A 144,179-nucleotide genomic window follows, 5' to 3' on the forward strand; every position below is an offset into this window, starting at 1 on the left:
CGAACGCGTGCGGGATTGTTTATGTCTCCCTTATCAAGCTCCTGACGCGATCGGCGAAAGATGGGTAACAAAACAGCTGATAGTTGGTTTTGCTCCAACTTTAGACCACAACTGCCAATCCTTTTTGAACCTTGAACTTATTGTTTATAACTTCTTAATTACTGTAATTTTAAATCCCAACAAGTTTTACAATAAATGAAAGAACAACCGAAGTCCTTAATGTTACAAGCTTCTATATCAGTGACAATAGCAAAATTGCTCTGAGGGCTGGATGAAATGAAGCCAAGGGCCAAATTTAGTCCAAAAGCCAGAAGTTCCCCACCTCTTATGAAACTAACAATAGTCTAGGGAAAACAAATAAGAGAGAGAGACAGGAGACAGAGGCAGAGACAGAGGGAGAGAGAAGGTGTTTCTTATTTTCACTTTTAAGATCTTTACTTAGGAAGCCAACACTTCTCACAAGGAAACAATGTGGAAAATAAAAAGATTTTAAAAATAGAGACAATATGTTGCTCTAGCAAAATACCAGTGAACGCAAGCTCAGAATCCAGAGAAAAGCAAGTTTGAAAATGTACCATATGTCAAAAAATCAGCTTTTTTGTGTTTACCTAATTTTATGCAAAATGAAAATGACAGGAATATTGTTTATGAAGACCTTTGGACATGGAGAAGTTAATAGTGAAAAAGCTGTTAGAAAGAAGATTAGCAGCAGGTTAAAAAATAATTGAGAAATTATCCTTCTGTAGGTAGAGATAAAGAGAAAAAGCAAATGCCTTTGCCCTAAGCCATTTCTCTATTTTAGGGAGAGACAATTACAAAGGCCTGGAGAGAAAACTCTAAGTAAATTCATTCATTCATTCATTCATTCATTCATTCATGACTGAGCACCAGTAACTTCATGCCGGGTGCTCTTCTAGACACTGGGCAACTGAAGATGAACAAGAAAGATAAGATTAAACTCTTAGAAGATTTAGATCTTAGTCAGAGTAGGAGAGATAATAAACAACAAATAAATTAAGATCATTTTAGACACTGATAAGAGCTTGCTTGAAAATAATGTAAGATGACACGATGTAGAATATCTAGGAGGGCAACAAATTACCACAAAACTTAGCTGCCTGAAACAACACACGTGTATTATCTCACAATTTCTGTGAGTCAGGAGTCTGAACCAAACCAGCTGGGTCCCGCAGCTCAGGCTCGCTCACAAGGCTTCTGTCAAGGGTTCACCAAAGCCGCAGCTATCTCAACATTCAGCTGGCATGGGCTATGCTTCCAGGCTTGCTTGGTGGTCGTTGGCAGGATTTAGTTCTCTGTGGACTGGTAGGCAGGATCTCAGTTCTTCATCACACTGTTTTCTCCAAAGGGCAGCTCACAACATGGCAGCTGGCTTCACCAAAGTCAGCCTAAGAGGGAGGAGTGGACAAGAGAGAGGGAGAGAGAGAAGTCAGTCTTTTACAGCCTTATCTCGGAAGTGCCACCTGTAATTTTTGTTATATTCTATTCATTAGAAGCAAGTCACTAGGGGCAGCTCACACTCGAGCGGAGGGAATTAGATAAGAGTGTGAATACCAGAAGTTAGGAATCAATCATTGGGCTCCACTTTAGAACTAGCTTACCCGCTAGAGAATCAGAAGGGTAGAAAAGGACATGAAGTTGTGATACCAGAAAGAGAAATGCAGACCTGAATAACACTGGGCTGAATCCAGATTTAGCTATTGTCCTTCTCCTAAGAAAGAAATTTTTACATGGTATACAAAGATGATCCAAAGAGAGAATATACCGCTCAACTTTCACAAATTTTACACAGGTCTGCTATGGCATTAATACTTCTATTTTTGCTCAATATTTATTAAATATTAATTGCCTCTATGTTGAAAAGATGTTTACTGTTTCAGAGGTAACAAAAGTCTCTTCTTCATCCATTGCAAGACCAATTTCCATTATCTTATTCAACAGCCACACATTCCTCCAAAGAAATAAAAACAAAACTTTTTTAATTAAATTTAGCTCTAGTTCAGTCAAAGTAGGTTAACTCCGATGCTAGAGTTGGCCTACCCATAAAAGTCAGAAGGCAAGTGAGCTAAAATCATTTAGAATTCTACCACATCAAAAGACTGGAGTCTGCTAAATTCTACATGATCAGCTTTGGGCAGATGGTTTAAACTCATTGAGCCTGAGTTTCCTGGTATACGAAAGAGGAAGACAAAAATAGTAACAATATTAATTCATACTTCAAAGGTTAGATGGAGATTAATGATGTATACATTAGCATTTTGTCAACTATAAATACTGTGCATTTTTAGAAAGCTTTATGTAAAAAGTACTTAACACAAAGAAATTGGAAAGTGATAAGCTTCGGAAATTATACAAAATTTTTAATATCACCACTCATTTCTCTCCTACACAGAAAAATGAGAACATGCTGACCCAGTTTTCTTCAATTCACAATATTCTTAAATGTTAAGTAAAAATGCTTTATATCTTTAACTGATTGTTAATAGCATAGAGTGCCCACAAACACAGAGCAATCTGGAAATTCTGAAAATTCTTAGAAGATGCATTTGTTTATTAAATCTTGCTAAAATAAAGAGTCACAAAGGAGTTAACATAGGAATGAAAGCAAAGGAGAATATGATATGTATTGGAAGAAAGAACTATATTAAAATGAGCTCATTTTTATCAGAAGAAAATAGTTCTTATTTTAAAACAGATGTGTGTCCTTTTACAATTACAGAAGCTGAAATATAACAGTAATCTACAGCCATAAGGTAAGATTTCCATCTTTATGTGACATGAAAAATGTGCCGAGCCAAGACTTTCCCATAAACAAAATTGCTTTCTTCAACTCACACTTTAATGCAAGATATCAATCATCTGATGGATTTTATTACTCAGAATTTAGCTTTGTTTTTTGACAGATTGCTTTCAGTCAGCTTGAAGTACAATTGTATATCATCCCTACAATATACACATCTGAATTTGTGGACCCTTTTTTATTTTCAAAAAGAGTATTATCAATGGGAAGAAATACCTGGTGAGGCAGAATTAGTTTGACATGGACCATTTTAACTCGATGGTGTGGTTTTGATAACATGTCATTATTTATCCACAGTAGGTCTGAGGCTGCAGGCTTTATAGAAGACGTTAGGGGATAGCAATGTCTCGCAGCTGTGTGAACAACCCTTCTGTTTTGACATCTTTTTTTCCTCTTTCACATGCCTCTGTGTCAAACTATTCTCGTTCTGAATAAAAGGGCAGTATTGATATCAATACAATGCACTGACTACACAATACATTATAGGATGCATATTCATATATGGCAGTAAGGTCACCAAAAGCATAATTTTTCTTTGTAAGAATCAATCTACTATGGCCTCTACAGAGAACTGAAAGTAGCAAAAACTACACGGATGCGATTTTTGTCAGGAGCTCTCCAGCTCTCGAAGTAGCCAGTTTAAAGGGAGCTGCGATGACCCTCGTCGTTCACAGCCTACCTTGAATTTAGTATTCCCTGGGTGCACAAATAAAGAACAGCAATGCATATTAAAATAAAGATGTAGAGCCTTGAAATGAAGAGTTCACAGCCAAAGTTGCCATAAAATGTGCAGTCGATTTCCAGGTAGGACAAGTGTAAAGAATTTCTGGGGCTGTCCTTTACAGGGCCAAATTGGGAGTGATATTTGCCGAGGTCCTGGCAGATATGCAATCCTACCGGATCCCAGGTGCCTATGAATAAGCAGGATACTTGAAAAACCTTTTAACCTGTCTGTGATGAAAAATGCACGCTGGTTTAAACTCCCTCAGAACTTTAAATTAGCCGCTGCAGCACATTCGGCCGCACGGCCCACCAGTCCCAGAACCACCAAGCGCTAAGAAGAAAATAAGGTCTGTGGTTCCTTAAAAAAACCTTACCAAGTCCACTTATGAGGCTTTCCTTCTCCTCAGCAAAACGCTGAATTCCCAGGGCAGCCTCAGCTGTCATACTAAGGGGTGTGATTTTTGTTTTTGAAAATAAAGGATAACAGGGCAATCAAATTTAACTTGGGATCAGTGATGAAGACCCACATTCAGACGCTTGGAAGTGGAGATACTGTTAAATAACTCATCTCTGTGTAATCCCTGCTTATACAAGCGAGTCTCATCTCCATGGTTTTACTTCAATATTCTTTTAACAACTCTAAAATGAAATAAGAGAGCTGCCCAACGCACTTCATTATTGTTTTGAGAAGCTTGGTTGAAACACGTGCGTTGTGAGGCGTCCCGCATTCGCGTCTGCATGATCAGGTGTTCTGCTTTTCTTCAGGTCAAACCCTATCAGGCCTAACTTTCAGTTGGGTGGAAACTGGGCTCTAAAGGGCAGTCCAGATTCCCTAAAGCTGCCTTTTCCCCTCGCTAAGGAAAAGTCAAGAAATTGTTCTCGTATCTAAGTTGGTAAGAAATACATTTCTTCTGGTAATTTCACACTCCTTCAAAATCCTGTTCTTTGTGAGCTACTAGTATACAGTGTGTTAGTCTATATCCCCGGATCCGTATAGTGGCCACAGGATGAGGTTCCCATGACAACAAGCTTATACCCTCAGGTTCCTCCTTGGAAAAATCATTCGTATCCTTACCTCTTCTTAGTAACACACATCATTATATTCAATTTAACCAGAGCATTGTGATCATTCACCAATGTCTGGAATTGTCACATGGTCTCATCAGGGTTACCTGGGGAAAGATACGATCTAGAGATTACTGAAGTTAGAATCAGTGTCAGCCACATACAAAGTGCTCAGTAAATAGAAGACATCGACTGTGTCTTTGCTGACTATAGAGAGGAGTTTAACATATATCTCAGTATCAAATAAATCCACCTTCTCTGTTTAGTTTTGGTGAAGATTATAAATAATGCTCTTAGTGGCATATGTATGTGTCAATGTGTCAAACACCTTACTGAGACTTTTGCACATATTATTTCAGCAGAAGTAGAAAGGATCTGAACAGTGCCCAGCATTCAGAAGGAACTCAATGGTCCTTTCTTACCATCGTCTGCCTACATTACACATTTCACAATGTAAACTGACCTGCTTGGAATTACTTAGCTCCACTGTGAAGCACTTACGTTCTGCGTTGCATAACGGCACATTGGGTGAAGTCCTACAGTATGTGAGCCAAGTATACTTACCAATGGTACATGTAATTGGATTTAACCTAGAATGCTCTGGATTTGGCGTAAGTCTCTAAATAGGACATATTTGTATAAAACTATTCTTTTTTTTTTTAAAGATTGGCACCTGAGATAACATCTGATGTGAATCTTCTTTTGTTTTTTTCTTCTTCTTCTTCTCCTCAAAGCCCCCCAGGACATAGTTGCATATTCTAGTTGTTGGCCCCTCTGGTTGTGCTATGTGGGACGCCACCTCAGCATGGCTTGATGAGCAGTGCCAGGACCACACCCAGGATGCGAACCAGCAAACCCCGGGCCTCCCAAACAGAGCGTGTGCGAACTTAACCACTGGGCCACGGGACCAGCCCTAAAATTATTCTTGTAGAGGTGTGTTAGAATTATAATGATAGTAGGTATCAGCATGATTACTCCCATTTCCTAGATGATGAAACTGAGGCCAGGAGGGGTTAAGTTGCTTGCCCAAGGTCAAGCAAGTAATAAGTGGTAGAACAGAGCTTCAAACTAGCACTGCCTGAGCCCCCACTCTGGAACTTAACCACCGTACTCTACTCCTTCCCATTTTTTGAAGAAGTGGCATAATTTTAAGGCCAAAGGCAAGTTTCCAGCCCCTGGAATAAGTTCCAAAGATTTCATTATTTTTAAAAATTAACTTCAAGGAGCATCAACATCTTAATAATCTTTGAGGATTTCCTATCTGAAGGCAAATCCTAATGAAAAATATCATCAGAACAGTATCAAGGTAGTCAAATCCACCTCTCCCTTTCCCCTACCAGGCCCCTGATAATATCAGTAATAAATTCCAACACACTTCCACTGACGCTAACCGCTGCTTCAGCATCCACGTCAACGCCGTGTTCCCAGGAGCCCCTCGAGCAGTGAGAGCTAGCACAGAGATGAGACCTTTTCCCATCCTGGCCTTAGGCCCTCCCATTTCTGTTAATAGACTTGGAGGCATTATCAACATTTATCCAACTAACTTTTGCTGTAGGTCTGTAACTTCCCACGCATTGCGACTACAACAATAGCAAGCACAACAACTGCCCTCAAGGAACTCACAGGCTATCAGGAAAATAGACTTGAAAAAGTAAAAATCAACCATTGCCATCCTGCTGAAATCACATAGAAAACCATCGATGCAGTGATGAGAAGATTAATCAGATATTGGTGTGTCGGTGGCTGTAGGGAAAAATTCCAAGAGAAGGTGACATTTGAGCTAATCTTCCAAAAACAGATAAGAGTTGGTCAAGGAGAGACCATGAGTGGCAGGTCACCCTGGCACAGAAAACAGCACACAGCAGATTGCTTAAGAACCTGTGACCATATGTAAGGCTGGAAAGGTGAGCAAAGCTGGGTTATGAAGGGTTTTGTTTGACTTGCTAGAGTCTCTTTTGTCCTGAAAGAGGTGGGAAGATATTTAAGCATTTTAACCAGGTACATGACAGACTCACTATTATGTTTTATAAAGCTCTCTGGCTGTGCTGTGGCAGATCCATCGGAAGGGAGCAACATTTGAGGAGAGGACTTTTCTGAGGCTAGATCTGCAATAGTTCAAATGAAAAATTATGAAAAGCTGAACTAAGATAATCACAATGAAACTGGAGAGGAGAGGTCCCATTAGAGAAACACTGAAGTAGAATTTCTAGGACTTTGAGATTCAGTGGAGGTGGTCGAGCATGGGAACAGGAGGAATCCACGAGGAAGCCTGCATCTCTAGCTTGGGCAAATTCATATATGATGATCTCATCTGAAGAAAGAGGGGACAAAGAAAAGGCAGGGTTTTGAGGGGAAGATGATGAATTTATTTGGGGATAGTTTGCATTTGACATAGTCATAGTGCTTCCACATGGAGTTGCACACTTTGCAGTGTAAAATAAAGATATGAAGCACAGAAGATAGTAGACCTGGTATCTAAATGATGTTAAAAACAGGGGCACAGATGAACTCATCCAAGGAAAGTATGCTGAGAGGCAGTGAAAGTTCCTATGTTAGATTGTAGATGGCACTGTAATATAGTGGTTATGAGAGTGAGCACTGAAGCCAGACTGCCCAGGTTCAAACAATGGTTCCAACACTTATTACGTCTGTAATCTTGAGGAAACTGCTTGACCTCTCTGTGCCTCAGTGCCTTCATATGTAAAATGGGACTAATAATGGCACCTATTTCATGAGGATATTTTGAAATGTTAATACATGTAATGCAAAGCCTTAGAACATTGTCTGTCACACAACAAGCATGTAATACATTAGCTATTTACAGTGATAAAGATGATTGTCGATGATGATAGAAAAAATACACAATTTTTCCCCACTCTTAAGACCTTTCAATATAGAAGAGAAACACAAACACACTTATAAAATAAATAATAATAATTAATGGTGGGATAGCTAGTATCAAAAGAATGATATAGTCTCAACTGCTCAGTGAGTGCTGGGATGGATGGAGATGTTGGTAACTTAGTGGCAATACGTCTGTAACTTAGGTGGGACATGGCAATCATTGGGACCAAGAAGATGTACCAGTGTGAACACCCTAGAAAGATGTTAGTAAAGATAAATACTACCTGATAAACAATTTTGTTTAAGGCCAGCCCTGCCCATAAGTTTCATTTCTCATGTGGTACAAAAGACTCAGCCCAAGATGAAAAAAGTCTCAAACACCATGATGCCTTAAATATGGACAGGCTAGCCAGTGGAAGGCGGAGTAGACATTTTTATTATGGTTCACATAAATCACAGCAAGGATACTAGGTAGGAGCCACGAGAAGACAGACACTCAAGAGAAAGCGTCTAAAATCAAACCTATCCCTAGGTGAGAGTGGGTGGTCCTAGAAGGTCATAAATAAACGCCCTTGCACAGTAGGTATTCTAGCAAAGATGGGCTATGCTTGTCAGGAATTTATAGAAAGGATTCAAACACCAACTTCTTGATGATCCTCTAAGGCCTTATCCAATCTTAAGATTCTATAATAAGGACAATAGTTGAAACACTTTATATCTGTAACACGCATGGCAGAGATCGTGGTTAATAAGGGATACTATTACCCACTAGGCTCATCACAACTAGTATCAACACTAATATCATCACTAACTAGTATCTATGTTAATTTTTCTTCTTTTATTGCACTTCCAACTTTAAAGAGAAGTTAAAAAACTTTCCTAGCTTCTCATACAAAACCCTGGGGTGGGGTCTACCCTTTCTCTCTCAAAACAGATGAAATCCCCACTGGTATCTTCTGCAAATCCTGCAGGTGAGAGTTACTTGCTCTAATCTGATTTTACTATATCCTGGAGAAGCTCTCTACTTAGACCAGTTGGCCAGTTTTATGCTTATTCTGGCTCATTTTATGCCTGTTACAGGAAAAAAAAAGCTTTGTTCTTGTTTGTTTTTGAAGCAAATTTCTGGCTTTGTTTCTCTCTGTGTCACACAAAACTGATAGCACTCTAAGTAATTTTTAAAAAGTCTCAGGCACAGATAATATTTTTGCATGATTACCACTATTCAAAGAAAATGCTCCTCTCCCCCTAAAAAGCATGAAATTAATCAGCTACAGAAGTTATCTCTATATAGTATCATGCTAAAGATTTAATTAAAAAGAAGATTTTATGGAAGTCTTTTGTGGTAAGATGATAGTGTCTCTTCTACTTGTTTTAAGTGCACTATTCTCAGCAATGCAAAGCAATTAGGTAACTAGGAAGCTGTGTGTCTACCTCCGCCATAAAGCAGCTTTCTCTAGGCAATGGCCATTGCTACTGCCTGTCCAACGAGACAGTTTTACTGTTGTTCCCTTCTGAAATTCAATGGTTCCACACATAGCTCAATCTTCATCACCTTTTGATTATCTCAGGGGTTGGCAGTGGTCTAGGTCATTCAGAGTCCCATAAGTTCAGAAAGATTCTCAGGCATCAAAATGCTATGTGTAACGTACCTAATAGATCCTACTTTGATGAGTAGGAAAAAATGTTAGATCATACATCACAGTGATAATATGGCAGTACGGTATCGGCAGCGCATCCAACAGTTTTACTAATTGATCCACAGTTGACAGTATTATTTGCAGCAAGACTAGATATGGCTTATAAATATAAAATATGTAATGTTGGGATCTCCAGAATAGCCTTTTTGTTTCATGAACCAAATTCATAAAGCCTACAACGGCGTACACATTTTCTATTACCTCTTAAATGTGTCCTATGTCAATGAGAGCATATGTCTGTCTTTATTAGCGCTCTATGGCCTTTCATTCCTCGTTCTAACTAGCTTATGATATGTCCTTTCTCTCTCTCTCTCTTTCACCCAGTTTGGCAAATACCCTACTATTCGAAGATCTTGCCGACTTGCCCATCACCAAACAAACTACTGGTGCAAAGGGCCTATGGTATTGCTCAAATTAGAGGCCCTCTGTATGGGCTAATGGAGTTTTAACCTCATTCATGGATATTTTAATTGGCAAACAATCTGACACTCTATTAACAACATATCCTCAAATCAGTCTCTTTGAGTTAAAACCTATTTGTAACAGAACATCTCTCATCACCCATCTGAGCAAAATTTTAGACTGTTGGAAGCTTAGATTTGGCCACCTTTAATTGGAGATTTAATTGTGTAAGTTGGGTGCTAGTTCCCATCCCTTTGGCTTCCAGTTGGCTTTGCCCAAAGGGAGACATTAGCAGAAAATCCAGAGAGTAGGTCAGGAATGATACTGGATATTTATCCACTGGGATCTCGCTGCTCATTGCCATGGGTTTGTTGTGTTCCTCCACCAGAGGCTGCAGCTCCTGTCATGCAACCCTCTTATCCCTTTTGTGTTCTGGTAACTTCTCTCTTCTCTTACCCCTTCATTTTTCTTTCTTCTTTTCCTGGCCTCACAGAATTGGTCTATCCCTAGTTGGTTTCCTAAATCCTGTCCTGATCTTTGTAAAGAGTCCTTGTATCAAACTCTCGTCAAATCCCCTTTTGAATGTATCATAGGATGCCTGCTGAATCCCGGATGATACAATAGTCTTTAGCCAATTTTCCACTGTGTGTTTTCTCTTATTGATTTTTAGAAATTATTTTCCTACTCTGATTGTCAGCCTTCTGTCAGTTGTATGCATTACAAATGTTTAATCTGCAGCTTGCTCTGAACTTTATGCTGTTTTCTGTGGTATAAATATATATATAAATATAAAATTTAAGGTTGTAAAATACATTAAATATTTTCCCTTTGTCCTTTGTTTAATAAACTATTCCTTATCCCAAGTTTATAAAAAGATTTTCCTTTTTTTTTAGAGTTATAAATTTGCTTTTCTAAATAGATCCTCAATTTATTTTTTTGTAAAAATAAATATAAATTAAATTAAATATTTTAGTTTTTTTCCTCCCTGCTTAGCCAATTGTTTTAGTACCAGTTATTGAATAAATCACCCATTTCCAGTGTTCCATGAGGACCAGCTACACCCCTGCCCTTCCTACGGTTATTATTTCACTTTTTCTGCTTTAATCAGACTTAGCTGTTTTTCTATTGATTGTAGTCAAAACACTGTTGGCTCATATTGACCATAAGATATGCTTTAAAATGAGAAGGAAGTGAAGACAAGAAAGGCCCAACAAATTAGTAAAAATAATTATAACAAATAAACAAACAAACAAATAAATAAGATGATCAAGGCTTTGAGAGTTTCCATGATGAAAGATTCAGTTAATTGCGGAGATAGTTGTGCAAGTGGTAGGCAAAGAAAACACAATATTTCTAACAATTTTAGAAAAATAGCATTTCTAAAAGATAACAAAATCCAGTGTGTGTTCAAGGGGCTGGGTTGTTGAAATGGCACAAAGGTGAAGGTTAATGGAGTTGGAGAGGCAGGAAAGTTAACGCAAAGGTATTTATAAATATCCTTGCCCTGATGTTGACACCACTCAGGAAAATATCAGCAATAGCCAGCTATGTATCCTATCGTGTAAGAACATATGTGAACTCTAATCCCTGTCAGTTCTTTAATTAGTAAATAGAGTAAAAAGAGACACATTTTCAATAATCAAAAGGTTTATTAAAATCCACTAATATTTTCAATTTTTTTTCAGATTTTAAAATGAGAGAACAAGGGGCAAGCCCCGTGGCTCAGTGGTTAAGTCCGCACGTTCCGCTTCAGCAGCCGGGGGTTCACTGGTTCGGATCCCAGGTGCGGACATGGCACCGCTTGGCAAGCCATGCTGTGGCAGGCGTCCCACATATAAAGTAGAGGAAGATGGGCACGGATGTTAGCTTAGGGCTGGTCTTCTTCAGAAAAAAAGAGGAGGATTGGCAGCAGATGTTAGCTCAGGGCTACTCTTCTTAAAAAATAAGATGAGAGAGACATTCTAAAATGTCTAGTAAAGATGAATAAATAAAAAATAAAATTGTAAATATAATAATAAATAGCACTTATTGAGTGCCCATCTGCTTTGTTTAGTAGATGACGTGCTTTCCATTGATTAGCTCATTCAGTGTTTTAGGTTGTAGGGGGAGGAATCGAATCTAAAACTAATCTACCACTAATACATATCTTTCCGGTGCTTTCCCTACATACCTACTGCAATAGAAATTTTACAAAACACAAAATAAGCTTAATATGTTCTGATAAAGAGAAACTTCAGCTACTAAAACATATTCCATACTGCCTTACAAACTTACTTTACTCTGTAGCGCATCAGAACAAGTTGTAACAGTGAAGCTTTTTTCATATTAAACCTCTATTGAACTTTTCTCTAATTAATTAAAAATCTCATCAGGAGATAACCTTTACTTTGACACAGCATCTTTCAAAATATATTCTTGAAACTCCATTTGTTATATATTTTAATACCAAGTAAGAAGAGCTTAGACTAGGAATAAAAGAGTTGAATTAATTAGTCAACAATGATTAATTAGACATTTATCCAAAGTGAGATTTCAATTCTCTTCATCCCCTTGGCTTGATGCCACATTTTGTTTGTTTAATGAGAACTCTATCTTCTGTGAAGTTTATGATGAATTCAAAATTCTGGCATTTGGACACAAACATTTATTCTCATAATAGTTGGCAATAACAGTAACCATCCAGATTCTGTACAAATCTGAGTAGAAATCTTTTTTAAAAAAAAATGCTACTTAATTCTTTTCTAAAATACATTTTAAGAGGATTAAGTATCTGACCAAAATTATGTCAGTTAGTTGCTCTTTTAAATAGATGTTTGGCAAGTTTAACTGGATAAATATAGAGCATTTATCTAGGAGTCAGCCTAACTTAGGGCATAAAAAAATTTCCCAAAAATATGGTGGCATTCTTTTGACTTGATTTTAAATAACTATTGCATAGATAACAAAATTGCTAAGTAATTATACAAACAATAATTGATTGAAAAGTAGAAAGACTTCATGCATAAAGATTCTTGTTCTGCTGTTTGCTATTTAATCTCACAGCAATTAACATCATTTGGTTAACACCTTTCAAGTTTTGCTTAAGCATTCAAAAGTTTCCCAAGTGACTTTCTCCCTAAATATTTATGTTACAGGAAGTATTTTCCCTAGATATTTTAAATGGTTGGATTCCAAATTAATTTTCATTTTCAATCAGTTTCTGCTTGTAAATTTTGACTTCACTATACCCATTTATATAATTCCTCTATCTTCAATGGTGTTGGAACATAACAAGAAATCAAGAGCTGTTGCAAATTCAATTAATTTTATTTAAGCTTGTTAATATAGACATGAAATAAAAGTAGGGATGAGACATAATTTAGAGTTAATCCTCTACTTAATTCCTGTCGAATCAATATGCTGTAACTAGTGTCTGTTTTAGTTTTACAATCTTCTGACATTTTAGTCTTTGCATAAGTGTATTAGTTTACCAGAGCTGTTGTAACTAATCACCACACTTGATGGCTTAAAAAAAAGAACGAAAGAAATTTATCCTCTCACAGTTCTGGAGACCAGAAATCCAAAATCAGTGTTGGCAGGATCGGTTGCTGCTTGAGGTTCTGAGAGAGAATCCATTCGTGACTCTCTCCTAGTTTCTGGTTGCTGCAGGAATCCCTGGCATTTCCTAGCTTGTGGACACAACGCTCCAATCTCTGCCTCCATCTTCCCACGGCTTTATCCCCTCTGTCTCTCATAAAGACACGTTTCATTGGACTTAGCACCCACCTTGGTGATTCGGGATGCTCTCATCTTGGGACATTTTATCTACTTATTTATTAAATGTCCAAACCATATTTTCTTTATTATTATATCAGAATTATACAGAATTGGCCTCCTGCTTGACCCATCTTTCCTTATATTAGCTTCTCTTCACAATATTCGAGGTACTGGCCTTGTCCATTTCATAGTTCCTCCTACTTTTTTACTCTCTCTTCAGAACTCTTAATTTAATTTGATCTGTGAAGACCCTTTTTCCAAATAAATTCACAATCACAGGTACTGGGGGTTAGGATTAGGGCATATCTTTGGGGGGACCACAATTCAACCCACTACAATATGTTACATTACAAATTATTTTAAACTAATTTTTCAAATGAAATGAGATAGCTGAGATCAAATACATTACCATGCAGTAGAAAACTCTTTTTACCAGGGTCGTTTCCTCCATGAACTCTCTCTATGAATCACCAAGCAAATCAACTTTTCCTAACTCATATTTCCACCGTCGCACTCACATTATTGTGTCAGATATTTTTAAGTAACATTTTGCTAGTTGATCACCATGTAATCATGAGTCTTTTTCTGCTTACTTTGATTAAGGTGTTAATGTAATCAAAGTAACCATTCCAAAAGTAATATCCTCTTTGAAAGCAAAGAACATGACCACATTTTCGTTCCTTTTCACAAATCAATAAAACATTAATCTAGCACTTAGATTACTCTCAGTGATCATTTGTCTCTATGTAGAGTTGAATTATCATCCAACTCTCTGTTCAACCAACAGGGTACATTTTGATTCATTTTATTAGTCATCCACAAGAATAACCAACATATCACTGTTATAGACCAACTAAAGAGCTGAAGAAGTAATTAATGAAAAAATTAGTAAGTGGCATCTAAGTAACAAATTAAAATAGCTTCAAAGTTAAACCACTGAAAAAAAAAGTTGAGTTATGCTTTGTATGCTCTACAAACAGACACCAAATTTCTTGACCTTGAAATATGATGCTTAGTAACCCACAGGTAGGGTGATATTAAAGGCAAAGTAGAGGACGTTAGAGAAGCAAGTGCCAACTCACAGATGTAAGAAGCCATGTAACTAAAGAAGAGCACGAGGAAAACAAACTCATCGCTCAGGATGCAAACACATTTATTTGACAGTTTTACAGGCAAATGAGCATAGGTGTGAATTTCATTTTTGTGTGTGAATTTCCTGCTTCATTTTTTTTTTCTATTACCATTTACACTTTATTCACTGCTTTCAGTCATTAGGCAAAAAAAAATTCATAATTAAAAAGTAAAGAATTCACGCAGCCAATTAATTTATTCACACAAAACTAGGGAAATTTGACTGTTCTCTGTTTTCAGTGATATTAACAAAAAGATTGACTGTTTTACCCTCAACTAGTTGGACCTATCAAAATTTCTGATTTATTTTTCACGGTAAAATCACAGATTGACTTCGATGATCAATAAAGCATGTTAAAATCTGAAAAAATAAGGAATAAAATAAGCTTTTCATAAAGGACTATTTTTTTCAGTAAAGAAGTGCCCTTTACTCTGAGTTTGGCTTGTTTTGATGGTAAACCATCTGTTTTCTTAATGAAAAGGTAATGGCCGTAGATAGTAATTGTACTGATGGTGGTATGTAGCTTCTTATGACCTTGCTTGGCAAAAAATAACCTGTGACTGTTTCCCATTCTTTTTAATTTTAAATTATATTCAAATCTAAAATATAAGAGCCATTGATTTAGATAACAAAAATTATAAATCTAAAGGAAGTGTTAAGAAATTATACTTTACCTAGAATTGGTGTAAGGCTTATATGAGTTCACACCTGTAATGTGCTGAGAACAATCATTGGCACGTAATAAACACTATATGTGTTTGCATTTATTGTTATTTTTATCAAGTGTAGAAAAGTTTGAGAAGCACTCATGAACCCTTGATTTCCTGATTGAATCGTACATTGCCAGGTGTTGTCTCCTTTGTTTCTTACTTTAAAGGCCTCAGAAAAGTTCCTATGGCATGTCCATTGTATTTTGTGGTTGAACATAACCAAATGATAGCTCAGAAGAAAAGTCTAGGGAGATTTTTATAAAGTTAGGGGTTTCTATTATTTAACAGAACAAAACTTAATGTATTATTTAGCAAAAGAATTAGTTAAAAAACAATAAATACAAATGCAGTAGTGTGAGTTTATGGCTCCTAAGGCAGATCCAATTTATTGAAATGAAAAATACACCTAAAAACAGAATTGGTTCAGCTGTACATTAAAATGAAACAGCATAACCCCTCTGGCTCTCTGAGCTCTAATTATCTGGGCTTCTATGAAAAGATAATTGAATTTCTTATCTAAATATTGGATATTCCTCACCAACTAACTGAAAGTCAAAATTCTTTTCTGGATAAAACTTCAAATTATCAGGTATGATCCTGGGTTAATGACTCAAAGGACCACTATAAATTATATATTAAAATAAGTTTCAGATGATCTCGCTCGCTTTTGTAAGTGTAGATGTGGAAATCGATATTTCGAAATTAAGAAATGGTTGGAAAGCTAGAATCTAAATTAAAATTGACTGCTTCTCAATGTGTGGCAGAGAGTCAATGAATTTTTACTGTCATGAAATTGTTTAATATTGAGTAACTTACACTCTGAAATTGTCATTTAAAAATCTTAGACGATATTGTTGGGATTTTATAACTTTCAGTATCCCGCATATTTATGTTTTCAGATGTGGAAGTGAATGAAGAGCACTCAGATGAGATCAGGCGGTGCCTCTTCAGAGCTTGTTACATAGCAGGGCGCCCTATGGGGTTGGGCTGGGGAAGCATATTTGGTTTTCTCCGATTGGTCCTAAGTTATCAGTGGGACAAAAGTTACAGAAGCTGGCAGATACTCATCAGGTTCTGCTGTTTGGGGCCGATTGCTACAGAGGTCGTGGTTTGGCTGCCGTGCCTGGTTGCTAAAGAGGTTGTGGTCCAGAGTTCTATTTTTATTTATGGCCCGCCACTGCCCATTTATATATGCAGTCTCTCACAGATACATATATTTTTTCCTCTATAAAATTATTTGTACTGTAAGTTCCAATATGAATCTGTAGTAAAAGTTGTTCTTTGATTTATTAAAACCCTGTGATATTTATTTATATCTCACCAATAAATTAAAATGTAAAATAAGGTATGAATGTTCTCTTAGAACAAATCTTCAAATCCAACTCAGAGATCTTCTTTCAACATCTCATAAAATAAAAAGCCAGGGTTGCCAATCAGTCAACAAATATTTAAGGCATGCTTAAGAAAGTTATCATCCAAAACACAATGACATCAGCTTCATTGCCCCAAATTAGTCACTCTTTGCCTGGCAGTCACCTCTGGTTACAAACTCATCTGCTTAGAACAGGACTCCTCATGTTCGACTCCGACTCCTGGTCAGTGCGGTGCCCCTGCTCAGACCGCTGGCCCACTGGACTCCGGTCTGGCCAGCGGCTGCTGCTCTTACCAGCATTCTGGCCTCAGCAGAAAAGACGTGTGTACCTTCTAAAGCTCTGAACTTTCCACCAGCTTAATCTTCCAGTATTTATTTCTTGGATATATTCTAGGATATTCACATGTTCATCTTCTCACCAAAGAATAAGATAATTTTTGAATCATGTATGAGCAGTATTAAACTTATTTTTGTTAAAATAAATAACTAAAATTTCAAAGCATTATAAATCAATAAATACAGCAAAGGCGAAGAATGGTGAAAAGTATACGTTAAAATCAGTCACATTTCTAAAGCACATTCTGAAAGCAGGAGAAAGACTTGAGAAAAGTACCTTCTAAGCTAAATGTTGACACCAAAGAAGATAAAATGTATTTCTTAACATTAAAGTTAAACTGAAGAATAAAGTAAAAGAAAAATTGAGAGTTCATGTTTCTATTTTTTTTCTATTCATAAAACTTTTATTCCACTTACATCAACTCAATACACATGTTCTTAATAATTATGCTTGGATTGCTCATGAAAATTTCATAATATATTAAACAAAACTAGCCACCTTCTTAACTTATTTTCCTGATAAACGTTTTTACAGCACATGCATGTTAGATAAGTTTCCCAAAAAAGTCACAAAATCCAAAAACCTAAAAGAAGGTAAGCACTTGGGTTTTGTTTTACTTCTCTGCTTGATATCCATGAAATAATGGATATTGACCAATTCATTTTAACTGCATCTTTACTTGTATCTTTGTGCTTAGGTTGCTTAAAATATTTGAATGCAAATAAAATGAGTGTTGCAAAAATAATGAAAGCAAACATATAATAGGTAACTTTACAAATAATGCAATGTGAATAATTTCTGCCCTTCTCTAGACTAAACTGGGTCACAGCTTTGTCTAAAGGAACAATTCTGCAGCTATAATCAACAGTGTGCACATTGAGTTTGTGTATTCCACAGGTACACATGGAGTATGTATTTCTACCACAGTCTTTGAGGTGCTGCAAACCTTAACGTACTCACAATAACTATAGGAACAAATTATCTATCCTATCCTATATCATGACAAACCAATATGTAGGCAGTTTTCTTTGCTTAGACATAGAAGCAATTTTAACACAAGCCCTTATGAAGTCACAACGTAGAAAAGTACTAAAGTACTACTCATAAAAATTCCATATACCCATATTGGCCACCTCAAGAGGAGAACAGCTCTTAACAAAGTGAGTGTAGAAGGAACATACCTCAACATAATAAAGGCCATATATTATAAGCCCCACAGCTAACATCATACTCAATGGTGGAAACCTAAAAGCTTTTCATCTAAGATCAGGAATAAGACAAGATGCCTGCTCTCATCACTCTTATTCAACATAAGTTTGGAAGTCCTAGGCAGAGCAATTAGGCAACAAAAAGCAATAAAAGTTATCCAAATCAGAAAGGAAGAAGTATGACTGTCACTATTTGCAGATGGCATAATATTATATATAAAACCCTAAAGCTTCCACCAGAAAACTGTCAGAACTAATCAATTCAGTAAACTTGCAGGATACGAAATCAACATAGAAAAGTCAGTTGCGTTTCTACACACATAACAAACTATCACAAAGAGAAATTAATGAAACAATCCCATTTACAATTGCCTCAAAAAGAATAAAACACTCAGGAATAAATTTAACCAAGAAAGTAAAAGATCTGTACACTGAAAAATGGAAGACATTTATGAAAGAAACTGATATAAATAAATGGAAAGATAGTCCATGCCCACAGATTGGAAGAATTCATATTGTTAAAATGTCCATACCACCCAAAACAACCTACAGATTCAGTGCAATCTCTAAGAAAATTCCAGTGGTATTTTTCACAGAAATAGAGCAAACAACCTGAAGATTTGTATGGAACCACAAAAGACCCTAAATTGCCAAAGCAATCTTGAGGAAGAAGAGCAAAGCTGGAGGCATCACATTCTCTGGTTTCAAACTATATTACAAAGATATAGTAATCAAAACAGTATGGTATTGGCATAGGAAGAGACACACAGTTGAATGGAACAGAATACAGAAATTAACCCACATGTAGTATGGTCAATTAATTTATGACAGTGGAGCCAAAAATATACAATGGGAAAAGGACAGTCTTTTCTAAATGGTGCTGGGAAAACTAGACAGCCACATGAAAAAGAATGAAACTGGACCACTGTCTTAGATCATATGCAAAAATCAACTAAAAATGGATTAAAGACTTGAACATAAGAAACGACACGTTAAAAGTCCTAGAAGGAAACATGAGCAGTAAGTTCCATGACGTAGGTCTTGGTAATGATTTTTTTGTATTTGACATCAAAAGCAAAGGCAACAAAAACAAAAATCAGGAAGTGGGACTATGTCAAACTAAAAAGCTTTTGCATAGCCAAGGAAACCATCAACAAAATGAAAAGGCAACCTACTGAAAGGAAGAGAATATTTGCAAATCATATATCTGGGAAAGGGTTAATATCCAAAAGATATAAAGCATTCATGCAATTCAACAGCAAAAGAAAAACCAAGCAATCCAACTAAAAAATGGACAAAGGATCTGAGCAGACATTTTTCCAAAGAAGATATACAGATGGCCAACAGGTACGTGAAAAGATTCTCAACGTCACTAATCATCAGGGAAATGCAAATCAAAACCACAACGAGACATCACCTCATATGTGTTAAAATGGCTATTATCAAAAAGACAGGAAATAACAAATATCAACAAGAATGTGGAGGGGCCAGCCCCATGGCTGAATGGTTAAGTACATGCACTCCACTTTGGCTGCCCAGGGTTTCGCCAGCTCGGATCCAGGGCATGGACGTGGCACTGCTCATCAAGCCATGCTGAGGTGGCGTCCCACATGCCACAAACAGAAGGACCCACAACTAAAAATACACACCTATGTATCAGGGGGCTTTGGGGAGATAAAAGGAAAAATAAAAACAAACAAACAAACAAAAAAAACAAGAATGTGGAAAAAAGGAAATCCTTGTGCACGGTTGGTGGGAATGTAAATTTGTGTAGCCACTATGGAAAACAGTATGGAGGTTCCTCAAAATATTAAAAATAGAACTACCATAGGATCCAGAAATTCCACTTCTGGGTATTTATTCAAATGAAACAAAAACACTAACTTAAAAAGATATCTGCAGCCCATGTCCACTACAGCAGGATTAACAATAGCCAAGACAGGGAAACAGCCTAAGAGTCCATCAGTGGATGCATGGATAGAGAAATTGTGCTGTACATACACAATGGAATACTATGCAGCCATAAAAAGAATGAAATCTTGCCATTTGTGACAACATGGATGGACCTTGAAGACATGGTGCTAAATGAAACAAGCCATACAGAGAAAGACAAATACTATATGACCTGACTTATATGTGGAATCTAAAAAACAAACGAACAGGAGAAAGCAAATTCATAGATACAAAGAACAGACTGGTGGTTGCGAGAAGCAGGGAGTGGGGGATGGGTGAAATGGATGAAGGGGGTCAAAAGGTACAAACTTCAAGTTATAAAATAAGTAAGTCATGGAATGGAATGTACAGCTTGGTGACTATAGTTAACAATACTGTATTGTATATTTGAAAGTTACTAAGAGAGTAGATCTTAAAAAGTTCTCCTCACAAGAAAAACACATGTAATTATATGTGCTGATGGATGTCAACTAGATTTATTGTGGTGATCATTTCACAATATATACAAATATTGAATCATTATGTTATATGCCTGAAATTAATATAATGTTATATGTCAATTATATTTCAATAAAAAAAGAGTCTAATTGACAATAGCCAAATAAAATGATACACTTCTGGGAAAAAGAAATAAAGGTTCAAAACCTATAGGAAGAAATAACAAAACCTTATTAAAGCAAGATAAAATATCTTGTTAAAACAAGAGCTGAATAAATGGAGAAACAAATCAAGTCTGAATATTAAAAAAAAAATGAAAACAGATCAATCTTTAAATGTTAACTGGCTCTATTCCCCTAATGTTAAACATAAAAACTGTGTTAAACATAGAAATTCGAATAGAAGTAACATATATTTGTCATAAATTGTAATGGACAGCTATTTGTGGGGCAATATGGACAACAAACGGTCCACTGTATAAATTTCAGAATGAGAAATAGAAAAGTCGGGAGGCTGTTTAATTTCCCCTCCTTCTCCTGCTTCAGCTTTGCCTCCTTGGGTATTTGACCTCTACCCTGTCAAGCTGCCTCTCAGTGATTGCATTATTAGCATGCTGTCTGTGTGACTCTCTGTATCAAGTTCAGTAATGGCTTCATCCAAAGCTGCCTTGACGATCAAAGTGTCTATCGACAGATGAATGGATAAAGAAAATGTGGTGTGTGTGTGTGTGTGTGTATATATATATATATATATATATATATATACAATGGAATAGTATTCAGCCATAAAAAAGAAAGAAATCCTCCCATTTGCAACAACATGGATGGACCTTGAGGGCATTGTGCTAAGAGAAATGGGACAGATGGAGAAAGACAAGCACCATGATCTCACTAATACGTGGAATCTAAAATAACCAAATTCATCAAAACAGAGTCAGCTTTGCGGTTGCCAGAGTCAGGGGCAGTGGGGAAGGTGGCAAAATGGATGAAGGTGGACGAAAGGTAAAAACTTCCAATTATAAAATAAATAAGTTCCGGGGACGCAATGTACAACATGATGACTATAGTTAACAATGTTGTATTGTATGTTTGAAAGTTGCTAAGAGAGTATATCCTAAACGTTCTCGTCTCAAGGAAAGAAAACTTGTTCACTATGAGGTGATGAGTGTTAACTAAACTTACTGTGGTAATCACTTAGCAACATATACATATTTCAAATCATTATGTTGTATATCTAAACTTATATAATGCTATATATCAATTATATTTCAATAAAACTTGGAGAATAAAAGCTATCCTTGCAAGAGGGCAGTCTTTCTCTGGGAAGTTCAGACTCATACAATAGACACAGAGAACTTACAGCCCAAATCCGGTACAAGAGGATGTGTTGTTTGCATTTCCTATGTCTGATTTGAAAAGCTTCTTGGTATGCTTGCTGTGACTGATGCATAATCCCTTTCTTGTCATCACCAGCAGCAACCTGAGCCACGTAACAGTAGTACTCTCCTTTCAGTTTCAAGTAGAAGTCTTGGCTCTGTGCTTTGAAGCATTGGGATCAAGAACTTCAAGAGACAGTAAATCCTTTGCAGATATCTCTGAGGTCACTTTCCATTTCCTCTCTGTATTCTCAAGCCATCTGCTCTTTTTCCTAGCATCTTGTCTCATTTGCTCAATACTTGGGATGATCTTCCAAGATGACCTATGGGCTCCTGCAAGGTTTTTATAAGCAACCGAGAGACTTCTCTCCTCTTTGGATAATTCAGCCCCTTGCTCAGTTGCAGACCAAGCAGCTCGCCATGTCAACATATCTCTCAGCTTGCTTGGCCAGTTTGGCCTTCTGCACCAACATCTTTTCACCCACGCCTGGAAGTTTGTGTTGGAAGTGGGTGACAGTGGGATTTTCTGCAGTCCGTGAGCGATGGTAGTGGCAGGGCTGAAACCGTCCCTCGATCTCTCTGCTCACATCCTCCGTGTTTCTATTTTCAATTTGTGGCAAAATGTATAAGAAAGCACTATGAAAGAAATATTATTTCCTCATCCCTAAATTTATTACACTAGCTTCTTTTTCCTTGTGGAAGAGAGTTCCAAACTGGTCCTATGAACGCCTGCAGAAATTTCAGCTCAGGAAAAGATGAATGTTTATCCCATCACCAACCTCTTCAGTAAATTTTTCTCCAGGCTTTTACAGTGTTTGGCAACAAGTCACGTATTCAGGTGTCTGGCCGGGTTTGACTGCCTTGGGTCTCCCTGCTTCCTTCTGAATTCCGGTTACCACAGTACTGTATTTGAATAGAAATCAGCTTCTTTGCCACCTACATTTTCCTTTTAAAACAGTCTTGAAATCTTCATAGTTACAACAAAGGTTGTATATAATCAGCATTGTCTATAATTAACTCTACCTCTTAATTCTTAAATTGACCTAATTAACACAAACATTTCAAACACGTTTCCCCTTGAAAGTAATATATAGTATGGTTTACTACGCTATGTTAGAAAAACTGACAAACCCTGAAGTTACTATTGTCAGAATATATTATTTCAACATGATAACTTAGCAAAATGGGGCACAAAAATTTTAGGTTTATTAACATATAATTTGCAATTTTATACATTTAAAAATCCACAAAATGAAATATTTTATAACTTTTTGAATCTATTGAGAGTAAAGTCATCTGTGTTGAACAATTAAAGTCAGATACACGAAAAGAATAAAAAATTAGAGTCTGTTTAGATATCGAAAGAAGAGAATCATCATCACAAAAACAAATCATCATAAATCACAATAATGAGCCTCAAGTAGGACAATTACATTGCATTATGCCGTGGCATTCCAGGTCCTTAGAATAAGTAAAATCATACGTATTTTCACATAAAAAGATACCATAAATCCACTCTCTGAGGTATTGTTTTCCAGCATGATGATGGATTTACCTTAATCCTTCTGTCCTCTTTTGTGTGGTAAAATCTGCATTTGTGAAAAGGAACAAGGTTGGCTGTGTTAAACTTCTGCGTAATATTCCCAGTAATTTGTTGACCAAGATGGCCCGAGGCCTTAAAGTTCCCCTCAGTTTGACTACATTTTAAACAGGTTTCTTTCAAACTATAAACCCCTGACCTGCCTTTTCTGAGAGTAAGTAGTTTAGAAAGTTTTCAATGGTAAATTATTTCTCTGTCCCTTTGAGATATAAACCCTCTCCCAGCCTCTTGCACAGTTTACTGCTCAGGAATGTCTTTCTCAAGGACCTGGGAGCCGTCTTCTGAAATGCAATCATCTCCCAGTCTTTGTGAGAGTGCAGGAGCCTAACTACCGTGAGCGCCACTTAGCAAACACAGACGGCCTAAACACAGTGACCACTCTGCCCCCAAAGCCCTCCAGGACTCGCCCAGTAGCTCGCCCTAGCGCTTAAAAACCCTCCCGCCTTTTGTTTAGCGGAGTTGAATTCAATCTCTCTCTCCTATTGCAACAGCCTTGAACAGTCTTTCTTGCCAGTTTAACTCTGTCCAGTGCAATCTTTCCTTGACACTGTGTATAGAACTTTTCACCTTATCCCGGAAATGCACTCATTAACTGCCAACTTTATTTGCAAGGCATGTCAAGAAGAATGCTCCCTCTTAGAGATTACGTTTGAATGTAATTATAGCGTAAGCTAATCAAAATTGTGACTTAGGCCAAGTTTCTCTCCAGTGTTTTCAGGGTTTTTTAAATTGTCTTCTCTAGCTAAGAGGAGTGTGTTTCCTGTACTTCCAGGTGCTTCGGAATAACTACATGCGGAGTTGCAGCATGAGAAAGAAAGTCTGAATCTTCTAGCCAAACTGACATGTTTTCCTTTAGAAGTTTTAGGGTTTTAGATTTTCTATTTAGGTCTCTAATCCATTCTGTGTTAATATTTTATATGCTGCAAGTTGTAGATTAGAATTCGTTTTTTGTTATCTTCTGTTTTGTTTTGTGTTTTTGGCATGTGGTATCCAATTATTGCAGGCTGTTTCTTAAAAACAGTGATCCTTTCTCCAGGTAACTGCTTTTGCACTTTTGTCAAATATCAATTTTTCATGTGTATGTGTCTATTTCTGGACTCTCTCATTATTCCATTGATTTATTTGTCTAGCTTGATGCCAATACTGCTCTGGCTTGATTATTGTAGCTTTATAATAGACCTTGAAATCAGGTAGTATTAGCCATCCAACTTTTTTTCTTTGTTAAGGATTTAAATTTTGGGGCTACATTTAGTTACTTAGCATTTCCATATGAAGTTTAAAATCAACTTGGCAATTTCTACCAAAGACAAATCTCCTGCTAGGATTTTTATTGTGATTTTATTGAATCTATAGATTTGGCGAAAACTGTCATCTTAGCAATATTGATCATTCTGGCCACGAATATGGTATCCCTCTCCATTTATTTAGGTGTTTTTCAAGTTCTCTCAGTAACATTTTATAGTTTTAATGTATGTATCTTGCACCTTGTCAGATTTATCTCTAAATATTCAATAACTTTGTTGCTATAGGTGGCATCGATTTTATTTTAATTTGTGAATATTTGTTGCTAGTATATGGAAGTAAAATTAATTTTATATATTCAGCTTGTTCCTGAAAACTTGATAAACTTATTTACTAGCTCTAACACAAAGTTGAGTGGAAGTAGTAACAGACATCCTTGATTTGTTCCTGATCACAGGGGGAAAGCCTCAGTCTTTCATCATGCTGTCTTATGCTACCACGAGGCTTTTTGTAGATGCCCTTTACCAAACTGAAGTAGATTCCCTTCTATTCCTGGTTTGCTGATAGTTTTATCAGCAATGGAGATGTGATTTTGTCAACTGCATTCTTGTGTGTCTCCTGGGATGATCATATTTTTTTTTCAGTTTTAGTTTTCCAATTTGGTGAATTACATTGATTAGTTATCAAATATGCAAACCACCTTTCATTCTTGGATAAATTCAACCTGGTCATCATATTTCCCACTTCTATATTGTTGGATTTGATTTCCTAAAACTTTAGGAAGGATTTTTTGCATCTATGTTCTCAAGGGATATTGCACAGTTATTTTTTATTCTTACGTTTTTTTCTGATTTGGGTGTCATAGTAATGCTGACCTCATTGAAAAAGTTGGGGAATATTCAGTCCTCTTCGATTTCCAGGGGAGTTTATGTAGAACTGATATTATTTCTCCTCTAAAGTTGGTAGAATTTCCTGCTATTTTCTATGTGTTGAGACTTTTAAATGGAAATTCAATTCTTTAATAGATATACGGTTTTTGAGATTACCTAATTTTTCTTAAGCAAGCTTTTAATAGTGTATGTCATTCAAGAAATGCGTTTATTTCCTCTAAATAGTCACATATATTGGTATAAAGTTGTTTATGGTATTCCCTAACTATATTTTTAATATCTACAGCATCTGTAGTGATATCATCTCTCTTATTCCTAACGTGTGTTTTCTCTCTTTTTCTCCTGGTCAGTCTGGTCAGATGTTTATTAATATGTTAGTCTTCTCAAAGAACCAGCTTTTGGTTACATCTTTTTGTCCTGCCTTGTATTTGTTTTGGACATCCTACTCAGTCCCTGTTAATCCATCTTGACCAGAGGTAGAGGTCCTAGTACATGTGTTTTTCTAACTGATTTAAATCCTCTACTGACAAAGTCAGGAAACAAATTCACACACATACACACACACGCACACGCGCGTGTCTGAACAAAACCCAAATACGTATTCTCATCACGCCTTTTTTCTCTACCCAGTCTAAGCCTCCAATGCTAACTCCTATTACTCTGGGTCTCTATATCTTACTTGCCCTGTCCATTTCAATAGAATACCATATTCTGTAAATTCACTTTTCATTTGCCCTCAGAACACATATTGATAGGTGTCTTCACCTTAATACTTTTTTTTTTTTTTTTTTTGGTGAGGAAGATATGCTCTGAGCTAACACCCATGCCAATCTACCTCATTTTTTTTTTTTTTTTTGACTTGTGGAAGATTTGCCTTGAGCTAACATCTGTGCCAATCTTCCAATCTTCCTCTATTTTGCATGTGGAATGTGACGACAGCATGGCCGCTGATGAGTGGTGCAGGTGTGCGCCCAGGATCTGAACCTGCAAACCTGGGCTGGTGAAGTGGAATGTGCCAAACTTTAACCACTTGGCCCAAGGGCTGGCCTCCAGGTGTCTTCATTTTAGGTTACTGTCTAAACCATCAATATTTGTCATACCCCTTATGTCTAGGCCATTTCCCAGAGCCAATGTCTTCTCAATCTGTCCTGCCCCATTAGCCCCATAGGCTGGCCCAAATAAGTCTATCTTGACTACAAGGATTTTGATAATATTAATAAAATATAATGATATTAGGAAATTCTTTATTTCTGAGAGAGAACACATATAATATTCAGGGGGGACAGGAATAGGGGGTATGAGAAGACACCCTCAGGGATAAAAATGCAGAAATAGTATTTTTCAACTAATGACAATATAATTTAATATAATCTTTTATCCTCTGTAAGTTCCATTACTAACATAATTTTTAAATGTCAAACTTCTTGTGGAAACGTTCTGTGATGCTATTAAAATCAAAAGAAGAACATTATCATGCTCATGATTCATATTCTCTAAAGGAATATTGACTTTGAAAAATTACGAAATTTTACAAAATTGCTGCCATGTTGCTTAATTCTTAATGAGGCTATATCCATGTTTTATCTGAAAGATTTTTTAAAAGTCAAATGTGTTTTAAAATAAATAATAACCCAAATAGATTATATAAAATCTATATTCACCCGACCATGTGCATACATGTACGCCTAATCCCAACAGAGGAGCACAGGTCCAAAGCAGGAAAGAAAAATCTATTACCAAAATTGCCTTTGGAGTTAATGACATTTTATTCAGATATTTCGTGAGGACACTTACCACCCAGTCCTAGATAATGTCAGCGACACCTTCTCAAATTCTTTTTAGAAAATGTATAGCAACCTTCAACACTCATGGCCCCCTCCCTCGGTGAGTCTATCATCTGATTTCACCATTTCCCAAGAAGAGGTGGCAGCAGCCTCATCTCTGCCCCTCGGCGCTTGGAAGCATGTCTTTCTCCTTCGGAATTGGGTGTTTAATTCTGTGGTTTTTGTTTTTGTTTTTAAGCAGTGAGAAATAACTCTTCCCAACTAGATTACAACCTTTTTACACATAGGGAACCTGTTTATGTTTATTTTTATCCTTAAGCTCTAGCAAGGTGTCTGGCCTATTTTTAGGGACTCAATAGCTATTTACTGAATTCATGGGTGAATTAGAGGATAAATAAATGAAATAATAAATAGATTTAATACAAAAAGACAGATCCTATGGCTTCACAGAAATCAAATATTCACATCTCTTATATGAGCGCATTGCTTTTTAGGATTTATTTCCTTTTTAGATGTATATCTATATATAATATAGATATATATAATACAGATGTATAGAGATACAGTATTTATCTGTATTATATATGTTAATAATCAAATATATCGGAGATTGTGTCTACAGTTAATTAGAACTCATTTCTTCCTTGCTAACCAAGTCCATGACTTGGCTCGTTCTGAATTATCCATGGTGAAAAGATGTTAGATCTCAAACAAAAGGGTCTGAGATTCAATGACCAAATTTTAGCTTTGGCACTATTCTTAGAAAATGGTGCTTGGGAATCCAAAAATCAAACCATTCCCTTTATTTAATTTTTCAAATTAAATGTGCTTATGTTAATAGAAATTAGTAGATGCCATGAACATTTTTTTAAAATATGTGGCAAAGATAATGCTATACATTCATCCAGTTATTTCATATTCGTCCATATACAGCTAAAGTTCATCTCCAAGCCCCCTGCATCTAGAGGCTGTCATGTGAACAAGTCTCGCCAATAGAATGGGAGCAGGTAGGAGCATCATTTGCTGCCTGAGGCAGCAAAGATCAGGTCTGCCCTCTCTGTGTTCTTGGTTTTCCTTCCTTGCTGTTGGAATAGGCTCCAAGGTAACACGTTGCAAGATGGAGGAGTTCGGGCCCCGTCACCACTCCCAGGAGGAGAGCTGTGCAGGAAAGCAGCCTGAACCACAGAGCCCTGGAGCCCTAGCGGGAAGTCAGCCTCTGCAGGTTAGACCACAGAGATAGCAGAGTTCAATTTTTTTTCCTCTCAGCATAGCTAATGCTATCTCATCCAATATAAAATTTAAAACTCACTAAAATTAAATAAAATAATCTCTGTTGAAATAACTATAATGTGAGGCATAAATTCCTTTATTTTTCAGTCATACCTGAAATTTAATAACTATTTGACTCAATGTCATAGCTTAAAATTTGTTGGAATTGTTTCTTTTTTAAACACTATATGATTACATTTAATCTTTTTCATTGGAAATAAAAGCAAACAGCAAAATTGCAATGGAATAATAATTACTAAAAAGTCTCCACAGGGAAAACATCCTCTAAGGGGAAAGACAACACTTTGGTGATGCTAGTCTCACCACCCTCCCTCCACTGTCGCCTCCCTAGCATCATAAATACTAGTGACTGACTCAGCTTCTTCACATTTTTCTCTTCCCATGTGCAGGGCTGCCCTCTCCACAGTATTTTACTGCTGGTGAATGCCCAGGGAAGTGTATTTTCCAGCACTGATAACAGGTGAACTGAGCCTGGATCTCAAGAACGTCTTCTCATTTTGGATGCAAAGGCAGGCCTCTAATCCTTCCAGATGAGGAGCACACATCCACCTTCTAAGGGGCTATTTTTGGTATACCTTTCAGCCAACTTTGACAAAACTCCACAATCTACATGAGCCTATTGTAACACTGCAAAACATAAAGTCAAATAAAACATCAAAAGCTAAGTAAGAAGCGCCTGAAGAGCAGTGAGGCACAGTTTCACTGCTAATGTTTTTCTTTTGTGGATTGATCTAGTCTAATTTAAGGCGAGTGAAATGGTAATTATACGGTCTTAATCTAAAAGTGTATTTCTTCAGAGGAGCTTAAATGAATTTCTAGATGCAATTTTATTAATACAGTAGTTAGGTAATCTTATCTTTATTTAACTGAAGGACAGTTTTATTCTTCCAAAAGTGTATGACAAGATATACAAATTACACAAGATTTCCAAAGACTGAAGCTATGAGCGATATTGATATATTTGCACTTATAACCTCATTAAAACAGGAAAATTGACTCAACAGGAAAATAAGCACATAAGCTAGGTCTACTTCAAATTCTGATCCCAAAGTAAGTCAGATGACTTTCTAACAGTCTTTTTTTTTTTAATTTTATTTTTTCCTTTTTCTCCCCAAAGTCCCCTGGTACATAGTTGTATATTCTTCGTTGTGGGTCCTTCTAGTTGTGGCATGTGGGACGCTGCCTCAGCGTGGTTTGACGAGCAGTGCCATGTCCGCGCCCAGGATTCGAACCAACGAAACACTGGGCCGCCTGCAGCGGAGCGCGTGAACTTAACCACTCGGCCACGGGGCCAGCCCCGAGAAAGGGTTTTATTACAGCTTGCTAGCAAGGGGGAAGGTGACTGACTACTGTCCTAAAGAGCCCTCTTACAGAACAAAGACTACGGGCCAGTTACATCGGGGCTGGTCTCCAGCTGGAGGAGGCATCTGGTCTCCAGGTGGGGGCAGACATCTCATCTCTGGGTTGGGAAGACATCTGGTCTAAGTTCCTGATCATCTTTTGTTTTACTAAATACACATCAGAGACCAGAGCAACAGCCCTATACCCTGATCTTTCAGTTGTCATTGATGAGAGCTATCAACATAGACTCTCTGCCCGGGGTCATCACATTCCTAAGGAACTCAAAAGAACAAAGTTACCAACTTATAGCAACTGGGAAAGGGCACAAAGTCTACAGAGCACGTACATCTCCTGGAGGGTGCATATCCGGATAGGTTAGTTAATCAGAGGTCATTCAAAGTTAGAATATGGTTTCTCTTCTACAATATGGCTTCCCTTCTGTCAACCTTGCGTTGAGGTGCTATCACTCAGAGGCACCTGGATAGCAAGGTTAAAAAAAAGGCAAATTAAACTATAGTGATTAAAAGTGTGTGTGGAGGGGGTTCTGGAGCTGATTCTGGGGTCACTCAGAAAGACAAGGGTTCAAATCCTAGTTATGTCAGTTTCTACCCACGCAAATTGGGGTGAATTACTTACCTTCATCTATAATATGGAAATATTACAATTACTGTGTGAATTAATGAAATATTCCCAGTCAGGCATCGTAATGGCTATCACATGATAAGTACAAAATATCAGATATTATTCTTACTACCCTTATCCAAGTGAACAAAAAGTGATAATTTTCATTCAGACATACCAATGATTTTGTCTGCATCTAAGGGAACTTGGACTTCTAGGCATTTAATTTAAAAAAATGCATGTTTCTTTACATTATTTATCATTAATTAAAAACGAATATTTTGTGGGAATAGTGGGGGTGGGGAGATCATTTGAGATGTCCCTTGTTAATATTATCTGCTTCCACAGGAGTTGAATGATGTAAAATTTAGCTCTTAAAATATGCTTGAATATTGGAGCAGTAATATTGGCATCCCTGAAATAAAATACCTGGTTTGCAAATAATAGGAAAGTTGCAAAGTGATTTGAAATTCTATGATATCTAATAGCTATAATTAAGGAGTCAGCAACGACCACAATTGCATATGAATAATATAAGAAAATGAGTCACTCATCCTAATCCTTAATATTATTAGAAAGAAAAGGTTATGTATTGGCAAATTTGTTAGCATTTTCATCACATTTCAAATCTGCTCATGAAAGATAAGTACAGCTGCTGCAGAGAGAATTAAAAGATAAAAGCAGGCTTGGGCTCTATAAAACTTAAGATAAAGATGTTATCCTGTAGGTGTCTCCTCAGTGCGTGTGTGCCATGCCTCTGCAATTAGCACGGGCAGTTGATTTTATAGAAATGAGCTACTGAAAGGACGAGACGTTGAGTAAAGGAATCCTTTCAACAGGATAAGGCAGAAAATAATAAAGAAAGCAACAGGGAATAATAACAGGATTTACAGAGCGTGCTTTGACTGCCCACTGGTCATCCAAGAGCGTTTTTGCACCACTCGTTACATTACCATGTTGCTAAACTCGACTTAGAAAAGATGAATATCCACAAGACAAAGAAATTCTTCCCTATCTCGCTGAAATTATTGGGTTAGGTTATATAAAGAAACTATAAAAATGTTTTTGTTATTTCTCCTTTTTTTACCCTTTGGCTTTATTTTCACTTCTGAAGAAAATGGAGAGTGGTTAATGCCACATCAGAGAGACAGTTTCAAAGATCTGTCCCCTGTGGTCTTCAATCTCCCTCTCTGTGTCTGTAATTCAGGAGGAAACAAGGCTACCTGTTTCATTCCAGCAAGCTGACGGCTCTCCTAGTTGAGCTAATAGATTGCAAAGTCAGTCTTAAGTACATTAGACAAAGAATGCAGTTGCCCGTCCTTCCTGTGAGATTCTAAATAATTAAACTTGAACGTGTGCTGTCCCGAAAGACTTTCCTCCTCCTAAATCTCTTCGAGTTTCAAATGAAGATAAATTTTCAAGAACATTTATGCTATTAATTGCAAACTCCGTCAAAGACAGAGGCTATGTACCTTTCTTTATCCTCTGCACCTAACTCGGTGGCCCCCTCCCCCCGGCAGTCAGCGCTCGAGCATCCTGTCAGCAAAGGGACGAGAAGGAGGGGAGGCCAGGCAGAGAGGGAACGCCCACTGCGCGATAATGACGGGATGCAGCGCGCGCCTGAGCTTCACGCCTGCTTCGGCTTCAGGAGTTTTTAAAGTCAAATTGAACTTTCTATGTAAGTTAGCCATGAATATGAATTTATTTGAAATTACATAAAACTTATCATAGGAGAGCCAAACATAGTTTGAGGGAAGACTGAGTATTAGGTTGCAGTGTCTGTCCCTCATGTCCTTATTCCCAACAACACCATTTATTGAAATCACCGTTATTTCTCATTTGTAAAAAATAGAATTTGGGGGGTTTTTTAAATATAAGAATTATACATGCTCAGCTTAGCATTTGGAAAATATTAAAAATCTATTTTAAATATATATTAAAATAAAGTATAAAAGTATAAGCTTACCCATGAAGTGGAGCAGAATTTGCCACTCCAAAATACGCCTCTTTGGCACAGGATTATCTTGAACTGGTTATTTTCAAGAAAAAGCAGACGTAGGAGAAGCTCTGGAAACCCTTTTGTTAGAGGCACATTAAAGTTACCTTTTTGAGTTAAAGTTACTCTTGTAAAAGTTAAAGTTTAAAGTTAAATTTACCCCTCTGTAAGCGATAGTTACAGTTTTAAGGGAAATTTCCATTTGTAAGAGTGTCGACCAAATCTCTGAAACTCTTATACTGCAGAAGGCAAGGACAAAGCTGCTAGGCCTGACCCTTGTTTGCCATGCTTTGCCTGAAAACCGCACATATCTGACTCCCAGGCTCAACATCTTTCCTTTCTCCTTAGCCAGAGTTGGTATTTAAGGTGGTGGCTTGGGCCATTTCAGGGAGTTACTCAGTTTTCCTGGGTCTCTCCCTTGCATCCAGGAGGCGTACATGGTATTAAACTTCTGTTTGTTTTTCTCCTGTTAATCTGTCTTTTTATTACAGGGACTCTCATCCAAGAACCTAGAAGGGTAGAGGGAAAATTATTTTTCCTCTCCTACATCCATAATCCCACTTCCCAAGAATAATTACTATTTATATTTTCATGTATTCCCTTCTGGAAATTTTTATTTTCCTGTTTTCCATAAGTGAGACTTTATATAATTTTATATCTTGACTTTTTACCTGACATTATGTCTAATTATCTTAAGACTCTTTGTAAAAAATGGTAGCAAAGGAGGGAATGCTCACCTTCCCACCAGGAGCAAAGGAAAGAAATCTTATCACACACTGAAATTCGTGGAATATAACAGCATTCTTCATTTTTGCTAATTTTATAGAAATAAATATATTTTGTAATGTTTCTACTTTTCTTTTCTTTTTTTTTTTTTTGCTGAGGAAGATTAGCCCTGAACCAATATCTGTGTCAGTCTTCCTCGACCTTATATGTGGGATGCTGCCACAGCATGGTTGAGAGTGGTGTAGGTCTGCACCCAGGATCCAAACCCACAAACCTGGGCCACTGAAGCAGAGTGTGCAGAACTTAACCACTATGCCACAGGGCTAGCCCCTCTATTTTTTCATTTTTCATAAAATACTTACCATTCTAATTTAGCTTCAAAAGATCTAGTGGTTTTCTAAACCACTCCCAAAAGGCAAAACAGCTCTCAGAGATTCAAACATTTTTTTAAAAATTCAAAATGACCATTTATTCCATTTCTTTCCAGCAGAAGACTGCACGCTTATTCTGATCCTGCAAGACAGTAGAAATTGGAGCAGAAATGACTCTAAGAGTAAAACTACTAATTATCTACGTGTGTATTGTTTCTATTATCCCATATTTCAAAGAAAGTTTCTGAACATTCTCACTGAATATATGGGGTGCTTCTTGCTGATACGTGTCCCAAAACCAACTGGAGTATAATAAAAGAAGATGGCAGGACAGAGCTCAGTGTAAGATGGGTCAAGCTGGCCCATGAACTTACAATGTGCTCATTACTGTTCAGAAGGGCAGGCTGACAGGCCGTCAGCAGATCAAGGAATCTAAATCCACCAGTTCACAAGCATCTCAGACATGTCCATGTCGAGTGACCCTACCTAAAGTCAACAAGAACCAAAATGCTTGCTTCATAGGCCAAAATCCTGCCTCTTTAGTTTCATCTGGCTTAAACACATAGTCAACCAAAATTAGAAAATTCTAAGCACAGCTGGTCATCAATGCTAAGGGATTAGTAGTTTTGCTTTAACTAGCAGATGGAAATACTAAAAAACATTGAGTTTCAAAGGATGAGAAACTTCTAAGAGCCTTAATGTTGATGTGTTGCCCAGGCAATAATGAAATGCCATCTACGAAGTATTCCTAAAATGTAGGGGACACGGCAGAGAGAAGAAGAAATAGCTGCTAGATTAAGAACATCCCACTGAAGTAGATTATTGAAAAAAATTCATAGGAAATAAATACTGAATTGTGTATGAAATATATTTAAATGCCAAATTCTGTGGTGCACGTTTCAAGTATTCTCAGAAATAGAAGGCAAACTCAGGGAATGTTGAAGTGGTCACAGAAAACTCACACAGGGTAACAGGCAAATTCTTTATTCTCAAAACTCAATGAAAATAGAACAAAAACAGAAATTTTTCAATAATTTCAGAATAAAAATTGATAATTTAATTGCAAAATGGTAGAACTTTTTGCCCATTGTTAGACCATAGCTGATTGGATAAATTGGTATCAACTTAGTTGTAATCACCCTGACTTTCCTTTGCTCACTTTATTCTGTTTTAAAAAAATATATTGTAAAAAAATATAAATCTTTATCACTCAGAAAATTTGCTACAGAAACATATGTATAGGTTTCTTAAAGTACTTTGAAATATATGACTACATGATAAAAAATTATAAATATGGAAAGATCGCTAAAATATTGATTGCTATAGAGTCATTAGTGTCAAATGCATGGACATTATAACAGCAAATTAATCCTGATATGACATCATATTAAATATTAGCCTACAATTATTTACCCTAAAACTGTACACAGCACTGAGAGAGATAACATCAAACACAAAAGAATGCAATAATCTATAAAAATTATGCAGGGCAAGTTGACTTTGGGTAAGAATATTAGTGCTTAGGAAATCTCTTTGGATAGTTATTCATTTTTCTCTACTCTTGGTTTAGGTTAATCTTAATCATCTCCTGATTTCTAAATTCAGTATCCTAGAAACAGCCTTTACTGAAATTTACATAGTATTTTAAAAATTAAAGATATTTTGAAAGCTTCATCCACAGCCTACATTTCTACTACCACAACATTAATGAAAAAAAAAAAAACTATGGGTCCTTTCTTGCCTTTTTTCCTCCCACATCTGCCAACCCTCACCTGCCCATCCCCACAATGGCTAATGAAATAAGCAAGGGAGAAATGAGTTTCCTTTTCTTCTAGGTTTTCCCAGAAATGATAACACATCTGTTATCCCCAAGGCAGGAGCACTTAAGAAGCCAAACACAAGGGAACAATGCAATCTTCTCACTTTAAAGCCAGCTCTTTATGCTTCCAAACCCATTATTTAATCCATATTTGATTGCAATCTTCTGTTATCTCATTTAAACAAGTAGTAACTGAATCCTAGATTAAAGTTGAAAATAAAAAAGATCATTTTTTTACTATTTTTTGCTTCAGGGTAACTTTTTCAAGATAAAAATGTGGGTAGTCAAGTTGAGAATGAACCTAAGATCTTGGTTTATATTCCTATTTTCATAAATCTCTTACTCATGATCTGTACTTTAAAGTTCCGACAGAGTCTAGTACTTTGTATTTCCCCAAATCCCCTAAGGAAGCCGCTGCACCTTAATTCTGTCACCTGCGTGCCCTCCATAACTACCTCCATGACCGCCGGCCACTCCCTGAAGGGGCGTGAAGCTTCCTTCCAACTGGATGCCAAGGACGCAACTGTTTGTCGTGTCCAAGACCACTTACTGAACTCGGGCTGGGCGAGTTTTATTTTATGGAATCCAGTAGTATCTTAGGTTATCTTGGGCATTTTGGAATTCTCTTTAAGACCACTGACTAAATTAAAGGCAAGAAATCCACCATTTTAATCAAAAATCCATTTTTTTCTGGTTCCCAACCACGTGTAAAATATATATATAAATTTTGGTATTTGGTAGGAGTGACAAATTCATTAAAACTGAAAATTATTGATTTTGTATTTCTTGTAAGATCTAGGCAACAAAAAAAGGGGGAAGGCACAAAATGACAGCATGAAAGAGTCACTTTGGACATTTCTTCCATTTAGCAGGATGTACAGTTTGGGTCATATGAAATTGCCCATATTCAACTGTTTTTAGCCTTTAAAAACAGCAACTTTAAATTATTCAAAGTAAAATGCTAGTAGATATTACACTTAAAGAGAGGATTCTTGGTTGCTCATGCCAGCTGTAGGAGCAGGAGACCATTCCTTATATCACAACAATATTCTATGTTGTAGCATTATCATTAGCAATTATTAACAATTACCGTACGTTTAGAACTTTATGAACTTAAAAGAGCAGTTTTCAAAGAAAACAGAAACAGAGGTGTCACTAATTATACAAAGTCTAAATGTCACCAAAATAATTGATTATTGGAACTGACCCTTTACTGATTCACCAAGCCCCGTCTTGGCCCACACACTCTACCTCTGCTCCGACACGTGCCATATTTTCTGCTGTGTTTGGCTCTGTATTGCTCTTCTCAGGTTGTATTAAAATGCACAGATAACTGTAGGCTCTCTGAAGGCATGCCCAGGTCTGTGACACCTAGCGCTTTCTCAAAACAGCAATAGGTGCTCAATTACTTGTGTTTTTTTGAGGAAGATTAGTCCTGAGCTAAAATCTGCCATGAATCCTCCTCTTCTTGCTGAGAAAGACTGGCCCTGAGCTAACATCTGTGCCCATCTTCCTCTACTTTACATGTGGGACACCTGCCACAGCATGGCTTGCCAAGCGTTGCCATAGGTCCACACCAGGGATCTGAACCAGGGAACCCTGGGCCGCCGAAGCAGAAAGTGTAAACTCCACTGCTGCACCACCGGGCAGGCCTCCCAATTACTTTTTGAGAACTGATATATTGATAGAAACTGGAAAAATAATTTTGTTGTCCTGGATTATTCGTATTTTATTATAAAGAAATTCACTCCACTCAGAATAACGAAAACTTCAACTGGGAGAATACAATCCAGGTTTTACCTAATACCATTAAACTGCAATATACAACATTGTGGCATCTTAGATTCAATGCAGTGTTATACTTAAAGGGGAAAAACTTTAATAAGCTAAAATAAAGCCCCCGAATCCTGCAGTCCCAAGCTGTGTTGATGTCATTTCAGAACAATTCTGTTCTTTGTCAGCACTCACACTCAGGCTCTGGCATGGCTTTGTGCTAAGGCAATGGTGCTCCGTCTCTGCCAATCTTGGAAAACTCAAACATTACAAAGAAAGAAGGCAATTATTTTGTAATGTCTTATTTCTGTAGCATATTCTTGTTTTGAGCGATCTTCCCTGATGGTCCATAACATCAGCATTGTCATGTCTATTAAGTTTCTTAAACCAATCCGGTAACAAGGGTGAACCTAAGAACCCAAATGGTGATTCCTTTGAGACACTTCCCTCCCTGGAATTACGTGCCTTCCAGTTTACTCTGCCACAAATGGTCTGGACTGCTTTTTCTTTACTTAAGAGTGTGACAGAATTCCTCCTTCCACCAAATATAAAAAGGGCTGTTTAAATGAAAAACCCCAAAGAGCATAACCATTTTCTCTAAAAACATCATTGCCACAATATTATGTCTAATTTTTGTCGGGTTCACGGAGAGCCCTGCTGTGTTTTGTAAAGAGAACCATCGATCCAGTGTTGTCCTCTGTAGACTGAGCCTATGGGCCACATGCTCTCTAAAGTTTTCGTTCAGAATTTTCTAGATTCTGGGTTTCTACATGTCTGGTGGATATCACAGAGAGAAAAATGTCTGAATTCTTGACTGAACATTTTAGTTTTCAAATGTTTGCCATCATGCAGTTAGCACAAATAGATGAGAAAATAGACTAAAAGTGTTGTTTGGAGTCACGAGCCTTTGAATAGATCATGTATGGTCATTTCCTGGGACAACTGACATTTTCCTAAAGAGAAAGGATCACCATTTTGGATTTCAGAGTCCTGGGTTAGAGTCCAGCTCTCACCCTCACTAGCCATGTCAACTCAGGCGGGAGAGAGTGGTTACTAAAGCTGTTTGACAGGTGAAACAACAGACTCAGCGACATTAGGAGATTTCATCACTCTCTTCTGAATTCAGAAAATCAAATGAAATAATTATGTTACCTGTAATCTTGGTATCTGTAAAATTAATGTAAATATCACATTATTTGTTTTCTGTTACTTGTTACTTGTTTTTTTCTTATATTATTAATAGATAATGTTACCTGCAAATATTAACGTAAATCTGAGGTATTATCATTATTTAGCTATTACCTCTACTAGGCTAAAATCAGAGCAGCTGACCTTTGAACAGAGAGTCAAATATAGGTGAGATTCTTAGTTCTGGCTTTTATTAAATGTTCCTATGATTACTGCATTTTTGCAGCTTTGTGCCCACGCATGATGCTGCACGAGACCACACGCAAGGCTCCAGGAGATGGTACTGAGAAGACCCTCAGTCCCACCTCATTGAAGCAGAATCCTAACGAGCAGGCATTGACTCCAAATAACTGCCACGGGCTTTCTAAGAAACTGCTCCTGCTTGAGTGAGTTTTGAGAAAAATAATGAATGCAAATTTTACTATTATATCAAAACATCTCTTAATAAAGTTCATTAAGATGGGAAGGCAATGTATCACTACAAATAATTTTTAAACATATTCTCAAACACACGTTTTGACGCAAAAATTTTCTTCTACCTGGATTCGTGCACTTTATTATCTTTTTCCTCATATATGAGCTTCCTGTAAACCACCTCAGGAAAATCTAGTTCAAAAGTTTCACTTCCTAGAAATAATAAAAAGAGGAAATCAGCAGCTGTTCAAATCTGAGCCAATTTCGCAAAACTATTCCTTTGGTATGACACTTAGATCTTATTACAATATTCCCTCAAAACATTATATTTCCTGCAGTGAAAAATATACATAGAAAATTCCAAGGCACATAGAGAAAGGCTGAAATGAAAACTATCGTATTGATACGGAAGATGTGTATTTTTGTAGTAGCATTACGTAGAGTTCCTCATCAGCGACGAACAGCTGCTCCCTTTCATTATGATCGTCTCTCACAATTTCAAACGGCCATGTGACCGCATTGCCATCCATCGGAAATGCAAGCATTCAAGAAAAAGCTGCAATCCTCCCTATAGAAGTATAGTCAAGAAATAATTTAAAAAATGATATATGAAAAACAAAAAATAAATTAATATTAGGGACCAAGATTTAACTATATACTATATTCGTGATTTCTTATAATCAACTTTATTATCCAGTATTTTCATGGTTTAATGAACAGAAAGTCAAGAATTAGTGAAATAATTTTAGCTTTAAGGGGATGAAAAAATATCTAAGCTTACTCCATTCACTAATTAATAGAAGAGAGAATTTCACAACGTGTTTGCTAAAAGGATTACCCAAGTTACATCTTCTACTTCTGAAGCAAATTTGGGCTTAACTTCAGGCACTTAAACGTGATAACCCTGCTTTTAAAATCCGGAACAATTTATCTAAAGCAGTTACCTAGTTTTCACTGCCAATTTGTTTGAGGAGATTTGTTTAAATACTTTATTGTAGAGCGTTTGGGCAATCCCACAGCAGATTAGAGGATATAAATTAGTCCTTTTTTTCTGATTCTAGCAGAGCACGTGAAATCCCGATCTCCCCACCTTCTCCCTGTCTGCGTTTCCTTCAGATTACCATCGACCAAAGAAGTCACCAGTCACCTAACACCTGCCATGTGTCCCCATCTCTGTGCCATGTTTCCCGTGACTTCTCTCTGTCTGGACTGCTCCTGACCCATTTCTGGCTGTTGAAGTTCTATCTCCCAATGCCGTCTTGAGAATCCCTTTGACATGCAGCCCCCCTAGATTTCCTTCCCCTCCCAGTCCTCACCTGATATAATTACAGTCTCCTGGAAACCTCACATCACTTTGAATCGTTCACATCACTTCGAAAGTTCACGTCATGTTATGGTTAATTGTGCATTTTTCTTAGATTATTTTCCATTACACTCATTATGGGTTTACTTTTGTATTCAACACATACAATGTTTAATTGTATATTAACATTGTTACTATGTGCCATTACGCAGTATTGTGCATATTTTAATCATAGAACAAATAGTTGTATAATTGAATTGTCTTTATAACATGAGTGTCAATAACAACAAAAATAAGAAATGTAGTTGATAATTTTGTATTCTATGTACATTATCAGTAATATCTGATGTGAAATCAAGGCTTCTCTCTAGAAGTTGATATGGTAAAAGTAATTACAGTCATGTACTCAATAACAAGGTTTTGGTCAATGATGGTGGTGCCATAAGATTAGTACCATATGGGTATCGGCCCTGGGGCGCAGCAGTTAAGTGCGCACGTTCCACTTCTTGGCAGCCCGGGTTTGCTGGATCGGATCGCGGGTGCAGACATGGCACCACTTGGCAAAAGCCATGCTGTGGTAGACGTCCCATGTATAAAAACGTAGAGGAAGATGGGCACGGATGTTAGCTCAGGGCCAGTCTTCCTCAGCAAAAAGAGGAGGATTGGCAGTAGTTAGCTCAGGGTTAATCTTCCTCAAAAAAAAAAAAAAATTAGTACCTTATAGCCTAGGTGTGTGGTAAGCTATACCATTGAGGTTTGTGTAAGTACTGTATGGGAGGAAGAAATTTTCCTCTACCCTCTAGGTTCTTCTGGCTGGTCTAAGAATTAAATTGATATGAGACAGATTAACAGGAAAAAAACAAACAAAGTTTAACATGTATATGTAGGGAAATCCAGGACAACCAAATGACTCACCAAAATGGCCAAAGCCCTCACCTTAAATACCATCCTCAGCAGACAACAAAAGAAGTTGTTGGGGTGGGGAGAGTCAGGGACTTCAAAGGGAAGGCAGGCAATTCAGAGGTAGGTGAAAAGGAGCAAACGTTTGGAAAACAAGTGTTTGGCCACACAGAAACAGAAGAACATAGAGGGGAGCCCAGCAAACAGGCTTTTCTAGGCTCCTCCCTGCCCACCACCTAGTTCATGTTATGCTGAGGTGATGGCTTGCTTCTGAGACAGGTTTTTTCAATCTGAATACTTTTAGGCAGATAAGGGGGAGGTAAAAAGAAAAACTTTCTGAGTCTTTCTTTCTTAAAAATAATCAGCCTAAAATAAGCCTTATGTTAAAGAGACACATTTTGGAGTAGTAAATTTTGTTCCCTTTTGGTACACTGTATGATGTTTGCACAACAACAAAATCGCCTAAGGACGCCTTTCTCAGAACACATCCCTCTTGTTAAGCGATACATGGTTTTACTTTTTTCTTTAACTTTGGGGATGCCATCTAATATGGAGAAAAATTGAATGTCACGCAGGCTAATTTTAAAAAAGAGTTTTTTACAAGACTGTAATAGCCTAGACGCAAGATCAAACTTAATTAACATCATTAGAGATTCCTTAAACACATTAAATTTTATAAAGCACCCTCTGGGTCACATTATATGCTGTCGTATAAAACAGAAGGGGGATAAACTGAAGTCTAATCATGAAAGCCCCAGCAATTAAAATTGTTTTCAAATAATTTACAGATACATGTACTGCATAAAGATATGTTTTTCTATGCATAAGCACACCATACTGAAAATGTAATAAAGACCAAATATCAGCCAAATTTAAATTACAGGATAATTTCAATTGTTCATGAGGATTCCTTCCCTCCACAATTTGCATATGTTCATAATCATGGAATTTATTCCAGAAAGTCCCTTAAAAAATAACTTTTACTTCATTTTGGATTATCTAGCTTGTGTCAGACAAACAAATTATGAATACCAGTAGATAAGAGCTTCCAAAAGATCATCTCACAAATGTGATGAGATAATGTGGTATGTGAATAAAAATTCTGCACTTTGCTTGTATACAAGGCCACAACTTCCAGACTAAACAGAAAGATAAAAATAACACAAAGTCTCTTACCTATCGAGGAAAGTATTTTTCACTTCATTAATCAAAAAATAGGTCATGAGTCAAAAATACACACATATATTCCAAGATCCAGCCACTGAGAAATTTTAAACAAAAGTCCTTTATATTCCCTGAACAGCGTTTACGAAGAGATCTTTCCACACTATAATTTGAATGTTCTCTCAGTCAAATCTTGGGATCTTCTGCTCAAACTGCACTATGTTTACAATCAGATCATAACAGGAATCTACTCTCACTAAAAAGGAAGTGTTTTCCTCACCACAACTGCCCCTTTGTTCCAGAGGAAGCGATGGCCAGAACCCATGGTTTTAAACTAATAGACGCAAATGGGAAGATTGTGTATTGACTGCACTTCTTTACTGAAAAGTTATTTGTTTTCTAGAATAACAGTGTTTCTTCCTTTAAGTGAAAACTTGGAGAGCATTTTCAAAGAAAATAAATTCTACCCGTTAAACAGAAGCAAAGAATTGTTAAAAGAGTTCTATTTTCCTTATTTTCTGCAAAAATGATTGTGCTAAAAAATACATCTGGGAGTTTCTGGTAGATAGCAGATTAGTGTGTGTGTGTGTGTGTGTGTGTGTATGCGTGTGTGTGTAGACATTCACGCTACAGATATGACATAGGAAGGCTTAAAAATCTTTTCCTGTTACTAAATAGTTCCCATGTTGCACCATTTTGCCATAAAATGGTTTTTCTAATAGTGTTACAAATCTTGGTGTAAAATTTTGAATTAGGATCAGTACACATTTTCTGTGTTAACCCAGAGAGTAAATATTTTAGGATTTGCAGACCACTTATGGTCTCTGTTATATATTCTTCGTTTTCTTAAAAGCTCTTTTAAAAAGTGAAAACCATTCTTAGCTCCTTGGCTGTTCAAACACAGGACCAGGCGGAATGTGGCCCATGGAGCATAGTTGCTGACCCTGCTTTGAATTATCGTGACCAGTAGACCACGTTGTGAGTTGAATAGTAGGTTTCAGCAAATGTTTACCAAATGCAAAACCTCTGTTCCTATGACTTTAAAATGGAATAAAATTAGCAGAACTGGTGTTATCTTACGAGGAACTTCCAAATTCTGCTTCTTCCGTGAGCTTCACTTTAGACAGTGTTTACCCAATCAGTTTTCAAGGGCTCCATGGTGCTCCGGGGTCAGTAGAAGTTTGACTGATGGAGATTTCAAAGGTTCTCTAGCTCTGTTTACTCTTCCCCTCTTCCCTCTCTCTCCCTCTCTCACTCTCTCCTTCTCTATCACTGCGCCCCTCAACAGACAACACACACCCTTCTTGACACCAAATACACACAGAGCAGCTGATGGAAATTGTCTTCTCCACCTGAGCAAAAAGAGCCTTCTCAATGTGGTGGTATTTTTAAATTCTGTCTTTCTAAATATATCGCTCCAGCCTTAAGGAAATCCATCCCATTTCCTTTCTTCTGTCCAGATTTCTTGGATAGATAGAGATTTTTCCATTTCACTGTACAAATATTTATCAAGTTCCTAAAAGATTCCCAATTTTAATGTGGATACAGATCCCCCTGGGATGCTGTTAAAATGCAGGTTCAGATCGAGCGGGTCTGAGGTGGGACCCGAGCTTCTGTCTTTCTGAGGAGTTCCCACGCGATGCTGATGCTGAGGGTTTGAGAAGCCAGGTCGTGACGAACACAGGTGAGTGTATAGGTGATTACGACCCTATAGTGAGGAGTGCTATTTGAGGGAACTGTGCTGCGGAGACATAAACTTGAATGTAACACGTATTTCAAAATTCAGGACAGACTTCTTGGAGAATATGAGAACACAAGTGACCTTAGGAAGAGTAGGGGTTGTGCAGATAAGGAGAGGAGTGCAGGTGGGAAGGCAGAGAAAATCGAGCGGCTGGAATTGCTGGCAGAAGAAGAGGACCCCACAGAGCAGATGTTTAGTGGCTCTCAGAGAAATTCATGAAAAACCAGGACAGTGGGTAATCCGGAAGACAAAGAAAGGGGTGTTTAAAGGACAGAGTGCACAGCAGTGGTCCAGTTTAGAAAAAAGTTGAAAAGTGTCCATTAGGTTTAACAACATAGATGTATTTGGTGATCTTGGTGAAAATAATTTCAGTGACTGGGTGGACACAAAAGCCGGAGAACAGCAGGTTGAAGAGCTTTGGGGGAACGGAAGCTGAGTTGGCGGTATTGTGTTTTGTGATGTGAGAGACTCGAGCCTGTTTAAATTCTTCTGGGAAGAAGGAAGTCGGGAGAATTGAAGACACAGGAAAGAGAGGAATCAGTAGAATAAACTCTCTGAGGTGGGAGGATAAAAGATTTTCAGCAAAACTGGAAGATGATTTTAGGAGATTCTTAGGTATGTTTCATTGTAACAGGAAGGAAGAAATTTAAAAAATGAGTGCAGAATTAGCCAAATCTGTGTTTATTGGTAGAAAGTTGCAAGAATTCTCACCTGTGGCTTCTAGGATCATTAGAAATTAGAAATTACATTTATATTCTGAGGGGAAAGGCAAAAAGACCAGGAGTTTCAAGAACATAGAAAAGGATATTAGTTATGGGAAATGAAATAAAATTTAGTCTATGAAAGGGTAAAAAATGTCCGTAAGTATTTGATCCCTTGACTGTTTTGTGTTTTTATGTTGGAAGAGACCATGGATGAGACAGTGATCTTGGTCCTGGCCCCCGTCCACACTAGCAAGAATCCTGTCTTCCTTTTGTCAGGATGGAACTCGAACTCACCCAGGTCCTTCTGTTCTGGATGGATTTCACCCTCCCTCCCCCGATCTGAGTCCTGAGGCGCTACATTCACATCTATAATCTGGGCCTGGACGTCTTGGCTATCGGCGCAGACCTCAAGTTAATTCAGAGTTTATTACACTCCATGGGACTTGTTTCTCATGGCCTCTCATTATTCCATGCTGACTCAGTTCTATATCCCTACAGACACACACACACACAGTCACACACACACATGCTCCCTCATGTAGGCTCAAAACTCTCCACTTAGATATTGACTAACGCTACTTGGTATCTTCTATCCTTTCAGTCAATGCTGTGCTAAATGTCTCCTGGAGGAATCCCTGACAGTCAGACTTCTGGGGATGGTAAATATTCCCAAATGTCCTTGACATTTTTATAAGGTCATGCTTCTCCTTATGTGCAGAATCCACATATTTCCATTTACTCATTGGTGGCCGACTAGCGCAATCTCTAACCACTCAAGCTAACTCTGGAGAAGAATTACAGAATATTGCATTTTCTTTATAATGCCTGCTTTTGCTTCAAAACCATATCTGGCAAGGACCTAATCAAATCAGTCAAAGATGTATGAGTGACTTTTCTAAGAGTAAAAATTTGAACTTTGATTCCTGTTCATGAATGCTGTTATAAGGTTTTCACAGGATGGAAAAATTTCTAGCACAGTTAGCTGAAAGAAATTAATTTATGAAATGGTCAGATTTCCTCTTCCTAGATTAGCAAAAAAAATAGTATGGTGGGGCAAAGGGGAGGTTGATACAGTTTAAGATCCAGACCGCTCTAGGAAAGCAACATGGCATATTGGTTATGAATGTGGTCCCTCATACCACCACCTGACTGATTCCACCACGTACGCAAATTACCCTCTTACATTCACTGACATTTGGAATTGCCCAAGTGCTTGGTGATAATAGAAAGGAGACAGACTGACTTTCACTTAAATTTATAACCGTTTTTTAACTTTCTCAGACAAATCATACCCTTGCTGTTTACATTCATAAAAGAATTAAAGTAACATTCATAGAAGAGTTGAAAGAATAAATAACATTAATGACATCACATTTTAAAATATAAATTTCTGAAAAATGACTACATTTTATACTGTTAATTTGCTTTATTTAATATTGAGTTAACTTAGGCCACAAAATGTGCTATTGTGAAATGGAATTGAGTATGTTTATATCCTAAAGTACAAATATGCTTGAATTCCTTGAAGACTCAGCTAACTCATTGATATGGATCAAATTCAGTGTTATCTAGGCACAGTTAGAAAGCCCCTTACATCTTAACGAAAGTGCTCTCTTTCATCTCCATATGTATTTCGCATCCAGGCATTCCCAAGTTCTAAAGCACATAGATCCAAAGCAGATAGTTGAGCCCATGGCTCACTTCTGCTCACTCAGCAAAGGAAAGCAGAGCTTCCCCTCTGACTGTGAAAATGTCACTCAAGATCTGTTGAGTCCAGAGCCTTTGCTCCCCCAAATGGCCTTCTGCTTTCAGGGGAACATGTTGAAAGCAAACCTCCTGGAAAGGAAATCAATCATTCTCTCCCTCTCTCCCTCCCTCCTTCTCTCCCTCCCTGCTCTCCTTGTCTCTCTCCCTCTGTCTCTCTCCTCTCTCCATTCGTCTCTCCCTCTCTCTTTCCTCCTCTCCCTCTCTCCCTTCCTCTTCCTCTCTCACTTCACTCATACACATGGGAACACACACAGACATATTTATGGATGCAGTTTTCTTTTCTTCTGCTAAAAATAAATTTCTTTTTAGCAAGCATCCAAGTTTAACACCTAAAACATGAGAATGTTTCTCTGAAGTAATTTGTGGATAGCTGTGTTTTGCTTTTCATTTTTTTAACATTGTTTTAGAAATCTATAATTAGTAAAACACAAACCCACTATTTTTCTTTTCCGTCTGCCGGATGCTAAGTTGTCTTGAGAGTCTCTCAAAGAACAGCAGCCAACAGGGCTCTTTTCCTTTGCATTCCTGGTTACTAGAGTAGGTGACGATGACAGCTGAAATGAAGAGCCACACCTTAGGGAACCGGTGATGTTTCTTAATTGGGACTGGGCTGTAATCAGGAAAATCCCAGGGATAAAACATAAACGAGTTTTAAAGAATGGTGGCTTGCTGTTCATTTAATTTTTCAGAATCTACTATGATGAATTTTAGTGGTGTTATCTTTAGTTAGTGAAACAGATCCACCTGAATCTAAACTATGCTCAGCCTACAAATGAGACAGCTCTGAAGTTGAGTATGTCTTTTCAACAATTAGCATTCTCTTTAGTAAAAGAAGATACTTGAAAATAATAAATTGGAAAAAATATGTTCCTTACAAGAGATATTAATGTGACGGGAGTGTAACTTTACAGTATATGTAGAGGTGATGGGAATTTAAGAAGAAGGAAATGACTTAATTTTCCAATTTGGCAACCTGTGCTCATACTATAGAGAGTCAGCCAACCATTTAATTTCTCTACCTACCTCACTTATCTGGAAAGTTCTTGCACTTACCACCTAGGACAAGAATATTATGAAGAAAAGTAAATCATTCAAAATAGTATTTTTCATCAAAGACAGTAATATTAGAATCCTAAGCCACTATACATCTTGTTAACTCCTTTTCTATCTGTCCTAACCCCTTCAGATGGGCTGTGGCAGCAAGGGTCAGGGAAAACAATCAAGACAAGTCATCATCATAATGACACAAGCCATTTCACAAAAGCCACTCCCTTCCAGTCTTGATTTCTTAGTGAAGACTCCACGTTTGCAATACCCCCAAAATTCATGAGCTCATAGTTCAATACAATCTCTTTTATTTATAAGATATTCTGTCTTATTTATATGCCAATCTTTCTTCATTCTCTATTTATAGCCCTCGGGACCTCATTCTTTGCCCACAATAAAAGATCCTCCCCAATTACCCCCTTGAACCATCCTCCAATGGGAGAGCCAGCTGGAACACTTGTTACTCTATCCCTAATTACAATGTACATTATTTTCTTGTATCGTGGCTCATTATATCATCATTAACGTGATAAGGAGATCCCATAACTTGGGCAAATAGCATAAGTGCTTCCCCAGATCAATGGATCTCCTCCATTGTGCTAAATTCCCACAACACTCTTGGCTTCCTTCACTCTTATAGTGGCAAGAATATAAACACTATACATTCTTTTCATTCAACAAATATTTTTTTAGTACCTACTATGTGCCAGGCACTGTTTTGGGTTCTTTGGATAATGAATTGATTAGGAAAGTAAAAGAATATGCCATCCATCGAGAAGCTTGCATTCTTTTGGGGGGAGAAAGACAATAAATATAAAAAATAATAAATTAGAAAACATTATGTAATACATAGAAGTAATAAATGCTCTGTAACAGGGGAAAAAAAGCAGAAACTCATCAGAAGGAAAGGAATGGATAAGGCTGGGCAGAGAGCCCTTGCTGTTCTACCTAAGGTGGTTTGATTGGGCTTCATTGAGAAACTGACACTGGAGTAAAACATCTCTTATGTTGACCCTTGATCTCTACTGTTGATCACAATATTACACCCCAATTTGCTAAATAAGCATGCATATTCTCTATTTACAAAACTAATACATTTCCCTCTTTCAATACAATAGATTTCACTCTGATCAACCCTTCCACAAAAGCAGACTATTTTAGCACTTAGGGTCTACCTCTAAAACAGGAATTAATTAGACACAGGATGAGCTCTAAAACTTATCCTTAAAATAGGCATTTCATTACCTCATCATGTGTGAAATAGAATGATAACACCTTCTTCACTACTCCCAGCAATAAATCAGCTGTAAGAAAGACCTGTGTCCTACACCAGTGATTTTCAAACTTCAGCCTAATTCTGATCACCTGGAAGATTTCCTTATTAAAACACAGACAACTGGGCATCGATCCCAGCATCTCTGATTCAATAGGTCTTGGGTGGACCCCGAGAATTTGCATTTCTAACAAGTTCGCAGGGGATGCTGAATATACTGAGAACCACTGCTTTGCATCAATCTTAGTAAAGTTATAATGTTTTTCCAACTCAGTTGTAGAATGCCAAATGAAACTAACAATCTCAGTTCTAATTCTATGTAACTGAAGGAAAGGGTATTATTTAAAATGTATTATTTTATTTTTATTTTAATCCTTTCTTTCTGCCAGACAAGAAAGAGGAGAAGAAACTATATTTTTCCTAACTTTATGATCTGTCCGATATAATACCATCTACCAAACCAAATGAAATGAATCCCTTCTTTCCAGGACCCAAACAATACTCCATTTGCCCAAGATTACGTCCCATTCCTCAACTTGCAGCGCATATTTCTAAGACGCTCACAGTCAATCAAGCAGGTTAGCTCTAAGCTCAGCAAAAATTCACACTGCTCTTCACTTTTCCCATCAACTGTGGAAAATCCATTCTTTGTGTATAAGAAACTAAAACACTCTGAATGAATATAAATTGAGAGTTGATGGGTAGGAAAAGCAGAGAGAACTCCTTCCCAAGCGTGAGAGACCCTGATTTCAAATCTTTCTATCTTGGTCCCTAAGCGATCTGGTGTTCCATAGAAAATTGTACCCCACGTTGATGGATGAATCGAGGAGACGACTAGAACCAACAAGTGGTGCAGCGCCACTTTCAGAAAGCCAGTGCAACGAAGCAAGGAGAGCGAGCTGCATTTTGAACAAGCTGTAAGATTGTCTCAGCTCATTTTTGTGGAACTGAAGCTTTGCCTGTAAGGGTTTCTTAGGTGGAAGTGAAGCCCCACTCCTATCACTACAGAAATAAGCTTTATGTGCTGTACTTGTCAAGGTCTGCTGGCCATGTCAGGAAGATAGCAGCAGCAACAGAGGAATCGCTTCTGCCTCTTTCTAAATGAACACGGTCAGTTGCTGAGCAGGAGTAACGAAAGATACTTTTCCCTTAGTAAAGTGATCATGCATGCTTTATAAAGCCATATTCTCCAAGTGAGATGTTCATTAAAATATGTTAATTAATCATCCTCTTCAAATCACTCAAAGAAAAGATAGTAGAACAAAGGCCAAAGACTTGTGTCAAAAGACACAGAAAATCCACTAATTGGTTAAATGAAATTAAGTGAATCACTCTCTACACTCTAATGCTATGCAACCTGGCTTACATAAGCCACACTTGGGTATTTAAAAGGGGGTCATGTTAAGAGTAATGACTAGATTTCATGGCTTTGCTATTCAGTTGCTACCCCTGTAGGATCTCCAGTTCCCTGTGAAAAACCTTGACTTATTTCAGAGACATTGGCAATGGTCTCACCTGTATTCCTGAACTGGTCTGTCTGTTACCACTTGAATCTGCCATTTTCCTGTTCTTCCACTCTGTCCACTTCAATGACAGCTCGATTCTCAGCACTCCTGCCAAAGCCTCTGCTGCTAACTCGGCTTCAGTCCTGCCTGCAGTGTCCATGTCAGGAAAGTTTAGGCTTAAATTGAGTCCCTCACTATATGTAAAACACTTTTGTTAGTGTAAAGTTTGTGCATAGTTGACACCAAAAATGATAGCTTGCGTGAAGCATTTTACCATTTCATTTAAAAGGCATAAAATGAGATTTATTATAAGCTGGGAAGTGGAAAAGGAGAAGGCACACACGTTTCTCTGTGATATAGGGGCTCTGGGAAGTCAGTGCCCCAACTGTAAGTCTTTGTTTGTTCTCGTCCCCTCTCACTGGCAGCTAGTTGCTAACTAATTTTTCCGAGTTTTGCACTTTGCGTCTATTAGATTAAGCAGGGAGAAAAAGACTGGAGGGAATGAGTAAGGACTTAGATTCTTCTGAGAGAGAGAGAGGAAAAGGGAAAGGAAGGAGGGAGGGAGAGAAGGCTGTTTATGCATTGTGTTTGACCACAGCCTGAGGACCAAAAATAGAGGGTCTTGGGAGAAATATCAAACCTCTGCACTAACAGAGAATGCTTGTCTAGGGAATTCTACCCCTGAAAAGATAGACTTGTTCTTTCCCACCCTTCTTACCTCGGAGTTTAGGAGAACTCTAGACTTTGCAGCTAAGGAGACCTGGGAACTAGGTGGTTTCAAAGGAGCCTGACAATCTCTTACCCCTACTCTCCAAAGGGGCAAAGACTACCACCCAAGAATCAAATATTCAGCCAAGATATCATTCACTTAGGAGAAGGAATCCAACCTATTTGCATATTGGTGAAAATCCTCAACAAAATATTAACACACTTAATCTAACAATGTATACAGAGAACCACATGCCATGACCAAAAAGGGTTTATTACAGGTATGCAAGGCTGGTTCAACACTTGAAAAGCAACTAATGCAATCCACCCTATTAACAGGCTAAAGAAGAAAAAGCATTTGATAAAATCCAACATCCACTCATGATAAAAACTGTCAGCAAATTAAGAATAGAGGGGACCTTCCTCAACTTGATAAGAACATCCACAAAAGAACCTACAGCCAACAATGTACTTAATGGTGAGAAACTGAATGCTTTCCCCCTAAGATAGGACACAAGAGAAATCTTACTGGAAGTCTTATCTAGTGAAATAAGAAAAGGTATACATATTGGGAAGGAAGAAATAAAATGGTTTTAGTTCACAAATGATATGATTTTCTATACAGAAAATCCCAAAGAAGAGACAAAAATCTCCTGGAACAAATAAATGATTATAGCAAGGTTTCAGGATACATGGGTAAAGACAAAAGTCAGTTGATTCCTGTATACCAGCAATAAACAATAGTGAATTGAAATTAAAAATATAATACCATTTACATTACACCAGAAACACAATGTATAACTCTAACAAAATATTACAAGATCTACATGGAAAAAACTACAAAATGCTAATGAAGGAATTCAAAGAAGATCTAAACAAATGGAAAGATATCCCATGTTCACGTATAGGAAGATTCAATAGTGTTAAGATGTCATTTCTTCCCAACTTGATGTCTAGATTCAACACAGACTCCAAAAAATCCAAGCAAGTTGTTTGTGGATACCAGCAATCTGATTCTAAGGCTTTTATGGAAAGGCAAAATAGATAGCATAACACTAAAGAAGAATAAAACTGAAGGACAGATACTACGTGACTTGATGACTTACTTTATCAAGACGGTGAGGCATCAGCAACAGAATACACAAATAGATCAGTGAAGCAAAATAGAAAGCCCAGAAACAGACCCATGCAAACACAATCAACTGGTCTTTAACAAAGGACCAAAGGCAACACAATGGAGAATGGATAGTCTTTTCAACAAATGGTGCTGAAACAATTGGAAATCATATGCAGCAAATGAAGCTGGACGTAAACCTTAGACTTTCACAAAAGTTAACTGAAAATAGATCATAGAATTAAATATAAAATTCAATACTACAAAACATATAGAAGGGAACATAGAAGAAAACCTATATGACCTTGGGCCTAGCAATGAGATTATAGATACAACATCAAAAGCATCATCCTTGAAATAAAAAAAAACTGATGTTAGACTTTATTAAAATTAAAAACTTCTGATCTCCAAAATATTGTTAAGAGTATCAAAAGATAAGCCACAGACTTGGAGAAAATGTTTTCAAAACACATATCTGATAAAGCACTGGTATTCAAAATATACAAAAAGCACTTAAAACGCAAGCATAAAAACACCAACAACCCAATTTAAGAATGGGCAAAAGATCTGAAAGATATCTCACCAAAGAAGATAAAAAGATGGAAAAAAGCACATGAAAAGATGCTATCATCATTTGTCATCAGGTAACTGCAAATTAAAACAACAGTAAGACATTACTAAACACCCACTTCTAGAGGACGAGCCCACGCTGCTTGTCCCATGTAAAAGATTTCAGACAGTTACACTGAGTTTCCTGAGAGGCAGCAGACATCTCCTCTGACAGCAGTAGCAAGTCTCCTGACTGGATTGTAATGGCTAGCGATGCAATGGATGCAGGAACTGTGCCATGGACCAAAGGGGCCTCCAGAAAATGTGGATACCTGCGAGTGAATGACTAAGCAAGATAGCATTAGCCTTAATTTGAACCCCTGGTTCTCCTTATTGGGAAGACAGTCTTTTTGAGGCCCAGGGAGGAAAGAGGATAGCATGAGATAAGGGAGCAGATGGAAGCAGAAAGGATCCCTCTCCAGCATCCGGTGTAGTAGTGAGTTTGGATACCCTGCAGAGGAGCGGGATAGGCCAACCCTCAATACTTCTCTTGCAGTCATTGGGACAGCCAACCACTTTTAATTGAAAACTCATTATTTGCAGGATGTTACAAGACAGTCTGAGGTACAGCAGTACCAAAACAAGAACTGGCTCCCTCTGAGATTGCTGCCATCGCATCTGCGGAATATTGAGGCTTGAATTGTTTGTTTGCATAATGAAGGGGCAACGTTGGTATTATTGAATGAAAGAAAGTGGCAAGCAACGGAGGCAATGCATATGACCCCATTTGACATGGTGAATTCTATGTGTTGACTAATAATGCTGGGCCAGGAAACCCTCACCCATTCCCAAACTGCGTGTTTGCTGGAATTGGGTATATATTCCACCATCAGGAAGATTTCTCTGTGAAGATAAATATAAAAAGGAATATCACCACTGTGACTATAGCCCCTTGAGACAGCTAGCTGTGTTTGCATGATTTTTTGAAAACCTGGGTGTCAGGAAAGAACTTAGAAATTTTGAGCAGAGGAGTAACATTATTGGACCTGAATTTTCCACAGATCACCATGGCTGTGGGAGGAGACTTTACTGTACGGGGACCAAGACAGAAATGGAGAAACCAGTTAGGAACTCGTAGAAACAAAACCATTCGCTCAGAATAGAGCTAGTATTTATAAGGTAATCAATAAGAAAGTATTAATTTATGAATTTTGCTGTGCACAAATATTCTGTGTAGTGTTAGCGATTCACAGAAAAAGAAAAGCCATGTAATTGGGTAGGCCCACTGGATTGATCCAAATTGAAATAAAATAAATTATTTACAATTTTTCTTAAAATGCTATAGTGCCAAAAGGGCAAGGAAGTAACAAAAGCTACAAATCAATCAAATCATTATTAGCAAGGCCACGCTCACTCATCCTCTCATCTCACAATGCACAGAGGCCAACTCCAGTAGGATTACCTCCTTATCTTTCCCAGACTGAAAAAAAAAAAACTCATTCCCATGGCTGTTGCTTGACTCATGCTATTTCCTCTTTCTGGAACATCTTTCTAACTCTCTTTCCCTAATTAATGCCCACAACTTCATTCAAATCTCTTCGTAAGGCTCATTTTCATCGGTACACTTTCTGCGATTAATGTCACCACATGCTGGGCATACCCCCTACTTTGCAAGCATAAGTAGCAAGGAAAATGCAATTTGTACAACATTATGCATTAGATGAGAGACAGCAGAGTCGAGTGAAAGAACTACAGGCTGCACAACCAGGAATCAGAATCTGAATTGACCTCAGCTGTGTGACCTTGTGCATGCTATCTAACCCTCCTATCTTCGCTTTCCTTGTTTATACACTGGGAATAATAACGCCTACTCCAGTTGTTTGCTGTGAAAATCAATTAGATGATAATAATCACCATCACGTGTTAGGCACTTAGAATCTGGTTCCACAGCCACACTCTTCATCATTACCCGATGTGCCTCTGTGATAACATTTATAAAACAATCCAATGTCTGATGCACAGTAGACTTTAACACAAATTGTAGCCATCTTTTCATTTTTGCTTATCATCTCTGATTATCGTACTATTTGTCATTTCCTTCCAAATGAATGAACAGTTTGTGGCAGGCAGAAACTGCCACTTTTTCCAGGCTTCTCCACTGGGACTGATAAAGCACTGTGTGTGTCATAGGCAATGGAGAAGTGCCTACAGAATAATAAATAAAGGAAAAGCGTGTTTTTAATCAATTAAAACATTGATTAATCTTAATCAATTATAACAATATCATTAGTGGTATATTTAGTAAATTGACAAGGTTTGCCATGAAGTAAACATTGACAACAACAATGCTACAAAATATTCAACTTCATTTGTGAAAACTTCGATATAAGTACCCATGCTTCCTTAAACTCCCATCCCAAAACTGATCAGGTGATTTAGCAGATATGAGCTGACACTGACGATCAAAAATTACCTGCTGAAGAAACACTCAAATGAACCCATCATGCAGATGCCTCTAACCTCAACTAATGGGGTCATGCTTCCTGGAAACTCAACAATTTTTTCTTCCTTTAGTCCTCTCAACATAGCCAATACTTTTTTCAAACTTTCACCACTCATGACTTCTGCCTTTATTTTTATCAAGACACATTGCTTCCACATGACAAGGAAATCCAAGTGGATCGGGTTATAACACCTCAGTTCCCTCCCGCTTTGTAAATGATCCTTCCCTCCCTGGAAAAGGAATTCCTCCCTCCCCTACCCCACGAAAGTTGACACTCCATCAGCCCAGCTCCACCGCCACGGCAAGGACCTTGCCTCATCTCTCACTCCCTTTCTTACTGGACTCCCAACCTCTTCCTTTCTGTTTGTCCTTTTTACTGAGTCAACAAACATGCAAACACACCAATATCGAAACCAAAATCTTTACCTTGACCCTCTCCCTTTCTCTCTCTCTGCCAAATTTCCAGAAATAAAATCTGCATGTGCTGTCTCCATTTTCTCCATTTAAAAATTGTTGAAGCTGCTCCTGCCAAGGACACTGATACTGTTCTTGTTGCAAACTGTTTTTGTCTTCCTGCCTCCTTGACATTTACGCAGTATTTGACATTAACCATTCCTTCCTTCTTTAACATTACTGGCTTTCTATTATTTTTTTCTGTTTTCTCTGTCTTCGTCTTCTTTGCAGACTCTCTTCCTTTCATAATCGCTACATTTATGTCTTAGAGCCTCTTTTCCCAACTGCATACTCCCTTCCGCTGACCTCATTTCTTCCACGCATCAACCTCCGTCTATGCTAAAGACTAGCAAATCTGTATCGCTACTTCTGATCTCTGCTGAGCTCCAAACCACAAATCCATCTGCCAACAGGATGGAGCAGATAACTGGGCATCTCCAACTCAGTGTATCAAAAGAAACCTCATTTTCGTGCAATTCCAAACTAGTTCCACTTCCTCCATGACCAGTCTTAATAATGGTGCCACATTCAGCCATCGTTCCATTCCAGAAAGCCCGAAGTAACCCTTGACTCACCTCATCATAATCCTAAGGTTCAGAGGAAGCATAAGGATTTCAGACAGTCTATGCTTTATCAAGAGAGCTGGCAGCAGAGTCTCCCCAGGCAGTCCTGAGCTAGTCTCATCAGAAGGGAATTCTGTAGGAAACTCAGCAAACTCCCTTGAAAGAGGAGCCGTTCTCCTCATGAGTTACCCTCTGCTCTCCTCTTCCCTCCTCCAAGTTCCAGGCCCTTAGAATGATCCTCTGTACTTCTTACTCACAGCATTTCCTTCATGGCACTTACTCACAACTGTCGTTATTTCTGCAATAATCTGTTTCACACCTGTCTCCTCTGTTTCACGGAAGGTCCATACAGGTAAAATGCAGGACTTGTTTACGCTTCACCAAATTCTCAATAAGCATTTTTTAAAAGAATGCATAATCCTCTATCAACTGTCTATGATTAATTAACTGAGTCCATCCAGTGAGATTTTTTATTTCAATTATGGTGTTATTCGTTCTATAATTTCCATTTTGTTCTTTTCTAAACTTTCATAACTTGGCTGAGATTTTCTAGCCTTTCTTTAGTCCCAAGAGAATTTGTAATGATTGTTGAAGCATTCTCATGATGGCTGCTTTAAAGTCTTTGTCAGATAATTCCAACATCAGATTCATCTTGGTGTTGACATCAGTGGATTGTCTTTTCTTGTTCAAGTTGTGACTTTTTATCATATCCTGGACATTTTGTCTACTATGTCAGGAGACTGGATCCTATTTGAATCTTTTATTTAGCAAGTAGTCACCCAGTTTAGGTGTAGCATGTGGGCCTTGGCCTCCATGTATGGGCCTCCATCCACGGGCCTTCATCCACTGGCAGTTTAATTTTCAGAGGCTTAGGAGCAATACTTTGGTTAGCTTGGTCCATCTGGTACCACTAGGGCTCCCACTGGTCCCGGCTGGTGCTACCTGAGGAGGTGGAAGGAGTTTCCTCAGGAAGGCCGCTGGATATCTCTCAATGGGAGAAGACCATGGTGTGATCCTCCTCCTGGTAGCTCCTGGTGGAGTCCTCTGAATGGGGAGGAAGAGTCTTCCATGGAGACAAAGAAGCTTCCTAGGACCAGGCTGTCTGCTATAGCTGAATCTTCCTTGTTCAATCCACCTGACCCCCTCAGTATTTCTCTGCAAAAAGAGTCTCAGGCCCATGGGGAAGAAGTACCTCCCTTGGATGCTTATTTCTAGTGGGGCTCACAATTGCCCACCTTGGGGGTGATGTCTTACTCCCCTGGTGTTGTCAGTGGTACTCCCATTCCATTCGGGGAGAGAAGGGAGGAGCAGCATACCTGGGCTGCCTTCTGTTGCCACTTCCATGGTCTGGAAATGCTGCACCCGAATGCCATCCTCTGTTGGGTAGGAGGTCTCAAGACATCCTGCCACTGCGCTCACTGCCTCAACTCCTGGGATCCCAAACAAGCTCAGCTTCTTCTTGACACCTTTCAGAGTTAACCTCGTATTGTTTCTTGCACCATTTCCAGGTTTATAGTTACACTCAGCCAGGAAGAGCAGGAGAAAGATGGGTCTATGCCATCTTGTCTGCTAGAAGTCCCACCATTGCTTTAGTGAACTATTTAACTATTTTCTTTTTTTTGAGAATAGATATCCAATATCATTGAGCATTCCTGTCCTGAACTACATAACGTGTAAGTCTAGTCACTGGATATGGTATTTTCCTTCTCCAGTTCCTGTCTTTGAACATAGATGTCCATTATGCTCCCCAAGACACGGTGTAAAATTCACCGTTTGGTCAGAAATTCACTGTTCTAAATCAATCAGGAGGCTGATGTCATGCATTTGGTTATTGTAGACTCTGAAGCTGACTTTCCATCAACGGTAACTGAACTGCACAAACTTAGCTGTTAGGTTCTAAGATTCCAGTCTGAACGAGATTTTATATTTCTCTCTTTAATGCGGTTTACTGAGTGCCAAGTACTTTCGTACATGATGGTGATAAAACAGAAAACACAAACAAACCCCCATCTCCCATTGGACTTACATCCTAGTAAGGGGGAGGTAACTAGTAAATGGATAAACATATCAAATGTTAGTTATTGAAACTGACAAGTAAAAAGGTGAGGAGACAGTATGACTGGAAAAATGTGTTATTTCATGTTTCACATTCTCAGGAAAAGCTTCTCTGAGAAGCTTTCTGTGTGATATCTGTGTGAGCCAAGCAGTGATGGAAGAGAAGATAATTCCAGAGGGAATAAGTTCGAAGTCTTGAGGAGAAAAGGTACAAAGAGGCCAGTCGGCTGGAGCAGAGGACTGAGGGGGAGACTGGTAGGAAGGGAGGGTGGAGAGCAGGGAGCACCCAACTAGCTAAGAATTTATACACTTCCTCCTAGCTTCCCTCTAGCGACACACTGTTTACAGACATTTGGATGTTTGGTGTTTCCAGTGGCCCTCAAACTATTCTGTGGATGATGTAACACCTCATAGATTCTGACTCAATGGGTTTAAGGTGGAGTTCAGCAATTTTGCGCGATCCATGGGTGATTCTAACGCACAGACTGGTTTGATAATCATTACTGCAGACCGGAACTGTCCAATGCAGTAACCACTGGCCACACGCAGCTAGTGCCGCTGAGGAACTGAATTTTAAACTTTATTTAATTTTACATAATTTAAATTTCAAAAACTGATACGCAGCATTCAGTTATTGGAAAACTTCTAAGTATATTTGGAACAATTTTGGATATGTAAATCTACTTGTTCAATTGTAAATTTTATGAAATCGAAGTGCAGATCAAGTATTTCAATGAAATTTAGCACCCAAATTGAGATGTGCTGTATTGAATACACACCAGATTTCAAAGAAATAGCATTAAAAAAGATGAAAAGATCTCATAAATAATTTTCATATTGGTTACTTGTTGAAATGGTATTTTGGATACATGGAGTTAAATAAAATATATTATCTCAATTATATGTTAAATATGCATATAAATAATTTAATTTTACCTTTTTAAAAATTTTTATGTGGCTACTAAAAAATTTTAAATGACATATGTGGCTAGCATTTCATTTGAATTGGACGGCATTGACCTAGATTAAGAGTTCTCCAATATTTTCACCCTTGTGCTGACTTTCCTGAAACAAAATTGTGAGGCTGGAGGAGGAATAAGGAATACCAGAATTAATGGACGTTCTCCTCAGGTAATTGCTTGATATGATAAATATAGTATCAATTTATAATGGAAGCATTTTAAGAACTAATCCTATTAGAAACTAACCAATTCCTGGACCACTGAAAGCACTGAATTTCTCACTCTTTTCCTCAATATTCAGCATTTAGCAGATAGCCCCACTACTTTAGTATTGTTTTAAACTAGTGTGGGAAGGTGAACTGCCTCAAGGGCCATATGTCTGTTAACAGCCTGTCAATCCTTAGGTTTTATTTTCTGTACTATCTGATGTTTTGATATCTGGGGCCTTGGCAATCGGGGAAAGTCTGCCCCTCCCAGGGCTAGCTAAATCCTAGAGATAGCAAACAACTGGCCCAGGGGGCGCATTTACATGCAAAGGGACCAATTCAGAACCCACCCTGCTCCCAACCTCCTCTTTTGGGTTCTTACAGCCGGGCCACTATCCCCTTCCCTAATCACACTAGGGCCAGAGTGGCCCCTACACCCCAGAGCCCACTGAAAGTATTCAAACCAGAGGATCCTAAACTTACTTACCCTGCCTCACTCGTTCCTTCCCACGAAAACCACAATAAAGTTTCCTGCCCACGTTTTCCCCTCTCTCCCTCCACCTCCGAACTAACCCTGGCACTTCCCAGTGGGGTCCCGTGGGGGTGGCAAGCCCCCTCCTCTTGGGAACTGTGAGTAACAAACTACCCTGTCAATGGCAGTCACCTCCTGATCTGTTAGCCTCACCATCTATAAATAATAATTAAACCTACGCTTAGGTTTAGCACAGCTCCTGTCAAATTTCTGCTGAGTGGAAATTGTTCCCGGTTGTGATCGCGTGGCTAGGCAACATGATGTAACCTTGCTTTTGAGTTATTTGTACCAGATAGTACATTGCCTTAGATTGTGGTTGATCTTGTAAACTTATTTTCACTCTGAATCGTAAATTTTTGGAAAATTTGGGCCATCTCTTACATGTCTCCATGTGTCCCCAAATCCTCAGGACACGAAATACCCTGCATATGACAGGTTGAAATGGATAAGACAACTATCAGCTAGTTAGCCAAACGAACAATAGAACTACCAATTTCTGTGACATGTTTAATTTCTTTTCATCTTGGCTCCCTCATTTACTGAAAAAAAAAAAAATGAAGTCAAGATTAGAACATGGGCAATTATCTAAATTAACCCTGACATGAATAACCAAAACATTGCTATGATTTTCATTTTCTGCAACATCTTCACTCTTAAACAAATAAATAAATAAACTTTATGTGACTAATATGGTCTGTTTCAGTTACCCGATTTGTATAGCACAATAAAAACTGAACTGTGCTCTGACAGGGCAAACCACATTTGAAAACACAACACCATGTTACTGGATATCCCAAAATCCCCAGATTCTTAACTTATGGATATTCTATTTAATTATGTTTTCTGATGTGTAACTAATATGTCGTATAGAACTATGGTTATTACCCACATGAGTGTCACAGAGCCTTTGGAGAACAGGATTTAAAAACAATAGAATCTTTCACAGAGAGAGAAAATGCAGGATTGCACATGAACGTAACATTAGGATTGTGTAACCTGGGTGGGTTCGTACACATGGTGAAGCCCATTCATGAACTCCTAGCAGTCAATGATCTCAGGTTAAAAACACTTGTCTCAAAAGTAGGGCAAGTTAACTATACTTCCAATCATTAATGTGAACAAAAAATTTCTGATTATAACTTAGTATCTAATTAAGGTAATAGACCAGACAGACAACTATTAAAGAACCTAAAAAAAATTAGACTTTTGAATTTTTTTTTGCCAAATTTCACCTTGTGGAGAGGGTTAGATCTGCCCATCTCCTTACAGAGGAATTGTATGTTATATGTCGCAACACCAAGGTAGTAGGTATAGATGTTTTAAATACACACAGAAGTACAGGTGTTTCCATGGTAGAAAAAGACACACACATCTGCTTCATAATAGACATAGATGTGTTCAAATACATGGACACACACACCTTGTTCCAGAACCACATATATAAATTTTTCAACAGAATCTTCTATCATTTGTAGACTTCAAAACCTTCAAATCACAAACAAATAAAATGATAAAGTGGGAATGAAAGATTTTTTTTAGCATGGGTTATTTCCTACATATCACATATTTTTGGTCCAAATAAACTGGAGCTACATTTCTAAAGTGCAAATTAATATAGATTGTATCACTTATTTCAAATACAATTTCTCAATTCAGACATAGCTTAAATTTGAGCTGATAGAGAAGCTAATGAAACAAATATCTAAACTCAAAGAAAGTAAAATCTATCTATACTTCATATAATATATACTATTTAATGTATGTTTATATATACTTTATTTTCTTTGCTATATCTGTCATATTTAGCACACATGCACACATATACACATACACAGAGAATATATATACACGGAATTGCAGGCTCCAGATTTAAAACAAACCAGATTCTGAGATCTTAATTAGAAAATAGCACCTTGCAGACTTGAGACAAAACATAAAGATACAATGGATTAGACTGGTCACATGAAAGAGTGATGTGCTCTACTTAGCTATGCATAAGGCAAAACTCTTCTAGAAATGGTTGCTAAGGAAAAAGTCAAAGATGTAAATAATAGGTATTTAAACAGAGGCTTTCATTAGAGCATTATCTATATTAATGACATTTTGGGAAGAATCTAAATGTCCACCATTGGATGTAGTAAATTATATCCCATATAGCAGAATAATATTTCTCAATTAAAACACAATTATAGTAGATTATTTATTATCATAAATAAATATACTATTCATGATATAATTAAAAATCTGTGCATAAAATGGTATGTTCAACATATTACCGTTTTTGTAAGAAAAACATGTAACAAAATATTCTTGATTGTTATTATGTTTCAGATTTTTTAGAATTTTTAATTTGTTGTTTTCCTGAGTCCCTGCATCAAATTTAGATTTTCATTTTAATGGGGGAAAAAATAATAAATGATATTTTTTTAAATGCCATTGTTTACTAAGAAATCATTTTTCAAATGAGAATTAGGCATATTTCTTAAATTTAAAGAATAAGTTTGTCTCTTAAACGGCATCAAAATATCTAAAATTTAACTATTGTTAAGATAAGCTATGACATAACTGTAGGGGAGGAAGACATTTCCTCTACCCACTGTGAGTTCTTCTGGCTGGAGAATCAATTAAATTCACATGAGACAGAATAACAGAAGAAAATTAAATAAAGCTTTATAACATGCATGCATGGGAGAGGCTCAAGCAAGCAGAGCAACTCGCCAAAATGGCTGAAGCAACCACCTTAAATATCATATTCAGCTGAAGACAAAGGAGGATGTTGGGGGTTGGGGGAGTCAGTTACAGGAGGTTACCAGACAAGCGCAGTAAACAGGAATAAGATTATTATGCAGATTTAAGTCCTTGCCTTCTGCACTGATAAGGGTTTCTAGAGATAAGGTCATCCCCCTTCTTCCTGGTACAGAGAGGGAGACACCTTTACAGATGGAGATTTCCCTTACAATGTAAATGTCTCTTAACAAAGGGTAAGTAAATTCTACTTTTCAGTTGCTTTCCTGTCTGCAGTTTATTAACAGTAACCAGCCCCAAACAATCCTCATGTCAAAGAGACATATCTTGGGGTGGCCAATCCCAGGCCCCCACATAATAATATCCAATTTGTCCAGAAAATGTTTTCATAGTAGAACTATGGTAGTTTGTGTAAAGCTGGGGAAATAAAGAGAGCTAGAGAGGATCATTTTATGAGTGATTTTCCAGGGCTGTGCAGAAGAAAGACAGTGTCTCAGAGGTCTGTGTGATTCCAGCAATAGGAAGGTGCACAATGTTGGAGGAAGGTAATCAGCTTCCACATCAGCCAGTTCCAATTAAACGTCCTACAGAAATACACAAGTCCCTTTGCTCACTCAGCAGCACTTCGATTGCCTGAGTCTCTTGATGGAAGAAAGCATGGGCCCACGAGATAAGAGAATGATGATGGTCCCCGGGAAAGCACTGCCTTCCCATAGTTCCCCCACCTGCCCCAGTTATAAATTAAAAGGCTGGCATGCATTCATAAATCACTGTCTGGTAAGTTGTTGTTTCGGGCTTTTTTGGTACAGTATATCCATTCTGTGTACTCTGATTATCCATAAGTGAACAGGAAAAAAAATGAGTTTCTGGACCAGAGGAATTAACTGCCTGAGTATCATTTGAGGAATTAATCACCTGGTTGTTAATACACAGCAGTAAGTTTAACCTGAAAAGCCAGTCTTCCAGCCTCTCTTTACCAACACGCCTGAACATTTCAACTAAAACTAAGGCAGAAGCTCAATTTACAAATCCCTGACATCTTAGCATTTTTTCCAAAACCTAAATTGTCCTTCTTGCCTCTTGGTTTGACTGATGACAAGAAATGTAAATGTAAATATTATATACATCCAGCTGAAATATTTTTTTATAAATTTTTAGTTAGATGAAAATATGTAGAGCATATTTCTTAAGGCTTCATGAGTGAGATTCTTGGGTGTGATGACGTATGGGAGAGCAGGTGTCAACCTGTGTGCAGAGAGCCTCCCCCGGGACATATCCTATGAGCCTCCTTCTCCCTGTTGAAGAGATCATCAGGGCTGTGCTGATGCTTAAGTTGAGATAGTATGAATGTTTGGCTTAAATTTATAATAAAGAGATCTTAGAGAAATGTTCTGATTTCTAGGAATGGCACATCTTCTCTTGATAATCAGAGCCTCACTCTCCACTGCCACTTCCAAAATTGGAAAAACGAAACCACTAAGAAGCTAGTAAGGACTTAAGTTCTATGTAGCTTCCTGATCCACAATTCTTAACACATAGTGTTCATCTTCAGGCTCACAAAATGACTGCTTGCCAGGTGAGTGTTTTCCTTTTATCAATGAAACTGTCACCAGCTAACTGTGCAGAGTTGCTTAAAGAGTTGCTTAAAAAGTTCCATCAGCATTTAATAGTTCCCCAAAGTTGTTTTTCAGGAGGATGAAGAGCTACCCACCAGCTTGACTAGCTTGGCTCAGACTAGTCCAAACCACACTGTAAGGAATGACACCTGCCCAGAAGAATGGAAAAGTGTACACAAGTAACCTTTGCTTCATTATGAGGCTAGAAATATCATGAGGGAGGAGCTAAATTCCTATTAACATAACACACAATGTGTGTGGAGGCATGCATCTGAATTGCGCAAGTGCCAGCCTATGCCCGCCTCCATGTAGAATGACAAAACTTCCCTCTTGCATATTCATTTTCTACCCCAAATAAAAGGCACCTGCCCTCCTTGTTCAGCAAGCAATTGCTTTGTGAAATTATTCCCTATGGTCGCCATTTTGTTTGCTGCATGCTGCAAATAAAATTATGCTTTGTATGAGAACTTCTTCTGGTACAGTTTGATAAACTCACCAAGGAGTGGGCTCGTTTTGGTCTGGTAACAAATTTTGGTGACCCAGGTGGGATTCCTGACCCTCTGAGGCTCTGTTCTTTCAACCACCCAATTTCCAATGGATGGTACATTGAGCAGCGGCAGTGCATCCTGGGCTAACCCATTCACGCTACTGGAGGTTGAGGAGCGGACGTCACGGGTGTGGAGGAGAAGTTCCATCTTGGTGTCAGTGCTGCTGGCTTGACATCACTGTCCCATTGAGAGGACACATTGAGCATTTTGCTTGGAGGATCTCTCAACGGAGGTAAGTGGTGTCAACCCCACGGCACAACTATAGGGGTTATTTTGCTTCTAGTTGTCTGACAAAGTTTGTGGGAGCCTGGTCTCTGGGTTCAAGTCCCCATCTGGAGGTGGCCTGGCTCAGGGGAGTGAGAGTCCTCTCTGGTTAAAAGGATTGCACAACCCAGTCACTCCAGAAGAACTGATGCTCGGCTCTGGCAAATGGGAGCAATTTTTGTTGACTTGTCATTGGGCAGTGAGGGTTTGAGGTCCATTTGAGTTTGTCACAGCTGGGGGCTTGAAGCCCTTCTGAGGGCCCTTTTGTGTTTTTTATTGTATCTGTGACAGAAGGAGCTAGTCCCCCGTGGTTGAGGTTAAATTCTCTCTGAAGTTAGAGAGTCTGAGTCTTGTCTTGTAATTGTGCTAAAAGGCAGAGTTGGGACCCTGAGTATAAAGTGGCTGGGGATGCCTGGAAGCTGCTTTCCTAATATCTTCCTTTTTCCTTATAAACTAACAACCTGGCTCCTAGACATCATAAGACTTTTTTGGTTCCTCATGTGCTTTATCAGCGATCTCTGGCTAGCCCCAGTGTCAGCTTACTCTGCTCTCTCATGTGTTTGCTGCAAAAGAGATCACAACACCAGTAAATTCTGAGAAATTTGGCAGTCTCCCCACAGACTCTCTTCCTGAGGATCATCTTCTCAGATCCCATTGGGGTGATCTTGTACTGCTAGTGCTTCTTTTGGAGGTTCTTTACAGGTAAAAAGGTAAGCAATATCAAACCACTACAGAGCTCCTTGTTTGCCAGGGTGTCCTCCTTCCTGAAGAGCTCATTTCAATAGCGCAGTTAGAAACTCAGGAGCTTTTATTCTTACAAGGGAAAAACCCAGAACCCCTGCCCAATAGGACATTGTAGCAATGCTTAGTGGCTATGGATGTAATTGAAGCTACCAAGATTCATTACTCCCAACTGGGGTATCAAGACTGGTACAGTGAAGATCAGTTGAGAGTAGATCCATCTAGAATAGACCTATTTACTGCTTGTACTTCTTAGCAGCTGCTAAGGTTTCCAATCTCACTTGAACAAAGTCTTATGGTATTTGTATCACCACTAGCCATCATAGGCTGCCCTTGGGAGGGTGGAAATAGACCCTCAATAAAGACTGGAATATGGGGCCAGGGGGCAAGCTCTGGCCCAGAGGAAACTTGTTGGGCTGCATCCTCCAGAACTGAAAGGCCTTTGGGTACTCACATCAACCCTAAAACAGGTGATCTTCCTCTGTAACACTGCCTGGCCACAGTATTCCTAGAGGACGGAGTAATGTGGCCAGAAAATGGGACCCTAAATTTTAACACCATACTTCAGTTGGACCTATTTTGCAAGAGAACTAAGATGCGGGAAGAGGTCTCCTATGTCCAGTGCTTCATGGCACTGTAGCAAAATGAGGCGTTACAAAAGAAATACAAAAGCTACAAATTAAAATTAGAGTTCAAAGGTTCTAAGATGCTACGCATTTCACAAGACCCTTTTAACGAGGAGGGCTTATTCCTCCAGGTCAGGAAGCCCAAGCCTAAGGAAACATCATCTCCCCACTTACCAGACTCTCTGTCTCTGACTTCAGCCCCACCATCAAACCAGTCAGGAAGTCCTGAGAGACCCCCACCTTATTCCCCTGACATGCAAACCTCACCCCCACCTAAACTTCAGGCTGTGACTCCAAAATCCCTTAGCCCTGTGGATTCAGGACCTAATCCGCTGCTGTCCCCACCATGTAGTCTTCCCACAAGGATATGACTCTCCAGCCACCAAAGACCTTTTACCCTCCTCTGCCAGACAGTACCACTGGATTGGGTACCAACTGTAAGCCTGGGATTTACCCCTTGAGACAGATGCCCAATGGTGAAAGAGACTTATTAATGTGCACGTTCCTTCTCCACCTCAGAGCTGTAAAATTGGAAAGCAAACATTAAAGTGTCAAAAGCTGACCCAGAGGAGTTTATAAACTTGATGAAGGGAATCTCCACTCACAATACAACCTAGGCAGATATTCAAAGCCTGTTGATGACTCCTCACAGCTGAGGAGAAGTCTGCTGTTCTACTAAAAGCAAGGGAACAGGCTGATCAAGAGTATGACCCAGGTTCAGATATCCACAGGCCTGGTGAGCAGGCAGAGACAAGAACTGACCATGGCTGGGATCCCAATGACTCTGATGATGAGGAACAGCTAAGACATTTTCAGGGCCTGCTTTTAAGGGCAATGCAGATGGTGAGTCAGCCACCAGCTAACTGGTCAAAGCTGAGAGAAATGCAGCAAGGCCCTGAGGAGAACCCTTCTGTCTTCCCACAAAGGCTATAGGACTGCCTCCAGCGATATGCAGCTTGGGATCCGGAGGCTCAAGGTAGTACAGTTGTTCTTAATATGTATTTCACACCTCAAAGTGCTCCAGATATGTGAAGGAAGCTCCAAAACTTGGTTGTAGGTCCTGATACCAGTTCTGCAGAGTTAGTAGAAGCTGCCTTTAGGCTGTTCAACAAGCTGGGCGAGGCAGAAGAGAAGAAGAAAGATAAAAGTATGCAAAGACAAGCAACACTGCTTGCGGTGGCCCTCCAGACTGCTCAGGGTAACCAGAGGGAGAGGAAGAAGTCACCATGGGTGAGTGATCCCTGCCCCCACCTAGGGACCAGAAGGCCACCAACAGAGTTGGGGCCTAATGAATGTGCACACTGCAAGCAGGAGGGACATTGACAGTGGGATCATCTGAACCATCCCCAGAGGGAAGGGAGTGGACAAGGCTACAGTTGTCCACACGTGGCAACTTCCCTTGACCACACAGGAGATGTGATGTTGCTCTGGGGCTCTCCAGTTGGCCCCAGGCAACCAGATCCTCATCTCCTCTGAGGAGCCCCAGATGACCTTAGCAGTGGGATGAGAGCACCTTGAATGTTTGCTCAATACTGGAGCCACATTCACGGTGTTGAATACCCAAAAAGGAAACTTTTCAAAAAGAAAGTATGGCAGCCGGTCCTGTGGCCTAGTGGTTAAATTCGGCATGCTCCACTTTAGCAGCTTGGGTTTGTTTCCCAGGAGCAGACCTACACCACTCATAAGCAGGTATGCTGTGGTGGCAACCCACATACAAAATAGAGGAAGATTGGCACAGACGTTAGCTCAGGGCGAAGCTTCCTCAAGCAAAAAAGAAAAAAGAAGAGGATTGGCAACAGATGTTAGCTCAGGGTGAATCTTCTTCGGCAGAAGAAAAATAAAGTGCTATATAAAAGAGGTGTCAGGAAACCAAAAGGTTTCAAGGGGCCATTGACCTGCGAAATAAGATCTAAAGTGTTAAGACATTTCTTTCTGTATGTGCCTGGGTGCCCTGTTCCCCTCCATGGAAGGAACATATTATCAAAACTAGGGGCCTCAATGAGCTGGGAACAAGATAAAATAGAAATCCAAGTTCCCAGAACCTGAGGGGTCAAGCTCATGGCCTTGTTACAAGACGCATCAGGACCTGAAAAAGAAGAAATTCCCCAAGACATTCTAAGCCGAGGTATGGGCACAAAGGCAAAGTGGATGGGCGGCCAGTGCCACACCTGTAAAAGTGAAATTAAAACAGATAGACCACCAGCCTCAAGTAAAACAATATCCCCTCAAGCCAAAAGCTGTAAAAGGAATCCTTCCTGTAATTAAGAAACTTTCAGAACAAGGATTGATCAGACCATGTAGATCCCCGTGTAACACTCCCATTTTACCCGTTAGAAAATCAAGAACAGGGGAATACAGATTTGTTTAAGAACTTAGGGGGTTGTTAATGAAGCAGTCCAAGATATACATCCTGTAGTACCTGATCTTTACACTCTGCTGGCTCATCTTCCTGGGGAGAGCAGGTTTTACACGGCACTGGATTTAAAGGATGCTTTCTTTTGCATCCCATGGGACCCCGAGTCCCAGGAAATATGGGACTCAAGCCTTAGAACAGGAAGACCCAGACTCCCACCAAAAACAGCAGTACTGCTGGACAGTCTTACCCCAAGGGTTTAAAAACTCTCCCACAATTTTCAGGGAGATCCTGGGCTGAGATTTAAGGAGGTTAAAATTAAGATAGTGTACTGTGTTACAGCATGTGGATGACATCCTGGTAGCCAGTCCTTCTAAGGAAATCGCTGATGAGAACACAATAACCATGTTAAACGTCGTAGCCAGTAAGGGATATAAAGTGTCAACGGGAAAAGCACAGATATCGAAAGAGACTGTGAAGTAGTTAGGGTTTATCATCTCAGAAGGGCAACGTGGCCTCCCTCAAGAGACAAAAATGCTGATAGATCAACTTGCTCCACCAAAAACTCATAGGCAGCTACGGCGATTTTGGGGGATGGCTGGCTTTTGCTGTATTTGGATTCCTAATTTTGGGCTGACCACTAAGCCTCTCTATGACAAATTACAGGGGCCAGAAACAAACCCCTTCGAATGGGACAAGCTGCATGACCAAGCTTTCAATAAGTTTAACAACCTACTAATGGAAGCGCCTGCACGGGCCTTACCAGACCTCAGCAAACCCTTTGACCTATATGTCCGTGAACAACAAGGAATAGCTCCAGGAGTTTTAACCCAAATATTGGAGCCCTTAAAAAGAGTGGGAACCTATTTTTCAAAGCAGCTAGACATTGTGGCAAAAGTGTGGCCCCCATGTTTGAGAGCCATAGCTGCCACCTGCCTATGAATTAAGGAGGCAGAAAAATCGACTATGGGCCAACCTATGATGGTGTGTAGCTTACTGGTGACTAAGTGTCTGGTTTACTAGGGACTAAGGGACATCTCTGGCTATCCCAGAATAGAATACTACAACATCAAACTGTGCTGCTAGGCTCCCCTCAGATCTCTCTAAAACCCTGCCATACCTTGAACCTGGCCACCTTTCTCCCTGACTGCAATGGGCCTCTCACCCATGCCCGCCGAGAAGTGATTGATCAGGTTTACTCAAATCACAAGGATCTCTGGAGTGAACAGTTTTCTAAGGCTGAGGAAGTGTGGTTTGTGGATGAGAGTAGCTTCATGAATAACAGACAAAGAAGAGCAGGTTATCCAATAGTGTCCCTGCATGCAACCACAGAAGCAAAGGGACTAACACCAGCTCCTCAGCTCAAAAAGCAGAAGTAATTGCATTAACTAGAGCTTTGGAATCGGGAAAGGAAAAAATAATAACAAGATATACTGACTCTAAGTATGCTTTCTCTGTTATTCATGCTCATGGGGCCATTTGGAAAGAAAGGGGACTTCTTAAGAGCAGCAGTAAAGAAACTAAATATAGGCTGGAGATCTCAGACTGCTAGAGGCAGTACAGGGCCTAAGGAGGTAGCTGTGGTCCATTGTAGAGGCCATCAGAGAGGAGACTCAGTGGCCGTAAAAGGGAATATCTTGGCAGAATCAGCAGCAAAAGGGCCGCTATATCAGGAGAACTCCTCCAACTACTGTTAACTCCTTGTCTGCCTTTCTATGAATTCACTCCAGAATATTCCCCTGATGAAGTAAGGGAAGCCACCATGAAAGGTTACCAGTAGTCCCCAAAATTTAGGGGCTGGATGATAAACTGATGAGGGAAGATATGGATTCCCAGATGAATAGCCTGGGTCCTCCTTAAAAATGCTCATAATTCTATCCATTATGGGAAAGAAACCTTATACCTATGGTTAGCAAAGGTCATGAGCACCCCAGGCATGAAAGAGCTGATTGAAAACATAACTGAACAATGTATTTATTGCCAGAAAAACAACAGGCAAACTAGACCTCCTGTACTCGCGTTGGCCAGAGCAACTCAAATTTGGGGAAGTCTAGCAGGAGAAGGCTGGGAAGTTGATTTTACTGTAATGCCCACAGCCCCTGGGGGATACAAACACCTCTTGGTGTTCATGGACATGTTTACCGGATGGATTGAAGCCTTTCCTTGTAGATGGGAAAAGGCACATGAGATAGCAAAAATGTTATTAAAAGAAATAATCTCCCGCTTCAAATTGCCTAGATCCATTCAAAGTGACAATGGGCCAGCCTGAATTAGCCAGTCTTCAAGACCAGGCAGAGGTTACATGCCACACGGAGACCACAGCCACCTGGAAAAACTGAATGGGCCAATCAACTCTAAAGAAAACTTTGGCTAAGCTGTGACAAGAGACACATGAACATTGGCTCAAATTACTACCAACTGCTCTTATTAGAATAAGGGCAGCCCCAAAAGGCAAACTGAAGCTCAGGCCCTTTGAAATGACCTATTGAAGGCCGTTCCTAAAAGACACAGATTCACTTGTAAATGTGGACCCAGGAGTTTCTACGCAAACACGCAAGCAATCTAAGTCAGGTAATAAATGCACTCAATAGATATGGAAAGTTCTGTCTCCCCTTGCCTACACAGGTCAAGCTCCACCCATGGGAACCTGGTGATTGGGTCTATCCTAAAACCTGGAAAGGTAGTTCGCCTCAAGATCAACTAAATCCTATTTGGGTGGAACCTCTTCCGGTATTACTTAACAACACTCTTCCCTAAAATTAGAAGGAGTCACCCCTTGGATCCAGCACACACGGGTAAAAAAGGCACCTGCCTGAATCGATGCAAACCATACTGCTCAGAAGACAACTCAAAGCACACGCTGACTCTTGGTCAGCCAGTACATTTATCTTCAAATACGAAACTTTATTCTTAATAGGTGGGGCACCAAGTTCAAAATTTGGCTTGTACCATTCAGCATGCATGACTTTGAAGAAATGCATTCCAAAAGTGTTCTTTGTTGTCACTGGATTGCCATGTAGAATGACAATTCCAATTTGTTTGAAAGTTTTACAAGGAATGATTCTGGCACCAGATCTGTAAACGCAGCCCATTTTACAGTAACACCTCAGAATTTCAGCAAAGTCAGATTGTTGCTGTGCATTATGCAGTGATAATCGAGAGTCAATTGGTGTTTCTTCATTAGCCCTGATTCTATATGTGGTCTTTAGTATTAATTATTTGTAAAATGCATTCTTTTATAGCTTCCCACATAGAGATGGAGGAAATAATCATTTTACAGGAGCGTTTGCTAGAAATTAAAAAAAAAAATGGAGAGAAAATAATCACACATCTCCTAAATGAAATGATTGCTAACACTGTAAAACATTTATTTTAAGAACTGTGTACTTTCTTTCCTGCACATCTGTGCTCAGCGTTTGGACTAAGAGTACTTCCAGGGTCAGAATCTGGATCAACTCCAGAAGTCACTAGTTGAGGAAATGGGTCACTAGTGAAATCACTTGAAAAATGTCTTAGATTTCAGGGTTCTCTGAATCACTTTTAGGAAATTTTCTCAGTGAAGGATCATCATGGTCTGTGAATGAAAGAAATGGTATGGTGGATGTTTTTAACTTTGAAAAGGAGGATTCTAAATAAATTCTAAATGGATCCAATGTGAAAATAAAAACATAAAAAACTAAAAAAAAGTGAGTGAAAATTTAACTTATCTCAAGGTGAATGATGACTTTCTAAATATAAAATGGAATCAGATATAGGAAGTAATGAATATGAAATGCAATTCCTCACTGGCCGTTGGCCACAGGCCTCCCTCCGTTCCCCGTCATATGGCACACATCCGGCTTCACCAGAGTGAGAAAGCAAGAACAAGCAAGACAGAGTCTTTGCAAGACCTAAGTCACAGGCTTTCATAATCTAATTTCAGAAGTGACATCCCATCATTTTTTATGTATTCTACTGGTTAGAAGCAAGTCAGTATGTCCAGACTATATTCAAGGGAAGAGTATTTCACAAGGGCCTGAATACCAAAGGGTAGACATTATTGGGGGCCATCTTGGAGATTTCCTACCACAGATCCCTATTGATTCCATTTGTTAGCACTTAAAATCATTCTTTTAATGATCCGCTCAAAAATCTCACTTGTAAACTCAATATTCTTCCCCTTTTTAATTTAGTTAATTTTTGTTGAGGTAACATTGGTTTATAACACTAAATAAATTTCAGGTGTGCATCATTATATTTTGACTTCTGTGAAGACTACATCGTGTTCATCACCGAGTCTCCTTGCCATCTGTCACTGCACAAATGCGTCTTTTTACCCCTTTTACCCTCCTCCCTGTCCTCTACCCCTCTGGAAACCACCAATCTATTCTCTGCATCTATGCGTTTGTTTATTATTGTTGCTTTACCCTCCATATATGAGTGAAATCATATGGCATCTTCCCCATTTGAAAAATCATAACTATAATCTCCAATGATTAATCTAATGAGCAATCCCAGTTGGAAAATATTCTATCAAATGGGGATCATTAAAATATTCATGCCATACTTAACCTTCAATTTTGCAATGTAATGCATGAAGTTGCATTCATTCTATTTAACATGATGTTTAGGTTATTTGTATTTTCCAGTCCCAAAATTCCATAAAATATTTGCAATATTTTCTTATACTACTTCTGCTAATGTAACTTGCTTTCATGTGTGCTCACACTAAGTCCAGGGTTCTTTCTCCCACACCATAAGAAATACTATGAAGGCATACACATGCAAAGTATGCTCAATAATGCTTTCAAATGATGACAATTATGGGCCCAAAAGTCAAGGATGAAGTACAAATTCCTTACCACGGACATATAAAGCCCCTCCAAGTCTGGCTCCTCCCTATCTCTCCAGCTTCTTGCCGTTCTCTCCTCCCACTCCATCCTCTTAAGTTCTAACCTTGCAGAACTGCTTTTATTTCACACTTCTACGCATTTGCTTCCTCTGCTCTCTCTGCCTGGAGTCCCTACCCCATGCTTCCTACTTCTGCCCTCCCACTATCATCATCTCTTCAAGACCACCTACTCATTGTTCATGACTCAACTTCAAGATTACTGCCACCATGATAACTTTCTGTCTTCCTCATTCCCACTTCTGCCCTCCCACTATCATCATCTCTTCAAGACCACCTACTCATTGTTCATGACTCAACTTCAAGATTACTGCCACCATGACAACTTTCTGTCTTCCTCTTTCCCACCTCACTTCCTTTGTATCCACGCAGTATCAGTGTATTTACATACATATTTATAGCACTTATATTGTTTAAGTTGCATCTAATTGATTATTTTGATTATATATTTACTATAATTTACAATTAACAGAACACTTTCATGTGTGATTTCAATTCAATTTGATCAATCTTCAATGGATGCTCACATCACCTCCATAAGCAAAGATTGGATTATAATTCATCTTTCTATCCTCTGCTCCCAGTCTTATGACTGGAATAAAGTACTTCTTTTTTTTTGGAGGAAGATTAGCCCTGAGCTAACATCTGCTGCCAATCCTCCTCCTTTTGCTGAGGAAGACTGGCCCTGAGCTAACATGCATTCCCATCTTCCTCCACTTTATATGTGGGACGCCTACCACAGCATGGCTTGCCAAGCGGTGCCATGTCCGCAGGCGGGATCTGAACGAGCGAACCCCGGGACGCTGAAGCGGAATGTGCTAACTTAACTGCTGCGCCACTGGGCCGGCCCTAAAGTACATTTTTAATGGATATTTATTGAGCAAATAAGAAATAAAGATATTTAGACATAAAACAACCACCTGATGCATTTGGGGAACAAAAGCTGGCCTGTAAAAAAGCAACATAATCACCAATATTAATATCATCTGGAAGCTTCACTCACCATGCTGAGTAAAGCAGTCGCCCCACTTTTCTTTACCTGCACAGAACCTCGTCTGTCTAAGAGGGAACAAATAAATAGACTCGGATGTAAGGAGGAGGGGCTATTTATTTAATTAAAAGAATGATGTGAAAACAGGTCTAATTTTTCTGCCAGAATTGACAACAACTTTGGCTATTTATGAGCACTGTTTTATAATGTAAAGCACATTAAACCCTGAGCCTTGAAACTTGAATTCTCCCTGCTTTGCCACCACTAATTGGCTAAGTGAAATTGAAGAACACATTTAACCCCTCTGGCTTCAATTTTCTCTCATATAAAATGAAGAGATAAGACCAGATTATTTCTAAAATTATCTGCAGTGCTCAAAGGCCTCATACATTTCTACATCTTCATCTTTTGATTAACATGATTATGTAAAATCACTTTTGCCTACCACTTAACAAGAATCGCTGGTGTTGGGGACCGGTGCAGGGTGCCCCAAAATATCCCACGATGGCAACTGATTATCTTAAATTTGTTACTTGAGAAGCAAAAAAGTGCTTTCTGATGCTCCTGTCTCTGTTCCCCTGAAAGCAGGAAATAAAGCTTCCACGTGAAATGTGTGGAATCTCCCTGCCTCCTTATCACCAGAGCTAGAGAATTCAGGGCCGAGAAGCCTGCGGAAACAAACCTTGCTAATTTATTACCTCCAGTCTAAACTCTGTTTAAATTCCTCACTAATTATGTGCTTCAAACTTAAGGTCCCTTGTCCTGTCATTCCTCACAAACTTATTGTTGCCTTGTTTTCAAAGATATATATACTACCGGCTTCGTTCACTCTCAGAGCATCATTTTTATGATCTCCAATACATACATATTAAATTGAGTTTTTCTCCTGTTCATCTGGTCTTGTGTCAATTTTATTATCAGTCCAGCTATAAGAACACAAGAAGGGCATCTCCTCCTCCCCAACACCAGCAAGACACAGGATCAATAATGGTCCTGGGGCCTAGCAGCTTACAGAATCTTATTTTTCTATTCAACTTTCCAAGAACAGGTCACATTTGAATACAAATGTATTGTGTGTAATTTAAAGTTATTTCTTTAGCTTTGGTTCTCAAAAAATAATCTTTAGGAAATTGCACTTGGTAAGAGCAGCATCTATTTTTATCCTTTGTGCTTTATTTCATGAGGAGCTTTCTTGGGCAAGCACAGTCACACACTGTCACAGTGACTATTTACAAGTCTCATAAAGTTGCTGAGTGCCTACGATGTATAAAGCCCTTATCTCCTGGGTCTTTGGGGAATCAAAGGAGTCCAATAATTTCCGCTGTCATGGAACATGTAATCTCTTTTATGTGCCTTTTGATTCTAATTTGTGCGTTAAAATTAGCCAAACCATAATCCATGTAAGTTGTTAAGTAGATTGAAATGATTGGGGTCAGGTAGCATCTTGAGAATAATACACATATGCATATAACTACCATCTAGTATTGTAACTGTCTGATTTGTGTATTTTGTGTTGTATTTCTTCCTCAGTAGAGTGTATACTGTGTACAGTAAACAGATGGAATTTGATGCCATGGGAGGACATAAGAATGTCTAGAAGCGTGTATATGTAGAAAGAAGAGAAAGAAAAAGAGAAAGAACAAGAGAAGCCATTCTGGAATCCTGGGATTCTTGAAGTAATCTCAGGTAGATAAGCTTGTGAAGGTAGGTGAGAAGGAATATTTAGAAAGGAAAAAAGAAGCAGGAGAGACTGTTAGCGTGGAAGCCATGGGAGAAAATAAACTTAATAAGAGTGGCTAGCTAGTGTCAGAGAGCAGAAAGAAATGAAAATACTTAAAATAGACTATTTGATTAAAAAGTCTTCAGTGCCCCTGGGAGGAGCTATCTCAGGAACCAAGGAGAATCAAATCTCAAATTAGAGTGAGTTGAGGTTTAAATTGATGGTGAGGAAATGGAAACAAAACTGTTGGATAGTCCATCAAGAAGTTTAATGATATAGGTAAAGAGATGTGCTTAAGTTGAATGAAAGTATTTGGGGAAGTAAAATTAATGTTTTAGGAGGGAGAAACTTTATTTTTAAACTGAGGTAAAGAAACTAATAAAAAGAAGGAAAAAAAACTAAAGCTATAAGAACAAGGATCCACTTATTGGACTAAGGCTTGGGAAAGAGAGTGAACTCCCCTCTAGGAGAGGAGCAGGGTGTCTGAATCTGCAAGGGTATTTAGAGACAGAAAGAAGGCAAGATGGAAGGCTCATAACTGATATCTGCTCAGTGAGAAAGTGGCCAGTGCTGAGAGGAAGGAACACAGTGTGGAATTAGGAAAGCTCAAAAGTGATAAAGCTTTAGAGAAGCTTCTGTGGGAATGGGAGAGGCAAAGCAATAAAGATGAATAGAAACAAGGAGCAACAGCACTATTCTGAATGTGTAACATGACATGTTACATTAGACTTTGTATATCCAAAAGGATGTGCACAGGTTTGAAAAATAATAATTTACGTCATTTAAAAACAGATTCCAATAGGTAATCAGATGAGAGCCGTGACTTGGATGGAAAGGATGTAGATTAGGTTATCAGGGGTTCAAGGACAGCTGCACAACACAGCGCAGACAGGAGACAAACGCACAGGAAGTTGTGGTGCCTTCGGAAGACCTTACTTCTCAGTCAGCGCAGCCACTCTAGAGATGGATGGAAGCCTTGCCCTCTGTGCTGCCCCAGGGTGAAGAGCTAGGAGTGAGAACAGAAAGAGCACTGATGAGATTAAGGGTACTGACATTTTGAGAGGCATGCTTCAGGTTTTCTTCAGAGACTGCAAGAACCAGAGACCAGAGCGAGTCCAAGGGCAACACTCCTCCAGCAAGAAATCCATAATGTTTTCCAGGTGATTAGCTTCAGGAGGTCATTTTAGCAGCCCCAACAGCTGTAAACAAGTTATTTTAGCAGCCCCAACAGCTGTAAACAAGTGCTTTAAATCACATATGGGCAAAAATTTGCTTTTCCAGTGTACCAAGTTTAATTGATTTTAGGAGACTGCAACAGGATGATGCAATAAACGCCTCTTTTGGGTTTGCTGCCTGAAATGCATACCTCAAAAAGGAATGTAAGTGTCTGCATTATGTGAATTGACTGTTAGAAGGTGCATGTAATATACATGAGATTGAATAGCTCCCTCTGTAGCCTATGATACAGCCTCCGGCGCTGTGTGAAAAGGATCAGTTATGACAATCAAAGCCTCAACTATCACAATAAAAGCACTGATGGAAATAGGCTTGGTCTTCCAGGCATAGGATCTGTCATTGAAGAGCCACAGTCTGAGAGTCTCACCATTGCTCATGAAGAAAGCAAATAACTGGCGTCTCTGAGCCTCAGACCGCCAGGATCCTCGCCATGTCTCCCCGTCTGCTGTACAGCCATCGAGCAGGTGATGAAAATGTGTTTTTCAGAAAGACAAATGAAGACTGCCAAAAGCATTTGAAAAAATTCCGTCTAACTAGGACTGAAAGAAAAGCTACTTATAAAAACACAGGGTATATCTCACCTATAACAACACAAAGATTAAAAAATATGAATGAAACCAGTGTTGGTGAGTGTGCTATGAAATGAAGTTGCTTTCAAAGTTGATAGGAGTGTAAATTAATACTCTCATTTTAAATAATGGAGGTATACATCAGGAGCCTAAAATGACTGCACATAGTAACTCATGAATTTCACTTCTAGGAATTTATACTAAGGGAAAAATAATAGATGTGCACAAGAATGTGTTAAGAAGACAGCTCATCATAGAGATATTTATAATAGAAAAAATATATAAACAACTTGAATATTTAACAATAGTGGTACTGTTCTACAAATTTTGGTGTATCTATGTAATTGGTATATTTTACAGCTACTTAATAATACTATGTTTTTTCCAAAAATATCTAATATCTTAAGAATTTCCAGATAAGAAATTTTCCACAACTAGGCAGGAAATCCTACAAACTGTTTACATTAAGGTTTTGGGGCGGGGGAAGCAATACGTGTAAAAATTTAGAACTAAGCAAAAAGAAGCTTTTACTTGTTCTAAGTGCCATGGCGATACAGGGTATTTGTTGATGGACTAGAAAAGGGAAATTTGGCTAACGTTGAAAAGACTTCACAGGATTTAATTCCTTAGTTTGGAGAACTTGTCTTGGCTCATTTTCACAGAAATCAGATCGTGTTGGCACCCAATAAAGAGAGGCAACTTCCACAGGCAGAAATTCACATAAACTGAACTCATAAGACGGGGACATAAATCTGAAGCCAAATTTATTAATTCACAACAAGAAAAAAAGGTCACAGAAACCAGAATACTCGTAAGTCCATGTGACAGGGCATACCTACAGGAGAAGCTGGATGATGAGCAGAAGATTGTTGGACAAGCCTGGAATCTGAAGAGGGAATTAGATGAACAGGATACTTAACGGCATTGGGGGAAAACAGCCTGATGCAGGACTCTAACCAAAGGGATGGTCTTTCCAGTAGGACCAGAATAGTCAACTACAGCTCCCTTCCTTTATCTCCAAGCCAGAAGTGGCCTTGCTGTGTCACAGTGTAACCAAGACAGGAAGCCAGAGGGGATTCCTGTCTTCTAGATGAGAGGGCCTCATACAAGGCATAGGCTTACACAAGTGGATAAAACAGAGAGAGCTTTCACGCAGCCTCCAAAGACCCAGGAGGAAAGAAAAGGACGCCTAGCTGAAGAGGAAAGATGAGGGTTACAGTTTGTCATCACTACAGACAGGGTCTGATACACACAGAACCTGAGTCTAGAGAGCAGATTTGTCCCCATGGTCCACCAGTTCTTGAGGGAGCTGAGTCCCTTTGTGTCTGGCAAGAGCAGTAGTAGCACTTGCATAAACCACTCAGCCTGCTGCCAAGAGGCCACGAGGGCACGACGTGTCCTGTTTGTTGCCTTCAGCTGTACTCATGAGACAGCCTTCACACCTGGCTGGCTGGCTGTGGTCCCCTCTCTGACTGATGTGGCCAGCCAAGCAAAGGCAGGCAGCTGAATCACATTGAGCACAATAGGTGCTTAAGTTTGGCTGCCCAGGTTTTTCAACTAAGCCATGTGATATTGCCAATATTGGACCATTTTGACCTACAAAAATGGCAATTTCATATGGTTGAACCTATATACCAAAGTTGGCTGTAAAATCAAAGATTCTGTACCCCACACCAAAAATAAGACAGCAATTCCTTTAAGGAATATGGTCAAAACTCAAATCCAATTTAGCTTTTAAGCACAGCAAGGGAAACTAAACCTCAACTGCCTATGAGGAAGCTAATCAGGCGGGCTCCCACTACGAGCTCGCGCTACTTTAGAGGACTAGCAGGTAACCAACAAAAAAAGGGAAGAAAGATCTTCTCTTCTGGCATAAGTCCCAAGGGGACCTTTTCCGGGGACCCCTACCGAAACAGAGGGGACCACCAGGCGTAGCCATCAGGCTAAGACGCGCTCCCTCCTGGGGGAGTTTGGATAGGCAATACCAACATTTATCCTGTAGCTAAAAGACCACATCTGATTGACATAGTAATTTTTTAGCTATATTCATCCATGCAAAAAGCTAGAATACACTTTTTGCTCTGGAAAACTATGCTTCGGTTTTGAGAAAGTTGATATATCTCTACGCTGAGGTATTGATTTCGCAGTTGAACAGTGAAAACAATCTGATTTCCAGTTCTCAGAGGATTCATTGATGAAGTGCCTTTGTCAAGTAATAGGAAAAGTAGCATATTACTTATTTAGCAGTTACTGTGTGTTGAGCACAGAGTTAGTCCTTTCCATGTGTTAACTCATTTAATCTCCTCATTAGTACTTTGACTGGAAGAGGCAGGATTCAAACCCAGGAAGTCTGGTTTTAGACTTTCTTAACTAGCAGTAGTTAACTTTTCTTAATCACCATTATACTAATATATAAAACAAAGAAACCACAAAAAGTCCATGAATTTAGTTTTTCCTATAACAAATATATTTAATTTATAATTTGTTTTTAAAGGTTGACTTTTTTATTGCTTGTTTATTATCTGTCTCCCCTTACTCTAAATGAAAGTGCCTTAGGGACAGGGACTTTGCTGTTTGGTTCACTGCTATGTCTCTGGTGTTTGGCATAGACATAGGAAGGGCTCATTAAATACAATGACCATCCTTTTGTCTCCTCCTATTTTCCATTTTACTTCTTTTCAGAAAAATAAAAGGGCAGTGTCATGATTTGTACAATAAATTGTATGGCCAACCTATCCATAAATATTTGTTGAATGAATAAATCATCTGAAAAAAATGCTAACATTTTCATTTTTCATATACTTACATGGCCTATACCATCTCCCCAAAAATTACCCATTCCAGAGGCACTATATAATAGAAATCGGTGCCTACGAAAGAAGGCAGAAAGTAGATGAAGAGGACCCCATGACTTAACTCCAACTCAGTGGGACAGAGTTCACAAAGAACAGGCCCTCCAGCTCTGGACCAGCAGGTTACTCTGCCTCTCCCCATGCTTTCCATATCGATGGAGGCCTTGATGCTGCCTGAAGAATGTCCATTGCTTCGAAGTCAGTATCTCCTCAGACCTCAGGGTAAGGAAGTGTGACTGCCACATACTACAAGATGAGTCAGCTGTGAGTAGTAGGATCTTATAAAGTGAGGAAAAAAATTGATTAAATAAGAAAAATACACAACGAAAAGTATGTTACTCATATAAGATTGCGGGCAAAAAAGAGAGAGTATTTAAAATGCTCTGGTCAGTAAAATGAGAAGAAAGAATCTAAATGGCTGCCAACATAATTGAGATGAGGAAGAAGACCCAAGTTGTGTTCATTCGCGGATAAGTGAGGGTGATAGTTGAATTTCGTGGGGTGAAGTTCTCCACAAAGATTAAAACGGACGTGAACTCTCTAGTTACAAACCAGGTAATGGGGCCCCCTGACCCACATTATTATAATTAGAAAATCTCCATGCAAATGAAGGAAACAGTAATCAAGGATACAAGTGCATGAGTTTTAGTCAGCTTGACCTTCAGAAAATGTCTGGAAAGAAATTTGGAAGTATTCAGGAGACAGTGCGATATCGGAGGGGATTGTTTTGGGAAATTGTACCTAATTTAATGAGCCTTCAGCCTAGGAGATCTTAAATGATGCAGCTGAAACCTGTTATTTCATTCACTAACTTCATCAGTTAGAGTAAATAAACTAAAGATTTCCTGTGGCCAATATCACATAGTTGGAAATCCCAGGACTGGAAAAGCTCATTCTCCTGTATTAGTGGCTTTGGGTATTGACTAAAAAAAATTGAAGAAAACTGCAACAGCCTGATGCCTTGATTCCTCCCCTTGATTGCTGTCTTCAAGAAAAGTCCAGCTAACCAACAAGATTTAGAAGCAGGGGCCAGCAAACTATAACCTGCTGGCCAAGTCAGGCCTGCCACTTGTTTTTATAAATAAAGTTTTATTGAAACACAGTCACACCCATTTAATTACATATTACCCATGCTGCTTGCACACTACAAGGGCAGAATGAAGTAGTTGAGGCAGACAGAAACAGTCGTATGGCCCAGGAAACTGAAAATATTTACTACCTGGCCCTTCACAGAAAACGTTTGCTGAACTCCTAGAGAAAAAGAAGACAACGGATTTATTATTAGGTTCTTACAAAAGCCTGTCCTCACATACTGAAGGCCTTCTCTTTCCAAGGTTTGAGTCACACAGTAATATGATAAATATTTTGAGATATTTTTAATTTTCTACGACTCTAGACCCAGGTACCATCCTTACTCACATACAGCAAGTGGTAAATTAATGATCTGAAAAAGTCACTCCATCTAATAATCACTGGAGAAAATCTAACTCATGTCAGAATAAAGTTCCATAAAATATAGTGATTACTCTGTTTAGTATTCCATCAAACTGTTGAATTTTATAGGACTCTCATAAAACTTTAATGTTCTTCCAAGGCTGTAATCAGACGAACAAAGCCATATATTAACACAAAACACTTCTGATTATATGACATATTAAGATTTTAAAAACATATGCTCAATCTACAATCTGAAAGCAACAGGATGGTGCATAGTTGATGGCTGTAGTTAAATCTGTTGTAAACTACATTATTCTTTTTAAAACTGAATAAAATTTCACTGACAAAAATGGTTTATGCTCAGCCATTAATGGGAACAGGCAATATGAGTCAAGTATAATGTATTAAAGAAATCATAGCTGTGAACTGTTTATTAAGTAATTTATTTCATGCCATGTTTATCTCTGTTACTCATCAAGACATTTTTACCTCATGAAATGGTATTTCATTTTCTTTCATTTTAATGAAAATATATACAGATTTGCAGTTTCACAATTTTTCATTTCCTCCTTGGAAGAAGAAAGACTTTTTAATCTTGCTAGATTGTTCAATGTAAATAAAACATTTGGAAATATGAAAAGATTTGCATTTTTTATAATAAGGAAAATGTCATTTTCAAATAGGTTCCTCAAAGAACAATGACTAAATGAAGACGGAGATTACTTTCTCTCATTTAAACATTCTCTTGTATTCGACTGAATGACAGAAATAGGACCCCGTCTTTGCACACCATGCAGCACGTCCAGAGTTTTTATAAAATAGTTCATTAAAGCAACATCCTGAAAGGCATGAGTCTTACATAGTTTTAGTTTCCTTGGTTCACCAGCATCGACTTACAAAGATGGGAGGAAGGTATTCAATAACTATTTTTAACAAAACCTGGAGGGGTTCTTTCGTTGAGAAGGTTACAAGAATTACAAAGGATTCATCCGCAGTGACTGAGCACTCTGGAGTGGGACCTTACACATTTTTCTCTAATAAGCACAGATTCTTTAAATATAAGACAGTGGGAGGAGGGCAAGACTTAACACAAATTGATGAAAATGCTTAAGCCCCTGTGACTGAAAGAAGAGTCTTGACTCGGGTTGGGGCCCAATTCGGAGGTCCTCTCGCCGTCCTCCGCCTCTGAGTATCCTGCACAGGTTTCTCCTCCTCCATTTTCTGTAGAAAGCTTTTGGCCTGATTTCCCCATGTCTCAGGTTGTTTGGGGCTGCAGCCTTATCCACTGCTCTGAGGAGTGCCTCTTTCATACTCCATGGGTGCTTTCTTTCACCAGGGGGAAAAAAAGTGTCTTCCTAATTGAGGTCTTGGTCCTTGATTTCCTCTGCTAGAGAATTATATTGATATACTGCACAATTGAATTAAATATTTGTGAGCTGCTAAGATCACAGAGGGGAGGGCCTGTTGTTTAACCGTCTGAGACCCAGGAATGTAAGGCCTACATCTGTGCCCCAACAGTTCCCATAAGATAGACTAAAGACTAAAACTAATCCATTTTATTAGAGATTTTTTCATTAAATCCTCTCTAGTAGGGGAAGTGGACTTCAAATAAACCAAATAATCTCATTTCTTTAAAATAGAATTTCCAAAGGGAACTAGAAGTATATTGTCTTAAAGGCACTCTAAAGAAAAGCAGTCCTTTAAGAGAGTAGAAATATGCTTTTCACTAGTGTTCCTTTTAGACAATATATTTCTAGTTTCTATTGTAGTGTGAACTTAGCCATGCCATGTTTAATTTTAAATATCTTCTTTCATCAAATAGCTTGTTATAATCTTCCGGTTTTTCTTATTTTGAGATATTAAAACCAGTATCTCTATTACTCAGAGGTCCAACAGGATTAACTGAGGAGAATTTAAGGAAGAGACCGCGGTGGGTTGAATAGTGACCCCCAGAAAACATTTCCACCCTGAACCTGAGCCTGTGAGCTTCTTTGGGATAAGGGTCTTTGTAGACGTAACAAGGCAAAGTTCTCAAGATGAGATCGTTCTTGGTTAGGAGTGGTTCTAAATTCAGTGACAGTTGTCCTTATAATAGATGGAAAAGACACAGAGAGACACAGAAAAGAAGGCCATGTGCCGACCAAGGCAGGGATTGGGGTGATGCGTCCATGAGCCAAGGAGCACCAAGGATTTCTGACCATCCCCAGGAGCTAAGAGAGAGGCATGGAACAGATCCTTCCTCCTCTCCTCCAGAAGAAACCAATCCTGCTGACACCATCACTTCGGACCTCCCACCTTCAAAACCGAGAGAATTTCTGTTGTTTTAAGCTACCAAGTTTGTGTTAATTTGTATTGGCAGCCCTAGGAAACTAACACAGAAACAATCTACAAGGATTTAGCAAGAGTAAAGAAAAACTGTCAAGGCACAGAGAAGCACCCTGTTTGGCAAAGAAGGGGAGGGGATCGTTAGCACCGTAAGTCTGAAAAGGCTTACCGGATGTATGGGAAGGAAAGGTTACCACAGTTGAGAGGAAAGCTGTAGCTGTAGGAGAGCGCCACCTGGTGGGAGCTGTGGCCTTTAACAGAAGACAGCAGCCACTGACAATCGATGACCCAGAAAGTCGAGGAGAGGAGAAATAAACCTGCCTTCTCTCTTGTCTGCCCTCTGATCTCCTGCCAATACCCTCACTGGTCAAATCAAGGAAAATGAGAGGACAAGGGCACAGAGCAGGGTGGAGAACGGAGAGGAATAGATTTGGGGGAGCAAATGAAGAATATCTAGCACCATATAATGTGAACAATACTTTAGAATTCTCTCTGCAGCAAATGTTTCCACCCAGTGTTTATTTCTGAGTATGAGCAGGAATGAAAGATATAAACTATAATAGCTTTTTAAATTGCCAGATGTCTTCATTCATGAGAAATAAATTGTCTCTATACATTCCTGTCAAGGCCTATAGACTGATAAAGAGTATTTAACCACAAATACAAAGGATTTGTGTTATAAATCAAAAGAAACAGCATTTCCTCTATAAACACTTAAAATAAATTTTTACAGAACATTGACTTCGGCTTTCAAATATAAAACTAACAGTATATGCAAATAATGTGAAGAAATTGACTTTTAAGTCCTTACTATGTCGAAGAAGTATTTAGTGTTGCTTAGAAGTTTGTGTAGCTACACATGTTCAAGTTATTTTGACATCTTGATCTCTTTCACTCTACTGAAAATTTTATTTACTGTCAATTTTACTTAATTTGTGAAAGTAGTAGATGATATTTTCTCTTTCATAATCAAGCTATGTTGAGTGCATTTCAAATTATCAACTCATAACCTACCTATTTAGCTGATATGTTGTTTATAATCATTAAAATACCCCAGCGGAGTAATGATAATCTCTCGTTCGTTAAATCAATCCAAACTTCACATTCTCACTTTGTCCTCATGTTGATAGCTGGGGTTGTCGTTAAACTTTAAAATAAGTCTACCAGAATGACAAGAATTTCTCGACTTTGAAACTTCACTTTAGCTTTTTTAGTTCAATCCAACCAGTGTTTCTATGAGCAGCTGGTGTGATAACTCAGAACAATGAAAAGTATGGACTAGGCAACAGGTTATATCAGTTTTGTTTCCAGTACTTCCCATTTCAAAATTTAAAAACTTCCCCGGTAACAGAGATGTTAAAGTCAAGCAAATAATGTGGGCTGTGAACAAGTGCAGGAGAACCACAAAGATATTACCTGAGAGAGCTTCTCAGTTGCAGGTCTCAGATGACGCAGAGCTTGGGTAGAGAAAGAGAGTGTTTTACGAGGCAGCCTCATCAGCCACAAGCAGCAGTTATGACCCCTCGGCCACTATGGAGGGTGAAGACCTGAAGAGAGAAAAAGAATGCAGATCAAGGCTTCCAGCAGAGAAGACTTTACAGAGACTGACTTCCTGCCAGACTAGATCTTGAACGGTCTATTCCAAAAAGAAAGAGCGAGCTTTCATCAAGCCAGCGAGAAGGGAAGGCACATCAGTGAAGCTGTTCTTTTGGCTCATTTATCTTAGCTGAAAGTTGTTTCAAATAAGAAAGGAAAATCTATTTGAAGGTCTTAAAGTGAGAAAAACAAATGAACTTAACTTTGGTAACAAGCAATTAGACAACATATAAAAATTGGATTTTCCTAAAACTTGGCAAGGAATAAATATCCATGAATGCATTTCTGAGAGTGACATAGAATGAATCATAATGAAGGCAGAGGGAAGAACCAGACTCATGAGCATTGCTGCTCCAGCTGGGTACCCCTCCAGGGTCTCCACAAATCAGGGACTCGTTTCCACTTTTGCCCCATGACCTGTGCAATGGTTATAGCAATAAGACACCTCAAGCCAAACTATGGACATAAATAATTATACTCTCAATTTCAACTCAGAACGGAAGTTGAGTGACAGGAGCACTCTCAATAAGAAACGTTTCAAAGTCTGTATTTTCTGACCTTCACAGGAAAATTGACCATGTACCAGGGGCCTATGAATCAATACTGTATGCAGTAAGGCAAAATGTAGAGAAAACGGGATGAATAAAAAGCAGTCCAGGAGATCACACTGAACACAAAGGATTTGGGATTCAACAGGAGCACCCTCAACAGACACTCGGCAGAACCAGTCAACTTTAAATATGCTGCATTTCCAAGTCAGAGTGTCCTCAGGCGGGAAGACAATTACAAGTCAGAAGTCTCAGGAGACAGCCAAGAGCTATTCTGGTCTGTGGATTAGGAAACAGACTTCAGACAGTATTCCATATCCAGAGGAAGTCAGATGCCCACTTTCCATTTTCCTCAATCTAAGAAGCAATTGGACTCATCTCTAATGTGTCAGATACAAAGAAATCTTTCTGATTCATTTGATTCCATTGTTGTTTGTTGTTTTTTACCATTTTTGTTGTAGTATAATTTGAGTCCAAATACTCAAAATTTAACTAAAACATGAATCGTAAACTTAATTTTCTAAGAATATGTAAGACACAGTTTAAAAGATTGGTAAGATTTGGAAACATTCCTATAAAATCAGTAGCTAATAATTACACCAAATTTATAACCAAAAAATGTGAAAATACCAGTTGCTTACTAACATTTCTGTTTTTTTTAAATTTGAGTTCATAATAGTTTACATCATTGTGAGATTTCAGTTGTGCATTATTTCTTGTTTGTCACCACAAAAGTGCTCCCCCTCACCCCCTGTGCCCACTGCCCACCCCCTTCCCCTGGTAACCACTGAACTGTTTCCTTTGTCCATGTGCTTGGTTATATTCCACGTATAAGTGAAATCATCTGGTGTTTGTCTTTCTCAGTCTGGCTTGTTTCACTTAGCATAATTCCCTCCAGGTCCTTCCATGTTGCTGCAAATGGGATGATTTTGTCTTTTTTATGGCTGAGTAGTATTCCATTGTTTATATACACCTCATCTTCTTCATCCAATCCTCAGTCAATGGGCACTTGGATTGTTTCCATGCCTTTGCTATTGTGAATAGTGCTGCAGTGAACATGGGGGTACATATGTTACTTTGGATTGTTGATTGCAAGTTGTTTGGGTAGATATCCAGTAGTGGGATAGTTGGGTCATATGGTAGTTCTATTTTTAGTTTTTTGAGGAATCTCCATACTGTCTCCCATGGTGGCTGCACCAGTTTGCATTCCCACCAGCAGTGCATGAGGGTTCCCTTCTCTCCACATCCTCTCCAACATTTGTTATTTTTAGTCTTAGTGATGATAGCCAATCTAACAGGTATAAGGTGGTATCTTAGTGTAGTTTTGATTTGCATTTTCCTGATGATTAGTGACGTTGAACATCTTTTCATGTGTTTATTGGCCATCTGTATATCTTTGGAAAAATGTCTGTTCATATCCTCTGTCCATTTTTTGTTTGGGCTGTTTAGTTTATTCTTGTTCAGTTGTAAGAGCTCTTTATATATTATGGAGATTAACCCCTTATCAGATATATGATTTGAAAATATTTTCTCCCAGTTGGTGGATTATCTTTTGGTTTTGATCCTAGTTTCTTTTACCTTGCAGAAGCTCTATAGTCTGATGAACTCCCACTTGTTCATTTTTTCTTTTGTTTCCCTTGTCTGAGAAGACATGGTGTTCGAAAAGATTCTTTTAAGTTTGATGTCAAAGAGTGTAGTACCTATATTATCTTCCAGGAGTTTTATGGTTTCAGGACTTATCTTCAAGTCTTTGATCCATTTTGAGCTTATTTTTGTGTATGGTGTGAGATAATGGTCTACTTTCATTCTTTTGCATGTGGCTGTCCAGTTTTCCCAATACCATTTATTGAAGAGACTGTCTTTTCTCCATTGTATGTTCTTGGCACCTTTGTCAAAGATTAGCTATCCAGAGATGTGCAGTTTTATTGCTGAGCTTTCAGTTCTGTTCCATTGATCTGTGTGCCTGTTTTAGTACCAGTACCATGCTGTTTTGATCACTTTGTAGTACATTTTGAAGTCAGGGATTGTGAGACCTCCAGTTTTGTTCTTTTTTCTCAGGATTGCTGTAGCAATTCAGGGTCCTTGGTTAACCCATATGAATTTCAGGATTCTTTGTTCTATTTCCGTGAAGAATGTCATTGGGATTCTGATTGGGATTGCATTGAATCTGTGGATTGCTTTGGGTGGTATAGACATTTTAACTATGTTTATTCTTCCCATTTATACGCACAGAATCTCTTTCCATCTGTTTACGTCATTATCTATTTCTTTCAATAATGTGCTATACTTGTCATTGTAGAAGTCCTTCATCTCCTTAGCTAAATTTATTCCTAGGTACTTTATCCTTTCTGTTGCAATTGTAAATGGAATTTTATTCTTGAGTTTGCTTTCTGTAAGTTCATGATTAGAGTACAGAAATGCAACTGATTTTTGTAAGTTGATTTTGTACCCCACAACTTTACTGTAATTGTTAATTTTTTATAATAGTTTTCCAATGGATTATTTAGGGGTTTCTATATATAAGATCATGTTGTCTGCAAATGGTGAGAATTTCACTTCACTCCTGATTTGGATTTCTTTCTCTTGCCTAATTTCTGTGGCCAAAACATCCAGTACAATATTGAATAAGAGTGGTGATAGTGGGCATCCTTGTCTTGTTCCTGTTCTCGGGGGGATGGTGTTCAGTTTTTGCCCATTGAGTATGATGTTGGCTGTGGGTTAGTCATATATGGCCTTTATTATGTTGAGGTAATTTCCTTATATCCCCATTTTGTTAAGAGTTTTTATCATAAATGACTGTTGGATCTTGTTAAATGCTTTCTTGGCATCTATTGAGATGATCATGTGGTTTTTATTCCTCATTTTGTTATTGCGGTGTATCACATTCATTGATTTGCAGATGCTGAATCATCCCTGTGTCCCAGTGTCCCTGTGTCCCTGGTAGAAATCACACTTGATCATGATGTATGATCTTTCTGATGTATTGCTGTATTCGAGTTGCCAATATTTTGTTGAGGAATTTTAGATCTATGTTTATCAGCAATATTGGCCTGTAATTTTCCTTTTTTGTGCTGTCCTTGTCAGGCTTTGGCATCAGAGTGATGTTGGCTTCATAGAATGTGTTAGGAAGTGTTCCATCTTCCCTAATTTTTTGGAATAGCTTGAGAAGGATAGGTATTAAACCCTCTCTGGAAGTTTGGTAGAATTCCCCAGGGAAGCCATCTGGTCCTGGGCTTTTATTCTTTGGGATGCTTTCGATTACTGTTTCAATCTCTTTGCTTGTGATTGGTCAATTCAGATTCTCTATTTATTCTTGATTCAGCTTTGGGAGGATGTAACAGTCTAAGAACTTATCCATTTCCTCTACATTGTGCATTTTTTTGGCATATAGTTTTTCATAGTATTCTCTTATAATCGGTTATATTTCTGTGGCATCTGTTGTTATTTCTCCTCTTTCATATCTAATTTTATTTATCTGAGCTTTCTCTTTTTTTCTCTTTGTAAGTCTGGTCAGAGGTTTGTGAATTTTATTTACCTTCTCAAGAACCAGCTCTTTGTTTCATTGATCCTTTCTACTGCCTTTTTTGTTTCAATAGCATTTATTTATGCTTTGATTTTTATTATTTCTCTCCTTCTGCTGTCTTTGGGATTTATTTGTTCTTCTTTTTCTACTTCAATTAGGTGTAGTTTGAGATTGCTTTTTAGGGATTTTTTTGTTTGTTTGTTAGGGTAAGCCTGTTTTGTGATGAATTTCCCTCTTAATACAGTTTTTGCTGCATCTCATATGAGTTGTTATGGTATATTTTCATATTCATTTGTCTGCAGATATTTTTTGATTTCTCCTTTAATTTCTTCAATTATCCCTTGCTTGTTCAATAGCACATTGTTTAGTCTCCACATCTTTGTCCCTTTCTCAGCTTTTTTTCTGTAATGAATTTCTAGCTTTATAGCATTGTGATTGGAGAAGATGCTTGTTATTATTTTAATCTTCTTAAATTTATTGAAGCTTGCCTTGTTTCCCAACATATGGTCTACCTTGAGAATGTTCCATGAGCACTTGAGCAGAATGTGTATCCTGCTGTTTTTGGATGGAGTGTTCTATATATATCTATTAAGTCCCACTGGTCTAACTTTTCATTTAATTCCACTGTTTCCTTGTTGATTTTCTGTCTGGATGATCTATCCATTGATGTGAGTGGAGTGTTGAGGTCCCCTACTATTATTGTATTATTATTAATATCTTCTTTTAGGTTTGTTAATAGTTGCTTTATGTACTTTGGTGCTCCTGTGTTGGGTGCATAGATACTTATAAGTGTTATTTCTTCTTGATGGAATGTCCCTTTGATCATTATATACTGCCTCTCTTTGTCTCTCTTTACCATTCTTATCTTGAAATCTACTTTGTCTGATATAAGTATGGCAACATCTGCTTTCTTTTGTTTGCCATTATCTTGAAGTATCGTCTTCCATCCCGTCACTCTGAACCTGTGTTTGTCATTGGAGCTGAGATGTTTTTCCTGGAGGCGGCATATTGTTGTGTTTTGTTCTTAATCCTTCTCACCACACTGTGTCTTTTTATTGGAGAATTCAATCCATTTACATTTAGAGTGATTATTGATATATGAGGGCTTAATGCTGCCATTTTATCACTCATTTTCCAGTTTTCCTGCATTTCCATCATTTCTTGTCCTGTGTATTTTGGTCTATCATTCGAGTTATGTAGTTTTTTATGTTGTGTTTCTTTGTTTTCTCCTTATTTATTATTTGTGTCTCTGTTCTGCTTTTCTGTTTAGTGATTACCATGAGGTTTTTATTCAAAATCTCTTGGATAAGATAGTCCCTTTTCTCATGGCACCTTATTTCCTTAGACTAAACTGGTTCAGTCCCTTTCCTCTTCCCCTCCTAATTTGTTTTTCTCACATCTTATTCCATCTTGTGCTATGAATTTGTGGTTAAAATAACAAGATTATCTTTGGTTTTGGTGTTTTCCCTCCTTCGTCTTTAATGCTATACTTGAGTATTTGCTATCCTGTTCTGATTCTGTCTACCTATTTATCTACTTACTCTGTCCTTTGTAACCCCTTTCTCTCTTTTTATTTTCAGGTATGAGGGCCTTCTTGAGAATTTCTTGTAGGGGGGATCTCATGCCTAAAAAATCCCGTAGCTTATGTTTGTCTGGGAAAGTGTTTATGTCTCCATCATAGCCGAAGGATATTTTAGCTGGAAAGAGTATTCTTGGCTGAAAGTTTTTGTCCTTCAAAGATTTGAATATGTCATTCCAGTCTCTCCTAGCCTATAAGGTTTCTTCAGAGAAATCTGCTGAAAGCCTGATAGGGGTTCCTTTGTAGGTTATTTTCTTCTGCCTTGCTGCCCTTAGTGTTCTTTCTTTGTCATTCAGTTTTGCAAGTTTCACTACTATATGCCTTGCAGTAGGTCTTTTTACATTGACATATTTAGGAGATATGATAGCTTCTTCCACATGGATTTCCTCCTCCTTCCTTAGGTTTGAGAAGTTATCTGCTATTATTTCTTTGAGAAGGCTTTCTGCTCCATTCTTCTTCTCTTCTTCTTCTTGAATACCTATAATTCTCATGTTGCATTTCCTAATTGAGTCAGCTATTTCTCAGAGATTTTCTTCATTTCTTTTTAGTCTTAGTTCTCTCTCTTCCTCTATCTGGAGCATTGCAACACGTCTATCTTCAATTATGCTGATACACTCCTCTATGATGTCTGCTCGAGCGTTCAGGGAATCCATATTTTGTTTTATTTCTTCCATGTGTCTTTCACTGCTAATATTTCTGATTGATTCTTCTTTATACTATCAATCTCTTTTGTGAAGTAGCTCCTGAACTCTTTGAATTGTTTCCCTACATTCTCTTTTAATTCATAGAGTTTTTTGATGATATCTATTTTTAATTCTTTGTCATTTAGATTACATATTTCTGGTCCTCAGGACTGATTTCTGGGTATTTGTCATTTTCTCTCTGGTCCGGAGATCTAATATAATGTTTGATATTGCTGGAGGAATTGGCTTTGTTTTTCCACATCGTGGTGTTATTTGGTTGCAGTTACTGCCTGTCGTCACTGAGTTGGGATCAAGAGCCACATATTCTGAGCCCTGTGCCTTCCACAAAGATCCTAGGCACTGGAGCCATGCTGGGCAGGTAGGGGGAGGGGCGCTTTCTGCAGCATGCTCTCAGGGTTTTCTCGCTCTGCTTTCACTATCTGCTCTCCTGGGGTGTTGGTTTGATGAGGTCACCCCCCACAAAAGCTTTCAGCCCAGTGGAGGGCTTCCCCCTAAGCTGCAAAGGACCTCAGTGATCCTTGATGTTCCTGTGAATGAACATCCCCTCCCTGTTCCTTCCCTCTCGGGGGCCTCCTGTGGTCCTGGATCACAGTCTTTAGGGGAGGGAGCGAACTTTTCTCTTACCCCGTTCTACCTCCTGCAAGCAGGGCTCCAGCCTTTCTACCCTCTGTTGTATGGCTGCATGGGTCTGTCCAATGTTTTTTGTGTTGTGTTTGCATGTCCTCTGTTAGAGTATGAATGTCCTTTGCATTGTATGTTGGAGGGGAGAGATTACTGGGAGAACTTACTCCACCATGATGCTGACCTCATTAACTTTTCTAATGGTTCTGTCCCAGTTTTGTTCAACTTGGTTTTACATAATTCAAAAAGTTATATGTAGAGGCAGGCCCTATGGTGTATTGATTAAGTTCACACACTCGGCTCTGGTAGCCTGGGGTTAACAGGTTCAGATCCCAGGTGCGGATATACACACTGCTTATCAAGCCATGCTATGGCAGGCATCCCACATATAAAGTAGAGGAAGATGGGTATGGATGTTAGCTCAGGGCTAATCTTCCCCCCAAAAAAATTATATTAGCCAAAGCCTTCAAATAAACATGGATTTTCTGAATGTGAAACAAGGAATTATTTCAATTTTCAGTGTCTAACTGTATTAGCTTCAAGAAAGAGTATCTTGAAAACCTACCTTGTTCCTATAACTTAGCATTGTCTTTCCTCTTTAAAAAATGATTACTTTAGGGGCTGGCCCCGTGGCCGAGTGGTTAAGTTCACGTTCTCCGCTGCAGGCGGCCCAGTGTTTCGTCGGTTCGAATCCTGGGCGCGGACATGGCACTGCTCGTCAGACCACGCTGAGGCAGCGTCCCACATGCCACAACTAGAGGAACCCACAACGAAAAATACACAACTATGTACCGGGGGGCTTTGGGGAGAAAAAGGAAAAAATAAAATCTTTAAAAAAAAAAAAAAATGATTACTTTGAAAAAATTATCCAGTTTAATTTAATATTAAGTACACCTTGTGCTATTCTATAATTCTATTATTTTTCTAATTTCAAAATTTAATTCTGCACTTTTCATATTAGAAGAAGTACCTTCACCATTCACTTTTACACCATAAAAATTGCATGAGATTCAAATCTATTGTACAAACAATGAATAGCCATGAACTTTAATTAGGATTACCATATGTTTTCACTATATCATCAAGAAAAAGGATCATATTTTACATGAATTAGCATTAGACGGGGCATCTCACAGTTGTAGATTGAATCCTATGTTCACATTGTATGAAACAGCCTGACACTAGAAGACTGAGGAAGGTTATATATATATAAAATGTAACACCTAAAACAAACACTGAAAAATCTGTCAATGAGATATACTCAAGAATATTATAGATAAATCAAAAAAGGAATTCTAAAAAGTGTTTAACCCACAGGAAGGAAGAAATAGATCATAGAGAACCAAAAACAAAGGGAACAAATAGAAAACAAAAAATAAAACTGCAGACTTAAGCCCTAACATATCAATAATTAAATCAGCTGTAAATTGTCTAAGTACAGCAATTAAAAGACAGGATTGGCAGAGTAGGTTTAAAAAACATGACCCAATAATGTGCTGTCTACAAGACATTCACTTCAAGTGTAATGGTATTATAAAAAATGGAAAAAATATAGCAACTAAAATGATAGCAGACATATGAACATCTGCTAAATGGGCAATGGAAAAGTAGGTATCTACACTTGGGTGATAAAACTGTAAATAATTCAAGGAAGTGATTATTTTAAATGTCAAGATAGTGGTTAATTATGTTGTGAAGCACAGGGCTGAGATTGCGATGGGGCCCGTGGTGGTGAGGGGAATTCAGGGGTGGCAGTTCTATTATGTTCTTCTACCAAAGTTCTATTTCTTCCCTTGGATGCTGGTTATAAGGGTGTTCACTTTATAATAGTTTGTGAAGTTTTTGCTCGTCCTGTGTGGCTTTCTGTATCTATGTTTTATTTTCAAATAAAATGGTCAACTTTTAAAACAGGAATACTAGATAAAAAACTGCTCACATAATCAGAAGAAAATCTGAAAGATCAGACTTCGAAAAGTATAAAAAACCACAAAACGCTGGGAATCATGGTAGAAAAACTAATGACACTTCCTTTACCAGATGTCCCATAATGGATCATCTCCAACTATTTTCTGTTCTAAAGTCTTATGACTCCAGAGTCAAATTCCTGAGAGACAGATTCTGATTGGCTTATCTGAGGTAGAATGACCATTCTTTTTCCAGAAGAGTAGAGGATACTTTGGAAGTTCCACCAAGATTGCACAAAATGAGGAAGGGGTAAGTCCCTATAGAAACCAGGTTGCTCTTACTAGATAAGAAAAAATAGAAATGAATGCCAAAGAATCTTACAGAATGAGTTACAGAAGTTAAATGTGAGCAAAATATCACCCAATTCTACAGGCATTTGTGATCGAGGATTTAAAAATTTGTTGATAGGAAAAATTCTTCATGCCCTCTTAATAATAAAGAGGACTATTAGAATTCACAGGAGAAATTTTACATTTATCTTTCTAAACTCAAGCATTTTAACCTGGGAAATGGCTAACCTTGGAACTATCGCAGTCTGGGGGAAAAAACAGTACATAAGTAGGCTGCATTTTTTTAGAATGTCACTTGTACTTGAAGCTTTTCAGGCAGAGGTTAGTTTACAGTCTTAATTTTTGTCTTCTTAGAAGATTTTTTTTCTATGCACTGAAGGGTCCCAGAACAGGTATTCCCAGGATGTGCCACCTTAGCATGTGAAATATTTTGGACTAAAGGCAATTGGGACCCTGTGGGCTCAAGAGAAACTTTCACCTCACCCTTAAAGAATTTAAATAGGAGCCCTTGCCCATAATAAGAGATGTTATGAGAAATAGGTTCGTATGACCTATCTGTGTGGCAGGACAAACCTCTAATTACTGAATATCTGCTCTTCTTACTGTCCTGTGAATTGCCCTCATGCACACAAAAGCCTCAGGCCCCTATCCCGTTCCTTAGCTCAAGATGGAATATATACCTCATCATACCTTTTTGTCTTTGATCCTCTCATGTTGGTGGGGTTCCTGCACATACAAAATTAAATTTGATTTTCTCCTCTTAATCTGTCTCATGTCAATTTAATTCTTAGGCCAGACAGAAGAGCCTAGAAGGGTAGAGGAATATTTCTTTCTCCCCCACAGCACCCACAGGCAAAAAATCAAACTTCCTCCGTCAACAAATTTATTTTTCATTCATGAAATATTTATGCTCATGGGGGACGTAGAAAATGTGGTACTTCTTTTCTTAGATTTAAAGTCAAAGTGAACACAGCAAAGATAAACAAATGATGTTCCTATCACTGTCTCTAACAGCTATCACTAATCTTCCGAGGAGAAAAGCCAGGCTGAAAATTGTTTCAGTATTTTCTCTTATTATAAAACTAATATACATTTATTATTAAAAAAATAAGATCATACAGAAAGTTTAAAAAAGACAAAGTGAAAATTATCCATAATCTCATTGCACAGAATGTAATTTTCATCAGAAAATCTTCAGATGCTCATTCTAAATCACCTGGAAACAAAATTCTCCTTTTGACTTTAAAATATCTCAAGATAAAGCATGATGGCATGTATAAGCCTCTCCCACCAGTAGAATAAAAATATGATTGGGATTTATTTGGAAATTCATTCTATTCTTAATCTTAGGGAATGGGGAGGGTTGAGAGAGAGAGAAAAATCTTTAAGTACAAAATATTATCAATAATAGTATATTAATGTAATTCCCCAAACAAAATGTTCAACAAAAAGATAGCAACTCTCCCTAGAATAAAATCACTGGTTCTAATACTTCTATAGAAAAATGGACATGAGGATGTCTTCCAAACTAACTAATTAGTATAATGTTCAACTCTTGTTTACTTTAAAATAAGAAGGGAAATAAAACTGCATCCCAGGAATTTTAATACAGAAAAAGTATTCACTATAAAACTCATTGGCAAAAATTATCCAAAATTCTCTTTCGAAAACCACTTAGCAAATAAAATTCTTATCTGCTCTTCTCACAAAGGAGACTAAATTTATGTTCTCTCTGCCCTTTGAAAACAGCTAATTGAATGAGAGATTCATAATGGGATTCTTTTGCAGTATGCCTAAATATTTGGCTTCAAACCAAAATGGAATAGTTCTATGGCTTTAGAAACTGAAAAATTAACCTTAAGTTGAAAATAGATAACTTTTGAAATGTTTAAAAGTTACTTGAAGTGCTTAATATCATTCTGTCCTCAAAATAAGTCACTTTCCCAAGTATTAAAGAAACTTTGGGGTTGCAGAGTAGCCTTAGATTCATGATTCATGAAGAGAAAAAAGGCCAGCTAAGCATCCTTTCCATGGTTAAGCCACCTGACGTGTCAGGACATCAAAGACTCCATCTGACAACACTAAGGGAAAAGTGCTTAAGCTGAAAATGCAAGGTCTGTCTAATAAAACCATGAGAAAGGAAAGAAGGAAAGACAAGATAATCTGAAGAAAGAGAGGCTATAACCTGCCAATCACTCGGTAGAAACTGCTGAGTCCTTAGCCAGCAAACATAGCGTCTGACTCTGTGCAAATATGACCTTATCAGCTGACTCACTGAGGAGGTCAGGAAACACCTAGAAAAATCAAACTTCACTCAATTCAGTTGGGCATAAAACTTGTTGGCCAATGTTAGAAAGAATATTGACATAGTCGTAGTAGGTTGACTAGTCAACCAGTAATGCTAGAAGCTACACGACAGCATGTTGCATTTGTGTGTGGATTGAGCTTTAAGTGACAGCAATGGAAATATCTGCACATCTGTCAAGTTGTGTTTGGATACAAGCAAGAGAAATCTCAAAGTGTCTCTAAAAATGAATTTGTAGAGATACAGATCTATCAGGATCCTAGAAAAATCTGAACAATCCAGGCATCTGATTGGCACAACTCAGGCTACAGATTGATTTTGGTGGGGGAGGGCAGGTATCTATCCATGGTCCAATCAGCTGTGTCCACTGGTAGGCAGAGTTATGTGGCACAAACAGGAGTACAAAGGCAGGAAGAAAAGGAAGGTGGGAGTGAATTAAGAGTGGACTTATTCAGGGGCCAGCCTAGTGGCGCAGCAGCTAAGTTCCCTCGCTCCTCTTTGGCGGCCTGGTGTTCGCCCGTTTGGATCCCGGGTGCGGACATGGCACCGTTTGGCAAGCCATGCTGTGGTAGGCGTCCCACATACAAAGTAGAGGAAGATGGACACAGATGTTAGCTCAAGGCCAGTCTTCCTCAGCAAAAAGAGGCGGATTGGCAGCAGACATTAGCTTAGGGCTAATCTTCCTCAAAAAAAAAAAAAAAAAGAATGGACTTATTCAAAGGGAAATGAAAGAGAATACTAAGATCTGCTTATCTAGTAAACTAAAGCCCCTATGCTTGCCTTTTAAACACACCTTCTTCCAAATTTTCAATAACTTTCTCCCCTAATATGGTCTATGACTACTTTATAACTGTGAAGACACTCTTCCCTCAATAGAATAGAATAGGAAATAACACAGGGCATGGAGCTTTATATGGGTTAGTACCATTTATGGAAACTCTCATTTCAGTTTACACACATAACCACACACACACACACACACACACACACCCCATGCATATATATGTGCTAAAACATAATGTAAAATGAATTTCTTAAACATCAGTTTCTGCAATTCCTCTTCACAGTCTCAGTGCACCAACTGCAGGCAGAAGGTAATTCCCGCAACATGGTTACATAACGTGTTTCCTTTCGTTCCCTGAGCCAGACATCTTGGGACCTGAGCACGTCCTTTTCATGCTGTAAGTTACCCCATGCTCCCAAAATAACCATTCAGTCTCACCATCCTTGCCTTTTCCATCCCTTGAAATTACTCTATGATAGTGAATTCCCAAGCACCCAGAATAAACCACAAACAACGTAAAGACTGTTAGCGTCCCATGTTCAGAAACAAAGGGATGTTTCATTGCCCTTTATCCCAATGAAATCCAAGTATTTCCTGTTCTCTATGCTCCTTACTCCCCAGATCATTCTCTGCCTTCATCTCCACTCATGTAAGGACACGAATTTCTCAGCAGCCTGGAGCAAACCAAACAACCAACCCTCAGGAAGGGTGGGTCTGAAAGGAGGAAGAAAAACAGAATCAGGATTTTGTGCTCTTTCTCTGAAGAAGCAGATTTAATGTTTAATATTCAGTATTTTAAATATTCTGAATTTTGCATAGTGGTTAAGAAAGAGAAGTCTCTGAAATCAGTATTAGCCATTCCAGTGCTGAATAAGTTTAGGCAAGAAGATTATGAAATGCGAAATCAAAATCTGTGAACATGTCCCTCAGGAAATCCTAACCACAAATTTCACTCATGTCGTAGCAAGCAGGGACTAAAAGATACTCTCCAAAACACCGAGGGTATAGGGTATAGTCTATTGCCTGTCTGTATCATAGCGCTTGACTATATTGTAAAGAAATTCTTTGTGTGCATTTTAGTAATCCTCATTAGACTATAAGCTCACTTGGCAACGATTCGTAACTTATTCAGCCTTGTCTAACAGAAAGCCAAGCACATAGTATGTGCTCTGTACTGTTACATATTCCATATGCTGTATAGTGCACTCACTCTTAGGTAATTGATTTGATATGTTTATTAAATCATTCTCCCAGATATCATTAAAACTACGTGCCTGGACAAAGCAGACTGCAACTGAAGATTGAGTTAAGATTCTGGCGCCCATAAATACAAAGCAAAGAAGATCACTCCTATAGAACGTCCTGCAGAACATTCTCAATATCCATTCAGAGTGGCTTACTCATCAGAGTAATAGCACAGCTAATCACGTTACATATTTCAAAGTTCATGAGTCTGTGATTTCCAAAGCAGCACATCACAGCTGATAAGAGGCAGACAAAGCCAGTTTCAAGTTCTAATTCCATCACTTGTTAGCTCCACGACTTCCCACAAATAACAACCTGCTCTTTTTTCAGGTTCTCTATATATGTAATCGGGGCTAATTAATGTTTATCTCATACAATACAATAAAATAATGTTTTTAAGCACATAACACATTATCTGGCACACAGTGAGCAACTGATAACTCCTGGTTTCTACTATTATTATCACTATTAGAAAAGGAAGGAAAAGGAGGAGGAGCAGGAGAAAAATATTCATCATATTTTGAAGTAGAGTAAGCGGTTTCATTAAAGAATAGACCATGTCTAATAACCCTATAGAGTCTTCCATTGGAATTCTATTAGAAAACCTTGTGGGGATCACCATACATTGATATGAGAAAAATGACTGGTACAAGTGCTTCCTTTTTTAGATTCAACAGTGGCTCAATTACTGATTATAGAAGTTTCTTCCTTAGGGAAGACACAATTATAAATTTTATAATTGAGATAAGCCTTTTCAAATGTCTCAAAACAAGTCTCTAACAGTGAAGTTGTGGAACATTGGTATCCAAGTTACCATTGTGGCCAAAAGGATGGCACCATAGTTTGTGCAACTACGTCTGGGACTTGGAGTCTTTCCAAAAGACCACAAAATCGGGAGAAGTTCCAGATATGATAAGATTCTTTCCTTTACTCATAATCTCGAAACTAACACACCTAAGTTTCTTTTTAAATCCAGGGATTAAACAAATATATTTCAGGGGCTGGCCCCATGGCGTAGCGGTTAAGTCCAGTGCACTCCGCTTCGGCGGCCCAGGTTCACAGTTCAGATCTCAGGAGTGGCACTACACCACTGGGTAAGTCATGTTGTAGTGGTGACCACATACCAAACAGAGGAAGTCTGGCACAGACGTTAGCTCAAGGCTAATCTTCCTTAAGTAAAAGAAGAGAAAGATTGGCAATAGACGTTAGCCCAGAGTGAATCTTCCTCACCTCCCCCAGCAAAATATACATATATATATATATATATTATGTACCCATGCATACATATATATATGTATGTATTTCAAGTTTCAAGTCAGGCAAAAAAATGGGGCTGAAATAGTTCTAGAAAAAATTAAATATGAGTAATGATTTAAACAGATACTTCACAAAAGATAGGCAAATGGACAATGAGCTCATGCAAAGATGCTCAACATCATTAATAATTAGGTAAATGCAAATTAAAACTACAATAAGATATTACTATACACACAGCCAAATGGCTAAAATCAAAAAACACCAAATATTGGTAACAATGTGGAGTAACCAGAATTTTCATACATTGTTGGTGGGGATGTAAAATCATTCAAGCCCTTTGGGAAAAGGTCTGGCAATTTCTTACAAAAGTGAACATATACCTACCCTGTGCACCAGCAATTTCAGTGCCAGGTATTTACCCAATAAAAATGTTTAAAAGAAACATATGTTCACAAAAGAAAACTTATACAAAAATGCTCATAATAATTTGATTCACGATATGCAAAAATAGAAACAGCCCGGATATCCACCAATACGAGACAGAATAAACAAACTGATATATAGTTACACAGTGGAATACTAGTCAACAATAAACAGAAGCAGTCTTGTCATACCCAAACAATACAGGTGAATCTCAAATCATTATGCTGCATGAATGAAGCAATACACAAAAGAGTTTACACTGCAGGATTTCATTTATACTACATTCTAGAACAGGCAAAGCATTATTCTACGATGGGAAAAAAACAGAGCAATTATTAACTCTCTACACAGTGAGGGTGGAGATTGACTGGGAAAGGCCATGAGAGAACTTTTCAGGGTGGGGGCAATGTTCCACGTCTTGTTAGGGCTTTGAGTTACACAGGTATATGCATTTATCACAACTTTTCTGATGTGCAATTAAAACTCCTGCACTATTTTTTTGTAGCTTTTCCATCACAAGAAAGACTATAAACAATTAGCGAACTCTCTTTCATGACATGCATGCTGAAGTGTTTAGAGGAAAGTGTGCCAAAGCCTGCAATTTCCTTTGAAATGTACCCAACAAATAAGATGGACTGGTGGGAATTCACAGTGATAGAGAAATGGATAGATATATGATAAAGCAAGTACTAGCAGAGTATTGATAAAGGATTTTGGTGGTGAGTATACAGATTTTCACAATGTTTTTTAAGTTGCCTATACATTTGACATGTTTTATGGTAAGATTTTAGAAAAAAAGATACTACTGATAGTCTAAATTTCATTCTTATTTCTAATAAAAAATCAAATATCAAACTCCTTGTTATTGGCAGGAAACCATCATAAATGTACCTGATCTATAACTTTATAGTAATATATATTTTAAAAAAGAAAACAAAATACATTTTATTCACAAATTAAACCTGGGTCACAAATATTTCAGATAAGGTCACTGAAACTAATACTTAGATAAACAAAAGAGGAAAAATTCTGAAATTTTTTTCAATACTGGAAAGCTTTAAAATATTATCTCAATTTTCCCTTTGCCAATACATTTTTTTCTTTATCCAATATAGGTACATATAGTCCACAGGGAGATACAATGAACAACTTTGAAATTATTACTACTATAGTTTAAAAATAATTATGAAATTATAAAAACTAAATTCTCATTTAAAATTTTGTCTTACAGAAACAAAGAATATAATGTTTTCCTCATTCAGTATAAGGATCTATATAACAACCCTGAGATTATAAAAATTTGTAAACACTGCCCAAATTATTTTTTAGAAAACATGGGGAAATTTTATCTTGATATTATGTTGGCATTCTAATTTTGCTGTGAATTTTCACTCGTTCAAAAACTCCTGTGAGTGAGATCAGAATTTATTATATTGTTAGTTAGCTTCAGTTCCAGATTACAAAATCAAAAGGTGAAATTGGTCTCAATAAAAAAAAATGTTTTATTTAAAAAAAATTTAAAAAGTGAAATTGGAAGGCCATGCCTCATCAAGAAAATAAAATACATAATTATCCCTTACAATGAAGAATATCAAGTCACCATACACAAAGAAAATTATTTATGAACAGAGCTTTACAATTTACATCAGAAAGATTTAATGTAATGAATTATTTGGGGGATCCCTTTCAGCTTTTTCCTTCTTACTCACATATTCAAAGAGACCAGTTGAGAAACTTGTGTAATAATGGGGTATCCATTATCAATAACAAGTGACTCAGAATTTTCAGCATATCCTCCTTGCCCAGAAATTTTTAAAACTTGAGGTCTAAATATGAGCCATGTCAGCTTTGCTGAAGTAACAACAATCCTCAAATCTCGGTGGTTTACAACAATATTTTTCCCCCACATTGCACATAAGTGGTCATCAGCTGTGGCTCTGCTAATTGGGTCTTCTCTTTCCTCTATCCTCTCTTAGATATGCCACTTTCCCTGCAGAGGGTAAGAACAAGAGAGCCAGCCAAAAACAGGTACCACTTCTCAGAGCTTCTGCCCAGAAGCTCTGGCTTATCACCTTTGCTCATCTGCAACATACACAGAGCAATGAAGGACACAAAGCAAAAGTCTTGAGGCCAATATATAATTCAAGGAGTAGGCAACCAATAGCTTTTGAAGTAAGACAAATTTGCTGGGTTTGCAGAGAAATTTAATATAGAAACAGAAGGATTACCATAGAATGAAATTATTGTTTTCTTTCCCAGGGAGATGATTTTCCTGTTTGCTCTCTGATAGGATGCCAGTGCTTTCTTGTTTAAATAAAAGGGTACTATAAGAGAAAATAAAGATCGTGTTGCCTATGAAATTATTAGAAGGGAAAGCATCAATGGGAACAGCGGTAGAGACAAAAAATGAAAAAAGAAAAAGGGCACAATGTATACAACATAAAGAAAAGGAAAGTATGGAAGAAAATCAAGTCACAAGGGGCAGTACACATATGGCAGAAACATCATTTTCTCAAGTCTCGGGGGTCTTCACCAACCTAAGTTCTTTGAAGAATGGGTCAAAACTGAAGAAAATGAGCTCAATTAATGGTGGGGAAGAATGGTGAGGAACGAATTGTGTACTATGAAACTCTAGCTCTGTTACATGCAAATCAAAATTTTAGATGAAAAAAAAGAGGCAAACTAAAATTAAAAATCAGTTTTGGCAATATACCTTGCAGAAAAATCACTGGCTTTCAAAACTCTTCTCAGAAATCTACAAGAAGACATCAACCTTGCTTTCAGTTAATTACCTGAAAATCAATATAAGTACTATTTTTTTTTGCTTTTTTGAATAAATATTTTAATGCCAACAATAAAATTCTATTCTATTTTTACACGGAATTTCCATAGTTGTTAAAGGAAAGTTCTCTTCAATGAACTGAAGAATTGAAGCACAGATTTGCTCAATATTTGGAATGCTAAGAAGAAAATGAATAGATATACGTATTTAACCTAAAACTTTAAAGAATAACTGGCAGCATCATCGCTCAACATAATGTTCTTCAAGTATTCATCATCAGTCAGTTACATATACAGCAAATTCGTGCTAAAAAATATTCTCTTCACTTGACTTAATGAAACTCAAAGTATAAGAGCTTTCAGAATGATTTCAAGGAAAAACATCAAACACCGTGCAAATTAGATGAATTTAAAATCCCACTGGGAAATTTGGAAAAAACTGCTTCCTTGCTGAAGCTCTCCAAAAGAAATCTGAGGAAATAAAATTAGATTTAATTACCAAAGATAACTTTCATAAAATCACTTTGGAGAATCTGAGAGTAAAATTTTTCCCTTATTTACCAGATAAATAACCATTTTTACATATCTTGTCAAAGCTGTCTTTCCTGAACGTCTGCCTGTGCAAGAAAACTGGGCTGCGGACTTAACCTTAAAAGTGACCTAATGCTGTCATTTACCTTCTCCACTGCTTAGGGACCGAAAAGCAGAATCACGGCTCACAGGAAAATATTATGCGATGATGAAAAACAGCCTTTTAAAGAAGAATTTTTCTTCTAAAATTACTATTTATTTGGTCACTTTTTCAAAAATTTCAAACATCATTTAATGGCTCCTCTCGTTCAAAATGGCATCCTGAGCAAACAGATTTATTTCTCTCTTCCTATTGCCTCAAAGAGGAAGATTGCCCCAATCTTCCTATTGCCCTTGTAATAACAAGGCACAAAAGAGAATAAAAACACAAATGTATTGAAAATTCGAGGCGGAACTAATTCTTTGAGGAATAGCCACTATAAATGAAAACCTGTTGTAAGGACTGTGGACACAATAGAGGACAATTTGGACCAGGTCTGCTCTCTCACAGAGCTTTTATTCAGGTGTGAAAGATATGAATACATTTGTAAAAGAACAGGAAAAATATCAGAATCCCAATAGGTGGCAGACAGAGAATCAGCGCGTGAGCGCAAGGGACTCGGGCGCCACCTTAGGTGAGTATTTAGGAACGACCTCTCCGAAAAGAAAGGCACCAAATGCTTTGGCACCAAAAATAACCAATCAGTACTAGAAAAATGGATGCAAATGAACAATGAGGACAACGGACTTTAAAAGGAAACAGACAATTCGGGGAATTAGGGGAAAGCTTTAAAACATGTAGAAGAACCCTCTAATCAGAGGGATTTTGATTATGTCCACTATAGCCAGGAAAAGAAGAATCTGCAATGATAAATTGCATTCAGAAAATAACAGTGTTCATGGTTAAAATAAAATGATCGGTGAAATAATTTTTAAAAAGAAACTAATAAAAAGCTAAAAGAAAAAGACAAGGGAATAGCCCAGAACATAGGACAGAATCGTTCTATAAACAAAGCTTGGATCATTTAGTGATGATTACAGAATAAAACCAAGTAGATACTATGCACCAAGGGCCACGACAAGGTGAGGTGTCTCCGGGGACAGGAGGTGACACAAGTGCATCACAGTGGCCGTGCGGCTGTGAGCACAGCTGCCTCTAGAAGGGGAAGGTAGTGCTCTGCTCCAACCAATCACAACCCTGTAGAAATACGGGCCTAGTGCGACCAGCTCTTCCAGTTTTCTGGAGAAGAAAAACAAAAAAAAATCTTCATGTGAAATCTCTATTTTTTCACATATTAGCCATTAATTCAATTTCCTTTAAAAATAAAGAGTCATCATGTGGGTCAACCTTATACTTCTGAGTATCTAGATTTGACCCTCCAATCGTCAGTTTTCGACTTTTATAATTTAAACACTGATTACAGAAAAGAAGGGTAGAGCTGACACAACTCGGAAAAGAAGAAGTGAAACGAAGAGGTCTATGCAAGGGCTCTGCTTTCCATTTCTTGTTCCAGAACAGTCAGGAGACGCTGTCTCTAGTCGACGGATCAGGAAATACAAACGTAAGTAGAGCTTCAGCTTTCAAGTTTAGTCAATAAGAGAATTAAGATGTAATAATATGACCAATAAAAATGGGAGGAAGAGTGAGGAGAAAATGTTGGCCGAGTAAATGAGATCCTTTCCTTATCTGCTATTTTAGAAAATCTGTCAATACTGCTGAATTTGATAACCAAGAGATAAAGAATAAGGGAACTATTTATAAAGACAAGCACTGCAAAAACGTGAAACAGAACGTCAAAAGTTGCTACTTCTGGGGCCAGCCGGGGCTGGGGTGCTTATGTTTGCATCCTTGCTTCACAGGCCTGGGGTTCGCAGGTTCGGATCCCAGGTGCAGACCTGGCACCGCTCATCAAGCCATGCTGTGGGCATCACACATAAAACGGAGGAAGATGGGCACAGTCTTCCTCAAGCAAAAAGAGGAAGATTGGCAACAGATGATCGCTCAGGGCCAATCTTCCTCACAAAAAATAAATTAATAAATAAAATTTTTCCAAAAATTGCTACTTCTGAGGAAGGGGCAGGAGGTGAAAGAAAGTAAAGATACCAAGGACACTTTAATTTTTAATTTATGCCATCTTAGAAAGTTTAAAATTTTATTTCCACACACGTATTACTTTTCACATAAAACAGCTGAAGTGAGCATTAAACAGAGGCACGGGACTTGATGATTATATCTGAACAGAATGAGTGTGCAGCCTGAAATGAAGCAATGACGTTGTTCTATAGCTCATACAACATCTCTTAACAAGTTATAAACACAAACTGAGGTCAGGCGCAATTTAAAAAAATCCGAATATCCAAATGCTTTCTCTAGTCTGAAATTAAAATTCTACACTTCTATGAGTTTTCCTCTTCATCTTGGCTGACAGGAAAGTGAGAGCCAAGACCAGTGGCCCAATTCTAACAATCACCTCATCTTGGGGGTCTGTTCACCTCGTTCTCTCTGCTGTATTTAGGCGATATCTTTCTATTCCCTCCCTAGTTGCTTTATTTTGCATTCTGCCTAATCCCATAAGCCACTTCAAATCTTTTCAGAGATAGGCAGCATATAAATTTTAAGGAAAGAAGATAAAAGAAAAAGTTATAAAACTGAGAAACCTTTAAGAACTTCTCTGGTGACCTAAACGTAGACTTTTTAATTAAAAATTTATAAAATAGAGAAATGTTATGTAAAAAACACACAAAATGTAAAGCTGCTGTAAAAAAATAAAGTCCGTGTGAAAAAAAAACCAAAATGAAAAATAGTAACAGTGCTCATGTGTAATTATATATTCATTAGTAAGATTATAAATAAATAAAAAGCAAAATCAATATAATGCTTTCAAATACTTTTTCAAAGTCATAATAAAGTCTACATATTTATTATTTTAGAAAACATAAATTATGTTAAAATTTGTTAATTAATTATACTACTATATATAATATGTGTGATCTATAATATTTATAATGTGTATATATACAGACGCACGTTCTTTTCATCTTTGAGGACCATTTTTTGTAATTGAGTTAACTATATTTGGGTTTATTTCTTTGGCATGCGCACACTCAATAGCCTCAATACCTAAATCAGTTCTTTTTTGTTTTTCCCTGAGGTAAGAAAGATGCTGCAATTATTTTGTGAATCATTTTATCTTTAATTACTTTGTGCTGTTCCTTATATAGAAAGCTTAGTAGGGAGAAGGTTGGATTTGGGTTTCTGTCCCTCGGTTCTGAAGCCAGAACCTTCTACTTACAATTTTCTAATTAATTAAATGAAATATCAGTTAATGACTCACACGACCGGAAGGAAAGCTCTCACCCAATGCCGATGCTCCTCGAAAGTGTATCACCACTGACTGTCCTGCCATTCTTCTCAGAAGATATCATCTGATTCTCACTCGCTATGTATTCCTAAAAATACATTAGCTGAGCTTCGGAAAAACTCATCATTATTCCACACTTCTCTTTGGCTAGAACAATTCCAGTCTTATTCAGGTGAGTTCAGAAAGCACTTCCTCTGTAGGAATTTGAAACTTTGACTTTGGGTTGAACTCAAAACTTCTTGGGTTAGTCTCACAGACAATTGCATGAAAATCAAGCAGACTATGCAATGATATGATTTCATCATTCATCAGGATGATAGATTCATCAGAACTTAATTAGCTATACCTAAGTTCAATTTTTCTAGGTAATGCTGATTAGCATTGTTATTAGTAATAGTAGTAGAAAATAATGTCGACAAGGATATTCACAAATGTATATGTTATTCACATTATCTTCATATGTAAAACTTAGTTCTTAGAGAATTCAGATTACTAGAAACTAAAGAATGTTCAAATAAAACAATATAATGTATTTATACTTTTACATCCTACTGTTTAGCCTATCAAAATTATATAGTACCATCTGTAAAAACATCCTATAACTAACTGTATTTTAGTTACTTAACAAAATGTTTGATAGCTGTTTTGAGTCTTTTTCTGACATCAAACAAATCAGTCATCAATGGCTGTAGAAGCTGCGAGGTGGAAGAATCAACATTTGAAAGCTATCAGCTCCTCCCTAGTATCCTGTTCGGCTCTCGTCCTAGCTCGGGCTATGAATCCCTCACCTTCTGTCTCAACCCTAACCCAACGTCTTGAACCAATTCTGATCTTCAGCAGAATAAGGCCTAGCCTAATATTCCAAATTTTAGTATAAGATTATTTGTACTGTTAATCTCACAATTCAGAATTTTTTAGGCTTTCCTTCCTAATCTTACATTTTAGGCCTTCTTGTCCTGCATGGTTTCCTGTACTTCCGTCCATTTCTCCCTTTGTTTTGATTGACTAGGATGCTATAGGTTTCCTTTAGATTCCACATCTAGATATTGACTCTCCACCATGTACCCACCCTCGGCTCCTGTGCCCAGCTTCTTCTAAGAGGGAAGGATTAAATGATAAGAGAAGCCAACCAAATTAGAGAGTTTTGTGCATTCTTGATAAACTCCCAAGAATATCCACTCCAGGTCCTTTGCTCAGCCTTCTGTGATTAGGAAGGATTATATAGTCAAACTAAGACTAATCAGGAATTCTCGACCACTCTGGTTAGATTCCCAAAGATCTATGATCTTGACTATATATGCAAGTCACTTGGCTGGTAAGTAAAGTCTAGGCAACTGTTTAGCAGGCATATCTCAACATATTTGTATTATTCCCTCCTTGTCATCACATGCAAAGCATGTCTGATTAGGTGTCATAGTTGTCGTGTCACATCATATTTCTTAAAGATGGCTACAATAATAGTTCCCACTCCACATGTTCTTGTGAAATATGACCTCGGTACTCCCCTATTGAGACATAGAATCTATTTCTCCACCAATTTCAGCATTCCCTTAATTAACCAGGAAGAGACCACTTTGTGTATCTTGAAAGTCAGTTACGATGTTAGAAGTATGGGCACCTTGTACCCCCCAGGCAACAAGAAGCCCAAGCCATGGGAGGAGGCCAGAAGATGAGACATCCGGTGGAAAGAGAGAAGCCAGGGAACTCAAAAGCCCTATATATGTGCAAGAAACAAGTTGTCTTAAACAGTCCAACCAGTAAATCCTTAAGGTGATTCAGGTCCCGGCTGCCATCTGAATGTAACCACAGTGAGAACCTACTGCCTGAGCCCAGTCAACCACAGAATCGTAAGAAAGAGTAGTAAGTTGTTGTTTTCAATTGCTATTTTGGGGAGTGTTGGTTACATAGGCAACAGAACTATGGTATTCATGAATTCAAGGTTTTATAAAGTCTTCTTCTTCATTTCCAGCTTCTACAAGGCTTCATCATATACACACAGATTAAAAGATTTTAAATTGCAACCTCCCAAACAAGGGTCTAAATATAGTGCCACTGTAGGGGCATTAGCTGGTGTGCCCCTTTAAAAACCATGTGTCCTTAAGGCTCGTGTCTCGGCTGTGCGCCAGCACTCACGATGCTAACAGTCTTTGGCTTGGCCAACCCAGCTTCTCCCTCATGGGATAGTTAGCACCAAGATCCTTTCGGCCTAATGGAACATAGAGGCCCTCTGGGGGGGTCTGATCCTTGGAATGTAGGTCGTACAGGGATCATCCCCCTTGGCAAGCACTCAGCCTTTGTTCCTCTGCCTAGTTAAGCAAGATTCTCTCAGAGGGTGGTAACAGGTGCACATTACCTGTCCAGCCGGCCGCCACTGGATCTCCCTGCAAATAACCCCCCAATAAACCCACATGTCTTGTTGGCTGTCTCCAGGTCTTTTCTTTGGACTCTCAGCAAACTATCCCACACTGCTCACCCAGATAGGCGTGTGGCGGAACACTTGGTGAACCAGCCAGGAAACCAAAGAAAACCACATGAACACAGAGACTATGGAGGATGGCAAGAGGGAATCTATGGGGGGAATCCCAGGTTGGCTGGTGTCCTCCCTGTGGGGGCCAGTCACCACTATGCTTGATGGATGGGGCCCACTGTGTGAGTACGGGGTCACTCCAAAAATGCCAAAGGGCATAGGGGAAAGTCTTAGGCATGAGAAAAGCCCAGGCCATTGCCACAGCCGTAGAGTAGCCTCTCTCCACCATAAGAGGCTTGCAATGAAGGCAGGGAAGTCCTGGGCATGATAAATACTGAGACAAATCAGAAGCCAGGGCAGTAGCTGCTGCGGTGGGATGGCCCCTCCTTGCTGCTGTTCACTTAACAACAAAAGCCAAACTGGAAGCTAAGGTGAAAGGAGGCAGCTACAGGAGCAATTAAAATTAGAAAGGGAAGTACAACCGGTTCAAGTCAAAAATACAGAGGCTCTGTCAATTCACCCACAGGAGTCTGATGAGAGGACAGAGGTCTGAGCAGCCCCAACCACAGGGGTAGATCCTGCTTACCCGCCTCTGCCTGGGGGGCATGTGCATTGCACCAGGAGGGGTTATACTGCTGCAGAACTGGTGGAATCCGGGAACAAGTAAACTAAACAGATGCGAAAAGGATAAAAATTTGAGGGGAACTTGTTAACAGTAATTGTGTGTTATGTTGCATGTACCTAAAATAACCCAAGATGACAGCTAACTGCTTTAATGTCACATGAAGTTTTTGTGAGTAATCTAAACATAATGGCTGGGAACAAATGATTTAAATAAACATGAGTAAGGGGCTGGCCCCGTGGCCGAGTGGTTAAGTTCGCGCGCTCCGCTGCAGGTGGCCCAGTGTTTCGTCGGTTCGAATCCTGGGCGCGGACATGGCACTGCTCGTCAGACCACACTGAGGCAGCGTCCCACATGCCACAACTAGAGGAACCCACAACAAAGAATACACAACTATGTACCGGGGGGCTTTGGGGAGAAAAAGGAAAAAATAAAATCTTTAAAAAAAAATAAATAAATAAAAAAATAAACATGAGTAGGAGTTTTCAGGTACAATAATTGCTTTATGGTATAAACATTTGAAAAACAGCTTCCAAAATCTATTTTTTTTTTTTTGGAAGATTAACCCTGAGCTAAATACTGCCAGTCTTCCCTCCTCTTTTTTTGCTGAGAAAGCCCGGCCCTGAGCTAACATGCTTGCCCATCTCCCTCTACTTTATATGTGGAATGCCTACCACAGCATGGCGTGCCATGCTGTGCCATGTCTGCACCTGGGATTCGAACTGGCAAACCCCAGGCCGCCGAGAAGCAGAACGTGTGAACTTAACCGCTGCGCCACCAGGCCGGCCCTCCAAAATCTTTTTGATAACCTGAAACTTTAGAGTTTTGTTAAATTAAGTTAAATGATAAAAACTCATTGAGTATCTAGGTCATTTTCCAAACAGGATAAAATATTAGCAATTGATTACTAAGCATAGATTTGTCTCCCAAAGAAACTAAAAGATGCTTGAGTTTCTTGATAAACATGTTTTGTACATGTTGAAGAATTTTCTGCGAGAAAGCATATATTTCTAAAAAGTCTGTATATAAGGAAAGTAAAATGTATGTTTTCAATAAAGAAGGTATAAAGACTAAAGATATTTTTGTTTTATTGAAAAAGATAAAGTCGTCCTAAAGTACTAGGAAGAAAAAAAAAGGCATGGGACAAATTCTAAATGTAAAAAATAAGTGACAGAAGGTTTGTGGAAGTAAAACCTTGAGGAGTTTTGTGTATGGTCAAGTTGCCTGAGATTAAAATAAATGTTTCAATATCAAGAGTAAGGCAGTCATGAGAATAGCCACAGGCTCTGCTGCGTGCGCAGGAGCAAGGGCTGGCCGGAAACATGTCTGGCAGGGGGCAGAAAGTGCCCTCTGGGGAAGGGAGAACGAGGCAAATGCATGGTCCAGCCAGCCTGCACCAGCGCAAGCCGCAGGTGGCTGGGACTCCCCCACCCTTCCCTCCTCTCTGGCGCCGCACGACTGAGGCTGAGCAAGGCACAGACAGAGCAGTCTGCACAACGACTGCCACAGCCCAGGGAGGAACAAGCGCCCCTTGGGGAAAACGTGATTAACAACCAAATGTTCTGGTGGCTTTAACAGCACCCCCAGTGACAGCCTGGGAACACCCTAGCCCCCTCAACCTGGAGGAAGGCCAAAGGACCTTGACCCATCCCTGCAGCGCCCTGCAGGTGGCTTGGGTATTGGGCCACTGGAGGCTACATGTGGAAATAATGTCTTGGTCTACAGCAGCAAAAAGCATTTTGCTGTTGGAGGTGGAAATGAGGAAACACCACCTGGTGGGCAAAACCCCCTGGTATTGCTTTGTTTCATTATATTCATGGTGTCATGTTAACGTCTGTCTGTTTCAGACCTTCAAGAAGCGCCCTGCTCACTCATCGCCCACCTATGCCAGTGACGATGGATGGTGAACAACAACAAAGTTCAAGGGTCTGGGTTGTCGGTCAAATACTTGGATGTTATCTGTTGGCCTGACACACCTTGTAAAAACCAGCAGTGTACCTGTTGTAGAATATTTGGAATTTCATGTCCTTGTCTTAGGTGCAAATTGGTCTAAACACCCCTTCACCCATGCCCTTTGCAGATCTTGTTGGGTAAGACAAAAGCAGTTCCTGCTATGGTCATAGATAAGATACAAGCTGGCTGTCCTCTTTAAAAGTTGATGCCAAAGGGTATTATCTGGGACTGGGGGACCACCGAGCAGGAGGCCTTCACCCAAGCCAAAATAACAGTGAAACAAATCCAGTCTTTGGGTGTTTAAAGCCAGGGACAACTATCTGAATTGGATGTTTCCAGTTACCCAGAGGGGTTCAGATGGAGTCTCTGGCAGAGGCAAAGCAATAAATGAGTGCCCCTTGGCTTCTGGCCCCAATTGCAGAACGGGGCTCCCCCTGTGGATGGCACAATGGGCACAACAAAAGTGGGCTATTAATGGTTGCCTGTTCTGTGGGACAGAACTCTAGGATGGTATCTGGCAGCGGGTCTATGTGGCAGCGGGTGATAAAGCGTACTGTGTGCCTGCACATCAGGCGACAATGCCGCCAGGAAATCAACAAGCAGAGGAGTTAGCTTGGATTCGTCTCCTGGAAAACATGCCAGCCAAAAGAGTGGCAGAGTGGCCACACAAGAAGACTGGCAACAAAGGGCAAAGAACCCTAGGGGCTATTGCCAAGGCCTGGGGCCTCCCCTGTGCTCTGCTGAAGTGGTGCAGGTCTGTCAGGTCTGCCCTTCTTGTTCCTTGCAGAAACCCTGGGCCATTCCCTGGGACGCAGGCTAAATTGCCAGAAACAACCAGCCGGCTCAATGATGGTAGACAGACTACATTGGACCCTTGCCTCTTTCTGATGGCTATCAGTATGCCCTTACTTGTGTGGACATGTCTACAGGACTGCTACTGGCATACCCCAGCAAAAGGGCCACACAGAAGACCACCATGAGAGGCCTGGGACACCTCTGTGCTGTGTACAGTGTTCCCACAAACATTGACAGTGACCGAGGTACACATCTTACTGGCCACCACGTGCAGACATGGGCTGGTCCAATGGACATACATTGGCATTTTTACCTGCCATACGATGCCTTGGTTGTCAGGCTGGTGGAACAAATGAATGGCTTGCTGAAACAACAATTGAGGACAGAAGACGGGACCCTGGCTCACTGGAAAAGATGCTTGGCAGCTGCAATACGTCAACTGAATAAACATGAGACGTGCTCAATCCAGTGCCTATCAGATGTTGACAGAAGGACCTGACATGACAGTAGAAGGCTACAGACAAGGGCCGGTCAAAGAGAGAAACTATGACCACAGCTGGGCACTCAGAACAACTTGCTGTTGCCTCTGCCACAGAACTCCCTACTGGGACCAATGTGGTCACTGGGCCCTGGGACTGGCAGGTGGGCCCCCACTGGTATAGCTTCTTAACCCCTTGGGGGACAGGCCTAAAACAAGCTGTCATGGTAACACCTTCAATTCCCCAAGGCATTTTCATCCTTTCCCTCTGGTGTGTCATGTTGGATGGTCATGATGTCCCTGTTCTAGTCCCCTCTAAACATCTTACTTTTTGTCCTTAGGACAATGTCTGCCAACCCTTTTGGCTGCTTGGGCACGCTCCCTTGCCAACACAAAACTGCTCCAACTGCTGGGTGTGCAGCGAGCTGCCTCTCTCTTCACCCGCCCGGCTACCATGGCGTCTTCAAGCTGCCCACGCCTCTGACTGAAGGGCCCTAGGAGAGTGGAGGAACACTGACCACTTTCCCATTTCTACTCCTCTCCACCTGGTGACATGTCTTCTTTGATGTCCTTGCCTTTTTACTACTTTTATTTTCATGTTGTGCTCTCTATTGCTGTTGTGGTCTCAAGCTACAGTGCTCCTCTCTGTGTCCGGCTCAAAGGAAACTGAGGAAAACTGGTGCCATAAGATTGTAAGGGCCATTCAGATACATGGGGGGTGGAGTGTAGGGGCATTAGCTGGCATGCCCCTTTATAAACCATGTGTCCTTGAGGCTCCGGTCTGGGCTGTGCACCAGCACTTACAATGATAACCGTCCTGGGCTTGGCCCACCCAACTGCTTTCTCTTTGGAGAGTTAGCCAGAGACCCTCACGGCCTGAGGGAAAACAGAGGCCCTCTGGGGGGACTCTGGTCCTTGGAATGCAGGGCATACAAGGATGATCCTCTCTGGCAAGCATGCAGCCTTTGTTCCTCTGCCTACTTAAGCCGGCTTCTCTCAGGGGGCGGTAGCGGGTTCACATTGCTGTCCAGCCGGCCGCCATTGGATCTTGCTATGAGTAACTCCCAATAAATCCATATGTCTTGTTGGGTGTCTCCAGGTCTTTTATTTGGTCTCTCGGCAACCTATCCTACACTGCCCACCCAGATGGGCATGTGGTGGAACAGCCACTAAACAGTATATAAATGGACCGTCAGCAAAAGGTTATACAGAAAAATAATACAGAACAATCAATTTCAGTGTCTTTCAGCCTTCCACAGCTGAAATACACCTGAAGGATGCAGCACACTACCATCAACTGCATTTACTTCCCTACTCTGATAAAAACTACATGTGAGGAGAGAGGCATACGGAACAGGGGTGAGGAGGCAGCAACAAGCCTTTCAGCTTGACAAGCCCTCTGACTGATATTGGCTCCTCTGTCAGATAGTCATTGCTGAAATATTTGATAAAAATTAAAGCGTATGCTTGTTCCTTATCCACGGTGAATGATGCTTAGTGAGTTTGAAAAGGAAGTTATCAGGGATACTCATTTATACAATTTCTTAATAAAGTGGTAGTCATTTTTAAACCAAACTTTATTTTGTGACTTTTTCCAGCTCCACGTATCATGAAATGTAATTTATGAAGTTGCGTTGTTAATAATCCCAGTTCCACTACTTGCCAGCTGTGTGATCTTGGACAAGTGATTAATCTGTGCCTCAATTCCCACCTTTGCAAATACAGGAATAATAACGGTACCCACCTTTTAGACTGGCCAGGAAGATTGAGTTAATAAAGCACTACAATGGTTTCTGGAACTGTTATGTAGTAGGCACCATGTATGTATCACTATTTTTCATCTCATTCATTGTATAAGGAGCACTTGACTGATTGTAGAACGGCTGTGACAAACCCTGATTTCCAATGAATTTCACTAGACAAATAGCCAAAATTCTCCCTAGAGATTAGATAAATGGCAAACATTTGTTAAATAGAATTCTAAGAAGCGACTACCGTTATCATTCTTTTGATCAGTTTCATCAAAAGCAAGCAAGACAGTCTAATTCCAACTCATTATGTAACCTTTAAGGGCGACACCCTAACCCAGAAGTGTCCAGCTGAGCTGCCTTAATGGAGAAGTACGTTGCCTCATCCAAAAGGAACACCATGATCCTGGCTCACGTGATGAGGAGTTTCAGCTGGACTTCGGTTTCTTTTAAGAGGGAGTAGAGCTGTCCACTGAAACGTACTCTGCCTGGTCAAACATTAATGCTGTAAAAAGCAGTCATGAAAGCCAAAGGCAATTAAGACTCAGATCCCATGCCTGTCATTCTAAAAAGCAAGCACCAAAGGACAGTTTATTACAATTTTGCCGTTTGTTTTTAGGAGAACATGATAGGAATTCTGTATACGTAGTTTATGCTTCCCGATTTCGGTGCTTCTTACTGCTGACTACTGAAGCTGAGAGGTTCAATATTCACAAAAAGGAAATATTAATAACAACGACAGGTCTGCTAGTACTTTATCCAACTTCCATTCTCTCCACCTGCCTTAGTAACTGAATCCCAGTTTTAAGAAACACCAAATATGTATTATAAACATTTTATTTTAATTTAAAATATGTAAAGGCAGATTTACTCTCCTTTCCTTTGATGCAGAGCCAAAGTCCTTTCTTCGAATGTCTCCATTGATTGTAATCCTCCATTACATTTCTTGCATGAATCACACTCATAATTCATCTTTTAAAATTTCCAGCTTTACTTTCTCTAAAGAGGAAAGAAGACATTTGGGAGGCAATGAACGTACATCCTTTCACAGTTTGATGATTTTTTTCCAGGCTTTCACAATTGTTTCACTATGTCTAATTTGACAATATTTTTTAAAATAAAATTTGCCTTCATGGTATTCTTCTACAGTATGAACTTTATTTTCATAGAAACAACAACTTTATTCCTTCCCCACTTAAATATTATGAGTTTAGGTAATATGTAGTTAAATCACATAATTATATTGACATTTCAGGAATATACAAGTTTTGAAGCAAATATAACTGAATCTTGTCAGGCAAATAAAAGAGTCTCAACTAGGGGAAATAAAAGTGAACAACCATATTTGAGATGAGCCCCATAACTATGGTGATTCAGCACACCCATTCATCATCAGAATATTTGAGAGAAATAACAGAGAGTTTAGGTTTTGGGGGGGCTGTTTGTCTTTGCTGAGGAAGATTGTCGCTGAGCTAACATCCGTGCCAGTCTTCCTCCACTTTATATGTGGATCACCACCACAGCATGGCTGATGAGTGGTGTAGGAACATGCCCGGGATCTGAACCTGTGAACCCAGGCCGCTGAAGTGGAGCATGCTGAACTTAACCACTATACCATGGGGCAGGCCCCAGAGAGTTTAGTTTTATCTAGCAAGTGATTAAGTGGAGGTTAGATATGAGAGATTTCACCATAAAAGATATCCTATAGATTCTTTAAAATATTTACCACCCTCTTCAAAATCATAGAAAATATTTTTTTAATTTGTATTTCTTAAGCAGTCTATCTTATCTCTTTGATCTTGAGGTTTAAAGAAAAAAATATCCCTGAGACAAAATCTCACATCTTTATCTCTAGGAGGACATTCAGCTATTAGTCACTGCGGTGGGTTGAAGAGCATCCCCTAAAAACTCGTATGTTGAAGTTATAACCCCCAGAACCTCAGAATGTGACCTTATTTGGAAATGGAGTCATTGCAGATATAATTAGTTAAGATGAGATCATGCTGAAGCAAGATGAGCCCCTAATGCAATATGACTGATGTCCTTACAGAAAGGGAACTTGGAGACAGACACGCACACAGGGAGGACACCACGTGAACACGAAGGAAGACACGGAGGTGATGGGTCTACAAGACAAGGAATGCCAAAGGTTGCCAGCAAACCACCAGGGTCTAGGAGAGAGGCCTGGCCCAGATTCTCCCACACAGCCCCCAGAAGGAACCAACCCGCTGACGCCATAATCTCAGACTCCCAGCCTGCGGAGCTGTGAGACAACCAAGTTCTGTAGGTTAAGCCAACCAGTTTGAAGTACTTTGTTATGGCAGCCCAAGGAGGCTAATGTGGTCACTGTTCAGACCAATTTATCCTTAGGTCACAGTCGTGTTATGCTTAAATCTGATTCCATCTGGTTTCCATTTGTTTGTCCTTTTCATCCTTCATATTTGTCACATCTTCTCTTTAATGGGCAAAGTATCCTCTTGTCTTAACCATGTTTCCCCATGTGATATTCTTTCAAGTTCACTCACTACCTTGGCTTCTCTTCTCCTAACATATTCCTAAATATAGTCTGGTGCCTAAAACTGGAAATGGCATATGGTCTGGCTAATGCAAAGTAGAGCAAAGAATGAATCACCCTTGTTCCAGACACGATTCTTTCAAATGACACAGCCCAAGGTGGCAGTTTTGGCAGTCACATTAAACTGTTTACCCACATTAAATGAAAATCTTAGTTTCCACACATGCTTCTCCTAAGCCGTGCCTTCAGTATTTTGACCTTGTTGCAGCTGATTTTTTTTTTTTTTTGGTGAAAGGATAAAACTTTAATGTTTTTCTTTTCCTGTGAAACTTCACTCTGCTCTGTCACATCACTCTAGCATGTCGAGTTTGGCTTGGAATGTATTTCCTTCATCTAAGTCCCTAGTAACATTTCTGAAATGTACAGGGCAAGGAAAGATCCCTAAGACACATTACCAGAAACTTTCTCCAAGCCAACATTTATCTAAGTAGCAAAGTGGGATGCAGCTTGTCAATCAACACCAAGAAACATATCTGTACTAACACCTAGCCCATATCTCTTCACAAGTTTAGAGAAACTTTCGATTACTTTAATAAAACCCAGATAAGCTTTATATCTTCCCTTTCTCTGATCTACCAGCCTAACAATTCTGTCAAAAAAGGAAATGGAGCTAGTTCGGTATCACTTGTTCTTAGAGAAACCAGGCTGATTCTTAGTGATGCCTGCTAAGTAATGTAACACACTTCTTCCTTTCTTGAGAAATTGACTTCCAAATTTAGCTGAAATCATATCAGAATTCATTATGTGGCTTTCTCTTCATAAATCCAAATGAGCTGCAAAGTTTAACGTATTTAATATAATCATGATAAAATTAAATCTCAGTTCATTTTAGAAAGTGAGCCTGAAATTGCCTAAAGGATGGATAAAGAATGTTTCTCAATGAAAGATATGTTTCCAGCTTGCAGTCCTGCCATTGTTTCAGTCATGTAAAAGGAATCTACTAAACACACTTTTGAAAAAATGTGATTTCCCTCAGAATTGCATCAGTGACTTAGCACCCCAGTGCTGCTCTCCTACCAGGTATCTGGGGCACACGATCCTGGTCTCACTTCGAATCCTTCTTTCACACTGTGTCCTTAGAGTTATTTGGCTCACTCTCGCAGCTCCTTCTAGGACTGTGTTTAAAAGATCCCCTGCCTCCTCTCTAAAAAAGCACAATGCATCTCTTCCCACCCCTTTCCTTTATTTTCTTTATAGCACTTATCACTTGCCATTATTTTTCATATTTCCTTGTTGATTTATATATGTTCTGTCTCTTTTGCTAGAATATAAACTACACGGCATAGGAAATTTATCTCTTGCTTTCACAGCTATATACCCAAGGTTTAGAACAGTGCCTGGCACATGGTAAGTTCTCAACAAATATTTGTTGAATAATAAGTGAAAGAACGCACAGACATCCCAATGGTGTTGCTAAGTAAACACTTCACAACCAGAATACTAAGAAGAGAAGGTGGGACAGAAGAGATCATCAAAATCACCCAGTCACAATTGAAATAAAACCCTTCAAAACATGTTACAAAATTAATTAAATGTGAAACAGTTTAGTTAAAATTACATTCGTTATTTTAGATACATGCTAACTCTTAAAGAGACATAATCTATAAGTAAAATGACATAATTATTCAACACTGCTAAATATCACATAAATTGCTCACAAAATGCAGTCAAAATGTCTCTATGTTTGTAATTAATCTGCTTATTTTCCCATTTGTTATATAAGTTCCTTCTTTAATTCAAATACTAGAATAACACCTGATCTAGGAAACAGCGTGCTCTCAGCTGCCTAATCTCTTTGTCCAGCTTCTCTTTTATCTCTAATCTCCTATCTTCACCATGTTGGAATTCACTCCCGTACATATATCTTTATTGCCTATGCTATGAATCCTTATCTTTCTTTTTTTTTGAGGAGGATTAGCCCTGAGCTAACATCTGCTGCCAATCCTCCTCTTTTTGCTGAGGATGATTGGCCGTGAACTAACATCTGTGCCCATTTTCCTCTACTTTATACATGGGATGCCTGCCACAGCATGGCTTGCCAAGCGGTGCCACATCCTCACCCGGTATCTGAACCGGGAAACCCAGGCTGCCAAAGCAGAATGTGTGCACTCAACTGCTGTGCCACCTGCCTGCCCCAAATCATTAGCTTTTATAATCAGAAAGAGAAGTCATTTAAATTAGTAGTTATTCAAATAAGTGCCTTGTTTGGGTTTGATTTTAGTTTCCAATTTTTTTCTTGCATTATATTATTAGCATTGTGTTTAATATTTATTAGCAATACATAGTACTTTTGAATGATAGATACTTAATGGCGACTGCTCTCCCATCCACACTGCCTGAAAGTTCCACGGTTCATTTAAAGAAGAAAAAAATGTGATGTTATTAAAGATTTGCAAAAAACTACTAAAAAATTAGACTCCCCTCAATGAAGTTACTTTAAAGCAGTGTTGAAACTGAACCAACCAGCCAAATTAATGATTAAATAAGCAGTTGATAGATATATATAATATTTACTAATCAAATTATTCTAGTGTCAAATAAGCAACTAATACCTCATAATGTATATGCACTTTACAGTTTACAAAATACTCCATAGTTTCAACCCCAATATGAGTTACTACATCAGCAGGTGCCATTTTTAGCATCCAAATTTCTCCAGAATGCCTCCAGCCTTTGCATTAACAAAACAGTTCTTAAGACATCAATCCTTTAAAATCAGCTCTCCAAGTCAGGGAGAACCCTCATTCTTTGTCATTTGCATTTCGTGGAGAAGGGCGATGACAGAAAGGATATGTAGTGTGGAAGAAGAGATGCAACTGCCAAAAGGGGTCTTCTGCTCACTGAAATACAAGCCAACAGTCAAGAGACAGGGTGGTAGGAGAGAAAGAGTCTTTTTATTACAGCTTGCTAGCAAGGGGGAAGATGGCAGACTAGTGTCCTAAAGAACCATCTTAAAACTACAAAATGTTGAAGCAGTTCTATAGGGCAAATGGGCTGAAGAGGGGAGTCTCGGAGTGTTGACCATCTAGTGTTGCAGTCCTTGAGACCACAGAGCATCCCTTTCTCTTGTCACCAGTGACAGATACTAGCAGAGGACATTTTCCCGAAGGTCATTACATCCCTGGGAAAACTAAAACAACACAGTTATTGCCTTATCAGAATAGGGAGGTCTACGTACAAGCCAAGGCTACGACCATAGCAGGTGTGTACTCATCTCCGCTCCGTGCAAACTACAGCATTGCTGACAAGGAAAGGGGGGTGCCTTGTGGATCAGGGTCACTGATTGTCCTAACATGGTTCCCCTCTATAAGACAGTTTCCCTTATGTTAACCTCTGTTAACCATTGGCTGGATTTATCTTAGCTATTTAGGCGGCACTAACAGAGATGCGAGGTCCAGGGAATGTGAGGGTAACCAACTGATTGCAATGAGATCAAACTCTATCACCGCCCCCCTTCTAATCCCTTCTCTGCCCATCTTGACCGGGAACTTCAAAAAGATATTGGCTGATCCTTGCATTTCAGACCATTCTGTAGGAGGCCTAAAGGCCTCTAGTTGTTCACGGACCCTGCTTCAAAAGACAAGCTGATGGAACCATCTTGAATGGTGATTAGCTGAATTAGAACCAAAGAACATGTGAGGATATGAATATAAAAACGCCCTCACCCTCAGATTCCTTTGTAAACCAGGTCATAACTCTTTAAAACACAGTAAGAAATGAAGCTCACACTTTCTATCCTGCAGTAAGGAGTAAAGATGTGGGAGGGTTTATAGCTATTTATTTCCTTCAGAACATCATCTTGATTGATGCTAGCATATTAGCCCAGGTAAGCAAGTTTTAAAGTAAATAAAAAAATAATGGTTTTGCTATTGGCTGTTTTACTCAACCACAGCAGAAGAGAGAGGGAAAATGATTAGTATTGAAAAGCGCTGAGGAGAAAACATATTTACCCATCTATAAAGCCTATTTCAAGGTTTTCTTATTTAAAACAGCATTATTGATCAGGCTGTGCTAACTTTGCCTTTTGGCAACTTATTTAAAGGAGGACATTTCGGTTGCTGTGATCTAAAGTAATATTTACCACTGTTGTTTACATTTAACATATTGTAGTTATATTTAAAGTTACTTTATTTTGCCATGTTGAGAGTTTTTTCTCTTCATTTTGAACTGGTCAATTCTAAAAGCCCCTCACTTAAGCTGTCCAGAACAGACTATTCTTTTTGAAGAGTCTATTAAATAAATAACATAAGAGGAATAAAATAAGAGGCGTCCAAAGGGAGAGGTGGAAATAAACATTATAGAGGTTGGACAGATACCGCTCATGAAATAAAACTGCCGATCTTGATTTCGCGGCCTACTTAAAAGAACGACGTGCTTCCTATTTTATTGGTCTTTAAGATTCTAAGATACTCTAGCGGAAACTCAATCCAAATGATATTACAAAGTGAAAAAATAATAAAAAGAACTAGTAAAAGATTTGCCAAAGATGATAACACAATCTCTTGTTTCTCCTTTTGGAAGGAGGAAAGGTTTTTGGTTCATTTTAATCTGAGTCTGCCTGCTCTCAGTATGTAGTTCATTTGTTTGGAAATTGTATGGATTCTACGGATGTGTTTTCCTGATTGAGACTTTTCTTGATGGAAAGCGCAGTCATCGTGTTAGAAGGGTCCCCATGAGGAAACCGCAGTTATCTCCTTGCTCCCAGGTAGCATTCATTTTTTAGATTTCCTTAAAAGTTAGGTCAAATGTTTCCAGAAATAGATATTTCACCTTAGCAACAAACTCCCTTGCCTTCAGTGCTGCACAGGAGAAAAACACAGACTTTATAGTCAAAGAGATCTGAGTGACTGGAAGAAAAAAGCATTCAAAGAGGAGAGAACAGTGAATGGAGGGGTCCGTGGGAAGGAGTGAAAGTAGGGAAGTGGAAGGTGAGAAAGAGAGCACATGGACAAAGATGTATGTAATGTTATGAAAACAGAGTTTAATTTTAATATTTATTTTATATCCCATCTTTTTCCTGAAAGCTTTAATAGGACAAAAATATTTAGTATTATCAAGTGTTTAATTTTTTTTAGGAAAAAACAACCTATTGAAATCATTATTGACATTTCAAACAAGACTAGACTCCTATTTCATTCAGATCTAAAAATTTTTACAAAATCATTGTAAAGTGCACCTTTATAAAATATCTCCACTATTTTGCAACCCATTTGCACATGGGTAAAAAGGTGGCTTACCGTGGAGTTTCTTGTTGAAGGAGGGCAGGCCAAACCTTGAGGCCTTGTTAAGGTGTGGTTCTCAACTAAATTAGTTGCTGCAAGGTAACTTTTCAATCTCACACATTAGACATTATCTGCAAATCCAGTAAATTTTTACTATATTCTGAAAATTATCTCTCATAGAAATATGACAAGGAAACTGCATTTTATGAGGAAGACAAATTCTATGACATATTTTACCCACACTGAGGAAATTTTCGCTTTTCTCGAAGAGAAGGAATGAAAAATCCTTTTGCTTAAAATATCACCTGCAGTCATTCAACCTTGCAAACCTTTTCCTGGGTGAGATGTATTTATCCAGCTTTTCAGGGTATTGCATTGAGTTAGGATTAAGAGTTCTGCAGAGACTTCAATGACACAGAAAAGCGTGTTTCCTAACCCTACAGCAATCCTGCAGTGACATAGAGTCGTGCTGTTTGTGTGACCTTGAGAACGTAATTTCTACAGTTGGAGAAGCACTGGTTTTGTGTCCGGTGTGCTTAGCGCATAATAACAGGCTGTCATTCCCCTTCAGTAACTCTGCTGCCATGCCATTTCAGTTGTACAGAATGGATCCCCCATCCGGTAAAGACTGAGTGTGTGAGAGCACACGTGTGCATGGAGGCCATCTACAATGCACGTCTTTATAAAAAAGAAGACCAGAAACCTAGTAAAAAACCACCTAAACTGATTTCCTGAAGATACAGTAGGGCAGCCGACAATGCAGAAAAACCCTGTGCTTTAGCCTCTGTTGCAGCATATTAAATACATTTGAGGAGCTGACAAATGCCTTTCAGCCCCAATCAACAACCTGAGAAAGAGGCGTTGCTATTGACAACTGGAAACGTCAGGGTCCTGAGCTGCAGAAGCTGTCTTTTAAAGGGTTCCAGCTGTCATCTTCTTCACATCAGTGAAGCATATTAATCTGTTCCATATTGTTTGACAAAGCTGTGGGTAATTATCTTCTCATCTCCACAATGTTTTCATAAGAATCATTTAGGAAGTGGCAACGTTTAGGGGGAAACAATAGCTAAATTTTCTAATCGTGGGGGTAAAAGAGCAGACCTACTACAGAAAAAGCGCACATCCTTTCAGTTAGTGGTTTCTGAAATTTGAATAATCACCAAACATGTAATTCACATGTAATTTTACTGCCTTGTGCTGTAAACAACCTGAAAAACCATACTTGCCAGCCCTCGAGACTCACTTAGGTTATTATTATTACATTTTAACAATAGGAGGCATTTTTTAAAAATCTGTCATTATAGTGTCATAAAGGAAAGAACATAGGAACACCTAAAAGTACAAAGTACCTAATCTCAGAATGCAACACAGAATTTTAAGTGAAATAACTTCAGTTTCATGAAAAATCACTTGCATTATCCTCACATCACATCCTCCCTACATCACAGGCTGATGAAGGAAAATGCTTGTCATCCTCCACAGACTAGAGTTGGGAAAATACTGTTTTACATGTTACTTTAGAAAAAAGCAAAAAGATCTTTTAACATTTGGCGGAAATTAAGGTGAATAATTTCTGTAGCATGCAGTTTTGTCCCTGAAAGGGTGACTTACCTGCCACTGCCAAAATCAGTGCCAGATTTTGACACAAGCTGTGAAAGAGACATCTGTGTGACTGATGGCCTAGTGCACACGTTCATTTGGTGGCTGAGCGCTGATATGCTATCTGTGTGGTTAGCTTCAGACTCAGATATTTCTACTCAATTCCTGAATGAGACTCGGAAACAATGTAATTCGTATGGATTCCATCTCCTTGTCATCTTTAGACTCCATCCCCTCCTGGTCCACCCCATTGCCAAATGCTTCTCTTCGCAATTCCCAGGAAAGTCTCCTTCCACTGAGGAGGACCAGAAGAAACACAAAATGTGTGTCACTGGAGTAGAATGTTTGAGTGCCAGACAGACAGTGAGACATCATATTACGACCTGGATTTCTATGAAACGGTATTTACGCACAGATTTACCTGTAGACCGAAGCGCTGTGCTCCACCAGCAAAGTGAGTTCCTCTTCTTCATCCAGGAACTACCACCTTTCCAGACTCCACTGAGCAGGTCTTCTATGAAGATTTTCCCCACCTTTCCTCATCTTACCCCAAACAAAGAGTAAATTAAGTAAAGCCAAATAAGGTGAGGCCAGACATGAAATTAGGCCTCAAAATACATGTTGGTAACTCCTGAATGCTCTCCAGAAATGAGTTACAACTCTAGCTCTCTACTTGCTAGCAAATAACGCAAAGGCAGAAGCGCAATCAGTTATGATTCAGTGTTTATGTGCTTATAAACAAACTAGTTGCAATGGGGAACACTTCCATTGCTGGTACTGACATGAGAGAAATTTCTCCTGAGGGCCTTCATAAAGTGAAAACTGTGTGACATAGTGAAGAATCATTTACAACAGCCTCATAGTAAACACAGTGGGTTTCAAAGATCTGTTCCTTCCAACATCGCTCAGCACAAGCTTATGGCAAAATGACACTCCACAATTTAGTAGAAGCATTCCCATGAGGACCAGAACAATGTTCCAGAATTTCTGCTTGTCTAGCTTAGATGGGGTGGATTTAAGAGTAGCTAGATGAATGGACAGACTGCATATCCTTCAGACAATCTTTCATAAATATTTTCTCCCAGCTGAGCTTCTGATAAATGTTGAGTGGCAGTGAGTTGAACATTATATTGCCTGACAAGTAGCTGGAGCGCAGCTATTCTGTTTTTCTGGTTAAGAGCAAAGCCATATGTTTTAACAGCTCCTCAACCCAGAGGCCCGATTGACATTTTCTTGCGAAAGTTGACGAGTCTGACAAGAACAAATGTTTAAGAAAGCCACTTCATCTGCACATGGAGATAAACAGGAAGTACCCATGGGTAGGGTCAAGATTCTTTTCAAAAATTTATTACTCTCCTGCTCAGAAATAAGGAGATAACCCAAATGCCAAAGATCAGTGCCACATGATAAGAGCATAACGATTTAGGCTAGATTAATTTTAACCTTTTAACAAAATACCATGCCCAGTTGTAGGAACCAAATTTTGTTCCACCCTGCTACCACCACCTGACTCCAAGGATATTTCATTTCAATGTATTTCAAAGGAACAGTGCTACTCAAAACCAAGGATATCTTTTGTCCATACTGCTAATGGGCAGCATATTCATTGTGACAAGGAAATTAAAGCCCAAAAATATGGCTTTTTTTTTCTTATACATGCTTGCTTTGTAAAAGACTGGAAAGTAGAGATAGGGTTGGATGTTACCCTTCTGGGAAAAAGTCCCACCATTCCTCTCTGGTCTCCTTCCTTCTAACTCTTTCTTCCCTAAACATGAGGCATGAGGGTCTGAGAGTGCTGGTTGGTACTGCTGCTTCCATAAAAATCCTGGGATAAGCAGGTTATGCTGGCCCTTCTCTCCCTCGAAGGAGAAAGTGATTGGCTCTTCCTAATGTCACTAAAATGGTCCATTGGTCCAGCCTGTGTCATCTAAGTCCCATCCAGGGTCATGGAACAAGAGCCTTTACTGTGGACTCTCTACATATCAATTACCACAGAGGCCTTGAAGGGGCACTGGTCAAAGGCAATCTATATAGATATATATGGCAAAATACAATCATAATAAGGTATGATAGTGGTCAATCGCAGAATAACAGTGCTTGGACTAGTTGCTCCTTGGAAAAAAACAAGTTTGAAATTAATGTATCAAGAAAGTAATTAGCAAATATTTTAAATAGATAATCTAAAAATAATTTAATTGTCTATAATTTGAGGGCAGCAGAGTTGTCCTTAATAAAAATAGAGGGATAGAAAAGAAACTAAATCTCATTGGATGGGTTCTTCCCAGAGAGTTGATAAAGTTACTCTAATTGTCAAGATGATTAGGGTCCATGAAAGCTGGGGACAGAAAAACCCACACCCCACTGAGGTGGTATTAGCCTGATTTTTTAATTACTTACACAATATGAAGAAGTATTATCAAGACTCGACCAGAAAGGAATCTTGGATCTATAAATTTGGGGCAGTTTAATTTGGTTGGAAAAGCTGACGGGCAGGGGAGAGTTCCTCATTTTTTACAAATAACATAATTTTAGAATCCCTCCCATAAACTCATAAATTTAAAGGCCATTTTTCTAGAATTTGTCGTCAATACCATTTCTGATAACTAAACTCAAGGTCTTATCACATGAATTTATTATACCCAAATATTAGAAGAAAAGAAGAATTTATAATTAAGGAGGGAGGGCAGAAGATGTGTATACATACAGAACCTAATATTTCTGGGAAGATACACAGGAAAATGGTGCCAATAAGGGGACTTCAGACTAATGATTTTTTTTAGTGATACTTAGTATTAATATACATATCTATTATCTCTACTTTTAAAGATTTTATAGTGAGATTTAAATTCGAGTTTAAAAATAATTTTGATTCCCTTTTTAATTTTAATTTCACATATCACCACACTAATCAACTCAGGGTTTGGTGGTTTTTTGTGCACTGTTATTGTTTGTGTTTATTTTATCTTGGTATACAATAGTTATCAATCTAGAGATTAGGAAGCCAAATTCCAAATTTCCTAGGATAAAGGATGTCATGTATAAACATGTGGTATGAGAGTTTTTCTCTCACCAGAACTAAAAATACTCTAAAATTGTATGTCAACTAAATATCAGTACATGATCAGTCAGAGGTCAGATTTGTATAAATCCACAAAGAAGCATAGTGTTGGAACAATTCATCTCAGTTCATCAACTTTGTTTCTCCTAATGCTCTTCAGGAAGAATTTTACCTTTTTTAAAAATCATGATAAGAAAAGACCTAAATATAGAGTGGTTAGTGAAAGTAATCAACATAGACTAGCTTCAGAGATTAACCCTGGCGGTAGAGTGGTGTGGTTGGAGGTAGGGAGATGAAGAAGGAAGGGTGCCTCCCAAGGGGACTTCTGCTTGATCATGACCACTTGGAGGTGTTTTTTATTAGATATATTCTTGTATTATTTGTATAATTGAGAGCAAATAAAATGAATATGCCTATATTAGACGAACATATACAGATAAATGTAAGAAGGAAGAGAAAGGGAGAAAAAGTATGAACATATACATCAGGCTGAATACCCAAGATGAAAGAATCAGGCAGAATTCCTAACTAGAATTAAGTGCTGATGTTACATCAAATTGTGGTGAAAACTATAACCCTGTTATATATTATAGATTATACATCTGTCCACATAGATAAGTAGAATATGAAAGACAGTCTAATTATGGTCACTTTCCTCAAATAACCTCTCTGCACAGGTGTTCAGCTTCCTTTACTTTCTCCTCCGAGCTCCTTAATTACCTCCCCTGCTTTAATCTCTCCCCTAACCCAAGGGATCTTTTTTAAATCTCCTTTTTCACTATCCCTGATGACTCATCACTCTACAGCCACCTGGACCTCCCTTTTCTAGTTCTTTCTCACTGACTCACAGTTTATGTGTCTCTCCAATATTAATGAATATAAAGGAAAGGAGCCCTAGGACAAAGCACCTGGTGTGGCTGGTGGGCCATGCAGGGGATGAGGAGGTAGCTTCTGGAAATTGATTTGGTTAGAAAAGGCTCCAGGTTTTGAAGGTCTTTTTCATGTGGACATCTTTTCTCTCCCAGAACGTTTATTAGAGGCTTTATAGTTGCCTTTTAACTAAGAACTAAATCCAATATGCCTTTTGGTGTCAGGACCAGTATCCTCTGGTTTAAAAACTAAATCATTTTCTCTTTTGTTTACATATATTAAATCCTGCTTCTAAATCTTATTCTAAACTCTTAATTAGTCAGATTCAGAGGTATTAACTTTAAAGGACAGTTTCTTGCCCATTTAGAGAACCTTTTGAGGATTACTTTAATTGACCAAAACCTATAGCTATAATGAAATAAAGACAGATCTTCTTGCTTTTTCCTCTGGGATAGATTAAAATGTTCTATAGATTTATTAAGGACACACTGAATCCAGAATATTCATGAATATAATATCCTCTGCTGAAATCATCCAGCTCCATGCAATTCAAACGAAACATTCTGGTAATAAAACATCTAATATTTACTAAGTACTTAATACATGCCAGGCACCGGGCCATAGGGCAGTGGGGCAGGATTGCCACAAAGCCAATTCTAACTACAAGAACTGTTCCAAATGGATTTGAGGTAAAGTCAGCAGGGGGCATTTCTAAACCTCGCTAGATTGGAAGAGAACATGAATGCCAGGATTTGCCCTCCTGTTGGTTCAGCCCCTCTAGCTGACACAAATACTCCATTAGCTAGTCTCCCTCTTTCACCTCGTTTGTAATCATTCCTCTTTAACATAGATTGTGTTGAGCTTCTAAAAGATTACAAAAATACATTAGTATCTACTTCTAGATGTTTTCCCCTATCTATTAACGTTAATATAGTTTATATATCTTTCAAACTTTCATTAAATCCCTTTAGGACCAAAGAAGGGTGTAAATGAATTAACTGTTTTTGGTTTGCAATCTCTCCAAACACTGTCATTATCTAGGTCTTGCTTTTCTTTCTCAGCACTTACTATATCTAAAAGTTTTGGGTGCTCTTAGTTGTGTAGAATTAGAGAAAATAGAATTAATAGTAGAAGAATAAAAGAAACCAAACTGAGCAGAGTCTCCTAATGAATGAGGGTATAAAACCCTGGACACAAATCGCTAGTCTCAATTCCTTCCTAGCCACTGGAACTCTGTTTCAAAAGGGTAGTGTTTGGTCGCAACTGGAGTTTGGCAGCTTAAAATTTCCTCATCCCAGATGTTGTAAATCTACATAGGAACCCTCTTTCAGAAAGCATTTCAGTGAAATTGAATGGACATTAAATTTCAAATATGATAGCATGAATCTCTACTTTTTTTATTGGCACAGCTGTCTAGCAAATGGAAGATTCCACAGTAGAAAAAAAAACTGTTTTTCAAATCTATTACGGAAAAAACCATCAATGTCAGTTATGGTCCAGAAAATCCAATTTAGGATTTGTCTGAGAGGAACATACCTGCTCCTCCTCCGAAAAGGAGGGACCCCATGCTGTAATCTGTGATGCACGACAATGGCTGAAGCAGGAATGCACATGAATAATGCACGGATGTGCATGCTGCCACTGCAGGAAAATCTCTTAACAGAAAGGGGACACAAGGTTATCTACAGGCTGTTAGGCAGGTCTATTTTTAGCCGAGTAACTCTTGGTCTGCCCACACTAGGAAATTACAGACTTGATGTTAATTACAGCTATAGAAGTGGTACCTAAAAAATTAATTTTTATGCTGTGCAAACAGTAAGGTAGATAAACCAGGGAGAAACTGCCACTGATATAGACAAGTAGTTCCTCTGGAGTCCAATGAGACCATCTGTGTCTTTTCCTGAGATTTTTCCTTTGGTTATATTTGAGCTGCAACATCCACTAGTGGCAAACGTTCTTATTTCAAAAGCGAACACCAGGGAAGAACAAAATAAAGTATTTTTTCCTTGTGACTGTCCTTATTAGTATGTACGTGCAAATGCATCAAACTAATGAGGCAGTATCATTATGTGGAACAGCTGTATTGAGTATTCTGGAAGTTTCAGTACATTGGAAGGATAAAACAAAAAAAAGCTATTAGTTAAACACAAGTAGTCATAAAGTAATAATGAAGACAGTCAGGCAATATGTTGACTTCACTAGTAACTACTGCATGTGGTGTAATGGGTGGAATTTTAACATATCCATTTGTTTCTCCAAGCATAAATTACTAAAAGCTACATTCTAAACACAGTGCATGGTGTACAAAATTTTTGCATTACAAAGTGTGATTCCAGCACATTTAAATTCTTCATTTTATTTAGAAACATGACGAAAGGCGCATTAACTTTTAATATCATCAATATGATGTTCAACTCATTTGTTTAATCTTAAGGTTAAAATAAACGATATCACCATTTTGCACATTTAAGTGAAAATCTAATGAAAAATAATAAAATTTGGAGAAAATATGGACAAAATCCTTAATCTTTACCCTTAGAATACGATAGTAGTAAAATTAAACCCACAATTAAATCAAGCCATGAGCATTCTAAAATTATTCAGAAATAACAATTGTATACTTAGAAATGGGAAATAAGAAATATTTAATCCTTCTTGGCATTGTTGCTTAATGTATTCCATTATTAGCTGGATTTTTCAGTTACAATAATCTGACGATCCCCTCCGGTTCCTGTGCACACAGCCCATCCAGTACAATCACAGATAGAGCTCAATAAATCCCCAACACGCAAACTCTCCAGGTCAACCAAAGAGGGAGGAAAGAAGGATTTCCTTTCATTCTACAGACTTGAAATTTTGTAGAATTTCACCTGCAATCCCAGAGCATGCTGGAAGCCTCTTTCAGTTGAACTTTCCCTGATATTGACAGAGTAAGTTGAGGGGTATTTCCAGAAACTCTATAGCTACTGCTTGAATATTTAAGGAACAAAATAACCCATTTTTTCCCTATGCAATAGAAGGCACTGCCTCAGACCCTCTGAACAATATGCTAATCTTCAGCTCTATCACGATCTCTCTTTTGTTTTGTTTTTTAACAGTTGAGCATAGATAGGTCCAGATAAAACTGTGCAGTTGGTAGTTTATTTATAATACCTCCTCCCAAATTCCTCTTTCGTGCTTCACTTTCTCCTTCCATTCCTAACCCAGCCTCCTCCAAACCTCCTGTGCCCTCATATTCCTCCCTGACTCTAAGACTCTCCTCGTTCCAGCTTTTACATTCCAGTTTGTTAATTCATTCAATGTTTTCTAGCACCAACCATGCGCCAAGCACTAGACACTGGAGCAAATGTGCTTTTCCCTTCCCTTCATTCACGCATGAAAATAGCCGTCTGCTCTGTGTTCCTTTCTCTCCAAGTCCTGTTCCTATTATTTTGATAAAGTTTCTGTGCTAAGATATTGATGGGTGGAAATTGTGTAATGTACTACCTTTCAAGTTACATACAGTACTTAAAATTGATGTGCTGAATTTTAAGCAGCCAAGTAATGACGTTGAAATCTTCTTCCCTGAGATTTTCTGGGCCACAGAGTGTTTCTTGAGATATAGGTGCAAACAGAAGACTTGACCACAGTGGAATGGGTCAATGTAAGAGACACTGGACTGAAATCAGGCTGGCCTACAGAAGCGAGGTAAATTTCTACTCTTAGGACTGACAGCTGCAGGGAAAAGGAGAAGGGAGAAAAGTCATTCCAGAAGGTTTCAAGGGTAAGAGTAACCTGCCTGTTACTTCTCACTTGCATTTCTACAAGCAGCCTCCTTCTTGGCGTGACTGCTTCCAGTCTTGCCCCTCTTTATTCCTGACACTGCAGTGTCATCTGGAGTGATTTTCCTGAAATATTGTATTTGTTAACTATTGTCACACAAAAATTACTCCAAAAGCAAACGATGTAAATGTTGTTATCTCTCAGTTTCTGTAGGTCATGAATCTGGGCACGGCTTAGCTGGGTCTTCCAGCTCAGAGTCTCTCACGAGGCTACAATCAAGGTGTCAGCTGGGCTGCAGAAACCTCAAGGCTCAACTTAGGGAGCATCTGCTGGCAAGCTCATTCACATGGTTGTTGAAGGGACTCAGGACCTCGTAGGGTATTGAACTAAGGGCCTCACCTCTACTTTCATTCCATCCTATAGCCATGTTGAGCTCTTGGCAATCAATCATTCATTCCCCAAATGCACCATGATTTCTCTCGGATCCAGACTGTGGCACATTCTATTTCCATCCCCTGGAATATCGTTTGCAGTGAAGTGTATGCATGTATATAGTATTTAAAGTTGTGGATCTGGAAGAGATTACCAAGAGATTAAGTATAGAAAGTTCCCCATTTTTTTATCCGGACCCCACTTCTGTCACCATCTTCCACCCCATTGCTTTGCATCCCACTGCAGCAAAACTCTTCAAAAAATCGACTGTAATCTTTGCTGCCAATCTCTCACAACCCATTCTCTCTTGAAAATACTTCAGTCAGGTTTTTATCTCTATCACATTGTTCAATCCAGCATCAGCTCTCTGTCTTGATAATGCTTGGCTATCAGGAGTATTTGACACAGCTGATCGCCCCTTGCCTTTGCTGGGCTTTCTTCATTTGACCAAGACATCACGCTTACAGTTTCCCTTCAACCTCACTAGCTACTCCTTCTTGGATTCCTTTGCAGATTCCTATTTTTTTCCAGAACAAGCCCTGGACTTGCTCCTTTTCTTTTCTCTATCTATATTATTTTCTTGATAATCATCAAGATTCATGACTTTAAATACCATCTATATGCTAATAACTCCCAATTCATATCTCCAAGTCAGATCTCCGCTTAGATATTATATCATACAGCATCCAGGTTAAAAAAAAGAAGGCACACTAAAATTAGAAAATTTGAGAGGGTTTATTGACAAAGTGACTATTCACAAAGGTGTGGGCAGAGTGTAGGGAACCATAGTAGATGGCGCAGTGACTCTGAGTCAGTAGCAGCAGACCTGTCAACACCCATAAACCCAAAGTGATCAGGGGAAGGGGCAGTTACTAGAAACCGGAAGGAGAGAATTGTGTAGATGAGATCACCAGGACAACAGAAGTAACATTCGGTCAGGTAACAGAGAACTTGAGAAAAACTTCCCTGTGAGGAAGCCAGGAAAACAGATCCATGATCCTGTTCTCCTCCCTCCCTGTAGGCGGTGAGCTCCCATTGGCCGAAGACAATCCGAAGCCAAAGGGCAAAGGGATCCCACTGATGAAATGAATGTAGATCGGTCTCGGTCTCGGTCTCGGGGGCAGAGATCAAGACAGAGAATAGAGACAGGATCTTGGAGAACAAAGGGCAGATATTCTACATTCAAGTGTAATAGGGCTTCTCAAAATTAACATTTCTATAACTCAGCATTTTCTCCCCAAAACTCCTCCGTCTTCAGCCTTCCCCTCTCACAGGATGGTGACTCCATCCCTCCAGTTGCTTAAAACAAAACGCTTGGGGTCATTCTTGACTCCTCTATTTCTGGCAAACCTACAGCCAGTGTGTCGGGAAATTCTATGGGGTCTATGTTCGAAATCTATCCAGAATCCTAGCACTTCCCAGCACCTTTACAAAACTGTTAGCTCTTGGCTGAATTGCTGCCACAACAACAACAAAAAAGCAATATTGTACAAATATTTTTGTCACCAATTTTTATGAAATGCCTCTGAAAATTAACCTATATATACACATCAATGTGGTCCCTAGTTTTGATACTTATGGTAAAAATTACATACAATTCTACTTTCTGAATGATATTCCTGTCCTTATTTGTTATCCCTCTTTTTTTTCTTTAACAAATACAGAGTTAATACAGGTAAGAGATTGGGAACCACCCTCAATTATATATTTACAGGTTCACACAAAGATTTGAAAAGGTCCAGAAAAATTACATGTCTGGCCCAAAAAGTTTGTAATGGTAAATGAGGGATTGGAGGAAGATTACTAAAAATAAATTTAAATAATCTTCTTTTGTAAACCATGCTAAACTTTGCTTGTTTAAGCCAGTTTGGGCAAAGATATTCTCACTATGACGGTAGAAATATGTGGATATATTTTGAAACTGTTCCAGGCCCAGAAAATGCCAAGACAATTAGCAAGTTTACCAACGGGGCTGCGCTACCTTTTCTAAAGCAATACCACAAACTGAACAAAGTCTGTCCCAGCTTCCTGACTGTCTGTTTTTGGAAAACAAGGTGCTCTAGCCCTTTCAACAGAAATTTAAGTGAAATTATCGGTTAATTTCTTCATAAGAAACATATATCACTCCAATGGCATGTTAAATTGGAGGTGTATAAAATAAAAGCAAAATTAATATTATTCAGAAAAATGATCGATGGCCTAGATACATTTGGGATGTCATGTTGAATGCACATGTAGCAGCTCTCTGTATGTTTAGTAAGCTTTTGAACTCATATTGAAGCTGAAACTGAGGTCAAGAATGGAAGTGGCCTTTAAAAGTCAGCTACCAAGATGAGTCCCTGTGAGATTTTAAAACAGAAAATAAAAATACTACATCTCAGGAAGGGGTAGTGTTGTGTCAGCTGACGCCTCCACCATGAGACATCAAACTCCTTTTATATTCAGACAACCACTAAGAAGGATCTGATGGCTCCTTTATTCTTGTCGATTATCTGTTCTCTAGTCACAATGTATCCAATTTAATTTATTTAAAAGAAATGTATAAAGTATAATTAAATGCGTTACACCTCCACTTTTATGACTATAATCTTTTGACTGAATTGTAATAAGAGTATTGCTCCCTCCCTATGATCTCTAGAAACTCAGTCAAATAATTAGCAGTTTATCTTATTTATGTTACATATGTACCTATTATCATAAAAATAGTAATAATAATAACTAAATTTGATTGACTGCTTGTTATCTCTCAGCCATAGTGCAAACCAACTTAAACACATTAGCTCATTTAATAGTCATAACAACTCAGGGAGGCAGATATAAATACCCTGACGTAACCCCGAAAGGCTTTAAGTTGGAGTTATCTACCAATAGGCTACTTGAGAGAAATGTTTGTTTATGTCCAGGAGGGCATGGTTAGAATGATGGTTTATTAACTCTGAGGGTTTCTGTTACACCTCCTTCTCCAAAGACACTACCTGCCCCAGGGGCAGACTATTTCTAAGTGAGTGACAGAATGGTGAAATGTCCACATTTTAACAAGTGAGCGTCTCCTGACAGCAGCTCTGAAAGAGAACGAGTTCAGAAGAGTGTGGTGTTCTCCACCTCCTTGGGGAGAGACGCCTCCACCTGGAATTCTAATTTCAGGTTCCGTTACTAAGGAAGAGAAGCCACTGACAGCACAGGCCAAGGCAGAGAATGGCGGAGGAACAGGGTGGTGAATCCTTAATTAACAGGATGCTCAGGGAAGCCATGCAGGCTGCGTAAAGCTGTTGTGAAAGGCCGCATTTAGGATAGATGCAGCAGCCTCTCAGCGATATCACTAACTTCAGGAGGCAGAAAGGCAGTTTCAGAGTTCTAGTCAGTGGTGAGATGGGAGATTATTTCCTCTGGAAACCCTGAATCTGTCTCTCTGAAAGCATCTTCATACTGTTAAATGACTTGCTTAATGGTAGGGCTCAGAGGTTCCAAAGCTCAGTTTCTGAAACTAATTCAAAATGTGCGCTCAAGAAACAAAAGGAAAGAAACAATCACGAGCAAAAATACAAAAGACGTAATGATTTCAACTAATGTTAAATTCCCTGAGGAACCAGGGAGCTTGTCAATATTTGGGGAAAGGTGAAAGAACATAGAATATCCTTTTTTCCGAGCAATATTATTGAATTTATTAATTTAGTGGAAATGTTCATTTAATTATACATTAATGGGTATGCAGTGATAATTTTTACAAAGTGCCAGGCGTGGTTGCTAGGCACAAGAGCTACTAAGAAGAAAGACACACCTCAGACACACCTCTGAAGTTAAAGAACATTTATTAGTCTTCTCGGAGTGAATACCGAAACTTCCTGTTATGAGACACAGACACCAGAAAGCTTTAAAAGAGTGATTTAAGGAGGTAACCAGCACTTGCAGCCAACACTATTATGACTCCCTCAAGACGTGCACACACTGGAATAAGCGTAAACATTTACAAGGACAGGAAAATTGAATTCCTGAAAATATATACCAAGCTGTATTTTCACAAATAATCTTGTTTATAGATGCATCAATATTCCTTGAGACTTGTTTGCAATCACAGTTGTCCTGAGAGTTTTGAAGGCTTGTCAGATGTTAAAGGATTAGCCTTGGTCAGTATAACTCTAGGATATTAACATTCACTGGGCACCTACATCTGATCAGAATCATGCTAGGGGCTAGAGAAACAAAGAGAAACACATCCCTTTTCCCCTAGGCCTCAGAGTCTAAAGGGGGAGAGAAGCAAGTAAACACTCCATTACAGTAAGCCATATTGTAACTGGCAGGACAGACATACACACAACCTGCTGTAGGAGCCAAAGGACGAGACTCCACAACCACGAGGTTGAGTAACCAGGAGACTGTCCGCAGCTCGTGTCTAAATGCCTAGCTGAAATCTAGAGATGTCCAGCAGAGGAACGGGTGAGTTTGCAATAGAGGGCTTCTTCCCAGCTCAAGAAATAGTAAGGCAGAGACACCAATTATCAACGCATTGTAGAAAACTTAGAAGAGATGAAACTGGGTAATAATCTAGACTTTCCAACTGGATCTAATTCAGAATTTTCAACTCTGGATCTATCTTTCTATGCTAAGCTATATAGCTCTATGGAAAGCGGCCTCTGCTGTCCCCTCTTGTCAGGTTCTTCAGCACAGACTTGCCTGCATCTGTGGTTTCGAGGCTCTCCATGCTGGAAAAATCTCTGCCAGGACAGCTGGGCCCCACATCAGCAGACACTCAGGTAGTTCCATATCAGTAATCAAGGTAACCTTCCTTTTTGTAACCTGACTGTCCTACAGGTCAGAATTGTCAGCATCCTCATAGATGGTACACGCTTCTCCAGCTACCGTTAGTCCAGGAGGCACCTTACGCTTGATCGTCACTCTCCGATACTGGCCTCTGCCACCTTCCACAGTTGTGAAATTTCCTTTCTCTTCCTCTTCTTTCTGCCATGGTTTTTCTTTTTTTCTTTTTTTTGAAGTTAAACAGTGCATTTGATTGCAAATACAAAAAATTTTTGTTATGAAACAAGACAAAAAGATAAATTTATAAAATTTGTATATTAAACATACATTATAATTTTTATAGAAATTAATAGCTGCTTGCCATGGTTTTTCTTAAATCACAACCCAAACTTCTCATTCTTCAAAAAGCCATCCCAATTCACCATATTTATTCATGGCCTTCCACAGCAAATACCGACCACAGAGATGTAAAAGCCTGAAAATGTGGATAGAAGAAAAAAATTCTAAAAGCAAAAGCAGAAAAGGGAAATACTTGTCCAAGCTTGTTCATCCCCGATAATAATAAAACTTAACATTTCTTGAGTGCTCCCTCCATGTCTCATACCCTTCAATACGCTTTATAGAAACAATCTGAGTCAAATACTATTTCTATCTCCATTTGACATAGGAAACAGTGAGGGGAGTAGCTTGCCCCAGAGTGCTCATTTCATGAGCAACAGAGATGGGTTTGAACCCAGGTGATATGGGTTCAAACCTCTGTAGTCAACCACTACTCTCCACTTCTCTCCACTATATGGTGGTTCTTATGGTTATGACCCATATGGGCACATAAACAAGGTGACGGATTTGTTCACTACCTCTGCTTATAGAAAATAAGGTGGAGGAGATGGGGGAGGGAGAGATGAGCAATTGTAACCCTGTAGATTATGTGCTAGAGCCAGTCCAGGCACGGGGCTACCTGAAGAAAGGATAAAAATCAAATGAACTAGATCCACTCTGATGCTATAAATTTAAGAGAACTAAGGGGCTGGCCCCGTGGCCGAGTGGTTAAGTTCGCTCGCTCCGCTGCAGGCGGCCCAGTGTTTCGTCGGTTCGAATCCTGGGCGCGGACATGGCACTGCTCGTCAGACCACGCTGAGGCAGCGTCCCACATGCCACAACTAGAAGGACCCACAACGAAGAATACACAACTATGTACCGGGGGGCTTTGGGGAGAAAAAGGAAAAAGTAAAATCTTAAAAAAAAAAAAAAATTTAAGAGAACTAAGCACAGGAACCATAATCCAAGAGAGACTGAGCACAATCATAACTAAATATGTAAGATATGTGGACCCTTTCTGACGTGGCGATATGGCAAGGGAGCCAGAGCAAAGACCACCATCGTGAAGGGTCATTGCCTTTCAGCTCTGCACGAAATGTTCCAGAGCAGTCGATTTTGCCTGCATCGTCAGTCAGACCTCCTCATACACTGTAGCACCGGTGCTATTTTATTCTATTACTACCCATCCATCTATCTTTCTTCCCAAATTTTATAACTAGTGAAAATTCACATATCACTAAGTTGTAGGAAAATTGAGGAAAGAGTCCATGTTTTGTTCTTTTTTTGTATCTCCAAAAACTCCTGGAACAGTTTTTTGACAATCATTAAGCATTTAATAAATACATGCTGAAATTAAATCTTCTATTAAAAACTTAGATATGTTTCCTGGAGGAAAAAATTTTCTCCAAAATCTTCTGAAAAGAATTAGATTAAAGAGGAAATGGAAAAATTTATTTTAATCAAAGTCACCAAAATGGCATACAGCAAAAAAGTGAAAGATGTTAATAAGTCTGAAAAGATCAAGGTGAAGAAAGTTTTAATATTTAGAAAGGAAAGTGTCACTGTGAAATAGAAAATGAATCCAAGAATGAAAAATTCATTTCAAATGGATACAAAAAAGACGGAGCTCTAAAAATGCAAAGTTGCACTGGAAACAAGGTGACTCTTTGCAAAGCTTCTAAGCTCTAACCCCTGGCATAAGCTCCAACTGGAGGCTGGCTTCTGGGACAGGATTTCTCTTGGCATCTATGCTGCTGTATTTTCACATCCGTTAGAGCCACCTGTTGTATCACACACCTGTCTGCTCTTAGGTGATTTTACAATCAAGGGTTTGCATGTGTTTTCTAGTCGCCTGGGTTGAGCCCCCTCTTTCCAAAACAGATCTAAGAGAGAAAGCATGGGAGAGAGAGAGACTCTTGCCTGGATAAAATTATACTGCCTAGTCCCTCACGACTGTTAACAAAGTTAATATGAAAGCTCTGTTCTTCCCCAACCCCACTCCCCAACAATGATTACTTTCTCACCTACAAGCTCAAAGGTAGCCAGGATAACTAGCATTATACAGTATTAGTACTCTGTTCCCTTAAGAGAAAAATTGCAGTCCCCAGATAAGTTGTCAACAGTTGTTGGTGGGCTTTTGTTCCATCATCACATGACAATTACACCATGCATCTCCAAGAACTTACTTTGCAAAATGAACTACTTATCACTCCACAGCAAGCACAGACTACTGATGGGGTAACCAAGCCTTTTCTGGAAAACAGAGGCATTTCCTTTGCTTTGAAAATTACGAGCAATCAGAAAAACAAATGCAAGTCAAATTACAAGTGTAGATTCTTCATATCCTTAATGGGCAAAATACAGGCCCATTCATCCTCTCTCTCCCTACCACCTTCTTGAAATCATTGTTAGTATTTCTTAAGAGTGTATCTCTGGCAAGCTCTAAAACGGCAATGTTACTCAGGATTATTATTATTTTTTTTTTTAAAGATTTTATTTTTTCCTTTTTCTCCCCAAAGCCCCCCGGTACATAGTTGTATATTCTTTGTTGTGGGTCCCTCCAGTTGTGGCATGTGGGACGCTGCCTCAGCGTGGCCCGATGAGCAGTGTCATGTCCGCACCCAGGACCCGAACCAACGAAACACTGGGCCGCCTGCAGCGGAGCGCGCGAACTTAACCGCTCGGCCACGGGGCCAGCCCCACTCAGGATTATTTTTAAAGGTTACTTTTCTATGATCAAAATATATTGTGATGCCAATGTCCATTTTCAAAAGAAATTTTAAACTATTTCAATATTCTTTCTGAAAAAAAACACTCCTACGTTACAAATGGTCAAGATGAGGCAAGCCAACACCTGGCCCCCAGGGGGCAGCAGAGTTCCAAAATGCGGTTTTGTTGATTCAGAGAAGGGATTGACAAACCTTTTCTGGAAACGGCCAGCTAGTAAATATTTTAGGCTTTGTGGGCCCTACAGTCTCTGTTGCAACTACTCAACTCTGCTCTTGTAGCATCAGAGTCGCCCCAGACAATACGTAAACAAACAGGAGTGTCTGTGTTCCAATAAAGCTTTATTTACAAAAGTAGATGGCAGGACAGCTCTGCCCCATGGACCCTAGTTTGCCAAACTCTGATTTAGAGGCAAGAAAACAGCTGACAGAAATTGGACATCAGTGTCACCTTACGTAGCAAGAGAGAATGTTCCCTGGCCCAGGTGAAAATAATAAAAGGAAAATACTGCCACATGGAGTTGTCGAGCTGCAGCTAATATGTAAGTGTTACCCTTGGTGTCTTTCTTAGATTTTACTTAATGTTATCCAGATAGGCAATAGTTAAATGACTTCTTTAAAGTTAAAGTAAGTTATGTCAATGAAGAACCATCACCAGAACAAAAGGTCAGTGGGCTGGGTGTTTGTGCATAATGTCATCTACCTTAAAATTGGGGGGGGGGGGGGGGTTGGCGGAGAACCTGGGAGGAGCCTATCAAATTTACTGCAACCCTGTTAGTTAACGTTTCTGAAAAAATTTATTTTCAGTGATAAGGAGATAGTCAATTCTGTAGCATAAGCTCAAATATTCAGCATGATCCCACCACACTACTGAGCAGCCTCGAGAAACCACAAACACACACACACACACACACACACACACACCTCTTTTATATAATCCCAATTATGCTGCTGATGATAACAATAATGACGATAGCTATCAGTAACAGTACTTGCCTACTGTATGTTGGGAATTATGATAGATTGTTTTACAAAATTATTCCTAACCTTCAATGACCCTATAAAATAGGTATTATCCCATTTCCCACCGATGAGGAAATGCATATAGTTATTAAGTGGCTACGGCTGAGATTAGTCTGACATCCATACGTACAACCTTTTCACATAGAACAATTTTTCTAGTTCTCCAACTTACAAAATAAAATTTAACTCAGTTACATAAAGTTAAGTTCACATTTATGGAATTCTGACCCACCTTACCTGCTAGAGTGACAGCCCAGAGGAGAAAATGTGACATGCACCCACTCTCCAAGACCAGAACTCCTTACCTGAGCAGTGATTTGGGCAAGATGAGGAGTGAGTCATGTAATTATAACTAGCCAACATTTTCTACACCTACTGACTAAGGCAAGGAAGGAAAGCAACTCACCCTCAACCTAGGCCTAAAATAGGAACATTAGGCTGCTAAAAAATTCCAAATGAGACTTGAGAGCAAGATGGCGGAATAGGAGGCCACCACCCCCACCCATATCTGCCCTCGGCAACAATGATTTAGCAGACATCCACAGTCAAAAGTGCCTTTGTGGGAGCTTTGGGATCCAGGTAGAAGTCTGTGAAACCCTGGGGGACCCAAAGGCTGAGGAGGACCATTTTGAGAAAGCAGGCCCACTCCTGGGTGGCTGACTCATCAACCATGTTCCCAGCTACCAACTCAGAAACAGCCACACCTCCTGTGGATTCAGCTGCTGCCTTGATTGGCCTTGGTTTTGCTACCAGCACCATCCACGAAGGGATCTAGCAAGAGTCAACCCACCTGCATTCCAAGTAACAGGCCCACCAGTCTCAGTGCCCCCTGTGAACCCATAAGCAGCCCGTGGCCAGGCTCTAGCCCCTCCTAGCTGCCAATCCTACCCACCATGGGACGGGGTGGGAGACATGTTTGTCCATGCCGCTAGGGCAGCTCTTCTGACCTCGGTCCAACTGCAGATCCTGAAATGGCCCTGTAAATAGGTTCCAGCACCTCTCAGCCATAAGCTGGGAAAATTCCCACCAACATTTTCATTCCCATATGCCAAGAGACACACATATTCATGCTCCCAGAGGTAGGTCCCCCAACCTTGGTCTAACTGCAGATCTTGGAGCAGTTCCATAGCCTGGTTCCAGGCCCCTGCAGCTGCATCAGAAAGCAGTCCTGCCCACCCAGGGACCCAGAGGCAGACACACCTGTCCATGCTCCAAAGGCTGGCCTGCTGAATTCAGTCTGACCGTAGACCAGAAGCAACCCTGTGACTTAGCTATAGCTCTGCCTAGCCATGGTCCAGGAGCAGTCCTGCCTGCCCAGGGACGAATAGGAGAAACACTCTTTTGTGCCCCAAAAGGCAGGCCTACTGACATTTATCCA

The 144,179-nt window shown here is 38.9% G+C and overlaps 2 long non-coding RNA genes and 1 pseudogene across 2 annotated transcripts; all 3 read right to left on the minus strand.

Moving 5' to 3' along the window:
- Positions 1-1,275: 1,275 nt before the first annotated feature.
- On the minus strand, positions 1,276-86,398 carry LOC139084837 (uncharacterized). Its single transcript, XR_011542631.1, has 3 exons — positions 86,262-86,398; positions 77,363-77,432; positions 1,276-1,406 (listed from the first exon to the last, which is right to left on the minus strand). It is a non-coding gene; the product is annotated as an uncharacterized lncRNA (long non-coding RNA).
- LOC103544303 (14-3-3 protein zeta pseudogene) lies at positions 20,780-22,477 on the minus strand (annotated as a pseudogene).
- A 30,884-nt stretch (positions 86,399-117,282) lies between the features above and the next one.
- Positions 117,283-131,440, minus strand: LOC139084832 (uncharacterized). The gene is made up of 4 exons (XR_011542624.1): positions 131,322-131,440; positions 126,279-126,400; positions 125,870-126,152; positions 117,283-117,460 (listed from the first exon to the last, which is right to left on the minus strand). It is a non-coding gene; the product is annotated as an uncharacterized lncRNA (long non-coding RNA).
- Positions 131,441-144,179: the final 12,739 nt, after the last annotated feature.

The sequence above is a fragment of the Equus przewalskii genome, chromosome 1, assembly GCF_037783145.1.
Source record: "Equus przewalskii isolate Varuska chromosome 1, EquPr2, whole genome shotgun sequence".
NCBI lineage: Eukaryota > Metazoa > Chordata > Mammalia > Perissodactyla > Equidae > Equus > Equus przewalskii.